This window comes from Phocoena sinus, chromosome 20 (genome assembly GCF_008692025.1).
Source record: "Phocoena sinus isolate mPhoSin1 chromosome 20, mPhoSin1.pri, whole genome shotgun sequence".
Taxonomy (NCBI): Eukaryota; Metazoa; Chordata; class Mammalia; order Artiodactyla; family Phocoenidae; genus Phocoena; species Phocoena sinus.
Genome location: NC_045782.1, coordinates 51260753 through 51395326, shown reverse-complemented (window position 1 = coordinate 51395326; position 134574 = coordinate 51260753). Strand labels below are relative to the sequence as shown.

At 52.0% G+C, this 134574-nt stretch overlaps 8 protein-coding genes and 1 non-coding gene across 30 annotated transcripts; 2 read left to right on the top strand and 7 right to left on the bottom strand.

The window, feature by feature from the left end:
- Positions 1–12322: 12322 nt before the first annotated feature.
- On the bottom strand, positions 12323–16808 carry TRIM47 (tripartite motif containing 47). Of its 2 annotated transcripts, XM_032617949.1 has the most exons (6): positions 16077–16808; positions 14955–15050; positions 14454–14684; positions 14080–14278; positions 13547–13621; positions 12323–13272 (listed from the first exon to the last, which is right to left on the bottom strand). In XM_032617949.1, the coding sequence occupies exons 1-6, from the start codon at positions 16743–16745 to the stop codon at positions 12632–12634; spliced, it is 1911 nt and encodes a 636-aa protein (XP_032473840.1). In that variant the 5' UTR covers positions 16746–16808; the 3' UTR covers positions 12323–12631. The 2 variants fall into 2 exon arrangements, with proteins under 2 accessions (XP_032473840.1, XP_032473841.1); XM_032617950.1 differs by lacking the exon at positions 14955–15050.
- Positions 16809–25269: 8461 nt separating this feature from the next.
- Positions 25270–31730, bottom strand: TRIM65 (tripartite motif containing 65). 3 transcript variants are annotated; one of them, XM_032616953.1, is made up of 7 exons: positions 29919–31730; positions 28596–28691; positions 28116–28349; positions 27856–28030; positions 27632–27718; positions 26936–27111; positions 25270–26699 (listed from the first exon to the last, which is right to left on the bottom strand). In XM_032616953.1, exons 1-7 carry the CDS (start codon positions 30510–30512, stop codon positions 26613–26615), a joined length of 1449 nt encoding a protein of 482 aa, XP_032472844.1. In that variant the 5' UTR covers positions 30513–31730; the 3' UTR covers positions 25270–26612. The 3 variants fall into 3 exon arrangements, with proteins under 3 accessions (XP_032472844.1, XP_032472842.1, XP_032472843.1); XM_032616951.1 differs by having other exon boundaries at positions 25270–27111; XM_032616952.1 differs by having other exon boundaries at positions 25270–27111; positions 27653–27718.
- Positions 31731–31854: 124 nt separating this feature from the next.
- MRPL38 (mitochondrial ribosomal protein L38) lies at positions 31855–36849 on the bottom strand. 2 transcript variants are annotated; one of them, XM_032616955.1, is made up of 9 exons: positions 36724–36849; positions 36429–36608; positions 34955–35089; positions 34667–34875; positions 34045–34117; positions 33828–33873; positions 32763–32921; positions 32434–32570; positions 31855–32214 (listed from the first exon to the last, which is right to left on the bottom strand). In XM_032616955.1, exons 1-9 carry the CDS (start codon positions 36788–36790, stop codon positions 32078–32080), a joined length of 1143 nt encoding a protein of 380 aa, XP_032472846.1. In that variant the 5' UTR covers positions 36791–36849; the 3' UTR covers positions 31855–32077. The 2 variants fall into 2 exon arrangements, with proteins under 2 accessions (XP_032472846.1, XP_032472845.1); XM_032616954.1 differs by having other exon boundaries at positions 36429–36793.
- A 4288-nt stretch (positions 36850–41137) lies between these two features.
- On the bottom strand, positions 41138–63591 carry FBF1 (Fas binding factor 1). 11 transcript variants are annotated; one of them, XM_032617085.1, is made up of 31 exons: positions 63461–63591; positions 62996–63061; positions 61704–61787; positions 60971–60998; positions 60134–60175; positions 58048–58141; positions 57358–57418; positions 56387–56437; positions 54391–54532; positions 53796–53873; positions 53137–53256; positions 52676–52814; positions 52419–52552; positions 51715–51814; positions 51009–51443; positions 49648–49746; positions 49220–49308; positions 48992–49050; positions 48019–48174; positions 47776–47876; positions 47442–47648; positions 46653–46760; positions 46432–46571; positions 46230–46348; positions 44772–44894; positions 44402–44587; positions 43780–43956; positions 43563–43700; positions 43342–43459; positions 42885–42994; positions 41138–42291 (listed from the first exon to the last, which is right to left on the bottom strand). In XM_032617085.1, the coding sequence occupies exons 3-31, from the start codon at positions 61704–61706 to the stop codon at positions 42208–42210; spliced, it is 3441 nt and encodes a 1146-aa protein (XP_032472976.1). In that variant the 5' UTR covers positions 61707–61787; positions 62996–63061; positions 63461–63591; the 3' UTR covers positions 41138–42207. The 11 variants fall into 11 exon arrangements, 9 of the variants coding, with proteins under 9 accessions (XP_032472976.1, XP_032472978.1, XP_032472973.1 ...); XM_032617087.1 differs by having other exon boundaries at positions 43342–43700; positions 58088–58141; positions 61684–61787; XM_032617082.1 differs by having other exon boundaries at positions 43342–43700.
- Positions 45799–45902, bottom strand: LOC116746549. The gene has a single exon (XR_004347801.1). It is a non-coding gene; the product is annotated as a U6 spliceosomal RNA (small nuclear RNA).
- A 657-nt stretch (positions 63592–64248) lies between the features above and the next one.
- Positions 64249–89583, bottom strand: ACOX1 (acyl-CoA oxidase 1). 7 transcript variants are annotated; one of them, XM_032615091.1, is made up of 15 exons: positions 88611–88731; positions 87228–87313; positions 83774–83934; positions 77755–77915; positions 75089–75196; positions 73787–73906; positions 73531–73646; positions 72948–73117; positions 71634–71796; positions 70839–71029; positions 70392–70571; positions 70149–70254; positions 69872–70015; positions 69508–69714; positions 68311–68502 (listed from the first exon to the last, which is right to left on the bottom strand). In XM_032615091.1, exons 3-15 carry the CDS (start codon positions 83836–83838, stop codon positions 68452–68454), a joined length of 1782 nt encoding a protein of 593 aa, XP_032470982.1. In that variant the 5' UTR covers positions 83839–83934; positions 87228–87313; positions 88611–88731; the 3' UTR covers positions 68311–68451. The 7 variants fall into 7 exon arrangements, with proteins under 7 accessions (XP_032470978.1, XP_032470979.1, XP_032470982.1 ...); XM_032615087.1 differs by lacking the exons at positions 83774–83934; positions 87228–87313 and adding an exon at positions 89048–89583 and having other exon boundaries at positions 64249–68502; positions 88611–88770; XM_032615088.1 differs by lacking the exons at positions 77755–77915; positions 87228–87313 and adding an exon at positions 89048–89500 and having other exon boundaries at positions 68310–68502; positions 88611–88770.
- Positions 89286–105737, top strand: TEN1 (TEN1 subunit of CST complex). 2 transcript variants are annotated; one of them, XM_032615096.1, is made up of 4 exons: positions 89286–89550; positions 95158–95254; positions 98936–99093; positions 105367–105737. In XM_032615096.1, the coding sequence occupies exons 2-4, from the start codon at positions 95163–95165 to the stop codon at positions 105486–105488; spliced, it is 372 nt and encodes a 123-aa protein (XP_032470987.1). In that variant the 5' UTR covers positions 89286–89550; positions 95158–95162; the 3' UTR covers positions 105489–105737. The 2 variants fall into 2 exon arrangements, with proteins under 2 accessions (XP_032470987.1, XP_032470988.1); XM_032615097.1 differs by having other exon boundaries at positions 89385–89522.
- A 667-nt stretch (positions 105738–106404) lies between these two features.
- CDK3 (cyclin dependent kinase 3) lies at positions 106405–109979 on the top strand. The gene is made up of 7 exons (XM_032615094.1): positions 106405–106631; positions 106976–107053; positions 107133–107253; positions 107346–107516; positions 107599–107700; positions 107969–108172; positions 109266–109979. Exons 1-7 carry the CDS (start codon positions 106465–106467, stop codon positions 109362–109364), a joined length of 942 nt encoding a protein of 313 aa, XP_032470985.1. The 5' UTR covers positions 106405–106464; the 3' UTR covers positions 109365–109979.
- Positions 109980–110300: 321 nt separating this feature from the next.
- Positions 110301–130174, bottom strand: EVPL (envoplakin). Its single transcript, XM_032616210.1, has 24 exons — positions 129902–130174; positions 127905–128246; positions 126830–127081; positions 124416–124515; positions 123921–124075; positions 123715–123841; positions 122836–122961; positions 122597–122635; positions 122315–122476; positions 122127–122234; positions 121835–121930; positions 120815–120937; positions 119987–120133; positions 119526–119680; positions 119266–119363; positions 118787–118959; positions 117278–117456; positions 117052–117190; positions 116727–116920; positions 116027–116177; positions 115192–115275; positions 114909–115019; positions 114711–114803; positions 110301–113992 (listed from the first exon to the last, which is right to left on the bottom strand). Exons 2-24 carry the CDS (start codon positions 128084–128086, stop codon positions 110552–110554), a joined length of 6435 nt encoding a protein of 2144 aa, XP_032472101.1. The 5' UTR covers positions 128087–128246; positions 129902–130174; the 3' UTR covers positions 110301–110551.
- Between the last annotated feature and the right edge of the window lie 4400 nt (positions 130175–134574).

Sequence of the window (134574 nt, the reverse complement as noted above, 5' to 3'; positions counted from 1 at the left end):
ACTTTGCTCCCCCGCCACACACTTGGGTAGTCACTGAGCTAGAGAGATGAATCCAAGAATCAGTCTCTGTTCTGGGAGAGAAGAGTCAAGAAAAACTGCCATCCCTCCCTTGAAATCAAACCCACACCCTCCGAGGTGGGCGGTGAGAATCTCCGTGCGGGGAGGAGAACCTTGGCCCACCGCCGGCACCTGACCGCCGCCTCCACCACAGCTGGCCTCACGGTGGCGCTGCTCGCTCTAGAACGCTCTGGCTCTGCAGTCCCGCCCTCCCAGCGTTTAACAGGCTGGAAGATTTAAACCGGACGTGGAGGAGCTGAATGGAACTGGGCACAATTGTGACACCCGGAGCTTGCAGAATGGGGATGACTCATTGAGACCCAGCACTTGGGCGGCCTCCACTCGGCCGCGGTAGTTTTGTAAACTCCCGCACCTCCGAGGTGGAGCTTTACCCGCAATTGTGGGGGTGCGGGGGACGGGTCTCACTCCCCACGGGGCGGCGCAGGTGCAACATTAATCTTCAGGGATCGGAGTTTGATTTTTAAGCAAACAGCTGATTTCCTGACACGTGGTGGCCAACTTTGGGATCCACCTGCTTGACTTGACTTTTGAGTGAGATTTCCTAGGTGAAGGATCAAAAACTAGAAAATATTATGAAACAGGTAACAGCCTTCTGTGAGGTCTTGCGCAAAACCACCTGGAAGTTGCAGGACAAGTGCAGTGAAGTAGTGCGTCATGGACGGGATGAAGTTGGCCCTAATGGGTTAGGGTAAATTCCACACATACAGTCTATGTAGTGGTTGAAAAGAATGGAGTCATATTCTCTGTGCTGATGTGGAAAGATTGCTAAGGTTTGTCTGTACAACTGGTGTATAAATATACTTCTCTTTGTATAAAAAATAGGATAGGATCTAGATCTAGATATTTTCTTGAATGATCCACCAGACACTGTTTTGGGCATTATCCCTTTGAAGCTCAGCTCTGGGAACTGGGGTTGGCAGGTGACTTACTGTGCATTGCATGCTCTTTTGTACTGTTTGTTTACTGTGTGCGTTTTAAATATTAATAATGCATTTCAAAAAGAAAGCCAAAACCCACCCAGTAATGGGTGTGCAAGAATGGCTGCTACAAGGACCCTAAGAGGGAAGGTGGGACAACAGCGCAGTCCTGCCCTGACCCCTTTGCGACCCCGGTTGGTGGCAGAGGCAGAGGCGGGTTTTGTGGGGCCTGAAGCCTCTCCAACGTTGGAGGCCCTGTTTTAGAACTAAGATACACGATTATGAACACAGTGCTGTGGCCACACTGAGGCCTCCTAGCAGGAGGGGAAACGTGATGAAGAGGAAGTCTGAGTGAAGCGAGATAGCAGGCTTAACCGATTCTGGCTTAAGTGTCCAAATTTTGCAAATTTTATAAAACCATGTGATCATGTGAATGCCTTGTGAGGACTGCTCCCAGGCGGTGGAGAGGTCAGGTGCTTTCTAGGACCCACACTGAGGGGCTCAAGGGCAGTTCATTGCTGAACCAAGTCGGTGGCAAAAGGCCCTGTTTGGGCCCAGGTCTCAGAACTCAGATCACTCCTGCCTTCTAGTGCACACAGGCTCTGGCTGTTTCCAGAAATGATCGCTTTTTGCTGAGCTGTAATTGCTCCTGTTCTGCAGACTGGAGCTCCTTGAGTGCTTTGGGCTTGCCTGGGATATTGTGCCCATCACCACAGAACAGCCAGGCAGGGTCCAGGGTGACTCTGTTCCAGTCACCTCTTAAGCTCCAAGAAGCTTCATTTATTTGCCCCAGTGAATTGGACAAGTATCATTTGTGCTAAACAAATAATCATTTTCTATGTGTGTCCTGATGTTGAAAAGACTAGGGAGCAGTTTATCAGATGGTGGCTTTCCTTTTTTTTTTTTAATGTTGACCCACAGTAAGAAGTACATTTTATATCAAGACCCAATAAGGGAATTCCCTGGCAGTCCAGTGGTCAGGACCCTGCGCTTTCACTGCCGAGGGCACGGGTTCAATCCCTGGTTGGGGAACTAAGATCCTGAAAGCCACACGGTGACTCAAAAAAAAAAAAAAAAAAAGACCCAATAAGCCCAGAAATAAACCCACACACCTACAGTCACTTAATCTTTGACAAAGAAGGCAAGAATATACAATGGAAAAAATACAGTCTCTTCAGCAAGTGGTGTTGGGAAAGCTGTACAGCCATATATGTAAATCAATGAAGTTAGAACACACCCTCACACCATATACAAAAATAACATGGCTTAAAGACTTAACTATAAGACATGACACCATAAAACTCCTAGTAGAGAACATATACAAAACGTTCTCTGACATAAATCGTACCAATATTTTCTTAGGTCAGTCTCCCAAGGCAATAGAAATAAAAGCAAAAATAAACAAATGGTGGGACCTAGTCAACTTACAAGCTTCTGTACAGCAAAGGAAACCATAAACAAAACGAAAAGACAACCTACAGACTCGGAGAAAATATTTGCAAATAATGTGGCTGACAAGGGCTTAATTTTGGAAATATACAAACAGCTCATACAACATCAAAAAATCAAACAACCCAATTGAAAAATGGGCAGAAGACCTAAATAGACATTTCTCCAAAGAAGACATACAGATGGCCAACAGGCACATGAAAAGATGCTCAACATCACTAATTATTAGAGAAATGCAAATCAAAACTACAATGAGGTAGCACCTCACACCAGTCAGAATGGCCATGATTAAAAGGCTACAAATGACAAATGCTGGAAAGGGTGTGCAGAATAGGGAACCCTCCTATACTGTTGGTGGGAATGTAAGTTGGTGCAGCCACTATTGAAATCAGTATGGAGGTTCCTCAAAAAAGTAAAAATAGAGTTACCGTCTGATCCAGCAATCCCACTCCTGGGCATATATCTGGAGAAATCTGTTAATTCAAAAGGATACATGCACCTATATGTTTATAGCAGCACTATTCACAATAGCCGAGACGTGGAAACAACCTAAATGTCCATCGACAGCTGAATGGATAAAGAAGATGTGGTGTATATATATACAATGGAGTACTACACAGCCATAAAGAAGAATGAAATAATGCCATTTGCAGCAACATGGATGGACCTAGAGATTGACATACCTAAGCGAAGTAAGTCAGAAAGACAAAGACAAATACCATATGATATCACTCATATGTGGAATCTAAAATACAACACAAATGAACTTACCTATAAAACAGAAACAGACTCACAGAGACACGGACAAAGCCTACAGCAGAGCCAGCAGGAAACCTGATTTCTCCCAGAGTCAGCAGCAGTCATAAGAGGGAACGACACCCCTCTCTCTCAGCAACTGCTGCTTTCCTACCAGTGATACCCCTAGACAAGCTTTGCAATTCGCAACTATTGGCGGGGGTGCCTCAATACTAAACCATTCACCTCGTGATGGCCCCCAGTCCCTAGTTAATCCCCAGTGCTTCTAATCCCCACTCAGAAACAGCACCCACTCCAGAACTGGTCCTTGCTTCCCATAGACTCTCCTCAGAATCTTTTAGAAGATAAACCTGAGCTTTGTCTTCTAAAGAGCTTCCCTCTTCCCGCTCATGGATGGCTGGGCATCTTGGGGCAACCCTGGAGGCTGTGCCCCCTGGTGGCTGGCTGCAGAGGCTTTACCGAGACAACTTTCCTGAAACGATATCTACCCTACTACATGTTGCTGAAGAACACTATTAGTTATGAGTTAGTTATGAGTGCATAGAAAAACTCTTATTGCAACATTGCACGCAAAGGAAAAGCTCCCTTGAGGGTCAATTCAGAGGTGCCCTCTTAGAAGGGACAATTTATAGGAGTATGGTCAGAGAGCCACTGCTTGGCCAGAGGTCACTGGGTTTCTGATTGAAGACAACCAGGTAGGTGGGAGAGGTAACTAAGTTCCCAGAGCAAATTCTTTTTTTTTTTTTTTTAATGATTTATTTATTATTTATTTATTTTATTTTTGGCTGCGTTGGGTCTTAGTTGTGGCATGTGGGATCTTCATTGTGGTGCACGGGCAGCTCTCTAGTTGTGGCATGCAGGCTCCAGGGCGCGTGGACTCTGTAGTTGTGGCGCGCGGGTTCCAGAGCACGTGGGCTCTGTAGTTTGCTGCATGTGGGCTCTAGTTGAGGCGCTCAAGCTCAGTAGTTGTGGCATGTGGGCTTAGTTGCCCCACGGCATGTGGGATCTTAGTTCCCTGACCAGAGATCGAGCCAGCGACCCCTGCATTGCAAGGTGGATTCTTTACCACTGGACCACCAGGGAAGTCCCCCAGAATAAATCTTAATGCCATTAAAATTTATCTAAAAATTGCTTAATGGCGGGGAGGGAGATAAATTAGGAGTTTGGGATTAACATATACTATATATACTACTATATATAAAATAGGTAGACAACAAGGACCTACTGTATAGCACAGGGAACTATACGCAATATTTTGTAATAACCTATAATGGAAAAGAATCTGAAAAAGAAAAAAAAATATATATATGTAGGTGTAACTGAATCACTTTGCTGTACACTTGAAACTAACACAACATTATAAATTAACTAGGGATTTCCCTGGTGGCACAGTGGTTAAGAATCGCCTGCCGGGCTTCCCTGGTGGCGCAGTGGTTGAGAGTCCGCCTGCCGACGCAGGGGACACGGGTTCGTGCCCCGGTCTGGGAAGATCCCACATGCTGCGGAGCTGCTGGGCCCGTGAGCCATGGCCGCTGAGTCTGCGCTCCGCAACGGGAGAGGCAAAAAAGAATTAACACAGGTATAAAGCTAGCCATGTGGCTTAGGTCGCTAGGTAACTGAAAAGGTGAAAAAAAATAATTCTAAGGTGCCGCAGAGGTGCCTGAACCTAGGACTGGGGCACCAAAAGGCAAAGTCGGAATAATTAAAACACAGACGCTTGAAGGGAAAGCCCCTGGGAACTAAAACCCAACTCTCCGAAGGGGGCACATTCTTGCTGGTGCTGGTGTCTCTGAAGGGGGCTCCAGGCAGCTGGTTCTGCAAGGGTCGGAAAAACTACAAAGTGCATTTAGTTGCCGCTAAGGAACTGCAGCTGCCCCAGTGAAGAAGCCTTCCAGTGATGATGGAACCGCCAGCAGCTGGGAAGCCGCCAGCCCCTTCTCGTTCAGCCCTGCAAGCCCTCTAGCGCCCCCTGATGGCAGAGCCCGGCAGGGAGAAGCAGGTAGTGGAGAAATGCAGAGTCCCAGCCCCTGTATCACGGAGCCCAGCTTAGAGGGTGGATATTATGGGTTGAATTTTGTCCCCCGTCTAAATTCGTGTGTCAAAATCCTAACCCCTAGTTCCTCAAATTGTGACCTTATTTGGAAGCAGGGCTGTGGCAGATATAATTAAAGATGAGGTCATTAGTGTGCGCCCTAATCCAATATGATTGGTGTCCTTTTAAAAAGGGGAAATTTGGATACAGATACACACACAGGGAGAACGCCACGTGAAGACAACAGCAGAGCGCTAGAAGGATTTTGCCAGATATTGTCAGCAAATCACCAGAAGCTAGGGGAGGGGCTTGGAACAGATCCTGCCTCGAAGTCGCAGAGGGACCAACCCTGCCAACGCCTTGATCTCTGACTCTGGCCTCCCTAGAGCTGGAAGACAATGCATTTTTGTTGTTTAGACCACCTAGTTTGTGATACTTTGTTAGGAGAGCCCTAGCAGACTAACACAAAGGGGCTGGAGCGGAAAGACAACAGCTGGTCACAATCTCTAAACCTTGCTTGGCTCAAGGGAGAGGAAGCTCACCATACAAGGACCACCTGGGCTCAGACACCGGGCAATCTCAGCAGCTGCCCCAGTGGACAGAAGACCCCAACCCCCCAAAACATGCCTGAGGTTGAATTCCTTTCCCTCTTGGCAAAGGACAGCTCATAATCAAATTTTATGATTTAGGAAAAATACCAAATTTGACGTTTTTTGTACCTGAGTGTGTGGACCCAGTTCATGCTTGATGCACCGTATTGTTTTTAATCACTCAGCCAGTCATCATCTTCCAATAAGCCAGCAAGAGAAAGAAAACCCTTGGTAACCCTCAACTTTGTGCCATTTGGTGTTGTTTGTTTGGGCTTCGAAGACAGAGTGGGAGATGCCACATGGGGCGCTGCGGATGGGAAAGTGAGCTATTTCAGGGCGTGTCGTTTTGGCCACGGGTATTTCGGTAACACAAGTTCCTTGCTCCTCCATCAGTAAGCCCAGCCAGGGCTTGTCTGGGGCTGTTTCTGGTTGCTATGGAGATGAGCCCCACCCAGTGGCTCCCAGTCCAGACCTCCCCGCTCTGTGGAGTTCAATATTCCCTGGCACGGCTGCAAGGCCTGTTCTGAGTGATTCCTGCCGTAGGAGTGTTTACACAACGCCCCTGCTGTCCATTTCCCCTCCGTGCCTCCAAAATCCCAGAAAGCCAGAAAGACACAGGCATCACCTTCGAAGCAGGGAGGAGCCACGCCTGGAGGGACCCTTCTGCAGGAGGGAGCTCAGGGAGGGGCTAGGAGGGGCTCTAGTGGGTCTGGGCCCTTCCCTGCTATTTCTGGGTCCTCCTTCCAACAGTCTGGGGTGGGGGGGGTGGGAGGGGAACATCTCCATCTCCCTGGAAACATGCAAGGTCTCTCTCATCCTCTTTTATCCCTCCTTAAACCCATTTCTCACTTAAATTACAGATTTTTTTTTTTTTTTTTTTTTTTTTCCACACTGTGTGTGGCATGCGGGATCTTAGTTCCCCAACCAAGGATCGAACCCTCGCCCCCTGCAGTGGACACGTGGAGCCCTAACCACTGGACCACCAGAGAAGTCCCTATAGAGTGATTTTAAACTTTCAAATCTGATTGTATTGTTTACCCATGCGAAACCCTGCCTTGGCTTCCCATTCCTCCTAAGTAAAGTCCAGAATCCTTACGAGGCTCTGCACTGCCACCTCATGTCACTTGCCTTCCTTAAAACACTTTGATCCCCTGGAGTGCTTGGCCCCTTCCGGAGCGCACACCCATCCTCTTTGTCTTGCTAACTCCTTGTCCTCCAGGCCTCAGCTGTCCCTTCAGGGAGGTCCTCCCTGGAAATGAGCCTCCCCCATGCCTAATAGGGCCCCTTCTCGTGACCACTGTCTTTTTCCTTCTTTCTTTTTTTTTTTTTTAAATTTCTGTCCCTGGGAAATTTGTGTTTTGTTTTGTTTTGTAATATAGCAGAGGCAAAACTTTTCCTCCCCTCAGTAGTCAAATACACTGGATACATCACATAAAATTTACCACTGTAAGTGTACAGTTCCGTGGCACTAGGTACAATCACATCGTGAGACCATTACCACGATCCACCTCTAGAACTTTTTCATCATCTCAAACTGAAATTCTGACCCCATTAAACACGAGCTCCTCAATCCCCCCTCCCCCAGCCGCTGGGAACCCCCCTCCTACTTTCTGTCTCTATGAATTTGTCTATTCTAGGTGCCTCATAGAAGTGGAAACATACACGATTTGTCCTTTTGCCTTTGGCTTATTTCACTTAGCATAATGTCTTCAAAGTTTATTCATGTGATAGCATGTGTCAGAATTTCATTCCTTTTTAAGGCCATTGTATATCCAGAGCACATTTTGTTTATCCGTCCGTCCACTGATGGACACTTGGGTTGCTTCCACCCTTTGGCTGTTGTGAATAGTTGCTGGGAACGTGGGTGTACAAGCATGTTTGAGTGCCTGCTTTCAGTTCTTTGGGGTGTATCCGCAGGGGTGGAGTTGCTGCCCTTTTCTTGTACGGTACTTACTTACAGCTGCAATTATCACACGGCCGGTTGTGTGGCACAGGCATCTCTGTTTGGGTCACACACCACTGTATCCGCAGCCCCGGAGAACAGTACACCACACTGAATAAACATTGTTGAATGAGCGAGTGAAAGTGTCCAGTCTTAGTGGGTGGGGCAAAATGTAAGTATCCTGACGAATTGAGGTCTGGGTTAATCTTAGCCCCCAAAGAACAAATCCATGGATCCCCCAAGGATTGACGAAACTTCCAAGAATATCAATTTTACTCATCGTTCAAGAGAACGAAGAAGAATACCAATAACACTTGTTGAAAGCTCACTCTGTGCCAGACTTGTGACAAGCACTTTGCCTAAATTACCTCATTTAATCCTCAAAATAACACAGACTTCCCTGGTGGCGCAATGGTTAAGAATCCGCCTGCCAATGCAGGGGCCACGGTTTCGAGCCCTGGTCCGGGAATATCCCACATGCTGCGGAGCAACTAAGCCCGTGCGCCACAACTACTGAGCCCGCAGGCCTAGAGCCTGTGCTCCGCAACAAGAGAAGCCACCGCAATGAGAAGCCCACGCACTGCAACGAAGAGTAGGCCCCGCTCGCCACAATGAGAGAAAGCCCACGTGCAGCAACAAAGACCCAACGCAGCCAAAAATAAATAAATAAAATAAAAAACCTATATTCCATAATTTTATTTCATTAAAAAAAAATAGGGCTTCCCTGGTGGCGCAGTGGTTGAGAGTCTGCCTGCCGATGCAGGGGACGCGGGTTCGTGTCCCGGTCTGGGAAGATCCCACATGCCGCAGAGCGGCTGGGCCCGTGAGCCACGGCCGCTGAGCCTGCACGTCCGGAGCCTGTGCTCCACAACGGGAGAGGCCACAACAGTGAGAGGCCCGCGTATCGCAAAAAATAAAAAATAAAAAAATAAAAAATAACGCTAGGCGGTTTACTCTGTATCTCCCTCACGCGTTTCTTGCCTCCCCCAACCCACTCCCCTCCGGCAGCCACCTGTTTGTTCTCTGTCTCTGTGTTTGCAGTTCTATTATTATTCCCATTTTACAAGTGAGGGAACCGAGGCATGGAGGGGGCTAAGCACCCTGCCCAAAGGCATGCAGCTGGGAAATGGCCAAAGTGGAACTTTTAGCCAAGACTTTCTGATTCCAGAACTCACACACAAAAACCATTCTCCACTGTTGAACAGAGAAGTGTTGCTCTTTACATTAAAGCAAAATCAGAGATATTACCGAGTAAAATTCAAAAACTGAATGTCATTTAAAGACAAAGTACACAAGGCATCAAAGAATGTGTCCTACCTGCCTCAGTGCTCGGGGTGTGAACTCCCTCCCTGGCCCCTTCTCTGAGGACGCTGGGAAGGAGGAGGTCGAGGCTTCTATCCAGGTGGAGACCCATGAGGACCACCCACGGCCTCCTGCAGTTCTCAGGCATCTTCTGGAGGATGTGATGGTGCAGAAAGGGAGTGACCTCATGTTCCACATTTTGAACGTTGGCATCAAATGGGAATGTGTGTGTCGGGTGTGGGGCTGACTGGGTCACAGACCCTGCAGCTAAATGCTATTTTCTTCCCAGGGGAGAAAACCCAGCACCAGTAGAGCCGTCTGCCAACCTCTGCCCCTCCCAGTTCAGCCCCATCTTCCTGGCCAGGCCCTCCTTTTTAGCCACAGTCTCAGTCCAGCCTCACCCTGTGCCTGGGAGGAGGGGAGGTGAAGAAAGGCACTTCTGTGAGTTCCCTGAGTGGGTCGGAGGAGGAGAGGAAAGGGAAAGGATGCGTCTGTCCCTTTCCTCCCGGAGTTAGGGGTTGGGGGGGGTGGGATGGTGGGAGGGGTGAGGGGTACGGGACCCAGCTGTCCTTAGTTGCCAAGAGGGGAGAGATGCTCAAGTCCGTTGGTCAGTCTGTCGTTTGGAATTCCGGAGCTCATTTTCCCACAGAAACAAAGCTCAAGTGGCGGTTGGCTCCCCGCCTGGCCCAAAGGAGCCAGACTCAGCTAATAGCAACACAGCCTCAGAAGACCCTTCACCTTCTTCACACACTGCCACTGTCTGTGACTGGCGGGGCTCACAGATCCTCAGGCAGCTCTGGAGGAAGGGCTCTGGTGGCCGTGGAAACTGGGCCGAGGGCAGCTCCTACCCAGGCTTAGCTTTGGAAAGCAGCGCGGGCGCATGTGTGCATGTGTGTTTGGACATTTTTAAGCACACGCCTCGATTTCTTCATCTGGAAACGGTAGTGGTAAAAGAAGATTTGGACTAGATCGATGGTTTTCTAAACTTTCGTCTTTTTAACAGCTTCTCCTTTCGCAAGTCATCTTGGGTAAAATCTGCTCTGATTAAAGTGTTGTTAGGGGCAGTGAGGGGCTCGACCCCTGGTTTCCCCTCCCACCCCTCCAGCCTCATTATACCTCTTCAGAACTCCAGGTGTCCTCAGAGCATGTTTGAAAAGTCACTGGGCTGGATCCACACACACAAATACACAGACATACACTCAGGCAGACATGAAGACCTATACACGAATGCACACACAACATACAAGCACAGACACACACAGAGGCAGAGACACATAACAGATACACACAGACACACAAACACACACATAGGCAAAGAGGTACACCCGAAAACACATAGACTCTCACATACACCCCATCTCTCCGGCTCTAGTATTTTCCTAGAGTCACAGAGGAAGTGCAGGGTTGCAGCTAACACTCCATTCTGGGGATAACACTGAAACCTGGGGGCGGGCTCAGCCAGCCCCTTGGAGCTGTGCAGCCCTGGGTGAGCCAGTCCCCTGCTCTGAGCTGTAAATCTGTTAACACTGGGAAGTGAGACTAGGATGCACAAGGTTCGGGACTTCCCTGGTGGCGCAGTGGTTAAGGATCTGCCCGCCAATGCAGGGGACACAGGTTCGAGCCCTGGTCCGGGAAGATCCCACGTGCCTCGGAGCAACTAAGCCCGTGTACCATTACTGAGCCTGAGTTCTAGAGCCTGTGAGCCACAACTACTGCAGCCCACGTGCCTAGAGCCCGTGCTCCGCAACAAGAGAAGCCACCACAATGAGAAGCCCGCACACTGCAAGGAAGAGTAGCCCCCGCTCGCCGCAACTAGAGAAAGCCCGTGTGAAGCAACGAAGGCCCAACGCAGCCAAAAAAAAAAAAAAAAAAAAAAAAAAAGATGCACAAGGTTCCATGAGTCTTTGGAAGCTGGCAGTCACTCTGCAAGTGGCAGGGCCTTTGTGGCTGCAGACTTGACTAGTCAGGCCCGAATTCCAACCAGGAAGCGCCAGTCCTGTGCAGGGGCCATGTCCATCTAACTCATGTTCCGTGACATGCCAGGACCCTGCAGGATCAGGGACCCGAGGGTTCTCTGTAAGGGGAGTGTGTGGGGTGGGGCGTGCCAAGGTGGGGGGTGGGGGTGGGGGTGGGAGGGGCTCTGGGAAAGGTGGGAGGCTCCCATTGGTCCGCGTTGTGACAGCGACAGGAGCAGCCTCCCCCATCCGCCCCAGGCCCGGGGAGTTGGGGCCCTTGGCTGTCAAGGAAACCGTGTTGAGAACACAGAGCCCCAGGAGCCAGCAGGCCCCGCCCGGAAAAACAACATCCTGGCTTCTGGGGCACCAGCAGGCTCTGTGGGAGGGGTTATTTTTAGCTGGTGAGGCAGCCAGGGCAGGACTTGTATGGCCTTGCCGTCTGGCTGCATAACTCACCCATAGTCCCACCCGACCTTGGGCTCTCTGCCTGCCTCTGCTCTCCAGGCATGGCCCTCCCTGGGGTGCACCTGAGTCACAGACAACCCCAGGAGGAGGGGGCTGGCCTGGGAACACACTCACCTCGTAGCCTCAGGGAGCAAGCCTTCACCTTGAAAGCAGAACGCGGGCATCCCAAGCTAGGATGGGGGTTCTAGAGCAGCAGGGGCACTGGGCCTTCTTGGGAGAGAGATGGAGGTTCTGGGGGGCCCAGGGCCCAGGGTCTCCCCCGCATGGAGGCAAAGCACCGTTCCAGCCGCACAGCTGGTGTGATGGGAGGCAGCTTCCAAAGGAGGACACAGGTCATTTTAGCGTAGACGTTCTCCGCTCCAGCCGCACCCGGGGGTCGGTTCAACCACATCTCTCATGGGCTGAGAAGGTATGTGTATGAAAGAAGCTCTAGGTCTCAAACTTTCTTGCCCATGCCCAGGAGTTATGCCCTGCTCTTGGGGGATGTGATGTCTGTATTTAAGCCTGGGCACAAACACCATTAGGCAGGTCCAGAACTAGGCTGTGGCATCAAGGATGAAAATAGTGGATGGGAGGGCAGCCAGAATGACTGTGCGGCTGGACCCCTCCGGGAGAAGCCACCTCCACCTCTCCCTGTCCAGAAGCAGGAAGCAGGTGTGCCCCAAAGGGTAGGCACCCCGTTTCAGCCTCCTCTTCCTGGGCCAGGGTTCTCCCTCCCAATAGGAATCTGGGACTAGGGGCTTGTTCCCTTGTCCTGCCTTTCAAGACCTGCTCTTGAAAGATGAGAAGTATTGGGAATCCTTGGTGGGTGGAGAGAAGGGTAGAAAAGGGAGTCATTCGTTCGACAAATGTTTATTGAGCACCTATACTATGTGCCAGGCACTGTCCCAAGAACCTGGGAGAGGAGGGGTCGGGGTAACCCTTCTCCCAGAAACAAGGCCTGCAGGGGGACAGGGTCTGGGGAGCCTCCTCCCTGAGAGGTGGAAGGCCTTGTATGTGGAAGGTGGAGGCCTCTAGAAATGAGAAGCCTGGGGAATGTTTGGGACTCCAAGGCTGGCGTCTTCCCTGGGGCAAAGCAGGGGTGCAGAGAAGCAAGCTTCCCAGGAGCTGGGACAGCAGCGGGAGGAGGCCCCGTGCCCCCTGCATCACCTCCTCTTCAGCACGGATATGCAGGACTTCTTGAGGGGCCCGATCTGCAGATGGGCATCCACGCTCTCCAGGAAGAAGGCGGGCTTGAGCCTGTGTGTGAAGAGCCCCGCAAAGTGGCTGTCCAGGCGGCTCTGGAAGGGGTCAACCGGGGAGGCTGGGGTGCCACTCCGGCGGGCCCGGGAGGTCTTCAGTCTCCGCAGAAGGCTCATCTTGCCATCCCGCACGGCATAGAAGGCCAGGGTTCGGTCAGCATATTCCAGGCAGATCCCGATGGTGGGCGAGAAGGGGTGGGGCAGGAGCAACTCCAGCCCGTGGAACCAGACGGAGAAGCTGCGTCCGTTCCACTGCAGGCAGCAGGAGTGAGCATTGCGTCCAAGCCGGCCCCGGTCGTAGGGCTCTTGCGGGGAGAAGTCTTCAGCCATGACTCCCACGCTGACCCAGCCCTCAATGATCTCCACCTCCCAGTAGTAGGTGCCCCGGTCCAGGGCGCCCTCGCCCAGCACCTGCTCGCAGTGGGTGAAACGGGTGGGCGACTCTGGGTAGTTGATGGGACACAGCACCCTCTTCACACCCTTGGTTCCAAACAGCTGCAGGAACTTGTCTGCCGTGTCGCTGTCCAGGTCCACGATGTACGCAACTGCTCCCACAGAACAGAGAGACATGCAGGGCTCAGGTCCAAGGTCAGGTGGCACAGTCCCTCCCCTAGGGGCCCACCTCCCCAAACACAGCCTCTCCCCTCCTCTGCAACTGGCCCTCTGCAAGCAGGCCACCCTGGGGAGCACCCCACGAGCTAACCTAGTTCACTGCATGAATGAGGGACAGGAATCGAAGACCTCATGCGCCAGGGCCCAGCCCAGAAGCCTTGGGAGGGCCCCTTATGAGCAGTGGGGCGAGCCCAGGTGTCGACTTACACTTGAGGAAGTAATCCCTGGGAGCCTCACTCTCCAGGCTGTTGGTGCTTTCGGGGTCTTGGGACTCAGCATCCGCTGCAGAAGAAGAGACAGTGCAGAGGGGGTCTCCCCAGCTGCCCGTGGCTGGGCCGCTGTGCAAGGTGACCGCCCCCCACCGAACCTATGACTGAACTTCTCCTCCTCCCCCTTCCTCCCAGCACCTCAGGCCACCTGGGGACAGGCACACCCCCAAATATGGTACACTGTGTTCACACACATGCCTGGTCCTCGGGCTCTGCCCCCGCTCCACTTCCTCCCTGGGCCTCAGCCCTTCTGAAGCTAGAGGGTGGTCTAGGAGAGGCCTGCTCTGCCCCCTGGGCTGTGGCCAAAGGGGCTGACTTGTGCTTACAGGGTGGTGGCTCCAGCCATTGGCAGGATTTTGGGTCCCACCCTGAGCCTGGCAGTTTCCATCCTCCACTCCTGAATGGGCACCAGGCCTGGGGGCCCATGCGGGGAGTCTGGGGAAGGATGAGTCACTTGCGGGGGGCACCCACCTTCCGTGCCTGGCTTCTGCAGCTCATCCTCGTCGCTGCCCAGCCCCTGCAGCTGCTCCCACTGGCTGGTGCAGGCTGAAGCCAGGCCATCTCGTACCACCTGCACGGCCTGGGATGACTTGGTGAAGCTGAGCTCCCTTGGGGGCCCGGGCCCAGGGCCGCACCCCTCCTCCAGGGCCAGCCTGAGCTCCAGGAGCTCCTGTACCAGACAAACGCCCATTAAGGCCCTGCTGGCCACAGCTCCTCCTGGCTGGGGTGACACGGCGCCGCCAGGGGGCTGGCACAGCCCTGAAGCCCAGGCACCCGCTGCCTTCTCCCTCCGCCTCCCACCTACCCCCTTCCATGTCCTCTCTGGCCTGCAGAGCTGCCCTCACCTGCAGGAAGCTGACCGAGTCGGCTTCAGGGACCTGACCGAGGTTGCGGCGGGCCCGGCTGAGCCGGCTGCGCTGTCCCTCCTGCCGCTGCAGGTCGCCCTGGGAGCGACCCAGCATTGTCGCCTCCCCCTCGTCGATGAAGGACAGCACCTCTGCCTGAAACCCCTGCAGGACGGCTGCAGCCTCGGCAAACAGCCGGCTCACCCTTTCCCGCTCTGCCACGGCTGCACTCTGCACAGGAGGACAGAGGTGGCGGTGATGAAGGCAAAGAACATCACTTCCCATACCCCACTTTCCCCCCTGTCCTCTTGCGGGGACAGAAGCACCAGCCCCAGCTGCCCTGGATCTATGTCAGGTCAGGGGAGACAATTGTGCTCACTGGAGCCGGGCAATGCCTTGAGCGTGGGCTTCTTTAGAGTGGACGGTACAATGCTGAAAGCTCACACTGCCAGGAGGATACAGCAGGAGTGAACGGGGGCGGGGGTTAGGATGGGATCGGACCTTGATGAGGGCCACCGTGCGCCGGGACTGTGCGATGCCCGCGCCCAGCTCATCCATGCGGTCCTCCACAGCGCTCAGGACTTTGGGCTGCTCGGCCTGTGAATGACACCCTTGAGTATGGGGTCTGGCAGAGGTCACAACCCTGCACTGGGGTCCCAGGTCTCACCAAGCGGGGAGGAGAGGGGTGACCTGGGAGGGAGTGGTATCTGGGTATAGGTGGGACTGGGAGTGGCCATGATATGCCAGAGGTGCCTCAAGCCCAGGCTGGTGCCATTCCCGAATGCCCAGGGGGAGGGCAGGCTGGCCAGCTGTGGGTTGTCTGCCTCCCCCCTTTGACTGGTGTGCAAGTAGAGGGCCATCTATGGTCCTCAGTGTTGCTCACATTCATTTGAGAACTTCCTTCAGTGGGGAAGAGGCAGAGAAAGAGAGTGAGGAGGGGGCCCTGCACAAGATGACATTCAGCTGTCCCGGGCATCATTGTACCCAAAGAGTCTGTGCCCCCAGCCCAGGCCTGAAAAATAGGGATTCCGGGCAAATCCCCTGGGTCTTATGAGTCACCACTCCAGACAGGAGAGACGGAAAATCCCAAAGCAGAGGCGCCAAGACCGGGCTGGGGGCCAAAGGAAACTGGGGGCGGAGGTAACCGGCCAGGCAGCGTGCACATGCTCCCGCCACGGCCCCCGGAACAGCTGGACAGAGCGGTCTGTGTGCTCGGACCACCCTCTTCAGCGCTCCTTTCGCCTGCCACACCCGTCCAAACCCTCAGCCCAGGCAAACGGGGATCTGCAGGAGCTCGGCCCGCGCAGCGGCTGCGCGGCGGAAATCAGCCGCCTGGGACCACGTGGGCCTAACCCGGCTCCCGGCTGTTTAAACCCCCAAGGGCCCCGCTCCAGCCTCAGGCCCCCAGCCCGCCCATCTTTTTCGAGTTCTCACTGGGTCCCTCCAACCCCCATTCTCGTCCCGAGCGCAATGTCCCAGAGCGAGAGGAGACCGTCAGGGCTGGAAGGGACCGCAAAAATCCTCAGGTTAGAGGAGGGAATTAAGGATGGGGGTGAGGGGTCCCCGGCCCTCGGCCGCCACGCGAGGCCCGTCGCCCGCCCGCCCTCCGCGCCCTCGCCCCACCTCCTGGAGCGCGCGCTCCTGCTCCAGCGACACGAGTTCGTGGCCCCGGTGCTCCTGGGCGGCACAGGCCTCACACAGGCACACTCGCTCCGCGCGGCAGTAGCGCTCGAGCGGCCGCAGGTGGCGCGGGCACAGGCTCTCCTCCAGCCGGCGCAGCGGCGGCACCAGGCGGTGTCCGCGCAGCGCGGGGCTGCGCTCGTGCGGGCCTAGGTGCGCGGGGCAGAAGGAGGCGAAGCAGGAGAGGCAGGAGAGCGCGGCGGGTAGGGCGGCGCCCTCGGGGCACGCGTCGCAGCGCACCGGCTCTTCGCCCGCCGGCCACGGCTCCGGCGCGCAGGGAGCCCACGGCTCCGGGGCGCTGGGCGGTGCACTGGGCGCCACCGGCTCGGGGTCCCGGGCCGGGCCGGGGCCGGGCCCCGGGCCGGAGCCCTGGCGGAGCTGCAGCAGCTCAGACAGCGTGTGGTTCTTGCGGAGCTGCAGGCCGTCGGGGAAGGGCTCCTGGCACAGCGGGCAGCGGGCCGTGCCTCCCGGCCCGCCGGCGCCACCCGCGCCGCGGTGCGGCCAAAGCGCGCCCAGGCAGGCGAGGCAGAAGTTGTGGCCGCAGGGCAGCGTCACTGGCTCCCGGAGCGACTCCAGGCAGATGGGGCAGCTGAAGGGGCCGCTGCCGTCCATGGTTCCTCGGTCGCGGGGCACCGCCTGCGCTGCTCCCGTCTGGGAGGGACCCGGACTGTTCGCGATGCGGCGCCGCCCCTGGGACCGAGGCCAAGGATCCGGCCCCCGCCCGCCGCCCGGCTCGGACCGCCCCCCAGCGCCACAGGCCCGCCCGCCGGCCCTGACACCCAGCCCCAGCCCGGACAGCGCGGAGTGGCCTCTGGGCCCCGTCTGACCCCTAGGGGCTCCTGGACGAAAGGGCTGTGAGAGAGAGAGGGCAGAGAGCTGGGAAGGCAATGCGGGGGACACGCTGAAAGCAGGGAAGGAGTTCACTCCTCCATGACCCCCCATAAACTCCCCCACCCCGTGGCCAGCCAGGGGCTCCGGAGGGGCTGGGTGACCCCACTGTGTTCCGCAGGCACCTTTGCACTCCAGACCCCTCCGCAGCACCTTTAAGCAAAGTTGCTGAGCTGCTGAAGGCGGGGGGTGGGGGTGGGGGGAAACTGCTGATATGCGCATGTTTTTGCCCCTATTTAACCCGGGTCGGAAACTTGGGCTTCTCTAAACTTGAAATGGGAAGTTGATATCCTCCAGGTCCATCGTCCTGGGAATTCAGTTACGGTCCACGGTCCACCGACACTCATGTGGTGTGCCTGGGGCTAGGGATGTGCGTTCCCCAAGTGGAGGCGTTTGCTGAGACTCCTTCAACTATGCACTCAAAATGGTGCATTTTATTATACGTAAACTATACCTCGACAATGTTAAATTTAAAAAATAGAATGGCAACAAAATAACAAAAGTAGCATTGGGTTGTAACCCAAAGTATAAACTAAACATCCATGAGTTCATGCTGGTGTAAATAAATGACTGGATAAATAAATAAATGAGGGAGAATAGACAAATTACCCATTCAGAGGAATTCCAAACAGTTTTGGTAAATACTCCAAGGTGGAGAATGGCTTCCCACTCCTTAAGTATAGACGGTGCATAGTGACTTTCTTCCAAAGGGAGCAGAAGAGTAACTTTACAATGGAGAAACCTGATGAAAACCACATCAGGGTCAACGTCAACAGTGATAAGTCATGTCGGCAGTAAGTACCCTTGATATGATGTAGTCTTCCTACCCAGAAGTCCATAATCCCACTCTAATTATGATTAAAACTTTAGACAAATCCCAATAAGACACAGACTACACAGCACCTGACCAGAACCCCTTGAAACTGTCAAGGTCATCAAACAAAAGCAGGGAAAGTCTGAAAAATTGTCACAGCCAAGAGAAGCCCAAGGAGACATGATAACTAAATGTAATGTGTATTCTGGACGTGTTCCGGAGAGAGAAAAAGGATGTTAGGGGGAAACTAAGGCAATTTGAATAAATTATGGAATATAGCTAATTGGGGCAATGCTTCCTACCCCCAGGCCTGCAGACTTCCTGCTGATGAGAGGCCAAAGTGGAAGGAATAAAGTGGTGGAGAGGATTGATCCACCTAGAGGTGGGGATTAGCCTTTCTTGCTCTGCCGGGGGGCCCTCTTGAAGCCTGGTGTAGTCTCAGAAGCCTTTCCAGAATAATGCTTTTAAATGCACAAAATAAAATGCAGCAGATTCCATGGCAACCAATTACATTGAAATACAGGTTCAAAATATAACGAAATAAATTTGTGATAAAGTAATATATGTGTTTCTTTAACACAAGAACAAATAACAAGATCTGATGGAGGCCTAAGAATTACTGTATTTTTGAAATAGTGATGAATGTAAACATATTTCAGGTTCTCTGTCACCTCTGTAATGTGCAATGAAAAATCTGTAACTTTTTTTTTTAATTTAATTTTATTTAGTTTTTATGCAGAAGGTTCTTAGTAGTTATCTAGTTTACACATATTAGTGTATACACGTCAATCCAATCTCCCAATTCATCCCCACCCCTGCCACTTCTCCCCTTGGTGTCCATACGTTTGTTCTCTACATCTGTGTCTCAATTTCCGCCCTGAAAACCGGTTCATCTGTACCATCTTCCTAGGTTCCATACATGTGGCGTTAATATACGATATTTTTCTCTTTCTGACTTACTTCACTCTGTATGACAGTCTCTAGATCCATCCACGTCTCAACAAATGACTTAATTTCGTTCCTTTTTATGGCTGAGTAATATTCCATTGTACATATGTACCACATCTTCTTTATCCATTCTTCTGTCGATGGGCATTTAGGTTGCTTCCATGACCTGGCTATTGTAAATAGTGCTGCAATGAACATTGGGATGCATGTGTCTTTTTGAATTATGGTTTTCTCTGGGTATATATGCCCAGTAGTGGGATTGCTGGATCATATGGTAATTCTATTTTTAGTTTTTTAAGGAACCTCCATAGTGGCTGTATCAATTTACATTCCCACCAACAGTGCAAGAGGGTTCCCTTTTCTCCACACCCTCTCCAGCATTTGTTGTTTGTAGATTTTCTGATGATGCCCATTCTAACTGGTGTGAGGTGATACCTCATTGTAGTTTTGATTTGCATTTCTCTAATAATTAGTGATGTTGAGCAGCTTTTCATGCGCTTCTTGGCCATCTGTATGTCTTCTTTGGAGAAATGTCTATTTAGGTCTTCTGCCCATTTTTGGATTGGGTTGTTTGTTTCTTTAATATTGAGCTGCATGAGCTGTTTATATATTTTGGAGATTAATCCTTTGTCTGTTGATTCATTTGCAAATATTTTCTCCCATTCTGAGGGTTGTCTTTTCGTCTTGTTTATGGCTTCCTTCGCTGTGCAAAAGCTTTGAAGTTTTCATTAGGTCCCATTTGTTTATTTTTGTTTTTATTTCCATTACTCTAGGAGGTGGATCAAAAAAGATCTTGCTGTGATTTGTCAAAAAATGTTCTTCCTACGTTTCCCTCTAAGAGTTTTATAGTGTCTGGTCTTACATTTAGGTCTCGAATCCATTTTGAGTTTATTTTTGTGTATGGTGTTAGGGAGTGTTCTAATTTCATTCTTTTACATGTAGCTGTCCAGTTTTCCCAGCACCATGTATTGAAGAGACTGTCTTTTCTCCATGGTAAATCCTTGCCTCCTTTGTCATAGATTAGTTGACCGTAGGTGTGTGGGTTTATCTCTGGGCTTTCTATCCTGTTCCATTGATCTATATTTCTTTTTTTGTGCCAGTACCATATTGTCTTGATTACTGTAGCTTTGTAGTATAGTCTGAAGTCAGGGAGTCTGATTCCTCCACCTCCGTTTTTTTCCCTCAAGACTGCTTTGGCTATTCGGGGTCTTTTGTGTCTCCATACAAATTCTAAGATTTTGTGTTCTAGTTCCATAAAAAATGCCATTTGTAATTTGATAAGGATTGCATTGAATCTGTAGATTGCTTTGGGTAGTATAGTCATTTTCACAATATTGGTTCTTCCAATCCAAGAGCATGGTATATCTCTCCATCTGTTGGTATCATCTTTAATTTCTTTCATCAGTGTCTTATAGTTTTCTGCATACAGGTCTTTTGTCTCCCTAGGTAGGTTTATTCCTAGGTATTTTATTCTTTTTGTTGCAGTGGTAAATGGGAGTGTTTCCTTAATTTCTCTTTCAGATTTTTCGTCATTAGTGTATAGGAATGCAAGAGATTTCTGTACATTAATTTTGTATACTGCCACTTTACCAAATTCATTGATTAGCTCTAGTAGTTTTCTGGTAGCATCTTTAGGATTCTCTATGTATAGTATGTCATCTGCAAACAGTGACTGTTTTACTTCTTTTCCAATTTGTATTCCTTTTATTTCTTTTTCTCCTCTGATTGCTGTGGCTAGGACTTCCAAAACTATATTGAATAATAGTGGTGAGAGTGGACATCCTTGTCTTGTTCCTGATCTGAGAGGAAATGCTTTCAGTTTTTCACCATTGAGAATGATGTTTGCTGTGGGTTTGTCGTATATGGCCTTTATTATGTTGAGGTAGTTTCCCTCTATGCCCACTTTCTGGAGAGTTTTTATCATAAATCAGTGTTGAATTTTGTCAAAAGCTTTTTCTGCATCTATTGAGATGATCATATAGTTTTTCTTCTTCAATTTGTTAATATGGTGTATCACATTGATTGATTTGCATATATTGAAGAATCTTTGCATCCCTGGGATAAATCCCACTTTATCATGGTGTATGATCCTTTTAATGTGTTGTTGGATTCCGTTTGCTAGTATTTTGTTGAGGATTTTTGCATCTATATTCATCAATGATATTGGTCTGTAATTTTCTTTTTTTTTTTTTTTTTTTGCGGTACGCAGGCCTCTCACTGTTGTGGCCTCTCCTGTTGCGGAGCACAGGCTCTGGACGCACAGGCTCAGCGGCCATGGCTCACGGACCTAGCCACTCCGCGGCATGTGGGATCTTCCCAGACCGGGGCACGAACCCATGTCCCCTGCATTGGCAGGCAGACTCTCAACCACTGCGCCACCAGGGAAGCCCATAATTTTCTTTTTTTGTAGTATCTTTGTCTGGTTTTGGTATCAGGGTGATGGTGGCCTCATAGAATGAGTTTGGGAGTGTTCCTTCCTCTGCAGTTTTTTGGAAGAGTTTGAGAAGGATAGCTGTTAACGCTTCTCTAAATGTTTGATAGAATTCACCTGTGAAGCCATCTGGTTCTGGACTTTTTGTTTGTTGGAAGATTTTTAATCACAGTTTCAATTTAATTACTTGTGATTGGTCTGTTCATATTTTCTATTTCTTCCTGTTCAGTCTTGGAAGGTTATACCTTTCTAAGAATTTGTCCATTTCTTCCAGGTTGTCCATTTTATTGGCATAGAGTTGCTTGTAGTAGTCTCTTATGATGCTTTGTATTTCTGCAGTGTCTGTTGTAACTTCTCCTTTTTCATTTCTAATTTTATTTATTTGAGTCCACTCCCTCTTTTTCTTGATGAGTCTGGCTAATGGTTTTTCAATTTTGTTTATCTTCTCAAAGAACGAGCTTTTAGGTTTATTGATCTCTGCTATTGTTTTCTTTGTTTCTATTTCATTTATTTCTGCTCTGATCTTTATGATTTCTTTCCTTCTGCTAATTTTGGGTTTTGTTTGTTCTTATTTCTCTAGTTCCTTTAGGTGTAAGTTTAGATTGTTTATTTGAGATTTTTCTTGTTACTTGAGGTAGGCTTGTATCGCTATAAAGTTCCCTCCTAGAACTGCTTTTGTTGCATCCCATAGGTTTTGGATCATCGTATTTTCATTGCAATTTGTCTCTAGGTATTTTTTTGAAAAAAATCTGTAATTTCTATTGGTGACAAGTCACAGCTGTTGCTAATATCACTGCAGTGTGTTTTCTCCATTTGTAATAGAAATGCTAAGTATCTGTTAGAGGACAGTGAAAATAAAGAGGATTTCCCCCCTAAGACCCCGGGTTAAAAATGTCTAATTCAGGGAGGATTCCCTGGCAGTCCAGTGGTCAGGACTTGGCAGTTTCATCGCCATGGCCTGGGTTCAATCCCTGGCTGGGGAGCTAAGATTCTGCAGCACAGACAAGAAAAAAAACAACAAAAAAGTCTAATTTAGAAAGATGCTATGCAGAGCCTCCTGGAAAGAGAGAAGAAAACTAAGATCTATTACGTATTAAGAGAGGTGGGATCCACTCCTGGGGGATTTGTGGGAAGTGGGGGGAGGGCAGGAAACCATGAAGGCCTGCATGGAGGAAGCAGCATTTGAGTTGGGCTTTCACAGACTGCTAGGGCTCAGACATGCAGAAACTAGGGTGGGAAAAGATCTTCTGGGCAGAGCAGCAGAGGGAACCAGGCTGGGTGTGCCTAGTTTGGCAGGAAGGCGGGTAATGAGTTCCGTAAGTTGGTTTCCACAAGGAGCACTTGATCTGGACGGTCCCTTGTTTGCCAAGACCCAGCAACGGTTCAGAGGCTCAGGCATCAGCGCCCCCCTGCTCGGCAGCTTGGCAGCGAGGATGCCTGGGCTTGCTGAGACCACAGACCCGCCTGGTTCTGGAGGGGAAAGAAGGGTGCCACTCAGGTCTGGGGGTGCTCAGGGATAAGCCCCAGCCAGCCCTCTGCTCCCCACCCCACAGCCTGTTCAGGAAGATGTGCTCCCTCAGGAAAGCTTGGAGATGTGATTTGCCAGGGTGGCTGCATTTTGACACTTCATTTCCATTACGGTAGCTTTAAGTTGCCCAATATATTCATTATTCTTGAAATGACTTGGCTCTTAAGGGGAAAGGGCAACTGACACTCTGCTCATGCCTGCTTCTCACTCTGCCCTTGCCAGGACTGTCACGAAGGAGGGGAAATAGAATTCCAATAGGTTACATATCTTGCCAGAGGTCACATAACTAGTCCTGCGGAGGAGGTGGAATTTAAACCCAGAAGGTGCAACCTGAAAGTAATCCTAAACCTCATATCATAAATGACCTTGTCTGGCTGCAGTACTGCTTACCAAAAAAAACCAACAAAAAAGTCAAACGGAAACAAAAACAAACAAGCAAAAGCAGTTGAGCAAATGATAGTACTTAGCAAGCCACGCCTAGCTTTGCTTGCATCTCTGAAAAAAAATGGAAATGCGATCCAAGCCATGTCCCACAGTAGCACTTCTTCTTTATGCTATTGACGTGCTTTGAAACACTTGTTTATTTCAAAGTACTATATTTAGGAGTATCTAAAAACTAAACAATTTAATGAGGTTTATAACAAAAACTGGCAGTCCCATGTCCTACCTCCGCCAGATTCTTGCTCCCGTGGACAACCAGGTTCAACTCTTAACTGTCTCTTCCAGCACTTACCTCCCCGTCTCTAAAGCACGTGCTTATAAGCCTTGAATATGTGAATGTCTGTGCTCGTATTTCTGGAAATTTTGATTCTTTACCGCTTCTCCTTTGTGTTGAGCTCCCCGTTGCTTGGATCCCAGGTCTCCCTTTCCCTTCGTTGATTTCTTTCATTTTTGAAAAGTGGGTGCTCTGGGGGCTTCCTGGGAACGGATGCGGAAGTGTCTGCAAATGTCTTGGTTCAGGCTTTGCCCATGATTGACAGTTTGGCTGGGTGTGGAATTCTACTATTTATTTATTTATTTATGGCTGCGTCGGGTCTTTCTTGTGGCATGCGGGATCTCTGGTTGTGGTGTGCGGGCTCCAGAGCATGTGGGCTCAGCAGTTGTGGTGCACGGGCTTAGTTGCCCCGTGGCATGTGGGATCTTAGTTCCCCGACGAGGGATTGAACCCGTGTCCCCTGCATTGGAAGGCAGATTCTCAACCACTGGACCACCAGGGAAGTCCCGTGTATGGAATTCTAAATGGAAATCTTTCCCCCTCAGAGTCTCAATGGCCTGGCTCCATTGTCTTCTAGCTTCCAGCCCCTTGTTACTTGAAGCCACATTTCCTACTGTCACCACGCTGCTCCCTTCCATCCCTTACTGCCTGGGCAACAGCAGCCTCTTATTCTCTTTACCACTCCCCTCTCTGGCCTCCAGTCCAACTCCCTCCAACTCCACTGGCCCAGAGGCCCCTGTCTTTTAAAATCTCTCCCGCCCTCCCCTGCTCTTTTTCTGTCCCTGTGCCCACCCTGCTGATTCTGCCTCACAGACACCCAGAAACCGTGAGGAGTGGGGCAGAGATGCTGGAAACACCCCTAGGCTCATCAAATGTGTCCTCTTTATAAAAGTCACACCCCAAAGCCCATGCTTCTTTCTCCCTCTACACCAAGGCATCTTTCCTGGAGAGGAGGCAGAGTCCTGTTAGAATCAGGAGGACCCAGCGAATTTAATCTGAAGTAGCTGTCCAGGAGATTTGTCAATGCTTGCCTCCAGACCTACTTGGGAAGCATTTCTCCATAGCACTCTATAAAAATAGGGACTTCCCTGATGGTCCAGTGCTTAGGACTCAGCGCTTGCACTGCGGGGGCCCAGGTTCGATCCCCAGTTGGGGAACTAAGATCCCACAAGCATCACAGCAAAAAAAAAAAAAAAAAAGAAAAAAGAAAAATGGCAGTAGTGTTATATGTAAACAAAGGTTAATGATCACAATATAGAACCTTCCCACAGGACAACATGGAAAGGACTAACAACCCAATAAAAAAGTAAATCCACAGAATAAATGACCCAAGGCACTTCCCACCATGGAAGCAGAAAGGGGGCTGTTCTTCCTTTCTCTGCCCCTTTCAGAACATGGGCTCGGCTGGCTGGACACTTGTGTCGGGTGCTGGGGCTCTGGGATCAAGAGGGACAGTTAGAATCTGTGCGCCGGCACAGCCAGTGATGATGGCTACCTGGCCAGCTCAGTCCTGCATCCTGCCCTGCCCGGCCTTACAGCTCCTGCTGTTAACCCAGCTGTCACACTGTTGGGCTGCCCGGTGTCACAACCTCCTTCCCGTGTTTGGGGACCTCCCCACCTTAGGAATCTTACTGGAAGCTCCTTGCCCAGGCTGCACCAATCAGAGGCCTGGCCCTGCCCCTGAACAAAGAGCCACACGGCGGAGGAGTGAGGCCACAAGATGGAGTCTGCGACCGTGGCAGCGGCCGAGGCCAGGTTACCATGTGGGGAGGGAGGTACACTTTATATAAAAATATTTTGTAACTTTTGGAGTATGTGTTGTCCTTTAATAAAACTTTTATTGTCAGATACTTACACGTGAGTATATAAAACGTGTGTGTGCAGTGGGAAAAGTTATAAAGCAAACACCCTTGGAACCACCACCCAGATCAAGAAGTGGAACATTTCAAGTACAAAACTACTGCTCCCCTATGGCCCAGCACCCTCACTTCCAGAAACACAAGCAAAAACATGTACAAGGATCTTCGCGGAAACATGTTCCGAAGAGCAAAAACCAAAATAAAAGGAGTTGGCAGTGTGCTGGCACCTACACGAATGACTGTGCTTAATCCCCACACCCCCGCTGGGGATAAGGTGGGGAAGATGGCAGCTGAGGTTCTGCCACAACAACTTGCCTGGTGGGGTGGAGGGGGCAGGGGCACTAGCTGGCCTGACTCAAGGTTTCTTTATTTTGGTCCTTTGTATAAAAATAAAAAATCTTCAAGTGTTCATTGTTTCTCTGTTGAGCAATCCTCTTTAGGAAATGTAGCCTACGTACGTAACAATAAATATGGCCAAAGTTTCCTGTTCAAAAACAGTCATCACGGCCATATTTTTAGAGCCCTCAAATAAAACGTTTTGAATGTCCCGTAACGGGTAAACAAATTCTGATTAGAATTTGTTTTTGTCATTAGAATGACTGTCTATACTGTAGTCATTCAGAGAAAAGTTTGTAACAATGTGAAAAATGCTTGTTAAGTAAAACACGCAGAAAACACAATTGTTTACAGAATACGATCACAAGGATGTACAAAGTGAAAGAAAAAAAGACCAAACTATACAAAATGTTAAGGAAAATAATGAAAAGAAAAGAGATAAAGATGAGGAGGGAAAACGTAAATATCAATTTCCCCAAGATTTCCTCTAGGAATTGTTTGTTCCTCTGGGGCTGTTGCATACATGATTTTGTCTGTCCCACCCTGTGGTGTGTCCCACACCACACTCGCTCTCCTGAAGGACCAGGAGCCCTGGGCACTGCACTAGCCTCTGAGGTCCAGGCAGTGCCTAGAACTGGGCTCCCATTTTACTTCCTTTAGCCCCTGTCCCCTTCAGAGAGGCTGGAAAAGTAAACTCCGGTTTGGAGGCTCCACCCACCTCTCTCTCCAAGTGGCCCAGCCTGGTCCTGACTTGGTCTTCTGGCCACCAACTGGTCCCGTTAGAGCTGTGGCCTCAGGCCCCTAGGCCAGGGGCTGGGGCAGTTCTTGGGCCCACAGGCCTGGTGGCACCTGGTCCTGACCCCGAGCTCCATCCCGTGCCTTCCTCAGCTGAGCCCTGAGGCCTCTTCCTGGAGCCCTGGAGGGAGCTTGGCCTCGGGCCGATGGCACAGGGTCAGGGTCCTACCCTCGAGGAGCCAGAAAACGGGGTAGAGGGGCCGGGAGAAAATGGCATGGAAGGTATACAAGTGTTGGGTCTCGGGCTCCAGGCTGTAGAAGGTGAGGCAGCCAGAGGTCAGGTCCAAATCCATGCCCAGGAGCCGCCCTGATACCCCCGGGAGGCGCTGGGCCTCCCCGTTGTGCCAGGCCTGGGTGCTGTCCTCCTGAATGCAGAGCCCCCAGGAGCTGGGCCCACGGCCGATGTTGTCCGTGTGGGGCCCCAGCTTGCGCCTCGTTAGTTCTGAGTAGGCAACGCCCAGTGTCACCGAGTGGTTGGACACACGTACCTCCCAGTAGTGCTGCCCGGCCTGGAAGCTCTGGGCACACTGCACTTGCCAGAGCTCGAAGCTGCCCGGCCCATCTGGGCCCCGGGGCTTGCGACAGTGCTTTACCCGCCGGTCCTGCTGAGACAGGTAGAAGTGACGGTTGGCGCTGATGGGGTCGAAGGTCAGGTTGCGATAATCTGTTGGGCAGAGATGGACGGAAGGTGAGTGGGCAAGGGTGCCTGTGCCTGGCCACCATTCTGTCCCCAGAGGGGAGAGACAGCAACTGAAGGTCCACGGGCGGATCGCCAGACATCTGCCGGGGCGACTGCAAGCTGAGCTAACGTGGACATCATCTCAGCATCCGACCCTCCATACAACCTGAGGTGGAACCTTCCATCAGCCTCGTTTCACAGATGAAAAAACGAAGGTTCAGAAAGGTCACGTAACTTCGTAGTAAGTTGAAGAACTGTGATCAATCCCAGATTTGTGTGCCCAGTATCTCCTTAAACACTACACTGGCTGCACGTGTAAGATGTGTGCATCCTGCAACAGGTGTGCAGAGGGGCGAGGCTAGCCCCAGAGAGGGGAGCGAAACAGACTTCCTGTACATAACAGTCACAGCACGTGCCCTGCACACACACGTGCACACAGTGCACACGCACAGACCCACGTGTACACACAACGCACTCACGCACACGCTCACACAGGTGCACATACACATTCGATGGGCCTTCTTACTCTGCCAGAGTTTCCTCCTCAGTGGACAAACGAGGCTCGCGACTGGTGCCAGGGGACCTGGGGCCTCTAGGGGGCAAAGCAATGTTTTAGGGGAGTGATCTGGAGGGGAGGTCATGGGGGGCTGGGCCCTGACTCCATTACCACCCCAGTGGGAAGAACAGCTGGGCCTAGAGGGGTGGAGAGAGATCTGGGGTCAGCCTTACCCATGGAGCCAAAGTCAGCAGCCTCGGCTGGTGCTCTGGGGTGGCCCCCCTCTTCCAGGAGGAGGGCACACAGCTGGCTCAGGGACTCCTTCAGGCCGCCCAGCTGCTGATCTTCGTCCCAGTGTGGGAGAGTCAGTGGCCCAAGAGGGCCTGGGGGCGCCAGGAGCTGTGATTCCTGAGCCCCGGGGACAGCTGCAGTAAGCCGGAGCACGAGGGGCAGGCACGCCGGTCCCCCACCCTGCCGCCCCAAGGCCTGGTACCTGGAGGAAGGTCCGGTCGTCCAATTGCTCCAGGAGGTTGCGAATCCTGTGGTCACAGCAAGACAAGGCCTCCAGGTGGCCCTGCAGTCGCTGTTTCTCGTCCCGGGCCTGTTCCAGCGCCTGTGTCTTGGCCACCTCGATGTCCCTCAGGGCCAAGTTCCGCTGCATCTCCAGGGCCTGCAGCAGGCGGTTGAACTTGCCAGAGATCACGGAGGTCAGGGTGCAGGCTGAGCTCTGGGTGGGCACAGGAGAAGTCGAGGGCAGCCAAGTCCCTGGGCTGCCCGCTGGCCTGAGGGGTGGGAATGTGGGGAGCCATGGTCCCTGGAATCTCTCCCCCTGTTCAGCCCTTCCTTTCCTGCTGCCAGGAGGCATTTTCAAGGCAGCTTACACCTACTGCCCGGTGTCCCAGGGACGGGCCAGTGGCTGCTCGAAGGACACGGCATGAGGACGTGGGGGGCGTGGAGCAGACAGGCCTCATACCTGGATCTGGCTGCTTCGCTGCTGCAGCTCCTGTAGCTGGCTCTCAGCCTGGGTGGCCTGCTGCTGGGTGACCTCCAGTGTGGCTCTCAGCTGGGCCTGTGGTGCCCACCGGGGGACAAGTGACAAGAGGGGGCCAGGATCGGCTGTGAAGTTCCCCCCTCAGCCAGTCAAAACACCTGCAGATGCTGGGCATCCCCTCCTCACGCCACCCCAGGTGAGGCCAGCACGCAGAGCATCAGCCTTGGTGTGAGCCCCAGGAGAATTGGGTCAGAGTCCCAGGGAGGCCTGGACAAGGCCCCTTCCCCACCGGGAGCAGGGTGGTGCAGAGGCCTTGGGCTGAAGATGAGCAACCTGGGGTGGAGCAGCCCCCCACTACCCCCAGTCAATAAATGGGAGCTTACGCGGCCTTGAGGGGAAGGGGTGACGACCCAAAGCACCAAAGTTCTTTGACAGGTGGGCAGTGCACCGCAGGTATAAGTTGGGTTCTTCCAAATACCTGGCCAGTCCTCAGGCCCAGTTTTGGACATGAGGGGGAAGGGGGCACCCTTATTTGGTTGTGACCTGTCTGGTCTCCTCGAGGATCAAAATGCTATATTCTCGTAGTTCAGGACTGCACATCTGCTAGGATTTGGTTCCCTGTACCAGGTCAAGAACCTGTCTTGATTCTTCTTGTCCCAGCAACACTTTGATGGAAGGACTGATATTATCCCCGATTCACAGGTCAGAGAAGTTGACAACTTGGCCAAAGTAATCAGGTCTTCCTAAGGGCAACACTTGTGCCTCTGTTCTGGCCTCACCGCCTCCGGCACGGTAAAACATACTGAACGTAGAGGGGGCAGGGCAGACTTTTCTGGTTCACCCTGACTCTCCCGCAAGGTCACACATCCAGCCCCTCACACCCCAGCGTCACTTCCCCTCTCCCGAGCCAAATTCTAGCTCCCGCAGTGCATCTGCCGCGGGCTGTACCACCTGTTCCTCCCTCTCTCCCTGTTGCCGCCCTCCACTGCAAACTTCGATGCTTAGTGCAAGGTCTTTGGCCCCACAAGCAGTAACACCCTGTCCTTACTCTGTGCCTTCAGCAGCCACAGGGATTATCCTCCACATTCTGGCTCTGGGCTCCTTGACCTCCTCATTCCATCTCAGCCACTCACCCCTGTAACTTCACCCTGGACCCGTCACCAGCTCTAACATCTCTATTCCAAGCATCTGTTTTCTGACCACCACCTCCTTTCAAACCGGAATAAAAACAGGGCCAAGCGAAGCTGCTGAAGCTGCCAGCCCCGCCCGGGCGCACAGAGCAGGGCGGGGTCTCCCGAGGCTCACCTCGCGCTCTCGGCGCTCGGCGTCCAGCAGCGTCCGCTCGTGGAGGCGACACTCGCGCACGGTGCACACGCTGCACACGCAGAGGCCCTCGGTGCGGCAGAAAAGCTCGAGCGGCCTCCCGTGCCGGGGGCAGCACGCGCCGAGGCCGGGGTCGGACGCCGGCCGGACGCGCAGCTCCTCCAGCACGCCGCTCAGAGCCACGTTGCGGCGCAGCTCGGCGCTGTCGGGGAAGGGCTCCCGGCACTCGGGGCACACCTTCTCGCTGCGGCCCAACCAGTCCTGGATACAGGCCCTGCAGAAGTTGTGGCCGCAGAACAGCGTCACCGGGTCCTGGTAGAGCCCCAGGCAGATGGCACAGGTCAGCCTGTCCTCCAGCCACTGCGCGGCCATGTTGGCGGCGAGCGGCTCCAGACGCGCGGGCGGAAGGCCGGGGCCTCTCAAAGGGACCGCCGGCACCCGGGTGTGGGTGCGGCGGGCGGAGCCAGGACCCGCCTGGGAAAACGAACTTGACAGCCCTTCTTCCTCCCCGACCAGCCGCCACTCCCAGTGCGCTCGCTCCACCCTGCGCCGACGGCTGCGGGGTTGGCTTCCCATTCCGGTGCTCGGCCCCTGTCAACTCCAAGCCACCCCTGCCTGCCTTTTACCACCCCAGACTGGGAGTTGGGGTCCAGCTCTCTCTGGGACCTCCATCTTGCTTCCCTAGATCCTCAGTCCAGCAGCTCCCGTGCAGGGAGTCTGGACACAAGAGGCTTGGGAAACCCGTCGGGCCTCCTGGCCTCCTCCTGGCTGAGGGCCACCACCAGAACCTCTTCTGAGCCCCTAATCTGAAATCTCATGCAAATACTACTAACAACAACAAGGGCTGTTGTTATCTACCTCCCAGGGGTTTTGGCGATTAAATGGAACAGGACCGCACATGGGAGTGCCTGGCAGTGAGCATGGGGCACACAGCAGTGCTCATTAAATGCTCTCTCCTGACCCGAGGGGCCCTGCTGCACTTTTTCCTTGAGCTGAATTTCAGGCACTTGCCGGATTAGGGTGTCTCCCTTCTCTAGGTTATGCCTAATTTCGGTTCTTTTAAAGCAAACAGTGAGGTGGAAATTTCTGGTTACCAAGAGACGGAGACCAAAAAACAGTGGTTCCTTCCTACCCCCTTTAATGGAAACTAAAGCAAGCTTAACCTGCACTTGGAATCCCCTCTTGGTGTCAGCCCTCTGCTGGGGAAGAGTTCCTTGTTTGCAGGTCCCAACTGTTCTGGAACCTCACTTTTTAGAGGGGTGGTTCCCCTGCAGCTGAGCACAGAAGGATCCTGACTGCTAACCCACCTGCCCTGGGGGCAGTGTGTGCTGGGCCAGCGTGAGTCGGAGGAGGGTTAACTCTTTCCAAAGGAGCTGGCCTAATTTTGAGGCGGGGCGGGGCGTCTTCTCCCTTTGATGCAGCAAGCGTATTGTCTTCTGGGTGACAGTATGTGAAGTTTCTCTTGCTGGAAAAGGTGCATTGATCTCTTAACTGGCTACTAGGCAGTCTCTGCCTTTAGAGAGGAGAAATACCCTAACCATCCAGCAAGCACTCGGGAGCTTTCTGGGTCCTGAGCAGGGGGCGTGCCCAGAGATCTCTGAGACCTGCCTTTGCCCCACCTGACAAGGCTTCTTATTCAAAGCATCTGGAAGCCAGGAGCCTGTGAAGAGCCGGCAAGAGGCCAATGCCCAGGGCTGGCAAATTTCTTTCAAGAGGCCTGTGGGAGCAGCCAGGGCCCACTGCCTGCTTTTCTTCTGCACCCGTCTTCCGCCAGTGGATCGCAGGGCCTCTGACACCCTCAGGAAGCAGAGGTGAGGAGTCACCTCCTGGAGTGGGAGGCAGCCTTCTTCCCACCCATAAAGCAAGAGTCCCACCAGGGGGCATTCTGGCTGCTCCCAGAACACAGACCCAGACCAGCTACAGCAAAAGTCAATATATTCATACCCCCAACTCCCCAGCCTTCTTCACTCCCAAGCCCTGGGCCTGCTGGGAGGGCAGTAGAGGGGCTGCCTCAGGCAGGCCGGAGAACCCCAATGCTTGCCCCCCTTGGCACTGTGTCTCTATTGCTCCTGCCTGCGGAGCCTGACAGGGTGGCCTGAGAGGCCCAGTCCACTCTCTGAGGGGGGTGGCACTCCAGCCACTCAGTAGATGCCATAGGTGGGTTCGTGACTGTCTCTGTACCGGTCCAGGTAGCGCAGGGGCTGCCGGTGGGGGAAGCGCTTCTGCTTAGGGTGATACGGGGGCGGCCGCATAAACTCAAACACAGGCTCTCGCATGTCTGCAAGAAGAGTGAAGGGGCGTGTGTGTGGACTGCTGCTGGCCTGAGCCCCTCTCGCGTCTAGGTGGGACTGCCCAGGCTGGCACCACCCAGCCAGCCCACCCCAGAAGTGGCACGCCTGCTGGTGGCCCTCTCCTGACAGGCGCTCCTCCTGGCAAGTCAGGAGACGTCTGTGAGCTCAGGCCAGCCGCCCCCTCCTCCAGCCCACTCTGCCCTTACCCAGGAGCTGGTGGAAGATGTGGGTGACCGAGTCATCCCAGCGGCACTGGAAGAAGGCCAGGCCAGCTGGAGTCATGGCATCTTGGTGTTTCTTGTAGAAATCAAAAGTGTGGAAGGTCCGCTGGGCAAGCTGGTAGCTGGAGGAAGAGCGGAGCATTAGAGAGTGGGGAAGGGGGCACCAGAGCCCCACAGGCAATGCTGAGAAGCCCCTTAGGGTCTGCCTAGCACAGCTCAAGTTACGAGAGAGGAGAACTGAGAAAGACTGACCACTGCTGGGAAGCTGGCCTGAGGCTGGGGGTAGCTGTGTGTGGGAGAGGGGCACAGATTACCAGGGTGAGGGCCGGGTGTCCCCAGAGAAGTCGATTGGCTTGTCCTGCTTGAAGAGCAGAAAGGCAAAGCGGTGGAAGCCGGAGCCTCGGGCAGGGAAGGGGGGCAGGTAGGGACACGTCTCCTGTCCTTCAGCGACCCTGTTGCCCGGGATGTTGGTTCTGGTGGGAGAAAAAGCATCTGTTACTTACCGCTCGTGGGAGGTGGCAGCGGGAACATCCCCACCCGCGTGCTCCCTAGAGACTGATATACTTCCCCAGGAAGAGAGACCCTAAAATGATCTCTATTGTACAATCAAGTAGGATGTAGGGCTCTGTAAACCCCCGGATGGACTGCAAACTTGTGGAGGGAACAGTAGGGGCTCAGAGGCCAACAAGGGCCCCAGGAACTGTCAAGATGAGAGCTAGGTCAAGCAGCCCATTTACTGGCCCTGGGGAGCTGTGGGGATGCCACAGCCGTGCACGCGGGAGAGCCATGCGACCTTGGGCTGTTTCTCTCCCCGTTTCCCAAAGCCTCTAGGTTTGTCAGGGAGTGTTTGCCCAGCCTGGCACTGGGATGGCCGCTGTACCTGCCCCAAGTACAACTCCCCAGAGGGTCCTGTTACACAGGCTGGTAACTGCAGTTGAATAAAAATGCCTGACCTCCTCCCCTTGGCCTGGTGCTCAGAACCAAAGGCCACTGAGAAAACAAGAGGCAGCCCACAGGTACCAGAGGCCTCTCATGGACTCCTTTCCCATTTGATTGTCACAGAGCTCCTCAGGGTGGCTACGGCATGTGTTAGCATCGTCCTAGTTTTACAGGTAAGGAAATGAGTTCAGGGAGACCAGAAGACCTGTGGGAGAGGCCAAGGCCCACTGCTGCCTGCTTTCCTTCTGCACCTGTCTTCAACTACTGGATCACAGGGCCCCTGACACCCTCAGGAAGCAGAGGTGACGAACCACCTCCAGGGATGGGAGATGGTGGTTAATCCATGGTGGAGCCACGACTGAAATTCAGGTGCAGCTCTTTCCAGGGTGCCAGGGCCTCCTGGAATGCTTCTGACCCATTCCCCTACCCCAGGTACTCACACCAGCCAGTGCAAATACTCGGCATCCGGTTCCAGCAGGTGTCCATCTGCACATAAACACACCCCACTGACTGTGGGAACTGCCGCCCCTTCCCAGCTCCTCCCTTGGAAGGAGCTGGGGGCTGGAGCTTTCCATCTGGCCCCTCCCCCAGCTCCCCAGGGCCCTGGCTCACAGGAGGTGAAGGAGGCAGGAGTCCCAGTGAGCCCCAGACACCTACCCAAGTTGGTGAGCAGCAGTGTCCACATGGAGCCCTCGTCTGCCTTATAGGTCACCTCCGGGGCCTGGGCAGCCTGGTGGGGAAAGAACGATGGAGCTGTCACCCCCATCAGGGATGGACAAGCTGTTCTAAACAGACCTTCGTTCTGGAGGTCAGGAGCCTGAGAAACCTTGGAGAAAGAAGAGTCCATTCTGAACCAAATGCCCACGACAGCCCCTTGAGAGGCAGGTGGGCAAACAGAGGCTTATAGACTTATAGAACTCTACAGAGTTGACTGTCCCGAGATCTGAACCACAAGAAGGCCAAGGACCAGGGGCCAGGAGGGCACTCTGAAGACAGAGGGTCCGTCACAGCACTACGCCAAGATGGAGCTTCTTTTCCTTTCGTTTTACATTCTCTTCTTTGTAATTACTGTATCATGGTGTTGTTTATCAGGAAATCAAAAAGCGGAGACAGAGAACAAGAAGACCTCAGATCAGCCTACACAGATGCCATGCTTGTGTCCTTAACCACCATAAAAACCGCCTCTATAAATGCTTTCAAAAAGGAGTTGTTGTCTGTGGCCCCATGGTGGGATATGTCTGTGTACACAGGGCGGGGAGGGGCACAGGCCAGCAGTTACCTCAGTTGGAGTGACCTCATTGCCGTAGTACACAGGCACCAAGTCGTCCTCGCCTACAGCGTAGGCCACATGCAGGGGGACTCGGGGCACGAAGGTGGCCCCGTGGAACAGGTCTCGATAGAGGCCGTAGTGTTCAGCCAGACGCTGCTTGTGGTAGGGGCCACAGGTCCTCTCCCACTCAGCCCTCACTGCCTCCAGTGGGATGCGTGCTGGGAAGGAATGATGCCAGCTGGGATGCAGGGTCAGGGCAGGGACACACCCAGGACCCTCTCCCCTGGGAAGGCTTACCTGTGCGGAGGCGAGCGGCCCGTTCCTCCTCCACATTGGCCCGCAGCGCCTGGAGGACCCGCTTCCGCTCCAACAGCTGTTGGGTCCGGCAGACCTTAGGTGCAGGCAACCCAATGTCAATCTTGTCTTTGGGATCTGGGGAGGGAAGGTGTGTTAGAGAAAGTGGGATCAGGTCTTGGTTAAGCTGCCTGTCCATACCTTTCCTTTCACTGGGCGAGCTCTGCTGCTAAAGCTTACCCTTTAATTCACGAAACTAAAATATACTGTGTAGTCAGCTTCACAGACATGAACAGGGTCCAGTTGCTAAGCAAATTGGATACAACTTGAGACTGGTCCCTAAACCAGGTTACATCACCTGGCTCAGTCATGGGAAATCGAGGCGGATGGCCATCCCAATTATAGTTGGCATCACCTTCAAGCCTGTTCACAGCTGGCCATGGACTCGCACCTGTGTACCTGGCAGAATTCAGAGCTGAAGCTAGAAGGAAAGAAGCACTTCTCACACTTAATGCATAAAACCACACAAGTCACCTGGGAAACTTGTTTAAATTCAGATTCTGAATCAGCAAGTTAGCGTGGGGCCTGAGACTCTGCATTCCTAACAAGCTCCTAGGTAATGCCCATGCTGCTGTCCCCAGAACACACTCTGAGGAGCAAGACCCTAGAAAACTTTCAATCCAACACCCTCTCCCATTTACGTTAGACTATGACCATAAGAAACAGACACTGAGCCCACATCAAGAGTGACATTAGTCTAAGAATTCCGATTAACTGTAACCTTTAATCCTCACAACGATCTTGTGACACAGACACAATGTTTTTATTTTATAGTTGAGGAAACTGAACCTCAGGGAAGTCACTCCCAAGAGATTGACTTGGGTTTAAGTAAGATTCCACATGTGAGCCCTTAACCATCATTAAAATGCCTTCATAAACGCTTTCCAAAGAACAAACTGCTTAAATGTAGTCAGTCTCTCAGGAGCAGGGTCCCTGAGTCACCTTGCCAGGGCTTTCAATTTAATTCAGCAAAGTATTGCACAGCTACGTGCCAAGCACTGTGCGGGTGCAAGGATCCAATGGAGGTCAAGACAGGCAAGATCCCCACCCTTAGGGAGCTCATAAACTGGGAGGGAGGCAGCGAAAAGAGTCAGGATACGGTGTGGCCAAGGCTACATGAACAGTATAGTAGGAGCAGAGAGGGGCGTTCTAACCCGGAACTGGGCCGTGGGGAGCTGGTCAGGAAAGGGCTTTAGGTGTAGAAATATCCAAGGTGGAACTCTAATAATGAGAGAAGGGAATGTTCCAAAGCAGGGGGACCGAAAGGTGTGAAAAATCCTGGTGGGACTAAATCGCCACCGGTGCGCACGGAAACGCTGGCAGGCCCCCTCCCCCAAGCTCGGGGAAGACGCCGGCGGGGGCCCCCCCCCGAGTCCCAAGGCAGCGGGGTCACCGCCCAGCTCCGGTCGCCCCGCACCTGACCCCTCTCCGAAATGCTCCCGGTAGGTCCGCCACCAGTGCGGGTCCCGCGCCTCCTGCTCCGCCCGGCGCCGGTAGCGGTCGAAGCTGCGGTACTTCTTCAGCCGCTCCAGGTTGCTCACGTCGATGACCTCGTTGGGCATCGGCCCCAGAGGAGCGGTCCGGCGGCTCAGGGCGGCTGCGGGCAGAGAGCGGGACATCAGGCCGGCCCCGGCCCGGCCCACGGAGGTCGGGGGCGGGAGCTGGCTAGACCTCCAGGTTTCGGCTATACGGAGACCTCCAAGAGCCCTCACCTGAGGTGCTGAAGCCCCGCCACCTCCGACTCCCATACAGCGCGACTCGCCACCAGGTCGCCGCCATCTTCCCCCAGGCCGCCGTCGCCGCCGCGGCTCCTAAGACCCGAAAGAGGCGGCCGCAGCAGCGCCTGAGCGCACGGCGGAAACCCCGCCCTCAGGCCCCGCCCCAGCATCATAGGAGCCACGCCCCCTCCTTGGCCCAGGAGTCTTACTTCCTGGGATCCCCGAGCTCCTCCCTCCGGGAGGTGGCTGAGGACCTCGGGCGCCCCGGCTCCGGAAGTGACCGGTGAACGGCGAGGCGGAGCTGCGAGCGGTCCGGACCCCTTCCCGCGTCCAGCCACCAGGGGGCAGCACAGACTGGGGACGGTCGGCCGGGCCCGCAGCCACCTCGGCTCAACGAGGTAGGCGCTTTGCGGGGCTCTGGGTGCTGCTCTCTCTCAAGGGTCACCCAGTCCCTGAAGGCGGCATGCTGAGCACCCCCGGCAGCACGGGCAGGGGAAGGGGTTGCGAGCAGGGATTCAGGAGTCCTCCTACTTGGGTTCAGATTCCATATTGTGACCTTACTGTCGCCCTTGCGGTTTCCTCATTTGGAAAAAAAAAAAACACGTAGTAATAGTGCTTACCTCATAGGATTGTTAGAAGGATTAAATGTGAATTAACATATATAAAGCGCTTAACTGTGGGATATGTGTTAGCTTTTGATCACCTCCAAGTGTTTGCCTTTGCCTAAACCTTTTCAGGGTTGTGTTGTTCTTGGGATTCAGTTCTAACAAGATGAAACTTGGTACCCCTGGTGATCTGGACCCGCTTCTGCTCTGGTCCCTCTGTCCTGGAATTCAAGCTTCCGTGACACCAACCTTTTGTAACCCAGCAAAGGGCTCTTGTGCCTGTGATGCAGAAAGCCAGACTCTTGACACTGGATCTGCAGAGTAGATTTATTGCAGGGCACCAAGCAAGGGAGTGGGAGACAAACCTCAGATCCACCCCAACTTGGTCTTTGAGTTTTGTTTTGTGGGGGTTTTTTCAGGGGAGGAAAAAGGAAGCTGGGGTTAATCATCATTTTTTGACATTTTTTTTTAATATGGACCACTTTTAAAGCCTTTATTGGAATTTGTTACAATATTGCTTCTGTTTTATGTTTTGGTTTTTGACTGCAAGGCATTTGGGATCTTAGCTCCCTGACCAGGGATGGAACCTGCATCTCCTGCATTGGAAGGCGAAGTCTTAACCACTGGACCACCAGGGAAGTCCATACATTTCTTAATCAAAGTTTTGGGAATCAGGATGTTTCTGGTTTACGACTCTCTGGCCAGGTAGTCCATGGCTTGGGGGTCTGTGAGCTCATCTTGCCCTGGAGAAACGGCCTGAGTTTGCACATGAATGGAGATATCTATAATAATAGCAATTTTAGTACATTAACGATGTTATCAACAGCAGCAGTTTTAGTCATCTGACTCTGGTTGATTACTGTTCAGTTAGCACAGGATTGAGATCAGAGGGGATAAGAAAGGGAATAAAGTTTTAGATAGAGAGATTAATCATAAACTCGGTAAGGGAACATGGTTTTACAGGGACTCGGTTTCACATTTTTCACTTACTTAGCACTTTTCTCCCCCTGGCACCGGACCTTTGCACATGCTGTTACTTCTGCCTTGCACTCCTTACCTTTCCCCCTGTTGCTTGGCTACCTCCTAGACCCCGTGAAGTGGTCCCTCCAGGAAGCCTTCCCTGATGTCTCAACCAGGGCTGCTGACCCATTCAGTTGCTCTGGTACTAGCAGAAGCTTGACCCTCACATTCACACTGAAATGGCATGAGTGGGGGGGGGGGCTCTCTTAATTCAGCAGGAAGTGGCCACACCTTGAATTTGGTTTTCATAAACAGCAGCCAAACAGCTAAACTCACTGTCACTGCCAATTCACCCATCAATGCACAGCTACTGTATGTTAAGGCCCGTAAGACCCAGTCATTGCTTATTTTTAATATTTTCATTTTTATTCAGATGTTACTTATTTTTTTGGCCGCGCCGCGTGGCATGTGGGATCTTAGTTCCCCAACCGACCGGGGATCTAACTCGTACCCCCTGCAGTGGAAGCGCGGAGTCTTAACCACTGGACCCCCAGGGAAGTTCCTGGAGGCACTGCTTATTAATTTGTGAAATTCTGCTGATGGAAGAACAGAGCTGAAGGTTGTGAGCAGACCAGGACTGTGCCTCAGGCCGGGAGGAGCACAGGGGTTCCTATATTCTTGATGTCCTGCGTGTGTTTGAATCTGGCCTCCTTTGCTATTTTATCTTCTCCTTTTGTTTCTGAATCCTCTTCTTCATGCCTCTAAACCCACCCCCACCCCAGCCTGCTCCTCTAGAGATGAAGACTCATGGGACCTCCGGGGCGGAGGCACAGGGCTTGCTAGTCAACCAGATGGCTGTTATTTGTCCATTATTCCTTACTTTTGAAAAACACTCCTGTTCTCTCTCTGTCCTAGAACCCTCTAAGAATGGGGCTTGCTGGGATTTTAACTGTTTGAAAGGCCTAGCAGGGATTCCCACTGGTATCAACTTGAGGCAAATAATAAACATGAATAACTCTTGAAACTGGAAGTATTAGCCCAGCCAGTGTCTTTGATCATCATTACTTTCCACCAATATTTCTCTTTCTACAGGGAACATCTGGGTTTATGCCCTCGAGGAGTTGTTGATAATTTTGAAGGGAAAAAGAAAGATCAGCAGATACGTTAACACTCACTCCTGTGTGCAGCCGTCTCCCACCTGTGGCGTGGGAGAACGTTAATGAAAAGGGGGTGTGTAAGCCACCTGCCACACCTCAACGCCAGTGACAGGGATCCAGAGCAGTTACAGGCACTGGGTAACGTGTCACTGTAACTAAGTGCCCGTGGAACGTGTCTACTTGGCTGTTCCATGGGCACCCAGTTGCCCAAGACAGCAACCTGGGGTCGTCCTCGACACATCTTCCTTCCTGACCCTGCCTGCATGTCAGGCACCAGGTCCCTCAGTGCCACGCCCGGTGCTGTGCTGTCCCGTCTCCCCTATACCACGGCAGACAGCCTTCTGCCCGCTTCCCTGCCCCCACTCTTGCCCCACTCCTGTTGGTCTGTTCTCCACCCAAAGCCACAGTACTTTTTCTAAAACACAAAGATGGTTCCACCCTGTTTAAAACCCTTCAATGGGGCTTTCCTGGTGGCGCAGTGGTTGGGAGTCCGCCTGCCGATGCAGGGGACGCGGGTTCGTGCCCCGGTCTGGGAAGATCCCACATGCTGTGGAGCGGCTGGGCCCGTGAGCCGTGGCCGCTGAGCCTGCGCGTCCGGAGCCTGTGCTCCGCAACGGGAGAGGCCACAACAGTGAGAGGCCCGCGTACTGCGAAAACAAACAAAAAAGACAACAAACCCTTCAATGAATACCCATTGCCCTGAAGATAAAAATTCAACCTTTAACAAGGTAAAGAGAGCCTCGTCGACCTGCCCCCTAACTCTAAACTCATTCCTGTTGGGTCTCCCTGCACCCTCCCCCAATACGTGCCTGTGATTGCCCACATATCTGTCAGGTGACTGCTTAAACGCCAGCTGCTCCCCGGCTGTGGCCAACCTTAGACCTACCTCTGGCCCTTCACACAGGTGGGACTTCGTTAAGTGTGTGTTGAGAGGATTGAATTCCAAGCTTCGACAAGGCTTCTAATGGGACACGAATGCTTCCCTCCTCTGTGTGGGCACCACCCCAAGCAGCGGCTTGGGGATCTTCTACTTCCCAGAAGCACCGTGTGCAGCGTGCCTTTCTAGAAGGAGCCGGCAGTGATGTGGCTGAGCGCCTGGGGCTTTGGAATCTGTCCAAGCAGAACTCAAATCCAGGTTCTGCTGTTTGCTGCGTCACCTTCGGCAGATTATTGAACCTCTGAGTCTCAGTCCCTTCATCTGCGAAGTAGGGGTGATAATCACACCCTTCTCCTGCTTGTGGTCCAGCCAGGGGAGTATGGGGCTGGAGAGTTATTACAGCAAATGACAGCCCTACAGAGCCAACATTTCCAAGAAATAGGTTCAAACTCTGATGAGCCATGGCAGATTCTAAGAATCCAATCATTAAGAATACTGCAATTTAGGGAATTCCCTGGCGGTCCAGTGGTTAGGACTCTGAGCTTTCACTGCTGAGGGCCCGGGTTCAATCCCTGGTTGGGGAACTAAGATCCCACAAGCCTCACGGCCAAAAAAAAAAAAAAAAGAAGAACATAGCAATTTAGTGGGTCCAAGAGGCTGTATATAAATGAGCTCCCTCTGCAAGCTGCTCTAAGAGAGCAGAGATGCACCTGTGCCCGCGCACACCCCACTCGGCACTACCCTCTCCTCCACCACCTTCCTGCTCCCCAGACGGTCCCCTCTGATGGGAGGTGAGAGAAGCCGCTCCAGAGGTTAATTGTGATTTTATTAGTTGAGTCCTTGGGTCTGCAGGAGACAACTACCAATCCTCCCACCCCTCTCCTGGCACCCCTCTGGCCAGCCTTGGCCCTCTGCCCACACGTGGAGAAGGGCGGAGCCCCCCACCCGGGACAGCAGCTGGGGTGCGGCCCCTCATGGTCCTCGGCGCTCTGTATCCTCCAAGGCAGGGGCTCTTGCTCTGTCATCTTTGTTCCCACTGGCCGGGGTTTTGTGGCAAGTGAACAGCATGGAGAAAAGCCTTCTGTCCCTCCCCACACCCCACGGTCACCCGCAGCCCCCTCTTTGCCTCTGCGGAGCGCATTAGAAGAAGCCGATGAGGCCAGCGTCTGTGCTGGTGAGTCTGCTGCCCCGGCAGCTGGGAACGAGGCGGGGGCTTTGTGCGCCAGCTTGGGAGCAGGAAGGGCTGGCTGAGTCCCAAGGGCAGGTCAGTCTGTGAGGTAAAAGCCGCTGGGCACAGCGCCCTTCCTGCCCCTGCAGCACCTCCCACCCCCTCGGCCAGGAGGCTAGAAGGCTCTTGAAAATTTGCGGCCTGACTCTACGTCCCCATCAGGGAGGAGACCCGGCGCTCCCTCTGCTGGCCTCTCAGGCAGGGAGGGCAGCAGACTCCTTGTGGCAAGGGAGTCGAGAAGACCCCCCACCTCAGAAGAGGCCCAGGCGAAAAGATCCCCAGACCATCGATGGGCTGAGGGGCCGAGGGGCCCACAGAGCCCAGTCAGACGCTGGGCCCTGAGCCGGACGTCTGCGGGGCTGGAGCACCGACGCCGTCGCTGACGGTGTTGTGGGGCTGAGATGTCCTCAGCCTCGCGTATCCCCAGAGGCTGCTGCCTCCTGGGGAGTCTGAGAGGCACGGGGGCGCCTGCCTGCCTCCGCACGGGCCGGAGTGTCGGAAAGAACGCACTGGCACCCTGTCCACAGGAAGAGCTGTAATAAGGCCCTGGGCGTTGCAGGGCTCTCCCTGGCCCCCCTGCTCGGCACTGGAGGCCAGTGGGCAGTGGGACGGTTCTAGAGTCAGGTCTCTGCTGAGGAGGCAGTGGGGCCTTCAGGCTGAATGCGACGTCATGTTGTAGGAGGCTTTCTTCAGGGTCTCCAGGAAGAACTGTTCGTTCTCCAGGAAGTCACGGTCCTGAAAGGCAGGGCTGAGTGAGCAGCCACCCTCTGGTTCCCTCCTGCCCTGTTTCTGTGCACAGGGACGCTGGGTTGCTGGACTGAGAGTGAGCTGGACCCTGGGTGCCAGCCGAGCAGCCCTCCCTCGGGGCCCCTCTCACTCGCATCCTAGCTCAGCCTGGCTCTGGGAGTCAGTGGGGGTGGGGCAGGGAACGAGCACATGCACTGGAGTGAGACACCAGCGCTCACGCCCAGTGGGGCCACGTGTTCGCACGTGACTTCATCCCTCTAAGCCTGTCTGTAAACTGGAGACAATAACATGACCTGCCTGGTAGGGCTGTGGGAGGGTACAAGCTTATCAAGCACGGCACAGAGCCTGGCATGTAGGAAATGCTCCATCAGTGACGCGGTGAGCATCTCTGAGATGTGTCCTCTAAGCAGTCCGCGCTGCTGCTCTCCTCCAGGGGGTGGGCTCAGCCCTCCCCGGGGCCAGGCTGTGCTCCCTCCTGCCTCTGCCTGAGCTGCTTGTCCCCAGCGTGAACACGAGGAGCCCTAAGTCCAGGGGGAGTGGGTGGGCCTGGGCCGGGGCGGCATCTGCTCTGGGAAGCTCACCTGCTGAGCTGTGTGTTTCAGCAGCACCAGCTTGGCGTAGAGGTGCGAGGGGCCCAGGCCGGCTGGCAGCTGGCTGCACTGAGGAGCCGGGGGGACAGGAGCCACGATGGCTGTAAAGGCCAAGGAGGACGGAGTCAGGGACTGCAGCGCTCTAGAGCCCCTGACCCACAACTACCGAAGCCCGCGTGCCTAGAGCCCGTGCTCCGCAACAAGAGAAGCCACCGCAATGAGAAGCCCGCGCACCGCGACGAAGAGTAGCCCCCGCTCGCCGCAACTAGAGAAAGCCCGAAGACCCAACGCAGCCAGAAATAAACAAACAAACAAAAAACCCAAGATGACTTTAAAACCCAGCTGCCCCCTAACCTGAGCACACAGGAGGCGGGGGCGGGGTGTTGCTGGCCCTGCCCTGCCCAGTGGGCTGGCCGAGCCAATGTCCCACCCTCCTGCAGCCACTTACCACTCAGGCCAGAGGCTGCCGAGCCCTGGGCCCTGGAGAGCAGCCCCACGGGCCCGGAGGGCAGGTCCTGTCCGATACGATCCAGCTGCAGCCGCTGCTGGGCCAGACTCAGATTCTCCTGTCCCCGTCCCCCCAGAGAGGACACAGCTGTGAGGGCAGAAGTCTGGGGGCAGGGGTGGGGGTAGGGATGCCCTGGGAGCGGGAGGCAGGAAGAGCCTTGCCTGGTGCACGTGCCGCTCCTGCTGCCGCAGCTGCTCCTGCTGCCGCTGCACCAGCTGCAGCCGGGCCTGCTGCTCCGCCTGCACCTGCCGGGCCTCGCGCAGGGCCCGCTCCCCCTCCTCGTACTTCTGCGAGGCCGCCTGTGGGGAGGCCGCCTGGGTCAGCTGGGCTGGCGGGGTGGGTGCACTGCCCACGCCCAGGGGCTGAGCCGCTGGGCACCTGGCTCATGCTCTCCACCTCCTCAGCGCGCAGCCTGATGCGCTGGGCGGCGGCGCCGACCCTCTCCTTCTCCAGCCGCAGCTCCCGGCGCTCCTGTTCCAGAGCCTCCCTCTCGGCCGCCAGCTGGTCCTCTTTGGCCCGGAGCTCACCTGCCCTGAGCTTCAGCTCTGCCTGTTCCTGGAGACAGCAAAGCCTCTCTGCAGCCTCCTCCCCGGAGCTGAACTGGGCTCTGCTCAGGGTTCCGAGGACCTGCTGGCCGCCCTGCCTCATGGCTGTGGCTCGGCTCCGCCCTGACTCTGGGAGGAGGTGGTGGGAGACCTGGGGCCAAGCCCCGCTGCAGCCCCTCGCCCCCGCGCTCAACTTCTCGGGAATCCGATTTCTAGAATATCTAAGTCACAGGAACGTGATGAGTTAATGAGCAAATGTGTAGAAAGTACCTGCGATGATACGATAAAAGGAAGTAGTTATTACGGTGACTGTTGTTTTAATTCCTATACTCCTGTTACCGCTGCGCTCTTTGCCAAGCTGACACGTCCTGACGGAGGGGCTGTGAGGCCCCGGGGTGGGGAGAGGGGCAGGGCTGCCTGGGCTTCCCGCTGTCTGGGGAGGCTCTGGGTCTTACCTTGGCCAGGCTGACGAGGGTGCCCTCCCGCTGGGTGTCCACCTGCAGCGCCCGCTCCACCGCACGCTCGGCCCGCTCCTTACTCAGCTTCTGCTGTGCACAGAACTCAGCCCACTCGGCCGCCAGGCGCCGCCGCTCCTCCCCACATTTGTGCATGACGGACTTCTGCTCCTCCAGCAGGGCACTCTGGGGCGAGGGCGTGAGGGCACAGGTGAGCGTCCCCGGGCGCAGGCACTCTGGGGCGAGGGCGTGAGGGCACAGGTGAGCGTCCCCGGGCGCAGGCACTCTGGGGCGAGGGCGTGAAGGCACAGGTGAGCATCCCTGGGTGCAGTGGCAGGGACGGAGCTGAACGTGCTATGGCCGGGCTCACCCTGGCCCTCTCCATCTCCTCCCGCTCCACGGCCATCTGCTGGGCCACCACCTTCCTCTGCTCCTCCAGAGCGCGCTGCGCGGACTCGGCCTTGGACTGCTCGGCGTTCACCCGCCAGCGTTCCTGCGGGGCGGGCAGGGTCAGGGCTGAGGGCTCGCGCCCCCCTGGATGCTCCGCCTGCCCCCATTCAGGCCAGAACGTGCCCTGGGGAGCCGTGCAAACCGCCCTCCTCTGGCTTCTCCCACAAACACATCCTTTCCTGAGAGGTGAAAATGGGAAGGAGCCTGAGGCCTGCCGGGGCCCAGCTGCTGGGATTAACTGTGCTGAGGCTGATGGCTCGGGAACCGCTGCTGAGAGAGGCACCTTGTGGCTCCAAAGGGCCAAAGAACAGCAACATCCCTGCTCCCTGAATCGCCAACTACAGCACTGCCCGCCTGTCTCTTGTTATCCAACAGGGAAAGAGCACCAGGGTGGGCATGACACCGTATGCCAGGGGACTCGGGGCACATACAAGCCTGGCCCGAGGCAGGCGCTGAATACAGCACCGAATGAAGGGCTGAATAAATGTGGTTCACGATGTAAAAACATCTGTGTCTACGTACTGATATGTCTACAGGATATATGTGATGTCGTCAATGGCTATCTCTGGCTAGTGGGTAATTTTTATTTTCTTTATTGTTGCCTGTTATTTTAATTTTTTCAATGAGATGTATCCCCTTATAACCTTGTACAGAAAAGGAAAAGGTATTATTATTATTTCTGAATTCATCAAATATTTATTGGATCAATTCCATCAGGGATTGCTTTTTTGTTTGGCATAAGGTAGGGGTCAATTTGAGTTTTTTCATAAGTACAGCCAATTGTTTTATTTTAATTTTTTTTTTTTGCTGTGCTGCCCAGCTTGTGGGATCTTAGTTTTCTGACCAGGGATTGAACCCGGGCCCCCTGCAGTGAAAGCATGGAGTCCTAACCCCTGGACCGCCAGGGAAGTCCCCATAAGTACAGCCAACTGTTTAAGCACGCTTATTAAAACATGGAACACCTCACGAATTTGCGTCATCCTTGCGCAGGGCCATGTTAATCTTCTCTGTGTTGTGCCAGTTTTAGTACATGTGCTGCTGAAGCGAGCACGAAAAGCCATGATTTTCTAAAGAACGAAGCTTGCTTTTATACCTGGAAGATACGTAGGGAGTTTAAATACGTTATCTGTTACAGCTCAGAAGGCAAGAGCACTTCTCCGAAAGTCCCAGGCATCCCTGATGAGCAGGTAGGAGCTGGATGGGGTAGGCCTGGGGCGCTTCTGGAGGTGGGGAGGTGGGAGCCCCTGCAGAGGCAGGAAAGGGCAGGAGAGACATTCCAGAGGAGAGTCCTGAGGCCCAGGAGGTGAGGTCAGAGTACAGCTGCCATCCCCTGGGTGCCCGGGGGAGACAGGCCCTGCGGCAGGAGGACACGCCCCACCTGCTCCAGCAGCCGGCTCTGCTCGCCCAGGCGTGCCTCCATCTTCCCGATGACCTCCTGCAGCCGGCTCCGCTCCTCCTCCATGTCCCGCTGCTGCCGGCTCAGCCTCTCCTGCAGCGCTGGGGGCGGCCACAGGGCACTCACTGCCCGCCCACCTTCCCACCACGGGGGACAGGAGAGAGGCACGTGTGGCCTGCGGTACCTCGGAGCTGCTCGTCTCGCTGCCGGATCCCCAGCTCCCGCTCCTGGGCAGTGCTGAGGTGCGAGGCCTCCACGCGGGAGGACAGCTCGTGCAGGCTGCTGGAGAACTTCTCCATCTGCTCGATGATGCCATTCAGGGACCTGCGGGGGGCTCAGGTCACGGCGGCCTGTGGAGCCCAGCAGGGCCGCGCCAGGCGGGCAGGGCCTGGATGGCGCGCCTACCGCGTATGGGAGGTGGCGCTGGTGACGGCATCGATCTCCCGGTCCTTCAGCAGCTTCAGCCGCTGCAGCTGCTCCTCGTGGTCCTTGCGCATCTCCAGGATGGAGGCCCTGGGGGACAGCGGGGAGGGCGGCTCTGCATGGGAGGGGCCTGCCTCCGGGTGCTCCATGCTCCGTGGGCCTCTCCTCCCCATCTCCGGGCACTGCCTCACTTTCCCCGGCTCCTCTGCCTTATCTGTCTTGCTGCCTCCGTGCCACGTCCACTCTCTGGGGGCAGATTCCTTGTTATGCAGCAAAGGACACTCGACAGGTGTGCCGACAACCCTTTCGTGTCTGGCCAGTCTGAGCCGTGTGAAAAGGCCGGCTCTGCCCCGGTCGGCCAACTCCCTCACATGCTTTTTCTTAGTTTTGCTCTCATCTAGAAAGGTAACCAGATCAACGCGCCAGGCACGACCTTTTCCAGGGCCAACTAGTTACTAGGTTCGAGAAGCGGGGCCGGTGAGTGGGTTCACCGGTGCTGAGTTAGCCCTTGGGCTGCTTGCTGCTGCCAGGCCCTGCCCAAACAGCTAGTGACCTTGGGCCCTGCCGGTATGCCCTCCCCGCTCTGTAGGAGTGATGGGTCCCCACTGGTGGGGTGATGCGGCAGTGAGCTCGGCTTAGGTCCTTTCCCAGAATGGAAGGGGTCGAGCCTCGGTCCAGAGGCCGCTGAGCCCATGGCTTGGGGTCTCACAGCAATTGGCTTCCCCTGGCCACCCTTGCAGGCAGCCCCCCGCCCCCGGGCCTCCCCCTCACCGCTGCAGTTCCCGGAGCCGCTCCATCTCCTGGTCCTTCTCCTGCACGGTGGCTGCCAAGCGCCGCTGGTGCTGGGCTGTGAGCTCGGCGCGGGCCTGCTCAGCCTCCTGGCAGCGCGACAGATACTGGGCACACAGCTCCTCGTTCTCTCTCCGCAGCCGCTCTTCCCGTTGCTGGTACGATGTTTCTAGAACCTTGACTCGGCTCCTGCCCACAGCACACCCAATCGCGGGGCTCAGGAGGTGCCGGCGGCCACCCGAAGGGCCTCTCAGAGCACGGGAGCTGGGGCCGGCCATGAGCCACTGGAAGTCCGGGCCGGAGGAGCGGGGGGTACCTGTGGGCGCTGTCGATGAGCTCCAGGTCTGCCTGGTGCCTCTGCTGCAAACTTTCCAGCAGCAGCAGGTGCTGCGTCCGCTCCAGCTCGAGCTTCCGCACCTGGGAGACGGCGGGAGGGACGGGGTGTGTGTGTTGTGGGGGGCAGGGTCCCTCAGACCGCCTAGGGAAGCCGTCCAGCCGTCACGTGGCCCGCTCCCACTTCAGCCCTGCCCCCGGAGCCGGCTGCCCCTCTGACCCGCACCTGGGCCTCGAGCTCCGCCAGCCGGGCCTGGCTCTGCAGGAGGTGGGCCTGGAGCTCGGCAGTGCCCCTCTGAAGCTGAGCCGGTGCCGCCAGGAGCTGCTGCTGGTACTCGGAGCCGGGCAGCAGGCTCCAGGCCAGGAACTCTGGGAGCAGGGACTGGAGGAGAAGGGGAGGGATGTTCCCTGTCAGGTAGGGGACAGGGACTCAGCTGAGCTCACCCACCTCTGGCCCTCACTCACTGGACCTCCCAGGCCCTGTGTCTGATCTGTGGCTGTAGACGGGGACAAGGTCATGACACCGAGAGGCCAAGGATGAGGCCCGGGAGAGTCAAGTGGTCACTGCCCCTCCCCTCGCAGGTCTCGTTGGGGAAGATGAGTCTCCCTTCCGCCCTCAGAACAGCATCCTCCCAGAAAGCATTCCAGATCCCTGGATAAACAGCTGAGTCCCAGCAGAGCCTTGGCTACAACAAAAGGTTATGACCCTGGCCCTTTCTGTCAGGCCTGAAGCCCCAACGCAGACAGCCGTTCTGGTTCCCGAAGGCTGCCCACCACCCACCATCTCAAAGGCACTTCCGGGTTACCCGGGAGGTGCCCCCGTGGGGCTAGGCCTCCTCAGGCCCGGGGGTCACCGGCGGCGCTGCACCTGGGAAACAGAGGCGGTGCAGAGGGAGGATGGCAAGGATGGAGGAGGCTTTCTAGACAGAGCATCAGGACACCTGCGGCTTTCTGATTAGAGCATTCCCAGCTGCCCCCACCTGGGTGCCACCTCACTTCCCTACTGATGCTGGCAAATCCGCACCCAAACCTGCCCGGGAGTGGCTCGGAAAGTGCTTGGCGGGGAGCGCCGGGGGAGCTAGCTGATAGCACGATGCATGCCTCCCAGCGGCTTGTCAGGTTTGGCAGGTGTTGCCTCTGAGCACGTGAGAATTGTTCCATGGGCCCGAAACCTACACCTGTTGGTTCACCCTCCCTACCTGGACAGGCACAGAGAGCCCTGGGGCTTCCTGGGAGCTTGGGAAACCAATTGCAGGCTCTGAAAAATCAACAGCAGAGAAATGAGCAGGGGGCGCAGGGAGGCCCCGCGGGCTGGGTGTGTGCTCGGGAGAGCCCAGCTTCATTCGTCTGCCACGGCCCCCGAAGGAAGCTCTCAGTGTCTCTCCTCTACCCAGAGTTACACCCCTCGAACAAAGCAGAACACAAACCAGTGCCGGAGCAATCTCCAGGGGCTGTTCCCCTATTTGGGTCACCCGCATGGAGGGCCAAGGCAGCGGGGTTCCAAGTCACGGGGGACCTGAGGACACAGGAATGGGGGTGGCAAGCTGAAGAGCCTTCTGCGTAGGACGCCGGGAGCAGGGGAGGGTTGGCCCAGCAGGAAAGGAAAATGTCAGGTTCAAGTCACTGACTGCAAAGGCCTGGAGGCTGGTAGTTTACTAAGAGTGAGGTCTCAGCTGGGAAAAGGGGACGGGGACCCAGCTTCCGGCCCCTTACTCCGTGGGCCTGCTACGTGGTCTGGGATACCACACGCCACGCTGACCACGTGGAGCCCAGCACAGCCATCTGCCGCTCTAGGGAAGGGGGCTCGGGCCACCCCACCGCACCTCCCCTACCCACAGCCCTGCCATGAATGTACCCTGAGGCGGCAGGCCGGGCAGGCGGCCTCTGTGCTGCCGTGCCTGGGGTCCCCCCGGCGGCTGCTGGCTCCAGCCCTTGGGTGCCGGCAGCAGGCTGGCTGAGGAAGTAAATGTTAAAGTGAAGGAGGCAGAAGGTCCGGGTTAGGCTGGACCAAGACGGGCTGGGACAAAGCCCACGAGTGAAGCTGTGTGGCCGCCCCTCTTCCCGCCTCCCCTCAGCCTTCCTCCTGTTCCTAACCATCCCATCTTGGTGATTCTCCTCCCAAGTCTGAGCGCCTGGCCTCGGTGCTCACTGGGACCACCTGATGGTGTCCCAGGAGCGACCACGGGCCTGTCACGGGCAGCCAGGCCGTGCGCCGGTCCGCGCGGCTCGCTCAGCTTCGGCGGAGGGCCTGCTCGCTCACCCTCCCGCCGGCTCCAGCACCCTTTGGGCTCCTCGCTTCTCCTGTCTGGTGCTCCCCCTTGCTTCTCGGCTCTCGGGGTCACCGCGGTTTCAGGTCCAGGTCCAAACCGCCCTCCTCATTCAGCCCAACCCCAGGGCTGGGTGACATCCCTGGCCTGTCGCGCGAGCGCCCCGCCTCGCCTCCCCTTCGCTCCAGCCGCAGAGCACCCTGCTGCTTCCTCTGGACAGTCCTGGCCTCGCCAGCCCCTCAGGGCCGTCCACATTCCACGGCCTCCCCTTCTCGAACACTCCCCAGGAGCGCGAGTGGGTCCAACCCGCGCACGCGTTGCCTGCCTTAGCTCGGTCAGCAGGGCAGTTGGACACCGGGTGTCCCGCCAGCCCGAGGGCGCTGTGGACAGAGCCCCTGCTCAGAGGCACCGGGATGGCTGTGTGTTTGCCATAAGGGCGCCCTCGGTCTCCTGCCCGATCAGGTCAGCACCTGTCCCCACAGCAGTCAGGGAGTGAGCGTCGGCAGCCCCTCAGCTCCCTTGTGCTTTCATCTGAGCAAAGGCAGGGAGCCAGACACTCTCCCCATCACCTAAAGAAGGGGAGAAGCACGGCCGAGAGGCGGTGCTCTGCTCTGAGGCACGCTACGGGCACTCCCGACTGAGGCACCGAGACAGCAGGGTCCTCCTTCCACTAGAGACAGCGGCCCTGGGACTTCGTCGGTGGCACAGTGGCTAAGACTCCGCGCTCCCAATGCAGCGGGGAGTGGGTTTGATTCCTGGTCAGAGAACTAGATCCGACTTGCCGCAACTAAGAGTCCGCGTGCTGCAACTAAAAAAGATCCCACACACCTCAACGAAGATTCCGAACGTGGCAACAAAGATCCCACGTGCTGCAGCTAATACCCAGCACAGCCAAATAAATAAATATTAAAAAAAAGAAAATTAAAGGGACAGCAGCCCAAGCCCCTACCTGTCGGAAGGCAGCGCCCCTACCGAGTGCTGGCCCTTACAGGCTGCGTCGTGCTCCTCTCCGGACAGACCTTGGGACTTCTTCCGAGACAGGGCATGGCTCAGCCAGTCCTCCTCCTTCTTCCCAGACGCTCCTGGCTGGGAAGGCTGGCTGCCTTTGGCAGGAGAACCGGTACCCTCGGTTGGTGGCTGTGCCCCCAAGGAGGGCGGCCCGGCCGGGGCAGAGTGGTGGCTGGGAGCAGAATGCTGGCTGGCAGGATGGGGGCCCCTCCGAGCCTCCCTGGTCGGGGAGGAAGGGAGCAGGTCCAGGCCTTCGTCCTTGAGGCCCAGCCAGTCAGCACCTCCCCTCCTGGGCTGGGTAGGGCTGGATGCTGCTGGGGTGCTCTGTCTGGAGCCTGGTTCTCCCTTGGGGTCTGTGCCGCCTTCAAAGAACCTACTTCAAGACAGAGAAGTGGGGGGGGTCTAAGGCAGGGCAAGCAGTCTGTCCCAAGAGCCCCCTGACGGGCCTTTCCCTCCACTGCTGGGGGTGACTATGGGGCCCATGCTAAGAAGTCGTGATGCCTGGGGCCCTGCACAGCCAGAGCCGAGGCAAGCTGAGTGATGTCCGTAGAACACCATGAACACCCACGAAAGACATCTTGGATTCCGCCCATTTTCCCAGCGGGCAACCTGCCTCCAAGGCCAAGCTCCTTGCAGGCCCCGCTTACCTGACGGACTGCCGGCGGGACTGCCGGCCCTCGGAGGAGCCCACGGTGGGCTGATAGGCCCCAAAGGTGAAGTCCTCGTCACCCCCGGGGTCTTCTTTGTCTGTGAACGAAGGAACCTGTGATCTAGAGCAGGGGGACTCAAACTCTTCTTCTGTAGCTGCAGAATTCTTTGTTTAAGAAAAGCTGAACTGGCAGCCTGATGGGTAAGACGAGTGATAGGGAAGCTGCTGTGGAGAAAGCAGGGTGAGGGGCTGGGCGTCTGTCAACACTCAGGCTCCAGCCTACAAAACATCACCCAGGAGCTGTTAAGAGTGTGCCAGCGGGCCCTGCCGCAGACCCCCTGCAGGTGAGGTGTGGTGAGCCGTGCGTGTCACGAGCGTGATTCTCGACAGATGGCCCGTGGGCCGATGCTCTGAATGGAGGAACACTGGTCCAGGGCAGTGTTTTTCAAACTGTGAGCTGCTGCCTATTAGCAGGTGGAAATACTAACTGAATGAGTCGCAACCAATGTATTTACTAGTCAAACAGCACATAAATAAGTATTGAATGTGGTGATTATTATTTCCAGACATTTTTTGTCTCAGTAATAAACGGGAATAATTAAATGTGTGTCATGATGTAAAGCTTATTTCTTATTATGGCTTGTGGTAAAATCCTGTTCGGGGGGTCCACTCCCCACCGCCCCTGCCCCACAAGCTCCTCACCCTGTGGCCGCTGATACTTCTTGTCCAGCTTGAATTCCCTGTGCTCCCTGGTGCCCGGACGGGCCAGGAGTTTGGCGGCAGTGCCCCGACCCAGCAGCTCATCCAGCTTGGAGCGGGCAGGGAGGGGCCCTTCCCTGCAGGATAGGACATAGGGCTGGTACATGAGAACACAAGGGGCTCCTGGGGGGCCCCCACTGTACCCTCCCTCTCGCTTTTCCCTGGCCAGGGAGGGACTCTCCGCTCACAGGGACACTTACTGGTCTCCCGTGTGCCTCCTCTCTGCTTTGGGGCTGTCTCCAAACCCCAGGGTGGCCATGATGTCGTCCCCATCGTCAAAGAGCAACTCTTCTTTCTTTCGGACTGGAGTGTTCCCAGGAGTTAGAGGGATAGAGGGCGCTAAGGGACAGAACACAGGGCACAATGCCCACAGCCTTCTGGACGCAACGTGGGGGGCGTTTCCCTGCAATCCTGGCCTTTGGGTGGAAGAGCAGCCATGGCAGTGTCTGGTCTGCCCACAGCACCCAGCTTCCCCAGCCCCACTCCCACAGCCCCACCCCCGGGCTCATGCATCCCCCCTCCCCGTTCCCAGAGACTGATAACCTCTTGGTCCAGGATCTGAGACCTGTGGTCCCTGCCTGGTGGGGTGTCTGGCTCTGCACCGGAAAGTTCAGTTAGCCAACTGCACCTGCCCCGGGAATGGGTAACACGCCTACCCCACCTTGATCTCTGGCCGGGGCTGGGCTCTTTACAGAAGCTGTTTTACTCTCCGTCCCCGGCAGCTTCTTGGCGATTCCTTCCTCATCATCAGAGAGAAGTCCTGCCAACGGGTCTTCCAAGTCTCACGGCCAGAAGGGGAAGCAAAGGGAAGACTGCACACTTCGTTCAGGAAAACAAGTGCTGTGCTGTGCTAGGGGAGTTATTGCTCTACTGGAGAATTCTAGCCGCTCTGATACCTATACAAGCCGCTCGGCATCTGGGGGCCTGGGTTAGCGGGGCTCGGACACAGACCAGGCTGGGCCAGGGGAGAGGAAGCAGGGAGAGTAGCCCGGGCTTCAGGGCCTGCACTGAGGCATGAGAAGAGAAGTAAAACTTCCACGCATTCATGAAGGAAAAGGAACTTTTCCCCACACTTTATAAAGTCTTCAGTTTGACACCTGGCTTCAAAGTCCTTGCAAATAAGTGCCCCAGACATGCCAGCCAGTAGAACATAATTAGTCCCTCCCTGAATTCATAAGGAACAAAACCAGCGGCACGAGCTCTCTGCTCCTCTTCTGACATACACAGTGGCCCGGCCTCGGGCAAGCCAGTAAGCATCGCCCAGCCTACTGCACTCTCAAAACTGAAGCACCCCAGGTGTGACTGCAGGGCCTGTGGTACCTTCGAAGGAGAACTTCTTGTACTGATGCCCAAGGCTGGTGGGAGAGGGAGATAGCTTCTTGGTGGGAATGGCATCTCCTGCAGGGAGCAAAGAGAAGGCAAGGTCACAGGCCTGGATCTCTCCTGGCCTACGTTCTGCCAGACCAAGACTGGGACCACTGGGCTGGCGCACACTTCTACCTGGAGGCTGAGGGCTTGTGGCCGTGGACACAGCCATGGGATGGGTCTACACCTCTCCGGTTCTCAAACAGGCTTCTGGCCGGGAAATGTGGTCTGGAAGCTACCTCTGGCCCCCTATTCACAAGTTGCTCCAACAGGGACATAGGGACATAGGGACATAAATTCTCCAATTTAACTCAAATGGCTTCTCCAGGAGCTGCCATGTTGGACTTAGAGGGACTGGAAGAGCCGTAGGAAGGAGGAAAGCTCAACTTGTCTCCCTCCCCCACTATAAATACTCTAACACACACGCACACAATGAGCTCCTGGCCTCTCCATCCCAGGCAGAGAAAACCCACAGGGCTGAGAGCTACCCTCTAAGCACCTCCCACATCCCCAAAATGTCCCTTGATTCGCGGACCTACGTCTCACTCACGTTTCTCACTGGCTGTTAACACACCAGCAGGTTTAAGAGGACTAGGCTGCTCTTCTTTCCCAGAACCCTTTGCAGACCTTTTGCTTGAGGCTAGATTAGACTTCTTCAGACCCAAGAGATCAGCATCCATTTCATCCAGATCCTGGAAAAGCAGGGAGGAGGGAGGAATCCCCACCGGTGCTCAGCCAGCAGGTGCTAAACACCCTCATGCTCTGAGCAGCCTGGTGAGGGTGTTGCCTCCAACTTCCATATGGAACAAATGAGGACTTGGGGTGGGGGACTGAACAAGGACAGAGGCAGGGCCAAAGCCCAAAGACTCAACATAGTCGATCTCAGATAAGCTGAAAGGTCTCAGGTTGGTACTCATATCAGCCCCACCGGCAGCTCCTGCCTTGATGCTAGAATGAGAGGGTGCCTAAAACCTGCTTTCGGCAGCTTCTCACAAAGGCTTAGCAAATGTCAAAGCTATTTGCAGTAGAAACGAAACAGCAGGATCCTGGGGTTTAAGGCTCCCCAAGGGACTACCACTGGGCAGTGACAAGGGACCTGAGGCAAGAAGATAACCCTCTGTCCAAAGTCAAGAAAAATTTGATCTCAGGAATTCCCTGGTGGTCCGGTGGTTAGGACTCCGCGCCTCCACTGCAGGGGGCCCGGGTTCAATCGCTCCCTGGTCAGAGAACCAAGATACCGCAAGCCGAGCAGCTCGGCCGGGAAAAAAAAAAAAAGAGGCATGAAGAAGCCTGCAAAATACAAAGCCTTTAAAAAAATGTCTTTTTGATCTGGATTCCTTAGGCTGCCTGGGTCAGGGGAAGCAAACTGACAACAGAGGCAGAGGTATGAGAAGGATGCTATTCTGGGTCAATGAATGGTCTACAGTAAGGGCATTAAAAACCACCATAAGCAAGCTGGGAGAGGAAGACGGTCGGGGACTCCCTGGTCGCCACAAGCCCTTGGTACAGACTGGGAGCATGACGATTTTGATAAGTGCGGTTGGCGCTCCAAGGGCGGTTGGCAGAAATGTGAGGAAATAAAAGAATGAGAAAACTATTCAGAAGAAAGGTGAGTTGGGAAAGATAACGGAACCAAAGGTAAGCAGAGTGGGTGGAGGGTTCAGCTCGTGGTTCCGGAATGAGAGACTCAGAGCCACCACTATCGACTAGTCAGAGGACTCGAGGGTCACGTCCAGGGGGCCCAGCTGCCTGGTCTTGGGGAGGAGCAACTTCAAACTGAGGTTAAAGAAGCTGATTCTGGAGCCAAGAAGGAAACAGACTCCAACCCTTCAGGGCCCCACAGGGCTGAAAGCAAGCGCTCAGCCCTGGCCTGTGGCAGCATGGGTTAACCAGAAGGGACATGAAGCGGAGGTCAGGCGGGAGGATGCTGCTGGACAGAAGGGGAGGGAGAAAACAGGACCACTCAACGTTTTAGACCCCAGCCAGGCCACCCGAGCCCCATGAGATGGTGCTTATGAATTTATGTCTTAAAATTCCATTGCAAAGATCAGCTTGGGGCTTGATCTGACAAGAGGACAGCTGTACTAAAGGGGATTTGGCAGGGGATGTGAGGAGAAATCTGGAGAAAGATTAAGAACAAGATTTAGGAGGGAATTCCCTGGTGGCCCAGTGGTTAAGATTCTGGGCTTTCACTGCCATGGCCCGAGTTCAATCCCTGGTGAGGGCAGTGTGGCCAAAAAAAAAAAAGAACAAGATTTAGGGGAAACGGTCTCCCCCTTTCCTCACGGGGGGAGGCAGCCCCATTTCCCCAGAGGCCTGTGACGTGACTGTGTCTCTGGGTGGGTGAATTTCCATAAACCAGGAAAACTGATTTATACCCAGAGGGGCAGGGAGGGCAAGAGCTCATGAATGCCATTCTTGCATGAGGTGGGGCTCAGAAATACAAATTGTAAAAGAAGAAATGAGAGGGAGAATGAAGGCTTGGCACAAAATAGTATCCCACCCCGTGTCCCTGGCTCCCCGAATTGTGCAAGATGGTTCCTTACCTTCATGGCCTGGAGCAGAGCCTGCGGGTCTGCATCAGAGATGTCTGAAACCTACAAGATGGGAGGTAACGAGGCGTGTTAGTCAAGGCCCAACAAAGCTCAGGGCCCTTGTTGCCTTGCTTCTGTTAGGGCAGGAGCAGAGCTGGGTCAGGGGGCATAAACTGGAGGGTCCTGCCCTCACTTGGGGCTCAGGTATTGTAGGAAGTCAAGCCTGCCCAGTTGTGGACACCCAGAAAGCACTGCCACTTTCCGGTCCTCCCAGCAGTAAGTGCACAGCCATCATAGGACTCAAATTAGGCTACTTTCTATCCACGTGATTGGACAGCGTGGAGTTTATTATGGGAAGCACAGTTAGAAGTGGCAACATCGAGCCTAAAGCAGTTGCTCGGAGCTCTACTTTCTAGCTCATCTCACTGGTAGGAAGGAAAAGGATGCTGCCTTGGGTCCACTCAGCAGCCATTCATTCATTCATTCATTCACTCATTTATTTATGGCTGTGTTGGGTCTTCGTTGCTGTGCACAGGCTTTCTCTAGTTGCAGCGAGCGGGGGCTACTCTTCGTTGCAGTACGCAGTCTTCTCGTTGTGGTGGCTTCTCTTGCTGCAGAGCACGGGCTCTAGGCACGCGGGCTTCAGTAGTCGTGGCCCATGGGCTCAGTAGTTGTGGCACGAGGGCTCAGTAGTTGTGGCTCGCAGGCTCTAGGGCACAGGCTCAGTAGCTGTGGCTCGCGGGCTGAGTTGCTCCGCGGCATGTGGGATCTTCCCGGACCAGGGCCCGAACCCGTGTCCCCTGCATTGGCGGGCGGATTCTTAACCACTGCGCCACCAGGGAAGCCCCAGCAGCCCTTTGAAGAACAAACTGGCTTCGCAGGGACTTCTAAACCTCCGTGGGCAGCCCCTTGGCACAACACTCATCTCACCGTCTCTGGGGATAAGTAGGGTCAGTGAGGAGCAGGGAAGGCGCCAGGCTCACCTCAGCATCAGCTCCTGCCAGGCCTGCCCTGCTGCTGAAGGCATCATCTTCCACGAGGGACCTGCAAAGAGGCAGAGTCAGCACCCACCCACGAATGGTCCCTAGGGCACTAGATGATTCTAAGGAAGGAGAAGTGGCTTAAAGAGTCCAAGTGAACCTGAATAGACTCTTCTCTGGAAGAACAGAGTTGCTGAAAGGAATTTCACAGGTCACCTGATGCAGTCATTTTTAAACTTTTTTAAAGCAGTAGAGCCCTTTAAAAACAACAGGTAAGAGAGAAAAACAGAACTGCTTGGGCTAAAATGAAGGTGGAGGGCAGAGAGCTCACAAAGTGTCTCCCTATCTCGCAACTGTCAGGAGGACAGACACAATCTGGGAGGCACCTATCTAGGCCTATCCTCTTATTCTGATGGTAAGAAAATTGAGGCTCAGAGAGGTTCAGGAATTGCACAAGTTGACACAGTAAATAACCGATGTAGGACTAGAAGCCAGAACCTCCGACCCCCAGTTCAGTTCTCTTCGCACTCCTCCAGGCTCCTTCACCGCCCAGGAGCTGACGGGAGGACCGGGAGGTGGTGACACTACAAGCGGGGCCCACAGTGAGTGGAAAGTGGTGGGTGGGTGGGGGAGGGGGAGGAGCATTGGGCCTGAAACGGGGCTTGGATGCCCAGGCCAGCCCCGTGTGCTCACTTTGCTCTAGCCCTTGAGGCAGGGAGCGCCTGAGCTGCACCTGTGGCGTCTCTGGCACGTGAAGCTAGTTTAACAGGCTTCTCAGGCGGTGTCGCTGGAAAAAAAGAAAACAAAAGATGTGATTCGGTCACAGAGAACTGGAGTCAAGGGGAAAAGGATTGCAAGTTCCCCACCAAGCTGTCTCCCACACCTTCCTACTGAAAGAGGGGCCTTTTTGGAGGAAGGAAACTGGCCCTGTAGGCAGGTCCCTTAAAAACCAGAACGGGGGAGGGAGCGGTATGTTTCCAAGCAGGAAGTCAACCCAACTGGTGCCAAATGAAGAGGCTACTCCCATGCCACCGCAGCCCCATGGAAATGCAGGAACAAGGCACTGCCATCGTCCATGGCCTTGTGCTTTGTGGGTTCTTATGGGCCAGGTGCGGGGAACCTCGGCCTTGTTGTCCCTGGTGAGCTGTGCATGACCCCGAAGCCCTGCTTCTCCATGCAGCAGACATGGACACAGGGTAAGGGACTAAAGTCCAGAATATAGAAGGAACTCGTACAACTCAACAATAAAAAGATAAATAACCCAATTTAAAAACTGGGCAGGGCTTCCCTGGTGGCGCGGTGGTTAAGAATCCGTCTGCCAATGCAGGGGACGCGGGTTCGAGCCCTGGTCCGGGAAGATCCCACATGCTGTGGAGCAACTAAGCCCGTGTGCCGCAACTACTGAAGCCCCTGCGCCTAGAGCCCGTGCTCCACAACAAAGAGAAGCCACCGCAATGGGAAGCCCGCGCACCGCAATGAAGCGTAGCCCCCGCTCACTGCAATCAGAGAAAAGCCTGCGCCCAGCAACGAGGACCCAACGCAGCCAAAAATAAATAAAATAAATTTATAAAAATTAAAAAAGAAGAAAACTGGGCAAAGATCTGAATAGACCTTTCTCCAAAGATATAAATGGCCAGGAAACACATGAAAACATGTTCAGCAACATTAGTCATTAGGGAAATGCCCATGGAAATCACGAGATGCAACTTTTCACCCACTAAGATGGCTATAATCAAAATGAAAATAACAAGTATTGGCAAGGATGTGGAGAAACTGGAAACCTCTTACACTGCTGGTGGGAATGTAAAATGATACAGGCGCTGTGGAAAATAATTTGGCGGGTCCTCAAAAAGTTAAACATAGCGTTACCATGTACCCCAGTAATTCAACTCCTGAATTCACACCCAAAAGAACTGAACACATACGCCCACACAAAAACTTGTACCTGGAGGTTCATAACAGCATTATTCATAATAGCCTAGCCAAAATGTGGAAGCCACCCAAATGTCTATCAACTGACAAATGACCAAACAGAACGAGGAGATATATCATACAATGGAATAGTACCGTCCCGCCGTGGAAAGGAATGAAGAGGGGAATGCTACAATGTGGACAGACCTCGAAAACATGGAAAGCGAAAGAAGCCAAATGCAAAAGCCTCACACTGTATGATTCCATTTCATGTAAAATGTCCAGACTAGGCAAATCCATAGAGAAAGGAAGTTCAATAAGTGGTTGCCTAGGGGTGGGGGAGGGGAGAATGAGGAGTGGCACTAATGGGGTGGAGTTTCTTCATGGGGTGATGAAAAAGTTCTGGAATTCGACTGTGGTGATGGTTGCACAACTCTGAGAATATACTAAATGTCACTGAATTGTACGCTTTAAAAGAGTGAACTTTGGGCTTCCCTGGTGGCGCGGTGGTTAAGAATCCGTCTGCCAATGCAGGGGACTAGGGTTCGAGCCCTGCTCCGGGAAGACCCCACATGCCACGGAGCAACAAAGCCTGTGCGCTACAACTACTGAGCCTGTGCTCTAGAGCCTGCGAGCCACAACTACTGAGCCCATGTGCCACAACGACTGAAGCCCGCACACCTAGAGCCCGTGCTCTGTTAGCGAAGACAAGCCACGGCAATGAGAAGCACGTGCGCTGCAACGAAGACCAAACGCAGCCAAAAACAAATTAATTTAAAAAAAAAGTGAACTTTATGTGGATTTTATCTCAATTCAAAAAAAAAAAGGGCAAGCCTAAATCAGGGGATTCCAGCAAAGGCGCACTTACTCTCATCTCCCAGGAGGTCACCAAGGACATCATCGATGGAACCTGGAACAGAAAAGGGGCCACTGTGACTTCAGGAGGAAAGAATGGTCCTTAGGGCCTCATGTCTTGAGACCTCATCCGGGACCTCAGAGCCCTCAGAGGTTGGGACTTAGGCTTGGCTCTCTCTTCACTGGCCATGAGATGTTTTCTAACTCCTGGCAACAAGTCACAATGCTTTGTTGAAAGACCCCAGGGTGGAATTTGAAAATAACTTTCTCAAAGGATGATGGTGAAGATTTTTCAGTAGAACCTACATGCTACGTGACACACTGGCCAACAAGCCAGTCTTCCAGACTCTGAACAAAGCCCAGATGCTTCTTTGGGAAAAGTGTTCAGGATTTCTAGGCACATATACAAGCTTCTTTCATACCAACAGTCTCCTTGTCCCCTTCCAGCTGAGCGCCCGCCCCTGCCAAGCTGGTTTGAAGACACACCACCTTGGCCACTTTCCGATGCAGCATATAGGGGAAACCCAGGTGTGAATACCGAATTAGTTCTCAGCTCAAGCTTAAGTGCCTTTACCACCCTTAACCCCAACGGTATACTTCTAGATACAAATACTTCAACAAGAAGGATTTTTTTCCCCCAACTTCCATCTGTTGTTTATTTCTGAATTACTCCAAGGGCCAATGAGGCAGCATAAGGAATTCCCTAGGAAAACCAAAGCTGCCTATGGGATTATGGGGAAATCAGCAAGACTCACACTGAGAACATTCAGACAGACACGTCTAAGTTATGTGTGGACCCAAAGTGGGGGAATTATTTTTGGCGTAAGGGTGGTGTTCCAGCTCCACTCACCTTTCAATCCCTTCTTGGTTTTTGGTGCCTAAAATGGGAAAAACAAATCACATTAACAAGATGAGACAGTGAACGTGTACTGAAACCAACAATGCAGAATGAACTGTTTTGCCTTTCGCCAAGTCACCAGAGGAAAAGGTGCACCAATGGCATTTATAGACAGAGGCCCTTTATGGTTTTCTGAGTTTTGAGAATAGACTCATTCAGAGCATGAAAAGGGCCCCCACTAACCAGCAGTGGACACCACTGTGGGTGCCATCCGGTGGGCAGAAGTCTCTCCTTTTCCCTCAGATTTCCAGACGCCACACGCAAACCCTCCCAGCCAGCCAGGATGTAAAGTTTTCCTCTATTCCACGTCCCTGACTCTTCAGGATCAGTGACAGACATGTAAGGATGCTTTCAGATGAACATTCAGAGGCTCAAAAAAGATGCTCGCTTACTGTTTAATAAGAAGTTGTTTTTTTTTTTTTCCGGCCGTGTCACATGACACGTAGGATCTTAGTTCCCTGGACCAGGGATCAAACCCACGCCCCCTGCATTGGAAGCGTGGAGTCTTAACCACCGGACCGCCAGGGAAGTCCCATTAATAAGTTTGATATCAGTGCTCCTAACCATCACTCTTCTTTGGGGCCACCCAGCCCCCAAAGTACTTCATGCAGTTAAGATCTTAGAGGTGGGAGTAGGGGTGAGGGCAGGCTCCCATTTCCACACACCTACTCTGCATTCTGCCTACCATCTCAAGGCTCTGGGGGCTGCCTGCAGCTCCTTCACAGCGCTGTCCAGCTCATTTGAACTCTGCCCATCAGGCTCATCCTCCCTAATGAAGAAAATTAAAGTGGCTGCTTAAAAATTATTTGGATTTAACAGTGGTTGAGTCCAAGGTTGATCAAGCCTTCTCTCACTTTACCCATTCAAGAGATCAAAACATTTCCATCAATGAAAAATGCCTTGTAGGGCTTCCCTGGTGGCGCAGTGGTTAAGAATCCACCTGCCAATGCAGGGGACACGGGTTCGAGCCCTGGTCCGGGAAAAATCCCACATGCCGTGGGGCAACTAAGCCTGTGAGCCACAACTACTGAGCCTGCGCTCTGGAACCTCCGAGCCACAACTACTGAGCCCGCGTGCCACAACTACTGAAGCCCATGCACCTAGAGCCCGTGCTCCACAAGAAAAGCCACCGCAATGAGAAGCCCGCGCACCGCAACGAAGAGTAGCCCCCGCTCGCCGCAACTAGAGAAAGCCCGCATGCAGCAACGAAGACCCAAGGCAGCCAAAAATAAATTTAAAAATTCCTTGTAGGGTGAGCAATTCAGATGAGAAGCGAAGTGTTCTGGGTAACTCTTCTCTTTTCTTCTCTTCAATATTTATTTATTTATCTGGCTGCACCGGGTCTTAGTTGCAGCATGTGGGAACTCTTAGTTGCGGTATGTGGGATCTAGTTCCCTGACCAGGGATCGAACCCAGGCCCCCTGCATCGGAAGCGCAGAGCCTTAGCCTCTGGACCACCAGGGAAGTCCCCCTGGTAACTTTTCGAGGCCTGGAGATTATTCGAAAAAAGTGCAGTGGTCCTCATCCCTTACTCTGAAAGAGAATGCGGAAAATGGCAGGTACCCATCTCAGAAAGGAGGTGGGTGCCTAGCACTAAGGCCAATACACCTTCCTAGGCAACACCCTGACTACTTTCCTGGCAGCGTTCAGAGCAAAGAGCGGCTGCAAATGCTGGTTACTCTTTGATAGCATTTTCACTGTCGGTGGAAAAATTTCCCTTCACACTAACTGTAAATCCGACTCACTCCATTAATAGAGAACTGTTTTCCCCAGAATTATCATTCTCTCCCACCTCCTCCTCAACGTTGCCGAAACTGACCTTTGGCACAGCTTGGAAGAAAGGAGTGGGAAGAATTTTTCGGTGGAAACATTTCCCTTCACACTAACTGTAAATCCGATTCACTCCATTAATAGAGAACTGTTTTCCCCAGAATTATCATTCTCTCCCACCTCCTCCTCAACGTTGCCGAAACTGACCTTTGGCACAGCTTGGAAGAAAGGAGTGGGAGGTGGGCCTCTCTAGTTCTCTGGTGTCGGCCTGTCCTGTTATTAGAATGCAAAGTTTATGAGAGGTTACTGTATAGGGGCCACTCTGAATGGTTGTGTTTCTCTTTCTCTGTAATGCAATGTTCACGGCCTACAAGTCTCAACACGTTTTGTCTCTTATCACATCCAGGGGCGTCTGCCATCTCCTAGCGATCCTCTCCCAGCCTCCCAGACCGTGGGAATTTCTAAGGGAGCATTGCAAAGGCCTCGGGGCCACAAAGACCATCGCGTCATTGCATCTGCTCAGCCATCTTCGTGCCAGGCGTTTTAAGATCCCGAGGCCGCCCCTTAGTTAGCGCCCTCCCGGAATCACCCCCTCGGTCTCGAGACTCCCCGCCCCTCCATGAGCCACCCCCTCCGCGCGCCCAGCCCGTCTCGATCCCGAGCGCAACCTACGATCCTTCCAGCCCCTGAAATCCCCCCCGTTACGCGCCATTCCCCTTGGAGGCGCAGCCGCTTGGACGTGTCCCAGACATATCCGCTGCTCCAGGCTCCACTCGAGCCCAGCTCAATCAGGCCTCCCGCTTCGGAGCCTCTAGATCGCCAATCTCTCAGTCGCCCGGCCTCCGGAAGCAAGGCGAGGCGCGAAGCACTCTGGGGGTTGTAGTCCTAGGCCCGCTCACCTGCCGGAGCCAAGGGAACCTGGGGCGCCGAGATGAACTACATTTCCCAGGGTGGCTCACCGCGGCAGTTAGTTGGCGCCCGGCCTCTTGTTTGCGGCTTGACGCGTTGCTAGGAGCTGCCTGAAGGCTCCTTTGCGAAGCGGTCGCTACCGGGATCCAAGGCCGGTGAGCTTCTTCCTCCCGGTTTCCCTGGGGAACTGCCGGGGGCCTGGGCTCCACGACCGAACATTTCCAGGGACTTCCCTGGGGGTCCAGTGGTTAGGACTCTGCGCTTCCACTGCAGGGCGCATGGGTTCGATCCCTGGTCGGGGAACTAGCATCCCCCTTGCGCACGGAAATCAATTTTTTCCAGCTCTCTTCTGAGCGCTGACTTGCGGAGAGGTGGAGGGCGTGAGAAATGTGTCAAGAGTGGAAGACGGACGTGGTGAAACTATAAATATGCATTTATTCCACACCCCAAAGCTTAGGAAAGTAGCTGTGACCTTCCTGTTCAATTATGAAAATCAAAGCTGGGAAGCCAGAATGAAACCCAACACCATCACCTAATAAAGACACTTTTTGTGTTGATTACAGATTTTATTAAGGGTTTTTCAGTTTTACAAAAGAAGGAGAGGTTAGTGGTTTGGCTTATTCGCAGGCCCAGCAAAGCTGGTGGGTCACTGCTGTCCAACCATGATTCTCACGCTTTGGACCCCCCGCGCCTCCTTGGTACCCCCACCCTCACTGACACGTCCTGCCAGGGATGGGTAACAATACATGCTAAATGCATCTCGTCAGCTAGGAACCAAACTCAAACCACAACAGTTAAAGGGGAAAAAGGTAGCAAAGTAATTACACATTCCAAAAGATACAAGTCATTTCCTCGAATCCAAAGCAATTGGAAATAAAATGGTGTTTACAAAGTAGCAATCATCAGTTGGAATATTATGCGTAAGATCACATATTTGTTACCTAATCTGTGAAACAGTTGACAGTAATGTGGCAAAACTATTTATTTTGGTTCAGAATTCTTTTTATAAATTAAAAAATTTATTATTATTTTTCAGTTATTTTTGGCTGTATTGGGTCTTTGTTGCTGTGTGCCGTCGTTCTCTAGTTGCGGCAAGCAGGGGCTACTCTTCGTTGCGGTGCGTGGGCTTCTCATTGTGGTGGCTTCTGTTGTTGCGGAGCATGGGCTCTAGGTGTGCGGGCTCTAGAGCGCAGGCTCAGTAGTGGTGGTGCACGGGCTTAGTTGCTCCGCGGCAACTGTGCCACCAGGGAAGTCCCTGGTTTGGAATTCTTAAAATCCCTCCCAATTTTCCGTGATCTTCCAGAGATAATCAGTGGCTCACTTAAATTTAAGGCAAAATCAAAATCAAACAAAAATCCCTTCAAATCTAGGAATTTGCAGGTCTGCAACAGCTAACATCCAGTAACTCTAAAATTTCCTTATGTTTCTAAGCTTACTATCATGGACCACAAAAATAGGTACTGAAAGTTTTAGTTTGGACAACTATAAGCAAAACTCCACCAATATTTTAAAATGAAAATACATTTTCGTCATTTACAATGACTTGGTCTAATCCTCCAGGAATGGATCAGTAAATATTCAATTAGCTGAGATGATCTCTTTGTTATTCCATGAAAATGATCAAAACCTTTATCTGAGGAGACTCAAAAAAACTCTTCTCTCAAGCAGAATCATCATTCTCCTGGCACTGGTCCTTTCTCCAGCTGCAGCAGAGCTACTGCTTGAAGAAAAGCTATAATTCCTTCCACATGTACAAAAAGATTAGTGGGTGTTACAGGCCATCTGCATCTAATCCTCTCCCTTTCTACTAGGATGGATGGAAAAAACTCAGAAAGGGGTAGGAGGAACTTTGACCAACAGTCAATCGTCTACGGAAGTTTTGTTCCCCAGAGGACTCGAGGATGGTGAATCTGCATATATTTCCCCGACCATGCCCTGCACTGACGAGAATCCAAGAATTAAGATCTAACATTGGTAACTTTAGGAACTGTTAAACACCCCTAGGTATATGGCATCTGAAATTACAAGCAGTGAGTTCTCAGAAAGTACCTGAATGTGGTTAATGTTGCAATTAAGTGAATGTTCTGAAGATAAGCTGCTACTTAGCAGTACTATGTTCTGAAGACAGGAACGTGAAGGCCCCCAGAGGCTTTGGGGCCAACTGTGCTTTGAGGTCACTAATATCCAAACACTTAAGTACACCTCGGTATCTACTGAGTAGAGCATGAAGTAGAACTCCAAATACGTGAGGAAGTATCAACCTTCATCCATTACAAATAGCAAAAACCTCTATGAAACTTCAAAGGCTTATATAAGTATCGTCTAACAGAAAAGTCTCATTAATTCTACTGAGATTTATCATCATTTTGGAGATTAGGTTGAAATTTATCTGTACTCTTTGTGAAAACGGCTCATAAAAGAACCCAACAGAACCAAACTTATCTGTGGCAAAGTCTGGCTTCTAAGGGACAGCAGGCTGGGTCTGCTGCTTCCTTACGAGCAGCCAAGAAACCTGTATTCCTGCATGGACAGAGCACTCAGATACTCTGCAATGACAGCATCACGGCCCATTCAGCCTTATCTGCTTAGGCAGTTCTCACTCCTTCCTTTTTTTGTCTAGTGTTACCTACACCTGCATCTTAAAATTCTTCGTAATTTAAACTTATGTTTAGTTATGTGGCACGTTCTTTCCATCTTGATAGTAACAAATTAGTGAGGTTTTACGATATCTTTGTTCTTTAATTACAGAGGACAAAGTTCAAGACAAAACATTCCAATGTTAATAAAAATAGTGTCAATCTCAGATTGTTTTTAAATGAAACTCAAGGTGCTGGACTGAAAAGGTGGCTCTGCAGAGTCCACCACCTGTTCCAACCTGCTTAGATCCCAGATCTATGCAGCTGGATTGGGTGGGTGTCATTTCAAACACCCTTAGATCCTGACTATGGATATCCCTCTGTGAATAAGATTTTTAACCCCTATTTGGAAACTATTCTACATTTAACAGGTCAATATTAAGGAATTTGAATTTACTCTCTGTTATTTCCCAGAATCTGATCTAGTCAAAGATCCACCCAAGTGAGATTGACACAATGCTCTTTCACTTCAGTCTTAACACAATGACCAATCAGTGCTCCTGGTGGAAAGATTACGGCTTGTGTCAACTGACAGTATTTCTTCTGCTGGACCTTATCTCCTATTACCCGTTCCATTGGGATAGATTTTATGGCAGGTCCCAAGATAGGAACTACATTTCCACTGAATTACATACTACATTCTCAAGACTGATGTTAGAACAACTGGTTTCATGAGGCAGATGTCACAAAGAGTTTAACAAAAACAAAAAATTAAGTGACTTGTTTTACACTGATTTTAAGAAAAAATTCATTAAGAGATACATGTTTAGCCTTTAAATATAGAATGATTGTATAAATTAGATTTCAGCTGAAAGGACAATTTAGCAAGTCAGAAAAAGCTCCCAGAAACATACTGAAAATAATGCCAGATATACAATAAGAAACGGATTTTCTACGGAACTTCCATTTATCCTTTAGCCACAGTTTCAATGATTATATTTTCTGATCCAAAAATCAGAACACGTGGTTTGTCAAAGGATCTTTCTGTGCGACTCCTGGGTGTAAGAGGCGGCGAGTGGTGCTTTTATTTTTGTGAGGCCAGACACTGTAACCACCGAGCATTTTAACAGCTTGCACCAAAGTGACAGAATAGAGGGAATCTGGATTGTTCCAGAAAAGTTAGTTAATATGGTCACCAAAGTTACAGTAACCATAACTGATAGCTCTTCCTGCCCTTATTCTACTAAGAAGGAAATGTGACTCTCTTTTTCTCCTTCTTTTTGCATCTCTCTCAGGAGAGGGAGAGAGAGGGAGAGAGAGAGAGGGAGATTTGGAGGTCCCATCAGTTGCCAAAAGTTATATGTAGAGATAACTTTGCTGTCTACCCCTTCCCAAGAAGTCGGGGCGAAGGGAGTTGTACTGCTACAAGAGCAACAGTTTAGGGAAACCCTCCAATGGAAGATCAGTTCCTAATCACATGGGGCAGTGACCCTGCAGTAGCCTGTGCTGAAGAAATCCTTGTGTTAGAAAAATGCTACTGTGAACAGGTAGACAGGAACTATACACCAGCAAAGGAGGGCAGGCAGGAAATATGTCAATGTATCAAGCACGCGCGCGCGCACACACACACACACACACACACACACACACACACCAAGTTTCCTGATTAGATTCTTTCCCCAATCCCTCTTCTTCAGTCCTGCTTTCTAGCCAGCGCCCACAGCAGGAGTGGTAGGACAATTAGCAGGAAAGCTTGGAAGGGTTCTACCCCCACTTAAAAAACACCTTTGCTTAAAAACACTTGCATATCCAGTGATTAGCAATTAAGATGTGAAAATAATTAACTACTTAGTAGTTAAATTCTACGAATTATCAAAAGTCCTGGCCTCCTGGGATCAGCAGCATTACAGATGGAAGTCACATGGCATTTCTTAAAGCTTTTTCTGAATGCTTAACAGGTCTCTTTCAGCGTTAATTGCACTTGTAAAACACATCTGTTTTTTTCCTTTAATCCCAAATCTGTTCTTTTTTTTTTCCATTTATAAAAAGAGAAAAGGGTCAATTTATCATTTGCTCTAGCTTTTCTAAATTTGATACAGATTCCACACGAATTTGTGTGACAGTAAGGGGAGTAGAGTACAGTTACTTTCGGGAGATTGAACTTGTCCTCAAGACACTTCAGAGCTTGGACTGCAGTGACTTTAGGTGCTTGTAGTAAGATTCATGGACCTGCAGGGAAGGGAGAGAAAAAATTACTGATACGGAGTTTGCAATTTAAAATAGCATACCTGGACTTCCCTGGTGGCGCACTGGCTAAGAATCCGCCTGCCAATGCAGGGGACACGGGTTCAAGCCCTGGTCTGGGAAGATGCCACATGCCGCAGAGCAACCAAGCCCATGCACCACAACTACTGAGCCTGCGCTCTAGATCCCGCGAGCCACAACTACTGAAGCCCGTGTGCCTAGAGCCCATGCTCCGCAAAAAGAGAAGCCACCGCAGCGAGAAGCCCACGTACTGCAACGAAGAGGAGACCCTGCTCGCCGCAACTAGAGAAAGCCTGCGCGCAGCAGCAAAGACCCAACACAGCCAAAAATAAATAAATATATTAGTAAAATAAAATAAAATAGCATACTTTTAATCAAGAAATTATCTGAACCTTATTTGGATCCTGATTCAAAAAATCTGAAGTGGGGAGAAAAGAAGAATTGAGCTAACTGGGGAAATCTGGACACTGACTGGGTAGTAGTTCATGATATTAAAGAATTACTGTTAATTTGTTTAGGTGTGAGAATGGCATTGTGTTTATGTTTTTTAAGAAGAGTCCTTATCTTTTAGAGATATATACTGAAATATCTATGAATAAAATTATCTGATATCTCGGGTTTGCTTCAAAATAATTCTTAGCTGGGAGGTTCAGATGAAATGCAACTGGCCATGAGCAGACAGTTGCTGAAACATGACAAAGGGTACAGGGGAGATGCACTGGAGTATGCTATTTGTGTATACATTTGAAATTTTTCAATTGTTGCTAAATAGTTGGGGAAAACTAAAAACCTGCACACTGCAGGAAGACCTTGTTCCCTTCAGAACCTGCTGCTCAAATAAAGAAACTGTCCGAAGTGGCCATGAGAGCTTTCAAAGCTTTCACAGATGATCACTCAGAGGCCTTTCCTGCCTTAATATTTAAATGAACAATTTCAAAAGGTGAAAAGACACTTTTTTTTTTTTTTTACCTCTGTGTTGTTCAGTGGGGATTTCTTGGCCCATTCAAACAAGTTTTCGTACACATTCCCATCATAGCGGCCAAGCACAGAGCCCAGTGTCACATCCTGAAAATCAAATGCATCAACCAGAGCAACAGCGTCAGGGCGAATCACAGTCAGTAACTCCTTTACGCGCTCGTTCACTTGGGTGATTTGAGACTCTGTCATGATGCTCCCCTAAAAGAAACAAGCAAGCAAACAGAGATATTACATAGGTACGTATAAATATATTCATATGTGTATTATACACATACAACCACGAAGTAAACCACAATTATGTCTCTATAAAAAATTAAGAAATACATTAATAAAAGGACTTAAACTTAGAAAATACCTGAAGAAAATCCCCTGCGTTCCGACTGATTCCATACAGACAATACAAGAGACACAAATTCCTTAAGACGGCTTGGATGGATTTCTCTTGAATTTGGAGGAGTTTTTCTGAAAAGAGCTTAACTGCCACATAGTGGCAATGTGCCTAGAAAAAAAGAAAACACCAGAGTGCAAGAACCTTTGAAAAAGACTCAACAGTGATACAGTTTCTGCACTAAGAAAATAAGGCAGGTGGTGAAGGACGGAGAAGGGGAGGGGGAGAGAGGACCATCGCTGACCTCACTTGCTTGAACGAGGTCAACGGAAGTTAGGTTCCATGCTACCTCCTTGCTTTTTCTGTGAATCACTTCAGTTTGAAGGTTTTTCGCAGCAATTTCTACTAATCTGTTAAAAAAAGAAAAGAACTAGAAAACTGGAGCTCAAGGAAGTGATCGCTAGGACTTGTGCCTCCCACCTCTCCCATCAAGCCCCTGGCCACAGAGGCCCCGTGGCCCTGTCCCAGCTCTTGAGGGTGTACTCACCTGGCCGCACGAAGCTTGTACGCTTCTGTCAGGCTGTCAGGGCTGTTGATATCCACCACGGTTGGCCAGACGGCCACCTGCTGTGGCTGGATGTGCTGGCTGGGCAGGTCATTCAAGTAGGACACCATGCCACACACCAACTTGCCTGAGTGCACCTGGTCATAACTTTTCATCAGGAACCTGAAAGTCACCAGGACACATGCTTTCAGCAACTATGCTTCTCGTGAAACAGAAATAAAACGAACTCCTGAAATGACTTTAAGCTGTGGGACAACTGTTTCATACTAGCCTGACCCCAAGAAAAAACCATGGGTCAGGATGGAAGGCAAAAATGACATCTTTCTGGAACAAATATAATGAGAAGAGAAAACACGGGAATAAGAACCAACGGAAAGGACTCGAACATTCTTGAGAACACATATGAGAAATCATGAATTAGATTCTCACCGGGCCGTCTGTAGCATCATGACAGTGTTTTCTCCCTCGAAGGTGCAGGTTGGGGTAAAATTGACATAAATATTTGGAAGTCCACTGCAGTGAGAATAGCCATGCCCGCCACAAGCCATCCGACATGCTTCAATACCAGTGTTAGTCGTCCAGGACGTGAAAGCCTTCAGCCCGGCAGTGAGGGCGTGAAGCTGAAGGGGGAAGCACAGGCCATCAGAACATCTGTGGTGCTGACAGCCCGCATTCCAATGAGACACACTTAGCCTCACTTAACAGCACTTGTCACTTTCAAAATCACTTGGCAGGGACGTCCCTGGCGGTCCAGTGGTTAGGACTCCACGCTTTCACTGCCAGGGACCTGGGTTCCTGGTCAGGGAACTAAGATCCCACAAGCCACGTGGCGTAGCCAAAAAAAAAAACAAAAACAAAACAACCAAAGAAAAACAAAACAAAATCACTTGCTATGCCATGTAAACTGAAAAGCATGCTCATCTGATTGGCCTGAACCAGTAACATTCCCACATTCCCTTCTGAACTGTTTTACTTGGCAAAAATGGCACCACTTAAGTTCCTCTGATTAATAAATGACCAACATGGTACAGTAATTCTGAAACTTAAAAACAAACCCATGCATCTTCACCTTTGATCCACTCTCAATTAGAAAATTTTCTCTGTATTTTGAGAACATATGGATTCTTTTCAAGATATCCCAATGTTTAATTTTCTCTGGACATGATCCAATAGGCAAATATGAACCAGAAGGGTGCCCACAAGGGAACAAGACATGACGCAGACCTCAGGCAGCTCACTCAGGTCCCCTTGGCTGATGTCTTCATTAATCCGATGATAGGTCTCTTTCATGTATGCGCCTACAAACTGGAAGGCATAGGCAGTGGCCAGGAGGGGAAAGAGTTTATACTGCTGGGTTTGATAATCCAAAATCTGTGGTTCTGGTTCACTAAAGCATATAAAAAAAGGGGAGAAAAAATTAAAGGCCTACACAGAGCTTACTATGTGCCAGGTTCTGGTCTAAGCACTTTGAAAGACTAATTTATCGAATCCTTACAAAGATCCTGTGAGGTTAACTTTTATTACCCCCATTTTACAGATGGAGAAAATGAGAGGTTAAGAACCTACCCAGGGTAGAGAGCTAATAAGTGGCAGATCCTTGATTTAAATCTAGGGTATCTGGCTACAGAAGACCACGTGCTTAACCACCTTGATGAGCTGCCTTAGTTGGACAGGATTTTCTAGCTGACTTTCATATTTTTCTTAGTCTTTCCATTCTAAGAAAATTGTATCTTATGGCAACTTCCGGAACCAAAGTTCACTAACTTCACAGGAGGAAGACAACGTTAAAGGGGTCTAGATGGCTGAATAAACTATATTCTGACCACAATTTGAGGAGACCCAATGCACTGAGTTAAATATTTGAAGTCTAAGCAGGTCTGCTCTTATCAATTTCTTTATTCCTTCTTTAAGAGTAAAAAGTTTATCAAAGAGTCATGCCCAAGTAATAGGCAGTTGTAAGAATAAACCATGTCCACGAACACAACAGAGAATCAAGTTTAATGTCACTTTCACTATACTCGATTTGTAACTGTTAGTAGCAACTAGAATCTTCACACCACCTTCAGTGTTTTCAACATTTCATTTATAAAGCTCAAAAATATTACTGTGGGCTTCCCTGGTGGCGCAGTGGTTGAGAGTCTGCCTGCCGATGCAGGGGACGCGGGTTTGTGTCCCGGTCTGGGAAGATCCCACATGCCGCAGAGCGGCTGGGCCCGTGAGCCATGGCCGCTGAGCCTGCACGTCCGGAGCCTGTGCTCCACAACGGGAGAGGCCACAACAGTGAGAGGCCCGCGTATCGAAAAAAAAAAAAAAAAAAAAAAAATTACTGTTTTTCTTAGAAGGTTAAAAGTAATAATTAGGTGGTTATTCTCAACTTTCCACTTAAGGGAAGTCTAGGTTCTCAGACTCAGTACACTGCCATCCTAGCTAATTTTAGAGCAAATGCACTTTCTCCACAACACATTTGGGAATTTTGATATTTGGATGGGGTCCAAGCCAGGTCTTCAGTACCAAGCTCATCTCAGACTCCACCCTTACCCTGGCTTGATTTCAGACTGATGCCTCACGGCACTGTAGCGGATGGCAATGGTGCATGCCTTAGACAGACACCGAGCGGATTCTCCCACAAGGAAGGACCTGATAAACACCATGGTCCCGTAGGTCAGCTTGTTACTCAGGGGTTTCACGTATGTGCCATCAGGCTTCACCTGGAAAAAGAACATGAGATGGATGCTTCCCTCTATTAAAACCAAGTGGCAGTTTAGGCAAGTCGTTCTCAAAGTGTGGTCCCCAGAAAGGCAGCATCAGCATCACCTGATGCTCAGTCCCCACCCTGACCTCCTAAATCAGAAACTCTGGGGGCCAAGCACTCTAGGTTTTAGCCAGCCCTCCAGGTGATTCTAATGCATGCTAAAGTTTGAGCCCCACTGGTTTTGCAAAACAAAACATGCTCTTCATACCTGCCAACTGCTTTTGATTTCATGGTCATAATAAAAGCAGCTTCAGAAGTAAAAATCTGTTAGTACCTTCTAAAAGAACAGATCCTTCTAACCCCGTGATTATCAACAGCCACTGAAATCCCCGTTTGATACCTCTCCTCCTATTTCCTGTCTAAATATACCTGAGCGTGCTTCATCAGCATGTTTTCCCTGGGAATGCGATAATTGTCCATCTTCAGGTAGCCGTTATCCATCTCATCATAGCCAAATTTGGGGCCAATGTCTCCAACAGTAATACCTACCGCAGATGAAAGTCACAAGGTGTTTATGCTCTGGGATTCCTGGCTGCCCTCCTCTTCTTCAGTTATGTATTATACTTTTTGCAGAAGAAAGTGATTGGTTTAATTTTCACCTCAACATCAGGTAAACAGTTCTAACCTGGTAAAGGCTTATGCGTCCCAAGTTCACGAATAGGTACAATGAAGGCATGTAATCCATAGCATTTCCCCTGAGTGATGAGTTGGGCGAGTACTATCGCATGATTTGAAGTCTTTCCAACTGCAACATCAAAGAGAACAAGAGAGGGAAGTGAGCAAACATTTTTACATTTTCATAGAAACAAAAGAGGGGGAAAAAAAGCATATGTTAAATATAACACTAGATTCCATCAATAAAGTGTGCCCAGAGAGCTTTTCTTATGCCAGTGTCATGCCTAGTTTTCAGAAGGAAATCCACTTAAGCTGAGTTATTAAAATTCACTGAATTTTGGCAAAGCAATCCTTCATTTTTTAAACATATATAAACACATTTTTGAGATACAATTGACATATAACATCTAAGTTTAAAGTGTACAGCATGTTAATTTGATAGCATTTTTAAAAAGTAGGCTTTTCTACTTATTTTTCATTCATTTACATAAATAAATTTTTTGGATAATTCTAGAACATTACTTTAAATTACATCCTTTTTCTCCCTTAAGGCAGGGCTTTCCAAAACAGTAGCCACTAGCCACACGTGGCTGTTTATATTTAAATTAATTATAATTAAATAAAATAAAAGATTCAGTCCCTCTGGTCAGCTAGCTACATTTCAGGTGCTCAAAAGCTGAAAGTGGCTAGTAGCTACCATACTGAACAGCAAAGACAGAGAATATTCCATCATTGCAGAAAGTACTATGGGATACAGCTGCTTTAAGAGATTTTTGGTTAGCGCATCCAGAAATATTTCTTTCTTTGCATGCCAGTTTTTTCCTATCAAAACGTAACATTCCATATTAAAATATACAACGTGAATAACAAAATCCTTCAACCACTAATCTCATCTGAAATATATATCCTAAAACAATAACTCAGAATGGAAGACAATATTAAATAAATTTCATGTCAAAGCTATTTATAATAAAAATTTGAAAACAACTCAAATGCTTTCCAGTATGGAAATGACTAACCAAACAGGGAAAACTAAATTACTTTAAATGACTATGGAAACTATGCTAACACACGAGAATATTTAAATGAAAAACCATGAAAAGCAGAGTAAGATGGCTGCCCTTTCTGCGCTTTGTAAAACATATAAATATCTGTAACATGCAACACAAGAGAATGTGAAATATCTTAGAATAGTTTAAGCTCTAAGAAGCTTTTTCTATATTTCAAAATTATATTCTCATATAAGCTCTACATTCTAAACACGTTATAATAAATCTTAAAACATCCAATAACCGTTAAAAAATTCACTTACGCCCACCAGGCCACCACTTGATGGAGGTCACAGTAGGACTGTTAAGAATGAACTCCTGGGTTTCAGGGTCATAAGTGGCTGTGGTTTCCAAGCCTCGAAGATGAGTTCCTAAGAAAATGAATTACACCTACTTCAGATAGAATACAGGAAAAAATAGGTACAGGGTAAAATCTCCCGCCCAGTCCTTTAAAGCTCTAGCATCTCAGAGAGTAACAAAATCTAACAACAATAAAACATCTGTAGATGAACTACAAATGGTTAATAACCAAGATACTTAATTTCCTAAGCTTAATTAATTAATATGTAGTTTCCTGATTTGTTCCTATTAAGCTGAAAATATAAATGTCAAGCATATTCCATTTCTGTACTTGATTTAGTGCACTTCTGTGGCAGTGGATATGGAACATTTATTTAGAGCAACCAAAAGAAAATGTAAAATAAAGGCAGATTAGAATCATAGCTTCGTAAGGTCACAGGATACGAATTTAACAGGGAAGTTAACTGACCTTTTAAAGGCATATCTAAGTTGTTAGTGTGCCAATTTCAATTCATTTGTATTGTGTCTACCACACCAATGCAATGTTCTGGAATTCTGCATTATAACAAAGAATGAGAACACGTGACAGGAAGAGATTCGGCTAAAGTTCTTGTAAACTGAGAATTTATTTCAGAATGAATGCTAGAAAGGAAAACAAGAACTTAAAAAGTTATAACCAGGACTTCCCTGGCGGTCCAGTGGTTAAGACTCCGCGCTTCCAATGCAGGGGGCGCGGGTTCGATCCCTGGTTGGGGAACTGAGATCCCACATGCCTTGCAGTGCGGCAAAAAAAAAAAAAAAAAAGTTATAATCATTATGCGGAAAAGACTTGGAACAGTCACTTTTTTTAATTTCTAAAAGTCCAATAATAAGGTCCAAGTTCACCCTGCAGACTCAACACTAAGCCTTAACTTATTCCTGGCTGGTTCACTAGTGTGACTAGGAAGAGTTTCCATTTTATGTATAATGGAGACAGACAGGGATTCGTGTTTTAAATCCTAATACAAACGTGCCAAAATTATTTGAAAAAAGTTACAGAAAAATGTTCTAAGTGACACCCTCCCTAGTAATACTATCCTGTAGCCAATGCTGAGAACCTTTTACCGAACTGCTTTGATAATGCCAGATCTCATTAAACACTTAAACTGTGAAACACTTAGAAACTCCCGAGTTAAATAACGGAAATGGACAGTTTATGTGTGATCCACAACGTTTCCCTGTGTGGGAATCAAGGAATCAGACACTAAGACTCCTTTCACCAAAGAAGAAACTTTTATAGAAAACGAGGTAGCATATTAAACAGAACAGGTAATGACAAAACGTTTTCAAATGCACAACTGAATCAAACAGTATTCCACTTCGAGTTTTAGGAAAATCCTCTAAAATACTATTTACCACGGAAGCTGAAAGCCAAATTAGCAATCAAATGAAGATGAAGTTGTACAGGAATAAGGAGCAAGTGGAAAATATACACTAGACCAGCTGTTCTGAAATGTCTGAGTAGGAAAAGAGAAGCCAGAAGTAAACAAATGGTAAACACAGATACCAATGTGGAACGGATGCTACCAGGCACAGCCACCACCTCCAGCCCCATCCAGTTCACAGGAAAAGACAGGTGAGGGATGGAAAGAAAAAAAAAAGGTGGTACAGGGACTTCCCTGGTGGTGCACTGGTTAAGAATCCGCCTGCCAATGCAGGGGACACAGATTCCATCCCTGGTCCGGGAAGATCTCACATGCCATGGAGCAACTAAGTCCGTGCACCACAACTACTGAGCCTGCGCTCTAGAGCCTGCGAGCCACAACTACTGAGCCCACGTGCTACAACTATTGAAGCCCGCACACCTAGAGCCCATGCTCCACAATAAGAGAAGCCACGCAATGAGAAGCCCACGCACCACAATGAAGGGTAGCCCAACTTTCCACAGCTAGAGAAAGCCCACGCACAGCAACGAAGACCCAACGCAGCCAAAAATAAATAAATAAATAAATAAATATTTTAAAAAGCAGAAAGGCAGTACATACAGAGTGTGAAATCAACTGCCCGGAAGTACAACTTATCTTATTTTTTCTAAACTGTGGCCAAAGCCACTTTCAGAACTTTACTGAATCAAGGCACAAATAATGTCAAGGTACAAAATGCTGCATGTTTTGGTTATATAAGCCACTCATTTCCCTTCAGCAAGTCAAAGAGCACACATTCTATTAATCTGTATTTCTTCTGCAATCTGTGCAAGTTCATTAAGGTATCAGTAGCAAAGATAACCAGATAGTAATGAAGAAAAAGAGATGGGTTCAGGCTCTATATACACACAAATTCCATACAACTTCAGTAAACTTGAAAAATCAATTAAGTAAGGCCTGACTTGTAATTCTTGACCTTCTGAAGAGGAACCATGAATAATCAATCAGCATGTCTGTGATAATATAAGCTTTTATTTCCACCGACCAAAGCACTGTCTATGCCAAGACTTATATGTGTGAAAACCCTGGCCGCTGCAGAAAGACTGCATTTAAACAGATCTTACACAGCACGTGGATATGCCACTGCTGACACGTGGTGGACACTCCATGCATGCTAAGCTCGAAGAGCCCCGCCCAACCCAGAAGGTAGACTGAATGCACCGTACCATGACCCATCTCTGTCTGGGCATAAGTGCCAATGATCTCCAAGTTCCAGGTGGGCACGAAGAAGCGTTCCTGCTGTTCCTCGGTTGCCTGGTGAAGCAAGGTGGGCAGGAACATGCCCAAGTGAAGATCCAGAGGCCCAGACTGCCCTCGGTGCACAAGGCTTCAAAGAAATACCAAGGATGGGCATTTGAGAGAAGAGTCATCAGGTGTGAGAGAATCAGCAATTTGAACAAACAGAGCAAGGGAAGGAGAAAAAAACCCTTCTGTTAAGTATGAATTAATGGGTGGACTTTATCATGGATGGGAGCACTGCCCTGTCTGTATTACTTTATAACTCTTAGCAATTTCCATTTTTCTTATGTTGGCAAGAAGTATTTTCTAAGGCTACTCATCTCTAAAATTAATTAATCTTGGAAGGGATTGGCTACCGATGCCAAAGCCTGTGCAGCACAAGACCATGTGCGCAAGGCAGAGGATTCGAGCCTTGCAATTAAAGTAAATAAAAAACCTGAAAAGGCTGGATGGAATGGAGAATTTAAGTTGTACAGTGACTTATTTATTCTAATGAAAAGTTGAGACAGGAGAACATACTGGTTCTCTTGGACAAAAGTTTCTCCAGGATCTAATTCCAATAATGCTTCTAGGCTAGAATCTTTTCTGTTTGTCCATAAAGCATCCAGCATTAATCCACATTCCTCACATAATTCTGGTCATTTCATTTGGATCCATCACAAATATCCAGCCACATGCTACTGAAACAATGTAATACAAAAACTGACAGTGCTCTTCATCCCAATAATTAATTTCAGAAATAAAGACATGTGATCTTTAGTGAAGACCGTAACATTGACAAATAACAGATTCATGCATAATAAGCTCTCCATTACAGTTATACGGGAATTATCAAAAATGATAATAAACATGTTAGTTGTCATTTTAAATCCACTTTCTAAAGTCATTCTTTTCCATTTAAAATTTGCAGGTGCCTTAGACTTTTATGTGAGTTTATTTCTAATAGGAAATAGTTCTATATGGCTTGGTATTGTTGCATGCTACTGGCATTTTATTTAACTTCCAACTCAAAATTAATCAATTCTATGTTACTCTTACTGTGCTCATTATCTTAGAAATGAGCCTAAACATTTCAGTTTCAAAATTTCTCCAACTGTTCCACTTGAGGAGGAGAATAATCAGGACAGGGTGCTCTAGGCAGGGGCTGACATGTGATGTCTTCCAAAGAGGGCGGGGGGTGGGCTGAGCTTTCAGCTAAGCAATTCCATAAAGATTGAAGAATGCATGAATAACTTCCTCATTTTACAGAGAAATTAAAGCTGAGGTGAATTATGTGTCTTCAGGTCAAAAAGATAATGGCAAAACAAGGACAAGAATCTCATCTCCTAATCACGTCTTCTAGTGCAACCTGGGCTGAGGACAACAGTGGGGACACTAGAAAGACTTGCCAAAATCAGAGCTAGACTCGGAAGCATCAAAGTGGAAATCCTGTAAGATGTCACCACTGGTGCAAACTGGGTGAAAGGTTCACGAGACGTCTACGTGCTATTTTTGCAACTTCCTATGAATCTGTAATCATTTCAAAATAAAAAGTTAAAAAAAAGAAAAAAAGTGGAAATCCCTGGAAAAACACATTCCAGGGATGAGAGAGTACCTTTCATGCACAGACAGGAATGTTAACTGTGCTGTTTTTAAAAGAATGATGTGTAGGAAGAAAAATTAATGTGCGCCTAGGAGCTAAAAGAAGAATTAATGTGTGCCTAGGAGCTAAAAGAAGAAAACTCTGAAGTAGGACTAAAAGCTGTGGCCTGGGGCCAGCCACTCACGGTGCTGAGAGGCTGCTTTCCATGACTAGAAACCAGAGCGATTCCTGGTGAAGGAGAGGCCATTCAGAGGCGCCCATCAGACTTGTCATTGGTGGGCGTGTATTCGGGAATAATGAGGGGCACCAAGGGTTACCACAGAGTACACTCAGGAGGGCAGGGGTAAAACTACTTATAATCAGAAACTGTCTTGAAGCAAAAAAAATGTTTTCAGGAGAAAAATGTCTCTTGTGACTAGGATAAGGATTATTCAGAAGTGGATGAAATGCAGAAATGTTACAAGGAGAAAGTGACCTGGATAGTTTTTGATTTAAATCAAGTATTTGCTATACCCTTTATGCATGATAAAGATCATATATTATTTTTAATTAATTTATTTCAAAATTGCAAAGCACCAACATTTTGCTTGGTAAAGAGCTGGAGTCAATTCTTTCAAAACTGGAACACCAGAAGGCCTTCCCAGGCTCTCCTACATGATACAGGGCTGGGAAGGCTAGCAGTCAATACTGAGGACAAAATGATTAGATTAATAATATATGAGAAAGGAAGAAATCAAAATAGCATCTCCACGGACAGTATGATTATAATCCTAGGAAATCAACAAAAACAAAAGACCATCAATAATAAATGAATTTAGAAAAACCAGGATTAAAAAAAAAAAAATCACTCATTCTTATCCATTAGAACCATTCAAATAGAAAACCCTGGTAAAGAGAAAGGTGATTTATAACAGCAACAAAATATTTTAAAAATCTGTTAAGTAATTTAGCTCAGAATATTACAGATTTAATTAAGAGAAAATATAAATACCTAATAGGACGAATAAAAGATATGAAAATGGACAATAGGAAAGAAATTGCTAATTCTTGGCTGAGAGGACTAAATAAAATGAATACTTCCCAAGAAAATACAGGGATTTAAGGTAATGGGTTTTAAATTCCTACAGGATATGTTTTCGAACTTGGCAAACTGAGATCAGAATTCATCTAGGAGAATAAGTATGCAAGGACACCAAATACACATAAATTGAAATACAGCAATAGTAGGCTTATTCTATCAGATTTTTAAATATCTGGAAAAGCAACAATGAGCCAAAGCTTATGATGCTAGGAGAAAAATAAAGAAAAAAATTAATGTAATATATTTAAGGTTCCATAAATAAACTGAAACTATTACAAAACTCTAAGATGAACCAGAAAGAACATAACAAGGGGAAAGAGCTACTCGTTAATAAACATAAAAATAGTATGGGGTTCACTCATCTCTGTATCATACACAAGTCAAAGCATTAAACACAAATCAAACAAACAAAAAAGGGAATCAAATAGAAGATAATTATCCAAGATACGGGAAAAAGAAAACTTATACCTACTCAGAGAAGGATGCACTGAATACATAAGGCCAAAATGTTTAATCAAACAGAGGCAACAGAAAGAAATATTGGAAGGATACAATAAAATCTTGTAAGATCAATATGCAGATCCTATGTATTCAATACTCAAAGGAGAAAAACCCAGTTTACAGTAAGCTAAACATGTAACATCCAGGCTCACTAGCACTGGAAGAATTAAAACGTTAACTCTTAGATATACATAAAAGTAGCAAAAAAACAAAGTAATCATGTTGATAGGACTATGGACACACAAGCACACTAAGTACATCAAAACTTGTTCCACGTCTTGAGCAACAGAAGCTATAAAGTGTTCATTCCCTTCAGATGTAGTAATTCATTTCTGAGAAAGATATTCCAAAGGCATAACCCAAAGAACACAGTTTCTGTAAAGAGACTGATATTGTTATTACTGACAATGGGGAAATTAGAATACCCAAGGAGCAAGTCTCATGGGAAGTCCAAAAGGTAAGAGAATCCCTCCTGGAAAAAGAAAACAGGAGACTCTCGGAGAGACAGAGCAGTGAGATACAGGGAGAGAAAGATTAGTGACTTACAAAATTGAGTTTACTATTTATTTTTCAAGTTTCAAAGGAAGAGTATTTTCACATTTGAGTATTAGTGATGGGAATTTGCAAAGAATCTGCACCACCATCTTCAAGGATGGTGAGTATGTACTACATAAGCTCTATTTTCCTTAATAATTAAAATAACAACAACAATAATAGAAAAGGCAAGAAGAATTCCTATTAAGTGGCCAGAACGTGAAATGATCAAATACCTGTGAAGACCAAACACACTACTTGCTTTGTGACCTGGAGAAACGTACAGTCAGGATAATACCCCTGGACCACGTCCCAGACTGTCCCTTTAACACCAGAATCCCAGGAAGAGGGTGCCCTCCTTGGCCCAGGCCTCTGCCTTTGATTAAGGCTCGAGCACTCACAGACCAAATGTGTGTTGGGGCTTGTGTGCCTATACAGACAGGTGTGTATTTAGAGGAGGGAAGACACAATTCTCGAGGGAAGAGAGAAAACTGGTGACATAGACTTTCTGCAAGTGGTTGAATTTTAAGATTCTTGAGGATTCTGGAATAAGCCTGAGAAATTTTGAGTCTCTCACTTCTCAGCGGCTACCTAGAGGTGAAAGAATCCCAAACTCGAAGTTATAGCCAATTCTGTGAGAACACTTAGATAATCACTGTTGACCAATGTTCCAAAGTCTCAGAATTTAAATGGTCAAATCTTCATCCTGTACAAGTTGCTCTATTTCCAATCCCGTTGATGTTGAAGTACTTTTTATATATTCTACATAAGACTGTACTGTCACAGGATGCAAATTAGCAAACAAACTGACTGGCTTCTCTGGAAAAGAACAGCAGTCAGTGAAGCACAACTAATACGAACTGACAAAGTTCCAGCAAGAAACAAGACCTAATCTTAAAACTCTGTTCTCTAAATAAACCATAGAGATTGAGACAGAGTTGGTTCGAATACAAAAAAGCATTCGAAAACTAGAAGGAATAAGGGAAAGAAAACTCTAACAAATACAAACTCGCCCAGAGCAAAAAAGGACCTCAGTCCAACATTCCGGGCTCCTCAAACCAGTGAAGTTCAAGTCTTCATTTCCTCCTCTCTTCCTTCAATATACATTTGAAATGTACCTTATAAATAGAGGCAGAAGGATTAGACCAACAAGAGATACACAGATCAGACTCACTTAGCCTCACAATAGTTTACATCTTATGCCCCCTATTTCAAAGCTATCTCAAGATAACAAAACACGAGTGCACACTCCAAGAGAGGAACATTGTAGGAATGTGATATTCCTTCCATTAGGACACCTTCCTTCAGGTCTGTCATCTCAGTGTTGACCATCCTGAAGATGGCCATGGGTGTTTGGCAGGGTGTTCATAAAACTGTACCATGACCAGAATCTGCAGTTCCCACAGGCATTATGGGAAAGAACATTTCCTTAAACCAATTTGCAAACCAAAATGCACCAAATCAAACACAAAAATGAAGTCTTCCTGATATCTGCATCCTTTTCTCATTCTTTTTCTTTACTTTCCTTTATTTACATAAGGGAAGGATTATGAACCGGGCAGCTCAAATTCCAAGACACTCAAACCTGTCAGTGGCTTCATCTATGAAAACAAACCTGTTTCACAAGACTAAACACAAAACTTTTTGAAAGTAGCCAGGTTTTTAGGAACAATTTAACCAAGAATTACTGGTAATATAAAGTCCATGGACATGAATAGAAAAATGAATAAAAAGAAATGAAGAGCATCGTGGACTTTTTCCCAAACCATCTCACAACCTTCACCACTCTAAACCTCTGCCCCTTTAAAATCCGCATCTTTAACTTCATTAAAGCAGAGCATCTTCCAGATGTTGCTGAGGCATGAACCCTCTTAAGAATTTGCAACTAAGTCTTTAATCAGACACCAATACAATGGGGCGCTTTGCCGTATTTTCAACCCCATCTTTCCAAACTGCTCAACACCCATTTTAACGGATGTATGCAGCAATGGTAACGAGCCTTAAAAAATAACAATGACAGATGCTTCAGGCCAGAGTCTTGGACCAGTTTAAGGGGAAAGAAACTATCAGAAAATAAGAGGCTGAATTTTATTTAAGATTTAACAATTTAAAAATAAAATCCCAAATGTGTACCAGCAGAAAAAAGTCAAATGCCAGGAGTCACTTTTGTTTGTTTGTTTTGCCAGGAGTCATTTGTTAACTGAAGTCCTGAGGTGGGTTACCCGCTGAGCCTCAAACGTGGACTAACCGTGGCCCATTTCCGTCTGGGCGTAGGTGCCAATTATCTCGAGTCCTTTGGATGAAAGCAGCCATTTCTCTTGCTGAGCAGTGGTGCCCTGATTCAGCAAGGTAGGAATAAACATGGAGTAATTGAGGCCCACAGGTTCCACAAAATTGACCAAATGTAGTCTACGGGAGAGAAAAGAAAAGGATCTCAGCCTTACTCTGGAAACTGCATTCTACTACCAATCCTGCCAGATGGCTGTAGCCCTGAGGATGAAGGTTAGAAAAATTTAAACCTCTTTCTTAGGAAATTAAGACTAATATTTATCATTTACTACCTAAAAAGCCAACAGCAGAATCTAGTGGAATCTCTTCTCCCCTTAGTCATTTCAGGGCCAGAATTCTGAATTTCATACTTAATCCAGGAAGCAAATTCTACCATGTTTTAGCCTCAACCCCCTTTTGTTTATTATACTGTTGGTGTTATTTGTTGGTTTGATATTTTGGAGGGTCTGCCTATTTGTTTTTGGATTATTTTCAGGTTTTACTTGTTTTGAAAATCAAAAGACACTCCACAGAACACTTATTTGTTGACCTGTTAACAAAATGTCCCAAAGAAGAATAATTTATACTATCTTTCCCTAGTAACTGAAGCAAATGTCCAGGATAGTACATATACATTCTGGGGCCAAAGCACACATCTCTAAAGGTCTTCAGAGCTTAGAAACGGCTAAGTAGGTAATGTGAGTGTTAAAAATTTATCACAAACGGTCTTTGAAAATTATTCCAGATTAAGGGAACTCTAATCATAATGAAATTCAGTCTTCAACGATTTTCTCACAAAAGAGAATCCGTGAGATGGTCAAAATACGAGTTACGTACACTAGTCAGCCTCGGCTACGTTGTGCTGTAGATTTTTTAGGGGTCTATTCTGTCAGATCTATCTATATAGAGAGCTTCAGGGGCTTCCCGGGTGGCGCAGTGGTTAAGAATCTGCCTGCCAATGCAGGGGACATGGGTTCAAGCCCTGGTCCGGGAAGATCCCACATGCAGCAGAGCCACTAAGCCCGTGCGCCGCAACTACTGAGCCTGCACTCTAGAGCCCGTGAGCCACAACTACTGAGCCCACGTGCCACAACTACTGAAGCCCACGCGCCTAGAGCCCGTGCTCCGAAACAAGAGGAGCCACCGCAGTGAGAAGCCCGCGCACCGCAAGGAAGAGTAGCCCCCGCTCGCCGCAACAGAAAGCCCGCACGCAGCAACAAAGACCCAACACGGCCAAAAATAAAAATAAATAAACTAAATAAATTTATTTAAAAAAAGAAAAAAAAAGAGCTTAGGGTACAAAGTAAGTACCACCTAACTGACCCGTATGACTTTTCAAGGGATGGATTGGAAGCAGTGTCACCACCAGCCTATCCTGGCTTGTACAACAAGCAGAGCATGAATTAAGGGAAAGTGGGGGGTAGGCTGCCAATTCACTTCTGGGGAGGCCCTGAAACCATCCCACCACCTTTCAGGGGTGCTGGGGACAGATTCAAACATCCAAGGAATGCCTGGACTAGTCAACATCAGAAATGCTTTTTAACCCTAAGGTTCTATGAGTTTCACACAAATATCAAATATTAATTTAAACTGAGGGTTTCCCTGGTGGCACAGTAGTTAAGAATACACCTCCCAATGCAGGGGACATGGGTTTGAGCCCTGATTCGGGAAGATCCCACGTGCCGTGGAGCATCTAAGCCTGTGCGCCACAACTACTGAGCCTGTGCTCTAGAGCCCGTGAGCCACAACTACTGAGCCCACGTGCCACAACTACTGAAGCCTGCACGCCCTAGAGCCCGTGCTCTGCAACAAGAGACGCTACCGCAATGAGAAGCCCGTGCCCCGCAACAAAGAGTAGCCCCCCGCTCGCCGCAACTAGAGAAATCCTACGCACAGCAGCAAAGACCCAACGCAGCCAAAAATAAATAAATTAAATAAATTAAAAAAAAAAAAAAAACCTTAAAAAAAAAAAACAACCTGAAACTGAAAGGAGAGAAAGAGGGGAAAGGAGGTATAGGAATATCAACCAGCAGCAACTCCCTGCTGCTGTACTACAAAGAGAAGTAAGGCTCTTTGCAAAACATATTCATCACTAAAGTGGAGACAAGTAACGAGGAGATAAATGTAGAAACTGGCCTCTCAACGGCAAGGGCACCACAGCACTCCCTCACAACCATGCTTTACTAAAGGAGGAAATGAACCTGCGAGCATTTCTGAGAAATAAAACCAGTAATTTAGGTGCTAAAAATGGTGGCAATATAAGACACTCCCAATCCCTTGATGGAATTGAGGAGGCTCTGGGTTGGTAAAATGATGACACTGACACGAAATAATTAACTCTAGGAAACTGAGAGGGAAAAATATATGACACAAAATAAAGATTGTCAAATACTTATGTTTTCATAAACATACTGAGATTTTTTTTTTTTGAGGCCACTTGAAAGTTAACTCGGGCTTCCCTGGTGGCACAGTGGTTGGGAGTCCGCCTGCCGATGCAGGGGACACGGGTCCAGGGGACACTTGGTCCGGGAAGATCCCACATGCTGTGGAGTGGCTGGGCCCCGTGAGCCATGGCTGCTGAGCCTGCGCGTCGGGAGCCTGTGCTCCGCAGCGAGAGAGGCCACAACAGTGAGAGGCCCGCGTACCGCAAAAAAAAAAAAAAAAAAAAAAAAGTTAACTCAAGAACAAAATCTGAGTGCTTGTTTTTAAGTTATGTTTAATCCCTCCTGAAGATGCTTTTCAAGCAACTAGCTTTAAAAACCTAATAAGGATAACAGAAACCATGAATGATTCTCATCAGAATTTTAAAGTACTTTTAAGAATATTTTACAGTTTTTGCATAGCAAACAGTATAGTTAAAAGACAAAATTACAGGAAAGGGCATTAGGAAAGTAACTCTTATTCCCCAAACAGCAAAGTCTTATTTTCTCAAGGAATGGAGAGATGAATTCTTTCACTGCTCAAGTTGAGAAATCTCAAAGTACTTTACTAATACTTTAGTCAATTTCAACATACTCTCATGAGTTTTATTTTGTGATAGAGAAACTGGATGTAAAAGAGACCAGTAAATGCCCCAAATCCCCAGAGAAATATTACTATATTTGATTAATTATAGCATCCTTCTCCTCACAGCCAATTTTAGCATTTAAGAAATCTGATGCATCTCACAATTAATGGTACATCATAGTTAACTTTGTTAGTGATACATAAGACATGGGTGTGAGTGACAATCGATGGCGTTCAGTAATTGCCAAGACTAATTTTCAGTCCCCTTCTCTAACATACATGGATCTCCCTGTCACATCCCAGAAATACCGGAAAGATGTCAAAGTGTATGCCAAAGTTTGTACTTTGTATTTCGCAAATAGTGAGGTCTGTGTCATAAAAAATGATACGCAAAACAGTTGGCTGGTGTCCACTGATCTTTAACTCACATAAAGGACTTTATTTCATTGTGACTTCACCGGAGTCTGGTTACACGTTGTGCACCACCACAGATCATGAAATCTTCTAACCAACTCTGAAACACATGGCATCAGCCATTTTAAAGTAAAACAAAACAAACCTCCCCTTTTGTGTTGTTTTAAGGAAGAATAAAATCTTACTAATTTTTTAAAGTTCACAGACCGAACTCAGGAAAATTAGAAACATAATCTTCTAGGAGTTACTCCACCTCAATAACCTCACAGCCATGAGTTACAAACTTTAAAAATAAAAAAACAGCATTTGGAAGTTAGTAAGTACTCTGACTGGACTACCAAATTAACTGCATTTTTGTAACTAAAATGGAAAGGAGTTCTGAGTGTGGTCCTAAGGGCTGGAGTAAATCATTTCCTCTTGACAATAATAACCAGGTCAAATAGAAAATAATTATATACCATATGTATTTGCAGCAGTAGTATAGGGAGGAATGCCTATTGCTACATAAAGGCAGAACTTGTAACATATTTCATTTTTCTTGGCTCTTAAATATGTACCATTCACACCATTTATTTTTATTGATGAAAATATTGGAGTTCTTCTAAAATGTAGAGGCCTAAAACAGGAAATGCCCAGGAATAAGCGAGAAGTGTAAGAGATGCTGAAAGTCAAAGAAATCTTGTAAGATCTTGTAAGAAATCTTGTAAGATCATATAATTATAGTGTTTATTTACATAAAGGTAAAAAAAAATGTGTTTTATTTCTAAAAACACAACAAAAAGCAGATGGTCTGAAAAAAGGATATACTCTTTCAGCAGTAGGACCAAGGCATGTTTTTATGAGGTCTTGTATGACAGGGGAGCCATTTAAATATCATCATCAGATTCAACAATGCTGGGTTCTTAGAATACTTTATACTCATTCTAAGGTATGACTAACGTTCTTCTTCATCCACCCATATCTTCCATTATTTTAAACTCAAGATCTACACACATATGAAAATACGACCTGTTACTGCTCTAAAATATTTAATGTTTGGTCCTTGCAACTGAAAACATCCTTCCAAACGCAGCTTCTAAATTTAGCAGGCCTCCTTCTTACAAAAAGCAAAGTCATTCTGCATTTAAATCACTCAAAATTGAGACATCTGGACCGAATTTGTATGATTCTTGAGATAGAAAATGATAGCATTTCCATGATCAACTTTTTACAAATGCCATCCCTTTAAAAGGCTTAAATACAAAAGTAAACATTATTTTCGACACAAATAACTTTAAAATGGCGTGAAAATATGCCAATTCGAGTCTTCAAACGTCAAGCACGATGAAAAAGGACACCGCAGATTGCGGATCTGAAGTTTTGGCTTAGACACTTGATCTAAGCTAAGGCATACCTACTTTTTAAACCACATGATTTCAGCAGGGTCTGCGATGTTAAACTTCCTCATCTTCTCCACCATGGTAGCACTCTTCCTAACAGCCACCTCGTAACGCTGGCTACGACTGAGGAAATTCAAGTCCTCATGCTGGAAGTCTGGGTCTTTCAGAATCAGGTTCTCTGGTAGGGAGTTAAAGGATATCAAGAGGAAGACAGAAATTCAGGGCTCTGTTAAAGCTCCCTGGGTCACAGCAGGGTTCAGACTCACGGGCACAGGTCCCCTCTCGTTATAGGCGATTCCCCCCGCCAGAGCCGCCCCAGGAAATGGGGCGGTCCAGGCTCCCCTAAAGCTGGGCCAGAGGCTGCGGCCTACGCCCTACAGCGTCCCCCGATTCCTCCCGGAGGGAGTCTCAAGCTTTGCTCGGGGAAGGAAGGAGGCCTGGCCCGCCGCCCTCACCGATCTCTCGACGGCGCCGGGTGTTCTCGGGGCTGCCGTCCAGGACATGCGTGAGCAGCTCCGGGTTGAAGCTGGCGGCGGCCCGCTCCTTCTGCAGGTCCTGGTTCATGGTGACGGCCAGCAGAGGCAGCTGAGGCCGAGGCGGCGGCAGCAGCGACAGCGAGTCTCCGCACCTCCAGAGCGGGCCCAGCCCTAAGAGCCTCCCCAGGACACCGCGAGTCCCCGCCCCGTTCGCCTCGGCCCGCCCCGGCCCTCCCTTTCTCCTTCACCGCGGCCCCTCCGCGCGTGACAGACCGCGGCCGAGGCGGAGGCGGCGCCGGGGCGGGCGGGTCCCCTGTTTTCGGCCAGGGGAGCCTTTGAGCGGCGCCCAGCTAGGAGACCCTGGAAGAAGATCAAGAAATTGCCCCGGGGGGAAAGCGAAGCGTTCTCCGCAACCCCCCCTCCGTCGTCACGTGGTCACGCTGGGCGGAAAGAGGTACCCCGAGGCCAGGAGGCCCAGAAAGGTTCGCGGAGTGGTTGGGAAGGGGCGGGACTACGAGGCTGAGGAGGACTGCGCCTGAGCCTCGGGACACGGCCGCCCCGCCGCTTCCGGGTCCGCGCGCCAAGGCATCCCCGGGAATGAGATGGGGGAGGAGACTCAAGGCTTGGGGCGGCGAACAGTAGTGCTTTTCGGAGTTATCGGGGAGGTCGTAGCGTTTCCCAAAACCTTACAAGATTGGAGAAAAAATGGACGGGAACAAGGGTCGCACCGGGGAGAGGCTCCAACTATCGTTTGTTAAGATAACGGCATCTTTGCTGCCAGAGGCGTGGGCCGCGGGGAGCTGAGTGTGGAATTAGGGGCGCTCTCCCCTGGTTATGGGGTGAGTTTGGACTTAAGAGTGGCAGTGTGCTTAGAGGTCTTTGAAAGGAGACTTTTTTGTTTTCACAATTATCGTCATCAAAGTAGTAAAAGCACACGTTGAAAAAAGCTAGTATAAGAGGATTTGTAATGAAAAGCAGAAATTCCCCATCCTCAGAGGCAGCCACTTTAACCATAATAAATTGTTTCTAGTTTTGTTTCCTAAAGAACATCGAAGTAAAATTCTTCCAAGCTATTTCCTCATTTTTGTTTCCTTTTGACCTCATGCCATGGTAACGAAGGTGTGGCACGCTGCCCATCTCCTTTATCTCTCATTTACCTTTGTAACTTTAAACAACATACTAATCCCGTTTTTTAAAACTATACACTTTTAATAGTGTTAATAGTTAAAAAAAAACTTGTTTGTAAAACTGACGCATCAATTTTTTTTTTTTGCGTGGCCCTCTCCCTGTTGTGGCCTCTCCCGTTGCGGAGCACAGGCTCCGGACGCGCAGGCTCAGCGGCCATGGCTCACAGGCCCAGCCGCTCCGCGGCATGTGGGATCTTCCCGGACCGGGGCACGAACCCGCGTCTCCCGCATCGGCAGGCGGACTCTCAACCACTGCGCCACCAGGGAAGCCCCCCACCCCTTCCCTTTTTGAATCCCAGGAACCTTCCTGCGCATGTGCAGACAGGGAAGTTTTCCTTGACCTCAGGAGTGGTCATCTTATTTCTTTACTTAAGCAGAGCTCAGCTTCTGCCACTAGCTTTGTTCTTGGAGTGTCTGGGTGAGAACAAAGATTCAGTTTTACCACTTGACAAACCCCAGCTGTCCGGCGCAGGGGCCCATCTATCTCCTACCTCTACAGATCAATCAGTATTCAGATTTCTCTGATGGCTTTGTAAAAAATTGTCTGCAGTTGGTTCGTTCAAATCAGGGTCCAAACAAGGTCTACACATTGCAGTTGGTTGATAAGAATCTTAAGCTTCTTTTAATGTATAGGTTTCCACTAGACATTGATTTTTTTCTCCGATTTATTTATTGAAAAAACTAGGTTGTTTTTCGTGTGACTTGCCCACAATTTCCCTCTCTGTGATATCTTTAACACGTTCCTCTATTTCTATATTTTCTATAGGCTGTTGCTTAGATCTAGAGGCTTTATAAGATTCAGGCTTGAGGCTTTAGCAAAAAATACTCCTGTGGCATGTTTTCTATTTTAAAATATCACTCTGGGGACTTCCCTGGTGGCACAGTGGTTAAGAATCCACCTGCCAATGCAGGGGACACAGGTTTGATCCCTGGTCCAGGAAGATCCCACATGCTTCGGAGCAACAAAGCCCATGCACCACAACTACTGAGTCTGTGAGCCACAACTACTGAGCCCAAGCGCCTAGAGCCCGTGCTCCACACAAGAGAAGCCATTGTAATGAGAAGCCCACACACCGCAACAAAGAGTAGCCCCTGCTTGCCACAACTAGAGACAGCCTGTGTGCAGCAACAAAGACCCAACGCAGCCAAAACTAAATAAATAAAAAATAAATTTATTTAAAAAATACAATAAAATATCACCCTGGTTGTTATGAAGAGAATGGACTGTAGAAGGAAAAGAGTGGAAACAGACCAGTTATAAAGGTGGTGAAGGCCTGGATGGAGTTGGTGACCATGGAGATGGAGGAAAGTGGATAGATTCAATATGTATTTTGAGGTAGAACGGACAGAAATTTGTGATGGATTGGATGCAACCATGAGAGAAAGGGACACATCAAGAATGACTCCTGGAAAAAAAAAACAAAGAATGACTCCTGGGCTTGAGCAGATCAGGGATGGAGAAGGGTGGCTTGGAGGTGGTATTAAAGCCATGGGACTGGGTTCTGGTTAAAACATCGTCTTCCTGTGCCTATTTCCTCTCCCTCCCAAGGGCCCACCTAAATGGACAAAGAGAACAGCAGTTATCAAATTAGGGAAACTTAACGTTGATACAATACTATTACCTAATCTACAGACCTTTCTGTGGATTTACAGTTGTCCAATAAAGTCCTTTATCACAATTTTTTCTCCCAGCCAAGGTCCAATCCAGGATCATGAATTATATTTAGTTGTATTAGTTTGCTGGAACTACTTTAACAAAGTACCATAGACCAGGTGGCTTAAACAACAGAAATTTGTTGTCTCACAGTTCTGGAGGCCAGAAGTCCACAGTCAAGGCATCGGCAGAGTTGCTTCCTTTTGAGGCTGTGAGTGAGATGTGCTCTGTGCCTCTCTCTTAGCTTCTGATAGTTTGCTGGCAATCTTTGGCTTTCGTTGGCTTGTATACATAGCACCCCAATCTCTGCCTTCACCTTCACCTGGCCTCCTCCCTTTGTGCATGTCTGTCTCTGTCCAAACTCTCCCCTTTTTATAAGGGCACTAGTTATATTGGATTAGGCCCTCTGTAGTGACGTTATTTTAACTTGGTTACCTCTGTAAGACCCTCTTTCTAAATAAGGTCACATTCTGAGGTCCTTGGGGGTTAGGACTTTAACATCTCTTTTTGTGGGGACACATTTCCACCCATAACAGTTGTCCTATCACTTTAGCCTCCTTTAACTGGAGCAATTTATCTTCTGTGATTTTGACACGTTTAGAGCATATAAACCAGTTGCTGTGTAGAATGTCTCTCAATTCAGATTTGTGTGATATTTCTTGGTGACTAGATTTAGATTATACTTTTTTTTTTTATAGGAATATCACAGAAACAATGTGTCCTTCTTAGTGCATCACATACAGAAGGCACATGAAGGCTGTATTTGCTAATTTTCTTCACTGTGAAGTGGACCATTTTTTCCTTTGTAATTAATAAGTAATCTGTGGGGGAGATACTGTTGAGACCATGTAAATATGCCGGTTCTTCATCAAACTTTTACCCAGTACTTTTTGCATCCAGTGGTGATTCTTCCCTGAATTCATTTTTACTCTGGTGATTGCAAAACTTTTAAAGGCATAGTAAAATAATCATTTTATTTGGTTACTGTAAAATTCATTTAGTTGAGATTACACTTAAAATTGGAAATAATCCCCAGGTGATAGAATCTTTTGAGGCCATAGGTCAAATCATGTGGCCTAACTCGAGTTTTAATGTTGGAGATTCATTGTATAATATAGACTTAACAAAGACTTGTAACTTTAAACACATTGATGAATGGCTTCTGGGTTGGTGAACACAGGGAGGGGCTGGGAAAGTGGCAAAGCTCAGAGAGGGCATGGAAGCTCCACACCCCTCCCCACCTACCGTGTTCTATGCACCTCTTCTCTCTGGCTGTTCCTGAATTATATCCTTTTATGATAAACCAGTAACCTATTCTAATTCTGGAGTGGTAAACATATGCCATCAAGTTTCTTGTCCCCAAGAAACAAACCCAAAGCCGATAAAAGCTATGATGAACTTAGTTATAAGTGTTACTTCTCTGACCTTCAATCCCACTACAGCAATCTTGACAGTTGCTTCAGAAAAGATGAAAGCAGCAGTCAGACTGGTTCACCATCCTTCCTGTACAGTATTTTCAAACTTCCCAGTTGTTAAAAAGAAGCCTATTTCTCATCTTCACACCATGGATTTTTTTTCTCCTGGAAGTGGATACTTTGACTTGGGGAGTGAAAAGGGCAAGGCTTGAAGTACAGGTTGTACCATTACTCAGACTTCTAGAGAGAGTATTTGAAATCCAGTTGACCCACAAGAGAAGCCTGTCCTGATATGTCTTCTCAGAAACTTTCTTGAATGTGTGATAATGTATGGATAATGATTTATGGAGCCAGCTGTGCTTATTTAACAGAAGTGTCTTAACAAACACATAGCAGCTTTTGTTTGAAGAAGAAATTGAAGTTAAAATTTACAAAAGAGTATCTCCCCCAACCCTAACGCCACAAAGAGTCAAATGCTACTCCATGGTAATTTTTAAAAAATCAATTTAATGATATAGTTACTTATAGTTTAGCTTATACGGGGTGAGAGTAGAAAAATTACTTTAAAAGCGATTCTAGGACTTCCCTGCTGGCGCAGTGGTTAAGAATCTGCCTGCCAATGCAGGGGACATAGGTTCGAGCCCTGGTCCAGGAAGATCCCACATGCCGCGGAGCAACTAAGCCCGTGGGCCACAACAACTAAGCCTGTGCTTTAAGAGCCCGAGAGCCACAACTACTGAGCCTGCGTGCTGCAAATACTGAAGCCTGTGCGCCTAGAGCCCGTGCTCTGTAACAAGAGAAGCCACTGCAATGAGAAGCCCGCGCACCGCAACCAAGAGTAGCCCCCCGCTCGCCGCAACTAGAGAAAGCCTGCGCGCGGCAACGAAGACCCAACGCAGCCAAAAATAAGATAAACAAATAAAATTTATTTAAAAAAAAAGAAAATGTAATGTGGGATTCTGGAAGGGACTCTGGAACAGGAAAGGGACATTAGGGAAAAACCAGTGAAATCCAAATAAAGTATGGAGTTGAGTTAATAGTACCATATTGATACGGGCTGATTATGACAAATGTGTCATACTAATGTAAGATGTTAATTATAGGGAAAACTGGGTGTGATGTTTATAGGAATTCTCTGTACCATCTTTACAGGTTTTTTAAAAAAAATAAATGAAAACCATTCTAAAATAAAAAGTTTATTTAAAAAATGTGAAGACTCCCTTTATATACAACTATGAAAGTGTCAAAATATATTAAGTGAAAGAAAATCAAGAACAGTATGTATACTATAGTACAGAAGGGAAATAAATATATATGCATGTTTGTCCTTATTTGCATAATGAAAAGCTAAATACAAATTGATGGAAATGGTCCCCTCAGGGCAGGGCTTGGCAAACAGCAGCAAAGGCCAAGACAACTCACGACATGTTTTTGTCAATAAAGTTTGAAGGAAATAAGGTACACGCATTCGTTATTTATCGTCTTTGCGAGTTTTCATACTGTAATGGCAGAGTTTGGTAGTTGTGACAGAGGCCATATGTCACTGTCTGCCTTTTTACCGATCCCAGGTTTAGGGGCTTGGGGAGGGAACGGGCTGCATGGGAGTTAGAGTGGGAATCATACACTTTCCACAGAGATCTTTTGTATATTGGTTTTTTTTTTTTAAATATGTGAATGCATAAACCTATCAAAAAATCTTTTTAAATTTTAAAACACCATCCCCTGGAGCTACCTTTTCAGTTGTTGCTGGTCTCGTGTCTGTTAATCTCCATCTTGTGGTTGGCTTGGTTTGTCAGGAATCTTCAAAAATCCATCTCAACTATTTGGTTACAGGAGCAATGATGCTGCCCAAACCTGGGATCTATTACTTCCCCTGGGAGGTCAGTGCCGGCCAAGTTTCTGATGGGGACACACTGAGAACGTTTGGCAGGTGAGAATGTTTTTTTCACATGGTGGGGGGGATGTTTAAAAAAATTAAAAGTCTTTTTTTAAAATTATAATATTTTAAAAATTATTTTTAAAGTATATATATATTTTTTATAAATTTATTTTATCTATTTATTTTTGGCTGCGTTGGGTCCTTGCCGCTGCACGCGGGCTCCCCCCAGCCGCGTCGAGCCAGGGCCACTCCTTGCTGCGGTGTGCTGGCCCCTCACTGCGGTGGCCTCTCTCGTTCGGAGCACGGGCTCCAGGCACACGGGCCCCAGCAGTTGTGGCGCGCAGGCTCAGCAGCTGTGGCCTGCGGGTGCCCAGGATCAGCCACCGTGGTGCACGGGCCCAGCCACTCTGCAGCATGTGGGATCCTCCCGGACCAGGGTTGGAACCCGTGTCCCCTGCACCGGCAGGCGGACTCCCAACCACTGCACCACCAGGGAAGTCCCCTAAAGTACGTATTTTTAATTACTAAAAAAATCACTTATTTTTACATTTTAAATTATTTATTATTATATATTTTCAAAATTATTTTAAAAATTAAAAGTCATAATTTTATCTAATTATTTTTGTTTTTTTAAATAAATTTATTTATTTTTATTTATTGCATCTTCGTTACTGCGTGCGGGCTTACTCTAGTTGCGGCGAGCCGGGGCTACTCTTCGTTGCAGTGTGCGGGCTACTCATTGCGGTGGCTTCTCTTGTTGTGGAGCACAGGCTCTAGGCGCGCGGGCTTCAGTAGTTGTGGCTCGCGGGCTCTAGAACGCAGGCTCAGTAGTTGTGGCGCACGGGCTTAGCTGCTCCGTGGGATGTGAGATCTTCCGGGACTGGGGATCGAACCCATGTCCCTTGCATTGGCATGCGGATTCTTAACCATTGCGCCACCAGGGAAGTCCCTAATAATTTTTAAATGCTAAAAAATTAATACATATTCATTGTAAAAAATGTAGACAATCCGTAAGGGTGTAAAGAAAGCAAGTAAAGGGATTCCCTGGTGGCGCAGTGGTTGAGAGTCCGCCTGCCGATGCAAGGGACACGGGTTCGTGCCCCGGTCTGGGAAGATCCCACATGCCGCGGAGCGGCTGGGCCTGTGAGCCATGGCCGCCAAGCCTGCGCATCTGGAGCCTGTGCTCCGCAACAGGAGAGGCCACAGCAGTGAGAGGCCCGTGTACAGCAAAAAAAAAAAAAAAAAAAACAAGTAAAAATCACCTGTAATTCCACTGTGTGGACAACCACCCACCGCTAACCTTTTGGTGATTACATGCTTTTTCATGTGTGTTTGTGTGTACATGTGGGTGGGTGTGTATATACACAATATGTGTATATACATATATACTGTGTTAGTCACATATTGCTGTGTAACAAATCACCCCAAAATTAAGTGGCTTAAAATAACAATAAATGCTTATTTTTTCATACTTACTGAGTGTCAGGAATGTGGGAGTGGCTTAGCTGGGTGGTTCTGTCTCAGATTGACTTTGAAGATTGCAGTCGAGATGTTAGCCAGGGCTGCCAGCATCTGAAGGCTGGCGTGGACCTGGAGGGTCTGATTCTATGATGACTCATTCACATGTTTGGCAATTTTGTGCTGCTTGTTGTCAAGAAGGCTCACTTCCTCAATACGGATTTTTCTATACGGCTGCTTGAGAGTCTTGATAACATGGCAGCTGGCTTTCCCCAGAAGGAGTGACTCAACAGAGAGGGCAAAGAGAAAGCTACAATGTCAATGACCTAACCTCAGAAGTCACTCTAGGTCATCTCTGCAATGTTTTATTGGTTACAGAGGTCAGCGCTAGTCAGGGTGGTAGGGACTACACAGGGATGCGGATGCCAGGAGATAAGAATCATTGGGGACCATCTTGGAGACATATATATATATACATGTATAAATATTTTAAATATTATTTAAATATTTAAATATTATAAATATTTTAAGCTAGATGAGATCCTATTATCTTACTATATTGTACCATACTTAACTGTGTATGGTAGACCTAGTTCCATGCCAAATATGTAAATCTATATCATCACTTTAAATAGATCCATTTTATTTCATTGCATAGACATACCATAATTTATTTAACCACATCTATTTATTTAACCAAAAGCAACTGATTTTCAACAAAGACATCAATTTAATTGAGTGGGGAAAGTATAGTCATTTCAACAAATGGTGCTGGAACTACTGGATATTTTTATGGGGGTAAAAAAACACCTTGATCCCTACCCCACAGCATACCAAAAAAAAAAAAAAAAATCATTCTGACTGGATCATAAATGAACAAGCTAAAACTATAAAATCTTTAGAAGAAAACAGGAGAAAACCTTCACATACACCTTGAGATAGGCAAAGATTTCTTAGACTCAGAAAACAAAAAACCATAGGGACTTCCCTGGTGGTTCAGTGGGTAAGACTCAGAGCTCCCAATGCAGGGGGCCCAGGTCCGACCCCTGGTCAGGGAACTAGATCCTGCAGGCCGCAACTAAGACCTGGTGCAGCCAAATAAATAAATAAATATTCAAAACAAACCAAAACAAAAATCATAAAAGAAAAATAATGAATAAATTGGACTTCAACAAAATTAAAAGCTTCTCATCAAAAGCTACCATTAAGAAGATTAAAAGGTAAGCCACGAACTGGTAAAAAATAAGCGAACATGTGTGTGTATATTATCTATATTCAACAAATGATTTGTACCTAGAATAAACAAAGAACCCATATAACCCAATAAGAAGACAAAGAACTTAATTTTTAAATGGGTAAAAGATTTAAACAAGACACTGCCAAGGAAGATATACAGAGGGCAGATAAACACGTGAAAATGTGTTCAACATCATGGGTCATTAGGGAAGCGCAAGTTAAAACCACAATGGTGCGGTATTTCATGCCCACTAGAGTGGCTAAAATTAAAAAGACTGACCGTATCCTGTGCTGACAAGGATGTGGAATGACTAGAACCCTCATATGTTGCTGGGGGGAAAGTAAAGTGGCACAACCATTTTGAAAAACAATCTGCCAGTTTCCTTTAAACAGACAGATCGCCCACATGACCCAGAAATCCCACTTGGGTATTTCCCCACGAGAAATGAAAACGTATGTCAGCACAAGTCCGTAAGCAAACCAGATCAGCTGGTGAGGATCATAATAATTTATTGATTCATTCAACTGAGTGCTACGAAGCAATAAAAAGGAACAAACTGCTGATTTACCCAACAGCATAAATGGGTCTCCAGACCATCATGCTCAGTGAAAGGGGCTAGACACAGAAGAACTCATGCTGTCAGGACTCCATTTACATGAGGCGCTTGAGGAGGAAAACTCACCTGTGCAGACCAAGAGCAGATCAGTGGTTGCCTGGGGTGGAAGGTGGGGAGACTGAGTTCAGAGGGGCACAAGGGGACTTTTGGGGGTGATGGAAATGTACCAAAGCTTGATGGGGGTGCTGGTTACACAGCGTATACTTCTGTCAACAGTCAATGAACAGGTCCCTTTTAATGCATGTAATTTATACCTCAGTTATGTAGACCTAATTAACCTTTTCTGTTGCTGCCACTTTAATTTCTCTGATCCGAGTCAGGCTGAACATTTTCCCATGGATGTATTGGCCTCCCAGAACCTTTAGAACTTTGGGTTGGTTCTGTCTATGGATGGAAATGATCACACTTACCTGACCTCCAGGTTGTACAGCTACGACATGACAAAGTCCCGAGTGACCCTGATGGCTCAGCACAGATCTGACCAGCACCCGATCCTCGTCTGTACCAAGTTGGTGGAACCGTTCCAAGCCCAGGTGGGCTCCCTCTACATGGTCCTTGGGGAGCTGGAGCACCAGAAGGGTAAGCCTTGGCTTCACACACCCTTTTTCACTCTGGGTCCTGAGTGGGGCAGTCTTTTGGGTGCCTGGGCTTGGCTTCTGACCCAGCAGGGGTCCCTCACTGGGGTTAACATTCCTTCCAAATCAGCCCACGAGTTATAGGGACTCATAGGAAAGAGACGTGGTTGGGCTTGAGGTGGACCTGCCGTAGGGAAGCGAGAAAGCGGGGAGAGAAATCATTAATTTCTGCAGGCCTACAACATGCCAGGCCTGGTACTGGGAGGTTTGCTTAAATCTTTTTGAATCTGCTCACCAGCCCTTAATGAGTCATCTTATGGCTATCTCATAGATGAGAAAACTAAGGCTCAGAGAGGATGGGGCTGGAGTAACAGGCCAGGAAGTCAGGGTAAGAGAAATAAAACGCAAGGGAAGGAGCAGAAGCAACCTGGGAGAATCTCTATGGCATCAAGGGTTGAAGCTTGCCCTTTAAAACCTAGGTACTTGTATTCTTTGCCTCCCTCTCTGGCTGTCCCTGTGCCATTTTCCTTCACATGCTTTATGTAACTATAACATGTTGTATCTCGTTATTTTAATTTAACATTATATCATAAGCATTCCCCCATGTCTTGAAAATTTTTTCTAGATATAGTATTTAATGGCTATATAATATTTTACAGAGTAGATGTGTGCACTAATTCACACAAGCATTAGACATTTGTATTGTTTCCATTTTTTGCTCTTATAAGTACACTGTACATTAGTTGGTTAAAGAAACTATGAGATATTCAGCCAGGAGAATATTATACAGCCATCAAAAATGGTGTTGTAAATTTATATCAGTTGATATGAAAAGATGTTCATAGTATTTTACTGAGAAAAAGCAGTTTACAAAACAGTATGTGTCATATGATCTCATTTTTGTTAAACAGACATTTTTTTTTTTGCGGTACGCGGGCCTCTCACTGTTGTGGCCTCTCCCGTTGCGGAGCACAGGCTCCGGACGCGCAGGCTCAGCGGCCATGGCTCACGGGCCCAGCCGCTCCGCAGCATGTGGGATCTTCCCGGACCGGGGCACGAACCCGTGTCCCCTGCATCGGCAGGCAGACTCTCAACCACTGTGCCACCAGGGAAGCCCTAGACATTTTTTATACACATAAAAGTTTGAAATATTATTTACCAAAACGTTAATAGTAATTATTTCTGGGTGGTGGGGCTGTGGGATTCCTTATACTTTTATTATTTGACAATGAAAATGTATTGCTTTATAGCCAGAGGGAAAAAACAGTTTAAACAATCTATCTAGATATATATTTAAAATGCCGTAGTTAATGGCCTTTAACTATTACCAAACTTTGTCCACTTTCTGATTATTTCTTTAGGGTAGTTTCCTGAAAGTGGAATTGCTACATTAAAGGATATGAACATTTATGTTTCTTGATTTACACTCCCAACTTACTTTCTAAAAGTTGCAGTGGTTTTTAACTCTGGATGAAATGCACTAGAAAAAAAGTAAACGGGGCTTACTTTAATTACGTTTGATTTAATAGAAGTTAATCTTTATTCAGGCTTAAGCCTTTGAGCTCAGAGTCCCTGCCTTCATCATTGATTTGAGAGAAGTATCAGGAGGAGGGGTGGAAATGGGTACAAAGGGCCTTGAATAAATCATTTCCACTTTGACTGCAGCCCACTTCACCTGAGACTCCCTCCTGCACTCCTGGCCCCTACAGGGAGTCCTGGGAGCTCTCAGGAGCCAACTGCCCAGTATCTGTAACTCAAAGGTCTGATTGCAGATACAGAGAGGGGTTGATACTAAGGTGGGACATCAGGCCAGGACCAGGGTGGGACCTGGAGAAGACATTTAGAATTATTTGTGGGAAGAAAAATGGAAAAAACTTTACAAATTCAACCCATATCACTTTTTCAATTTAATGGTTTCAAATCAAACAAGCACAAAAGTAGAATGAGACTCCATGTACCCGTCACCCAAATTCAGCAGTGATCCACATTCCACTGTTGTGTCATCATCGCCCGCATTTACTTACTTATTTTGCTGGTGTATTTTAGAGCAAATCTGACATCATTTCATTTACCCATAAATACCTCAATGTCTATCTCTAACATCACAATCACGCCCAACAAAATGAATAGCTGTTCCTTAATATGCTCTAGTACATACCTTGTCTGTGTTCATTCCCCTCCTCGGCCCCAAAATGGCTTTTTACAAAAAGTTAGTTTAAAAGCAGGAGGCAGGGCTTCCCTGGTGGCGCAGTGGTTGAGAGTCCGCCTGCCGATGCAGGGGACACGGGTTCGTGCCCCGGTCTGGGAGGATCCCACATGCCGCGGAGCGGCTGGGCCCGTGAGCCGTGGCCGCTGAGCCTGCGCGTCCGGAGCCTGTCCTCCGCAACGGGAGAGGCCACAACAGTGAGAGGCCCGCGTAACGCATAAAAAAAAAAAAAAGCAGGAGGCAAAGTCCGTGCATTGCCTTTGGGTTACATATCCCAAGTCTCTATAATGGTTCTGTCTTCCTTTTTTCCTTTTTGTAATGCCATTTATTGGAGAACTTGGGTCTGGAATTAGCTAATTGCTTCCTCCTGGTTGCATTAAACCTGCTCTTCCTTCCCTTGAGTTGATCCTACCTTTTTCTGAACGGACTGTATTTCAGGGAAACCAAATGGTTGGAGGAGGGAACGTTCTTTAGAGAAGAATCACAGTGAATAAACGCATGAGAAACAACTAAATTCTAAAGTCACCATGTTAAAAGCCCCGAGGAAATAATAAATCCAGGCAACGTTACCACTGGCTGCTCAAATCATTAGGTGGAAGCTTGCCGGGAACACTGTAGCTCAGGTGATCAAACATTACAAAAATCGGACCGATCGGTCGTGTACCTCTGGTGTGATGCACCAGGAGAGCACAGACAGTACTGCTCTGATGTGTTCTTGCCAAAAAGCAAAAAACATGGAACCTCAGTAGTCAAGCCTCAGATCCAGCAGGATTCTTCCTAGGCTCTGGCAAGTTTACCACTCACCATTATTTTCATCACAATGTGTAGGGGTTTTTTTTCCTTAAAAAAAATGTTTCCCCTCAGTTTCTAATTTCTGAGACGACATGCTCGTCATTCGAGACTGACACAAGGAAAGAAAGACGACGGTGAGGAGGGAGGGCAGAGTGTGGGCTGAGCTTGGCAGCAGTCGCCGACCTCCAACCTGCAGTGGCCTGTCTGGCCCCCGGCCAGGTCTGAAGTCCTGTGGGGACACAAAGGTCAACCACACACGGATCCTGCCCCGTGGCAAGGTTGGCAGTTCTGAGGATGGACTAGAGGCCCCCTCAAGGCACCTTTCTGAAATGTTTGCACACGAAAGAGAAGAAATGCCAGCCATGTGCCAACACCAGCTGGCCAGGACACCCCGCAGGGCCGAGGGCTTCCAGTCCAGGGATTAAGATGTGAGGACACAGCCTCGGCCCCGCTCTGCTCCAGGGGCCCGCGTGGAATACCAGGCTGAAGGTTACTTGCCTACAGCAAGAAACTGCCCCAGAGCTCTCACCATAAATCCCACCTGTTCTGGTTTCCGTTCACCTGACTGCTTCCTGCCCTCACAGGCCTTCCTTGTGTCCTCTCGAACCTTCAAGCCCCCTTCTCTGGGACTTGCCTGAAACCTGGCTTTCCCCCCCAGGCACCAGTTCCCCTCCTGCCCTCCCACGTGGAGCCTCCCAGGCCCCATTACAGAACCCAGAGGTGGGGCGGAAATCCTGCCAGCTCCTCCTGCAGCACCAGTTCTGCCACCTCCGCCCCACTGCTGCCTGAAACTAGGTTCCACCCTCAGTATCTTTCTTCCTCGTCACCCATCGGGACCACCTTCTCTCCTCTCCAGCTTGACCTCACTATCATTTCAACCACTTTCCTGGCAGAAGTTCCAACCCCTCGTCTTCCATCATTCCTCCCTGATTAAACCCCAATCCCCACCCTCTCAGGTCCCACCCAACTGTTGATGGAGAAAGTTCACAAAGCTCCAGGGATTCCTAGCACAACGGTTTCAAGGTCTCTTATCTCTTCCGGGCCCTTCACGCTGCCTAGAATTCCTTCCACATGTCCTGGCTGGTCCCCCCTCCCCCTGACCCGCAACAGCTATTTCAGGCATTCATGCAGGACCCCCTTCGTCATCACCTCCCCGTCCCTTCCAGCAAATTACCTCACCTCCTACATCCCAGGTAAAATTGAGGCCACAGCTGCAGCCTCTCCTAAAATTATATGCATCCACACCCATCAGTAGCCCCTTTCCTCCAGTCTGTCTGGGAGAGAGGAGGGTCCCTCCTGCCTGCGGTGCAGCCCCTGTGCTGTGATGCATGCCTGCCTTCCTGCAGGGGCTTTGCTTTCTCAGCTGAATCCTTAACCTGTTACCACTGGTTCTTCCCTCCCAGCATATAAAGCGCTCAAGCCTCTTCTGTATTAAAATGATAGCAACAATAATGTCAAGTTCAGCTCTATCCCTACCTAGCTGTGACCCTCCTCCCTCCACAGTCAAACTTCCTAAAAGAAGATCTGTTCTCCACATCACCCCTCCTTATCTCAGACTCACACCTCAACCCACTGCATTCTGGATTGAACCCACACCCTCGGCAGTGAAAGCGCAGAGTCCTAACCACTGGACCACCAGGGAATTCCCTCAGCCCTTCTCCTTTGCCGCAGGTTCTTTTTCTTTGCAAGAAGAGATTCCCCTAAATGACTATTTCTCTGGCTTCATAAACTCCTTTCTCCTCCCCTGCAGCACTCTTCAAATGCCGTTCTTTTATTCCATTTACACAGACGTTTTGCAGATGGACTAAGAGAGTTGCCAGATTTGTCCCTGTGATAACCATACTTCTGAAGTTCACTTCCATTTTTAATAACTTTTCTTCATTCACGGGAAGAAACATGTTCCACTATCTGTATCTCGAAGAGAACGTTTCCCCAGGCTGAGGGGAGGAAAGAGCTGACAGGCATTATTATTGTAAGGAAAGTTCTGTGAAATTAAGTCCAATACTAAGAAAATCTTCATACAGGAAGTTTGGAAACATTTGACCTATGCTTCTATTTTGAGATTTTTAACTGCGAATTAGAGCACTCTGATTTTGTCCTTGCTTTCCCTGTGTCATCCTGAACACATGCAGCTGCTCTGTGAAAACTATTTAGGGCCACGTGTGTCACAAGAAAAGGTCTAGGCCTTTCAGTGCCAAATGAAGTTCAGGCAAATATCCTGTTTGACTGATTAGTATAGATGAGCCAGTTATTCCTGAAGAGGCCTGAGTGATGAGAATCAACAGTCTACATCCATCCACAGATCCACATACTGTCCCATGCCCTCCCCCCCACCCCACTCTAGGCCATGCAGCCCCTGCCGTCCAGCGCTGGGGCCGACAGAAGCTGACGACACACAGGCAACCTCATGTTTCAAATGAGTTCATCTCTCTGTGTTGAAGCCTGGAATCTACACAGTCCAGCTCTCTGAATTCTGCCCCCGGGCTCTGTTAAATCAGTAAAGTGGCCTAGACTAGAGGAAAAGTTAGGCATAGACTTTAACCAGAGAGAGCCTCTATCTCAAAACGGCATCAAAAGAGGACGGCATAATGTTCTAGAACACTGAATGTATTCATTGACGTGCCCAGAGAGCAGAGAGAACATAGTGCAAAAAAAAAAAAAAAAAAAACCAACCACCTATAAGGGCAAACCCCAGATGTCCTTCCTATTTGGTGTCACCTGAACATCGACAAACCTTTCCATCAGCTCACCACAGCATCTGCTAGAAGCGCCCCCAGCCCCTTGTCCAGGGTGGGATGACTTGCCCCTGTAAGGCCAGACTCTCCCCTTGGATTGATTAAATATGGGGTTCTCTTTGCTCCAATTTCCAATGCCAGTGAGCCCTACGAAGCCAAGGGGCCCTTCCCCTGGTACAAATGGAGAACTAGGGTGGTGACTGAGACTGCTCCTCAACTCTGGGCACTTGGGAGCTACAGAGAAGCTGGTAGGAGTTAAGATGACAAAAGAGGGAAGTAGAGGCTACATCTCTCTGGGCCGGAGTGGAATTTTCAGGCTACCCCCTGAGTTTCAGCCATGTGCCTGTAGTGCATGGTGGGCCCGCAGTTCTGAGGCCCAAGTAGACAAATGGTCATCATCCTGTAAACCATCCTTCTCACCTGTGCCCTGTCAGACTCTTCTGTCAAAACCGAGGCCCGAGAACAAGTCGAGGGGAAACGGCCGGAATGCATCTGCAGGGTGTGTTGCTGACACTGCCTGTGCCTTGGTGTCTGTGTCTTTCAGATGGAGACTGCGTGGTGAAGGCCCGGGTGCTGACTTGTGTGGAAGGAATGAATCTCCCCTTGTTAGAACAAGCCATCCGGGAGCAGAGGTTGTACCAACGAGAGAGGGACAGCAGCCAGTAGAGAGCGAAGCAGCAGCTCCTGGCAAACCGCCCCACCCCCTCCCCGCCGCCGCCCCCGCTCTGGAGCTGCCGCCGAGAAGATGCAGGAGCTTCCTGGAGAGAAGAGGGGAGGGGTAGTTCACTGGGATTGGCCCAGAAATGGAAGCCTAGAGATCAGAGGCCGGGCTCTGGGGCCCTGGCGGCTGGGCCCCGTGTGGGTCCTGGAGGGTTGCAGAAGGTCCTCGTGAATAAAGCCATGTGGTGTGACGTAGCAGTGCGTGCACGTGGTGCAGCGCCGGCAGGGGCCAGCAGGGGGAGCCTCGGAGCAGGCAGCCGGCCCGGCAGTGAGGCTGCGGGAGCGCAGGGTTTCTGGTGAATTCTGGGCTGGGGGCCTGAGGGGAGGGCGCTGGGGACGCTCAGGACCTGGTTGGGGGCCCGGGACACAGTGGGTGCTGCTCCTGCCAAGGGTCTGCCCTCACAGGAGGCCAAGCGTCCCCAAACAGGCCAGGCCCAGCACCTCGCCCTGGCCATGCAGCCTAGGGCAGGACTGTGGCTTCAGAAGCCCTTCCTGACCCCTGACTTCTGTCCTGAGTTGACCCCGGCCCCCCCCTGGGCGGCCCCTCCGGGCAGCCTTCTGCCCCCGGGGTCCAGGCCTGGCTGGGCAGGGGCGGGGGCTGGGGCAGAAGAATTTTGGGCCCTCCTGTTCTCCGTAGCCCGGCTCAGGGCAGCTGCTTCCTGGGGCCTGGGGCTTTCTGCCTGGCCTGGGCTGGGCGAGGGGCATCCCTGCGCCACACCAGGTTCTCGGGCATGGGCTGGGGCTGGGGCTTTGGTGGGTGGTGGGAGCTGGGCCTGGGCCTGGGCGGCCTGGCAGGCAGAGCAGGGTGAGCCCTGGGGGCCCCAGGCCTCAGGAGCCGGGGCGGGGGGCGGGGCTGGGGGCCCTGGGCAGGGGCCGGGCAGGCTGTGCCGTGGAGGTTGGAGGGGCAGCGGGGGTGCTGGGCATGGGGGCGAACGCCCCAGGCGCCTTCTGTTTCCAGGGCGGCTCTGCGGGCATGGATGTGTTCCAGAAGGTTGAGAAGATTGGAGAGGGCACCTATGGGGTGGTGTACAAGGCCAAGAACAAGGAGACTGGGCAGTTCGTGGCCCTCAAGAAGATCAGGCTGGATTTGTGAGTCCTGGGACGGCCTCTGAGACCCCCTGGTCCAGGGGTGACCCACAGCCCACCCATCCGTCCCTCATCACAGGGTTTTGTGTTCCACTCCTTTTCCGAGTGCTCCCCAGTTACACGGGGGCCACAGAGGTGCAGCCCTCATGCGTCCTCACCCCGACCAGGCTTTGCCCCCGGCCGGTGGGGGTGACGGGTGTGTGCCGAGGAGCCCAGAGCCCCATCGCTGGGGAGGGGGGTGGGCATCCTTACGGAATAAGGAACACAGGTGACACCCCCCGCCCGCCCCCCCAGCAGAAGGGCCTGCTCAGCTGCTGCCTCCACTGCTGTACCACTCTCTTCTCCAGGGAGACCGAGGGGGTCCCAAGCACTGCCATCAGGGAGATCTCCCTGCTCAAAGAGCTTAAGCATCCCAACATCGTCAGGTGAGGCCGGAAGGAGCGGGGAAGTGGGCCTCTCCCAGCCCGGCCGGGAGCTGCATGCTGACTGTTGTCGCCCGGCCAGGCTGCTGGATGTGGTGCACAGCGAGAAGAAGCTTTACCTGGTGTTTGAGTTCCTCAGCCAGGACCTGAAGAAGTACATGGACTCCACCCCAGCCTCCAAGCTCCCCCTGCATGTAGTCAAGGTACCGGGGGCGGGACGGGGGCAACCCGCGAACGCCTGCTCAGCCGGCCCTGCCTCCGCTTAGCCAGCTCCTTGTCATGCTCGCTGTTCCAGAGCTACCTCTTCCAGATGCTGCAGGGGGTGAACTTCTGCCACTCGCATCGGGTCATCCACCGAGACCTGAAGCCCCAGAATCTGCTCATCAATGAGTTGGGAGCCATCAAGCTGGCTGACTTTGGACTGGCTCGGGCCTTCGGGGTGCCCCTGCGCTCCTACACCCATGAGGTACCGCAGGACAGAGGGGAGAGAAGGGATGTCACCCGTGCACCCAGCTACCCTGAATGATGCTGTTTTCTTGTCCCCACAGGTGGTGACACTCTGGTATCGTGCCCCCGAGATCCTCTTGGGAAGCAGGTTCTACTCGACAGCTGTGGATGTCTGGAGCATTGGTTGCATCTTTGCAGAGATGGTAGAGAGAGGGCCAAACATGGCCACAGGGAGGCCACAGGCAGGGTCCTCTGGGGTGGGGGGTAGAAGGGGCTCTGATTCTCCTATTAGAAGTGGATTAAGGGGTGTTTGGGACTGGCTAAGGTCTTTTTCCAGAAAAGGCCAGGATTTTTAGCACAGCCTTGGGAAAGATATCTTGGAGGTGCCTCCCTGGTCTGGCCTCTTTTCTGGTATTGGATTCTGCATGACAAGGGAGTAGAACCCACACCTTCTCCCCGTCCCCGTTCCAGGTGACCCGCAAAGCCCTGTTTCCTGGAGACTCTGAGATTGACCAACTCTTTCGTATCTTTCGGACCCTGGGGACACCCAATGAAGCCATGTGGCCAGGAGTCACCCAGCTGCCTGACTATAAGGGCAGTTTCCCCAAGTGGACCAGGAAGGGGCTGGAGGAGATCGTGCCCCACCTGGAGCCAGAGGGCAAGGACCTGCTCATGGTAGGTACAGGTGGGCGGCAGGGAGGCTGAGAAAGACCTCCTCATGCCAGCTGCTGCTCTTGCTAGAAGTGTCCCCTTTGTCATCCAGCCTCTTATGCAGCCCTGGTTCCTTCTGAGTCCCAGCTCGTCTCTTTGCTGACCCCTATACAGAGTTCGCTTGTCCCCATGTGTATTCATTGCTCCACCTGGAAGCCTCTCCCATGATAGGTCCAATGTACATCATCCCTTTTAAAACTTCTCTCCTCTAGTTAGCTTTGTTTTTATGCTGTGCTGTGTGCCCTTTTTCTTAGTTGCCTTGTGTTTTGGTAATTTTTTTTCGTGGACATTATTACCCCATCTAAGCTGTAAGCTTTCCCAGAAGGGATCACACCGCCCACTGCCTCGGTGCTCCCGCAGTGCGTTCCACAGCGGTTACTCTTCACACGAGGCTGTTCAAAGCAGGCTGCTCGCCGCTGCCGCGGCCCCTGCCCCAGTCCTCATTCACCCCTCTGCTTGTACCCTCTTGACCCCTTGGGCTGGCCCAGGCCAGGCTGCCCAGAGGGCCTCAGGCAGAGCTATCCATTCTTGCCCACAAAGACTCAGAGCACGTTTCTCTCTTTCATCTGGCGTTGGGTCAGAGGAAGGCAGGGCAGGAAGTTCATCTTCAGGCTCTGTGTCCAGCTTTCCAGAGGTCTGTGTGCGTCTCCCAACCCAGTGCCAGGAGGGTGGAGTGGACTTCCCATGGAGCCTCCTAGCCGTCCATCCTGGCTACTCTAAGGCAGGGGGTCCTTCCGCAGCCTGGCCAGGTTTAGGGAATTTTGTGTTTCTGCCCCACCCTCAACATGCTCCCTGGACAGGTTTGGTTCCCTCATCCTGATACCTAGAGAAAAGTCTGTCTCAACTAGAACTACTCGGCCTCAGTAACGTGAAGGAGACAGGGGGTGACTTAGGGCTGGACTAGAATGAAGTCTTTGTCCCCAGATTCCGGGAGCGTCCAGAATTGGTTCTCAAGCTGGGAGGTACTGGCCTTGTGCCGTCTGGGTGTGGCGGCAGCTCTGCTTTGGGGCTTGGGGCCCTGGCCACCCCCGGGCCCAGTCTCTCTCTTCCTCCACAGCAACTCCTGCAGTATGACCCCAGCCGGCGCATCTCAGCCAAGGCCGCCCTTGTGCATCCGTACTTCTCGTCCACCGAGGCCTCCCTGGCCCCGCGCTAGTGTGTGCTGGAGGGTTTCTGTCGCTGAGAAGGTGTGAGGCCTCAAAGCCTCTCTCCAGCTGCTGCCCCCCTGCCACCCTACTCACTTCCCAAGAAAGAGGACACATCTGGGGAGAGAGCAATTTGGCGTCAGCCGTCAGAGGGCTGAGTTTGGGTTTGTCCTGCCAGCAGGTTAGCGAGTTCGTGGGTTGTTTGTTGGGTTTGCCGGTGCCGTTTCAAGATGGGGGCACAGAAGCGCCATGCCCGAGGGGGTCCGTCAGAGGCTGGGTCCCCTGGCACCAGAATGGCAGGTGCTAAGGAGAGTAGGAAACCTGCCCGGGCCTCCAGCAAGCCCTCCTAAGTGCCCTTCCGCTGCTCGGCCCTCAGTTGCAGAGCCAGACCCCGGGGGAAAGAGTTTCTCCCGGCTGGTCTTCTGGATTTAAAATGTTTTGGGGAAGAGTTGAGTTCCAGTTAAGGGTCCCAAGTTAAACAGAAAGCGGGGTGAGGGAGAGAGGACATTTTCCTGATCCTGGGGCAGGCTGGGTGTTCTAAGTAGTTGTCTCGTCACCTGGGATGTGCTTAACGTTTGTTTGCTTCTGGCTTTAAGAAGAGAAAATAAAACTGATGCATTCCTGAGTTTTCCGGTGTTTCTCTGCTCAGGGGGGGACACCAGGGACTTGCTGACGAGGGGGAGGTTGACAGCGGGCTGAAGACAGTTCCTGGCCTGAACTGAGAGGCCCTGAGCCGGTGGGGAGTGGGGGGGTTGGGGGAGGGGGGCAGGGCATCATCCTCCGTGGCCTGCCCCCGTCGGGTCCTTCCTAGAGTCAGAGGAGCCACAGGCCTCCGAAAGCACCCCGTCCCCGGCAGGGCCAGCTGGGCGTGTCCACTCCCCAGGACCCAAGCAGTGCTGTCCCTCGTGCTCATGCCCCAGACGAATCGACTCTTACGTTCCCAGATGTGAACAAGACGCCGGGAGAATTCGTTTATTGGAAGCAGTGGGTTGAGGGAGGAGGGAGGAAAACAGAACTGCTGATCTCCATCCAGGTCAGGGGATGGACTGGGCACCAAAGTCAGGGGAGGGAGCCCGACACCGAGAGTCGGTCAGACAGAGGGAAGACCCAGCCCCTCGGATCGGGCTGCTCTGGGGCAGGGGTGCATGCGTCCTGCCCTCCCCCCTCACACACGCTCCCGTGACTGCTTTGGCCCCCGTCAGCGCAGGGAGCGCAGGCCGGTGCGGGAGGCCGAGCGGTAGCAGTGGTACCCCTCCAGCGTGGCTGGGAGGAGCAGCAGGCCACTCAGGGGGTCCTTCCGGCAGCGCCCCATGGCCTCCTTGTAGCTCAGCCGTTCCTTGGAGATGGGGTCTGTCAAATCCTTCTCGTAGCTGGCCTCGTCCTGCAGGAGCTGGGCCAGCTCTTCACTGATCATGCCGGAGAGCATGGCCTGCGCGATGGGGATGCGGCCCGTCCTCTTGGGGTCGATGAGCCCTCCGGTCAGGTGCTGCACCCGCAGGTGCGGGAGCATGCTCTCCCGGGGCATCCAGCCCTTCTGAATGGCCTCGCTCACCGACAGCCTCTTCTTGGTGACGGGGTCCTCGATGCCGGTGAAGCCCTTCTGGGCACTGAGCAGCCTCTGCAAGGAGCTGTTCTCGACCAGCCCCCTCTCCACAGCCTTGTGCACGGAGTAGCGCTCCCGGCTGAGGAGGTCCACGATGCCCCCCGTGGCTGCCTGCGCCTCCAGCAGCTTCTGCCCGGTAATGGGGTCCAGCATGTTCTTGGCCACGGCTGTCTTGATGGTGACCTTGTTGTCCGTGGTTGTGTCGTAGACGCCGGCGATGGGGAAGGTGTCCTCGCTGAGCCCGAGAGAGAAGCCGGGAGAGAAGAATCTGGTGCTCTGGGGGGCCAGGGAGGCCAGTGGGGACTTGGAGATGATGGTGCCGATGGAGAGCGGGGAGCAGGGCTTGGTCTCCCCGGCCACGAGCAGGGCGAACTCGCTGACGGGCAGGTGGCCGTCCGTGTAGAGACGGTACTCCTCCTTGGAGATGCGCCGGGAGCGCAGGGCGGCCTCGATGGAGTACTGCTTCCCGCTCTTGCGGTCCAGGAGCACAGACTCCTCCCCACGGGGACCCAAGGTGGTGACCTCCTCCCAGTCACACTCGAGCTCCTGCAGCTGGAGGTACTGGCCTCGGTCGATGATGCCCCTCTTGTAGGCCTCGTACGGGGACATGTCCTTCCCCGTCTCGGGCTCCAAGATGGAGATCTTGGTGGCGAGGTTGGTCTCTCGCGTCTGGGTCTCCTGGCTGAGCTCCTCCCGGCTCACCTTGGTGTGGAGGTCCCGGAGGGTCCTCTCCTTCTCGTAGATCTGGTCCTTCTCGCGGAGGATGGCCGTCTCGAGCCGCGAGAGCTCGCGGCCCTGCTGGGCTGCCCTCTGCCGCTCGCTCTCTGCCTTCCGGCCGAACAGCGTCGACTCCTCCTGCAGGCTCAGCACCTGCTGCTGCTTCTGCGTCTCCAGCTCCCGCAGCTTCTCCTGCAGCTGCCTGCACTCCTGGCTCTTCCGGTCCCGGGCCTCCTGGAGCTCGGCTTCCTCCTGCGACCAGGTCCTCCTCAGCGCCTCCGCCCGCTCTATCTGCTCCCGCAGGCGCCTCGCCGCCTCCTCCCGGCTCTGCCGGGTTGCGCGCTCCCTGTTGAGCATCTCCCACACCCAGGAACGCTCTCCCTCCAGGACCGGGTCCTTCTCCACTCTGATCGCTTCCTTGTAGATGGTCTTCTCCTGCGCTTTGGTTTTCTGGAGCACGTCGATCTGCACCTGCAGCTTCTCGCACTCCCGACGCAACTCGGTCACCTGGGTCTTCTCCTGGTCCAGGTCCCGCCGCTGGCCTTCCACAGACTTCTCCAGGTCCGGGTCCTTCTCCAGCTGGACCACCTCCTCCATGATGACCTTCTCCTGCACCGCGGGAGGCCGCTTCTGCAGCTCCTGGACCCTCAGGGTCAGCTGCCGCAGCTCCGTCTCCACGGCCAGCTTCTTGCCGCCGTCCTCCCGGGAGCTGAGCAGGCCCTCGTCCTCCTGCACGGCGGCCCGCAGCTGCTGCACCTCCCGCTCCAGCTGCCGCCGCCGGCCCACCTCCTCATCGAGGCTCCGGCTCAGCCGGCTGTGCTCCTCGCGGCGCTTCGGGTCCCTCCGGGTGACCACCACCTCCTGCACCACCACCTTCTCCTCGGGCCGCCTCCGCTCCAGCAGCAGGTACTTGTTCTGCAGCTCGGAGACCGTGTCCTCGGCTGTCCGTCGCTTCTGGGCCGCTTCCCGCAGCTCCTGGCGCAGCCGCTGGGCCTCCTGCTCCAGGACCGGGTCCTTCTCATGGCGCACCACCTCCTTGTTCACCGTCTTGGTCTCCACCTTGGAGCGCTCCCGTCTCCACTCGTCGCGCTCCCCCTGCAGCCGGATGAGCTGCTCCTGGGCCCGCCCGCTGCCGTTGACCAGCTCGTTGAGCTGGGCCTTCAGGTGGTCCATCTCCCGCAGCACCTCCGGACTCCTCTCGTGCCTCACCACCTCCTGCGTCACCTGCTTGTACTCCACCACGGGCTTCTGCGCCCGCAGGACCGCCAGCTCGGGCAGCAGCCGCCCCGCCGCCTCCTCCACGCTGCCCCTCCTGCGGGCAGTCTCCTGCAGCTGGGCCCTGAGCCGCGCCATCTCCCGCTCCGTCTCCGGATCCACCTGGAAGATCTCGTGGACACGTTCCTGCAGATCCACCCTGGGCTTCTGCTTCTCCTCCGCGCTGTGCTTGCCGCGCAGCTCCTGCAGCTCCCTGGCCAGCGCCTCGTTCTCCCGCCTCTCCGCCTCCAGGCAGCTCCTCAGCCTGGACGCCTCTTGGAGGCGGCCTGGGTCCTGCTCCACCCTCTTCACCTCCTTCACGATCACCTTCGGCTGCACGGCGCGGATCGCCTGCTCCAGCTCCGCGATGCGAGCCTGCAGCCCGGCCACGGCTGCCTCCGCCCCCTTCCTCTGCACCGCGTCCTCCTGCACCTGCAGCCTCAGGGCCTGGGCTGCCTTGACCATTTCCGGGTCCTTCTCCACCTTGACCACTTCCTTCAGCACGACCTTCTCCTTCACGCTCACCTCCTTCTGCTCAAGGGCCAGCAGCTCCGTCTTCAGTGCCTCCAGTTGGGCCAAGACGGCGGAGTTCTCCCCCCGCAGGAGCTGGATCTCGCTGCTGAGCTGGGCCGCCTGGCTGTCCAGGCCAGGGTCCCTCTCGATCTGGGTGACCTCCTTGGTCAGCAGGTGAGGCTGCGTGGCCTTCCTCTGGTTCTCTAGCTGCACGACCTTCTGGGCCGCCGCCTCCAGATCTGCCTGCAGGCCAGCCCGCTTCTTGCCCTCGTCCTCCACCTGGGACTTCACCCTGGACAGGTTGCTCTCCAGCTGGGGGTCCCGGAAGAACTCCACCACTTCCTTCTCCTCCAGTTTCTCCAAGGGCCGCTGGGTCTTCAGTTGCAGCAGCTGGTTCCTCTGCTCCTCTAGCTCGCGCTGCACCTGGGCCACCCGCTTCCTCTCCTCCTCCAGCTGGGACTTCAGGGCCTCTGACTCCCTCCGGGTTCGGGCTGGGCTCTCGGACCCCTGTCGTGCATCACGGGTCACCTGGATGTCTTCACTGAGCTCCTTCTGCAGGGTGAGAGGAAGAGGGGGGCGTCCTGGGGTGAGGGGAGGAAAGGGATAAGCCCACCACACCCTCCTGAGATCAGGACCCTCCCCTGCTTCCTGAGACTTCCTAGTAGGTCCTGGGAGGTGGAACTGAAGACCTGGGATGCTTGGAGGCAGGATTTTGAGAGGCTCCATCAATGCCCAGGATGCCCAGCGTTCAGGCCGCGTTTGCACTAGAACGTGCAAATAGGAAGGTCCTCCCTTCCTCAACTTTCCCCCTTCCACTTCCACCCAGGCTCCCAGAAATGGGCCTGCACTCCTCTGGGGGACCCTGGAGTACACCTCTGGGTGGGAAGAAGCTGGCCAGTCCTTTGGCCAGTCACCAAGAGTCATGGAGAGCACCTGGCTCCTGGTCTCTCAGGGATGGAGACCTAGGTGGCCTCTCGCCCACTGGGGCTGGATCCTAGGCTGAAGACTTCGTGGGGATTCTCTCCCGTCCCCACCGGAGCACTGCCCAGTGGCGAAGCTGCGACCGCACTGAATGGCATCTCCTGGTACTAACTCTGACATGGTCACCAGCCTGTAAGAGCTGCTGGGGGAGGAAGGAAGCAGCACCTCCCTCAGGCTGCTGAGCTGTCCCGGGGCTGCAGGCTGCAGTGGGGGGAGGAAGGGGCGTCTGCCAGGTCAGCCACCGGGCCAGGCTGCCTAGTGCGGGAGCGGATGGGCCTCACCCCCATACCTTCTCCAGAATCTTTCCGGCAAACTTCAGCTGGTGCAGTTGCTGCTGGCACACGGCTGCAACCTCAGCGTAGGCCTTCATCAGATTCTTCTCCTGGAGAGGCCACAGGGAGGTGGGGGAGGGCGGTGTCAGCTCCCGCCTGAGAGGCCTCGGAGCCCGGCCGTGTTGAGGAATGAGGGATACAGAGCCCGGGCTCACCTGGGCCTGGATGCTCTCCTGCAGGGGAGCCACTCGGGGTCTCTTGGGGGCCGACCCCGCCTGGGTAGGCTCCAGGGAGCAGCGGTAGGTGTCTGCCTGCAGCTCATAGTCCTGAGCAGGGGGGAAAGGACAACAGGCTGGCCGTCAGTGGGGGAGGGGGGGGGAGGGGGAGGAGGGGACTGTCGGAGGGAGGGAGGGAGGGAGGGAGGCAGGGAGGCAGGGAGGGAGGCAGGGAGGGTGGGTGGGTGGGAGATAAAATGGACAAGCTGAAGTAACTGCTTACCTGGAGGGCCGCCTGCAGTTGCTGGGAGAGGCGGGATGCCATGGCCCTGTCCTGCTCTCGGCTCTGGATCTCCTGCAGCAGCCTCTGCCGAGGCAGAAGGGAAATTCAGGAAACACCACTCACCTGGACTTTCCTCCAGCCGGGAGCCTCCAGGGCCTCAGGCAGCCAGCACCGCCCAGAGGCGGGAAGGGCTCTGCGGGAAACCGCCTTTTCCCGGTGTGCTCCACCGTGGCCTCTGCTCAGGACATTTCACCCCTCCACACACACACCTGGCCATGCTATTTATTCCTCAGGCCTCAGCCTGGGTGTCAGTTCCTTCCAGACTGCTTGCCCCGACCCCCATGCATGTCCCGCAATGGGCTCCCACAGCGCTCTGGCTTCTCCACCAAAGCACTTAGCAGTGGGCCTGGATGCACCGGCCTGGGATGCACCGGCCTGGGATGCACCGGCCTCCGCCTCAGACTGTGGGCTGCCCGAGGGCCGGGCTGTGCCCCCGCCCCTGGTTCATTACCAGCATGTAATAGGGGCTTGGCAAGTATGAGGAAGAGGATGCAGTAGGAGTTGGAACCCTCAGGAGCATAAGGCCCGCTGTCCACCTTGGACCAGACAGAGAAGGGCTGGCTGTTTCTGTGGGCAAATTGGAGCATTTGGGGTGGGGGTGTGACACAAGGCCTCTGAGGTCTGAGCTTTGAGGTCATTAAAACACTGGCCACTAGAGGGCCACATGCACACAGGCAGCTCTCCCTGCTGGGGAGGTGGCCCGGGAAAGGGATGTGGCTTGAGGGCCCAGCTCTGGGTACCGGCCGCCAGCTCGCCTGCAGCCCCAGATCCTCACCTTCTGCACTTGCAGCTTGTAGGCAATCTGGCTGGGCCCGTCTCTGGACCGCATCTCGTTGCGGGGCAGGTGCTCCAGCCAGGAGTTCAGGTTGTCCCTGCAGTTCTTGAACCGCTGGTAGGTGAGGCCAGCGTCCTGCACCATCTTCTCCCTGCAGGAGGACGAGGCCCAGAGCAGAGGTGAGAGCTGCCCTCAGGGGACAGGTGAGGGGTGCACAGAGGAGGCTGGTGGGTGCCTCCCTCCCTGGGACAGGTCAGGAAGGCTGAGTGACCCACCATGCCGATCCCCTCACTCTGGCCCTGTGCTGGAGCTGGACATTCAGAGATGGACCGGACACTCTCTGCCAGGTACCACCTGGGAGGTTGGTGCCATTATTATCCCTTTTTTCTTCCTTTTTTAATTTATATGGATGCGCCGGGTCTTAGTTGTGGCACATGGGATCTTTGTTGCTGTATGCGGGATCTTTAGTTTCGGCATGTGGGATCTAGTTCCCCGACCAGGGATCAAACCCAGGCCCCCTGCATCGGGAGCGCGGAGTTTTAACCACTGGACTGCCAGGGAAGTCCTCCATCCCATTTTAGAGGTCAGGAAACTGAACCTCAGAGAGGTGAAGTCACCAGTCCAAGGTCACACAGCTCACCAGCCGTGGCCACCGTGCACCGTGGGGCTGTGCCGTGAGCTGCGATGGCCCAGCACTCACCGCAGGTCGAGCTGGTCACCCACGGAGTGGTAGCGGTCCGTGAGGGCCCGCACCTGGCGCTGCTGGCGCGGCAGGTCTTGGCAGAACTCATGGAAATTACTGTGCAGCGTGCCGCACGTGCGCTCGGCGGCCTTCAGCTGGCGGTGCAGCCCCAGCACGCAGGCCTGCTGCTCCAGCAGCTCCCTCCGCCGGCGCTGGGGCATGAGGGGACACAGCGCGATGCACCCTTATGGTTCGGTCGTATGCCACGTCCACCCTCCACCTACCCTCAAATGCTTGGTCAGGCTGTGGCCCCCTTCTGCCAGGGGGCCACCCAGCCCCTCACCTGCAGCTCGCTGACCCTCTCCTGCAGCGCGCCTGGGCCTGCAGGGATGGGGGCCTCCTGCACCAGGGTGGACTCGAAGCCTCGGATGACCCTGTCCGCATCCCGGATCTGCCGCTCCAGACCCAGGGCAGCCTTGGCTCTGCCACAGAGGAGGCCAAGGGTCAGACACCCCCTTGGCCACACCCACATGGCCTCGCCCAGCGGCCCCCATCCCCAGAGCACTCACTTCTCCCTGTAGAGTGTGCAGAGAACCTGCACGTCACTGTACTTGTTCTTGACGTTGCTGAGGACCACGGGTAGGTGCAGGGCGGCGGGGCCCGCAGGCTGCCCTGACAGAAACGCCTCACACTCCTGCTGGGCTGCCGCCTTCTCTGCTCCCAGGCTCTGCAGCCGCTGGGCCATGCCCTGGGATGGGGCGTGGCTCAGGATCTCTGCTCTGGGCAGGTGGCTTCCACCCAGCCCTCCTGCCATGTCAACCTAACTCTGCCCACGAGGCCCGAGAGTGTGGTACGGACGTGCTCAGGCTCAGTTCCCAGGTAGATGACCGTGGGCGGTTAACCTCTCTGACCCTCAGTCTCCTCATCTACAGAATGCTCGATGGGAGGTTGAGACGAGACCCTGTGAGTCAGGGGCTCTTGCCCACCTTGGTCTTCATGTCACTGTCCTGTTCGCAAAACCTTCAGCTCCCTGCCCCCTCGCCCCGGGTCAGGCAGCAAAGCCCTAGCTCCATCCACTTGGGGTTATTGCGTTGATTCTGTTACCAGTTATTCACTCATCTAGCCCATAAGCCACTGGTGCCGACTCCATGCCGTGCACTGCCTCCTTTCCAGGTAAACTGGACCCCCGACACCCCTGACGCTGTGACTTCAAAACCTAAGGACCTATTTGGAGACTGCCAGGTCCCAGCGCAGTGGTAACCAGGGCCTGGCGTGGGCAGAGGCACCGTTGAGGCCGTGTTACCACACAGTGCCTCCTTCTGCCACTCCTGCTTCCTCCCCCTGCCGCCCCAGGACCCCATCTGCAGCACCTTTCCCACCTCTGGAGCCCTCCCGCCCCCAGCCAGCGCTCTGAACCAGCTGAAATGCTACGGAGCACTGCAGAGTGAAAATAACAAGTTACACAATAACGTGAACGTGCTTCAACTTTTTAAAAACTTATATCCAAACGATATATTTGAGTAGAAACCGGTTTGGAAGGATACAATCCAAACTGCTGCCCCCCAGGTGGGGGGGAGGGGCAGCTTTCACTGTTAGCACTTCTGAGTCCTTTTGTGATCACGTTTATACTCCTGCAACCTCTCCAGGGAGGCTCCCTGCCAGCCACCGGGGAGAAACCACCCCTAAGATGCTCCAGGCTTCCTGCTGCTCTCAGGACTCTCGCCAGAACACCCCTCCAGCGTGGGGTACAGGGCCTTTACTCTGAGCCCTGCCCCTCTAGAACCTTCCTGGGCCTTGCTATCCTTCATCCTCAGGACACCCAGACGAGCTGGGTATTATTGTGCCTTTTTTCAGGGATGAGGAAGCCAAGGCCCAGCGAGGCTGAGTGAATTGCCCAAAGTCACAGAGCCAGTCAGTGGAGGAGCCAGGATGGGAACCAGCTTGCGTGAGTTATGGACTGTCCACTCCCTTCTTCCACCTCGGGGCCCCATGGCTGCTCCCACACTTGCCTCGTCTTTACTTTGTGCACCCCCCCAGGGCCGGACCACTTCTTATCTCAGCTGCCCTGGTTCACCCACCTTGTGGCTTTGGATGCGGCCCTCCAGGTCCTCCAGTGGTGTGGTGTGGCTCAACGGGGCCCGGATCCAGGTCAGCACCTGCTTCTCTATCTGCCCCAGGTCCTCCTCCAGCCGGATCATCTGTGTCAGGAGCTTCTGGGCCTGTGGGTCAGCTGGGGCTGAGCTGGTTGGAGCTGGGGGAAGAGAGTGCCTGTGAGGGTCCAGGGCCTACCTCACGTCTGCCTGTCTGCTTGGTGGGCCCCTCCCTGAGTGCCTGCAGAGGGTCCTGTGTGGGGTAGGGCAGGAGGGCCATGGGCAGGGCCTAACTGAGGGAGGGACATCCCCAGGGGCTTGCCAACCCAGGAGATGGAATCCCCAGAGCAGAAATCCTTAATTCAGGGTCACCCCCTGCCCATGGCAGCCCTCACAGTGACCAGAGTCGAGTCTACTCCCTCTGTCCCAATAGTGCCTCCCCCTGTTCCCTGGCCAGCCCTCGGTACCCTTCTGGCTAGGCTGTAAGGGCTCCGCAGCACTGGCCTTCAGGCGGCTCTGGACTGTGGTCAGTTTCTGCTTCAGGGCCTGCAGCTCCGAGGCCAGCCTGGAACAAGGAGGAGATCAGAGAAGGACGTCCCTCCACTCTCTCCCCTTGGCGCCAGCAGTCACTGGTCCAGGCGAAGGCCGGGCAATGGCCTCAAACCACAGGGCCCGTTCTGGGCCCACAGCCTGCCTCCTGCCCCTGTGGATCCCCAGGCAGACTCACCTGGAGGCCCTGGCCACGGCTTCAGGGTCCGGAGCTGGGATGCAGAAGCAGGCGGCTGGGGCACGTTTGATCTCGCCTGCCGGGCCCTGGACCAGCCAGGTGTACGGATCAGTGTTGTCCATCAGCGTATACCGTTCGCCCTGCAGCAGCTGCACCTAGGGGGCAGGTGGGGAGGGGCTTATGCAGGCTCAGGGGCCAGGATGGAGAAGGGATCAAGGCCAAGGTGGGTAGAGGCTGGGGATGGGGACAGGTAGAGGAACAGAAGCTGGGGCAGGGGTGCTGGGGTAGGGACAGGGACAAGCTAGAGGCAGGACAGGGCTTGGAGAGGGGTAGTGCTCGGGCAGGGGTGGGGCGGGGGGCGGGGGCAGTGGCAGGAGTGGGTAGGATGGGGAGGGGAGGGACTGGAGGAGGCAGGGGTGGGGTGGGCGGGGCCGGAGGAGCTGGGCAGGCAGAGACTGTACTTCTCCCGTGTCCCAGTCACAGATGCTGTCCACGTGCAGGGACTGCTGGGGTGGTTTCCTGCGCTGCGACAGAGGGGCCACCTCCCGGCTCCGCAGCTGCAGGTCCCCAACAGTCTTTTCGGCCACAGCCAGCTGCTTCTCCTCTGCCTGCAGGGACCCAGACAATGGGGGCTCAGGCCAGCCCCATACGTGCCCCCCAGGAGGGCCGGGGAGGGGTCTGGCCCTCATGAAGACAGGGTCTCTTTTTTTTTTTTTAATTTATTACTATTATTTTTTGCGGTATGCGTGCCTCTCACTGTTGTGGCCTCTCCCGTTGCGGAGCACAGGCTCCGGACGCGCAGGCTCAGCGGCCGTGGCTCACGGGCCCAGCCGCTCCGCGGCATGTGGGATCTTCCCGGACCGGGGCACGAACCCGCGTCCCCTGCATTGGCAGGCGGACTCTCAACCACAGCGCCACCAGGGAAGCCCAAGACAGGGTCTCTTAGTCAGCAAAGTAAAAGAAGCCCCTCCCAGGGCACCCAGGATCCTAGGGCCTGCTGGTTGGGGTGGGGTGGGGTAGGGGGCTGCCTAGCATCACCCAGGCCTGCAGAGTGGGAGCTGGAGGGGCCTCAGAGCTCTTCTGGGCAGCCCCTGTCACATTACCGATGAGGAAACTGAGGTCCAGAAGTGGTAACAGACCAGGCCCCTCCTGCTGCAGCAGACCTCCTTCTCCTGCTCCCAAGGCTGGGGCTCCGGGCAGGACTACATACCCGGGAGGCCTGAGGCCCAGACACACAGGCAGGCCCCGTTCCCAGGAGTGGGTGCAGGGGCTGGGTGGGGCCATCTCACCTCCAGCTGCAGCAGCTCTGTTGGGGCGCCAGGTGGGCCCCCCGGGGCAGGGCTGTACTGGGTGTCCAGGCTGGAGTTGAGCTTTGCCAGGGTCTGGCTGACAGAGTCGGCCTCTTCCTGAAACTGAGGTCAGTGGGTGGTCAGGGGCAGAGCTGGGGCACCCGCTGCCCTAGGGCACCCCGCAAAGCAGCTAAATGCAAACCGCTTAAACCCAAACTGCCACTTGCTGTCGGTCTTTCTACCCAGGCAGTACAGTCTTTTTAACTAAAGTGCTCTGCAAATCAGGCATTTTGAGGTCACTGAACTTAATGTCTTTTAGTGTCGTAAAACACTTTGGTTTTCGTCCTTCCTGCACAGATGAAGGGCAGTGCCCCTCCCGCCTCACTCTAGCACCTGGAGTCCTGGCTGGGACGCCGGCTGCCCAGGGTGCCTCAGAGTAGAAGCTGGGAGTGTGCTTTAAAGAAACATCCTACAGTTGGGTGATATTACGGAATTCTCATCAGTGGGTGTGATAATGGTATTGTGGATATATAGAAAAATGCCTTTTAAAAAAAAGAAAAGGGAAGAAAAAAACCCTTGGCTTTTGTCTTTCTCAAAGTATAATAAACCATTTTAGCTGGAAATTATTAAAAAAGAAGTCCCTGTTGTATATATACATTTTTAATTTTTTTCTTTTTCTATCTGTAAGTCTATTATATCAATGTTTGTCAACCCTTGTTTCATTATTGTCCCTTCCAAGGAGTTTTTTAGACATTTTTTTCCTTACTTTCCCCATTGTCGCCATGAAATTTTAGTATTATAGATATGTTGTATATCCTTTACGTATGTATATCTGTGATTTATGCATAAAAAAAGGTTTTTTTTTTTTTCACCCACGAGAACCAACTTTCATCCCCCAGGAGTGATATCACCCTGTTAAGAATGTATGTGTGACATTATTTTCCCCCTGGGAACTAGTCACAACAACACAGCTCTGTCTTTTTTATTCGTCCCCCTGCCCGGCCCTGTCCGCAGGCTCACCCGGCAGTAATCCTCCACGTGCTGCAGTTGGCTCTCCTGGCAGATGCACAGGTTCAGGAAGTTCTGCCACTCCAACTTCAGGGCCTCCTGGTGGGCCTGGGGGCAGCAGCACGGAGTCCTCGGACCGTGCCCCAGCCTGGTCCATCCACCCGCCCACCCACTCTGCTGGCCCTGCCCACTGTCCCCGACCCGGCCGGTGTCTCCCTCTCCGTCTTCCCAGCCTCCCTGGGAAGCTCCCCGAGTGAGGGAGTTAGGGTCCCCGAGGCAGCAGGGAGTGTGTGGGCCTTCGCACCCGGATGGGCCCCACGGCCGGGTGCCCGAGCTCCACCAGGCGCTCCCCGTCTCGCTCCAGCTGGTTCACGCACTGCTCCTGGCTCAGCAGCTCGTGCTGCCTGAAGTTCTGGGAGAGAGTCGGGGAGCGGGCGGTGAGGACGAGGATGTCCTCGTCCCCCCACCTCGCCCCCACTCGCGCACACTGACCTCGTACTCCCTCCGCACGCCCACGGGGTCTGCCATGAGGTCGCTCCAGTCCTGCCGCAGGATGCGCTGCTGCTGCTGGGCCAGGGCGCTCAGCTGGCGCGCGCAGCCCTGCAGGTGCGTGTACAGGCTGCCTAGGCTCTGCCCTCGCCACGAGGCTGCCTTCTGTGCTCGGGCGAGAGGCAGGGAGAGAGAAGGGGTAGCAAGAGGCACCGTCACGCTGTGCCCCACTCCCAGCCTGCCCAGCCCGCCCAGCCAGCCAGCCCGCCCCTCCCCCCTGCTCACCAGGAGACCCTGGTATTGCCTCTGGATGCTGGCCGCGTCCTGCCTCGACCAAGGGAGAGAGAACGCAAGCGCAGTGAGAGATGGGGTGCAGGGGAGAATGTCCCCACGTCCTGGGCCTCCCGTGCCCCCTCCTCCATCCCTGGCCCTAGAGGGCCAGCCAGGCCTCACTCAGGATCGGATGGGAGAAAGGGAACTGGGGCTGGGGCCAAGCAGGGATGTGCGTCCGACAGCTCACCCACCGGTCCCGTGGGGCTCCGCAGCTGCTGCCCATAGGCCTCGATCTCCTTCTGCAGGATGTTGTGCTCGGCGACCTGCTGCTCCAGCTCCGCCATGCCCGGCCCGTACAGGCCCTCACAGACCTGCTTCTGCAGAAGGGCTGGCCGCTCAGCTCTGCTGCAGGGCCTGGGGCGGGAGCCCTCCTGCACCTACCCTCCCCCTGGCCCCTGGCATCCCCATCGGCAGAGGTGGAGCTGGTCACTGGGGCAGAGGGTGGACAGGTGGGCGCCTGGGTGAATGGCTGCAGCTCACCCTGGGGCACATGCTATTCTCCAGTGGCCCTGGCCGAGGCCTCAGCATCGCATGACTGAGGACCCTGAATCTCACTGGTCCCCAGGACTCAGGGCTCAGCTTCTGAAAAGTCTCCACGCTCTGCCCTGCCTCCTGCCGGGACACCTCCAGCCTGGCTCCAGGAGCCTGTGCACACCCTGCCCTGTCCATGCTCTCCCCTGTCCCCTCGTTATCACAGCACCCCTTCTGTCGTGACATCAAAGCACAGTTCCTCACGTGATGCTCAGGGTGCCCGTGACCTGGTTCTGCCTACCTGCCCAGAAAACCCCATTTCCCATCGCACCCCAGGCTTCCTCCAGGTCTCTTCCTTTTCTCTGGAATGTCCTCTCCTCACCACCTCACCCCAACCCAATCAAGCCCTTCCACCTGCAGGAAGCCTTCCCTGACTGCACCGTCGCCTCTGCCCACTCCCTTCCCAGATGGCTAGCTGCCTCCAGGTCCAAGCACACATCAGCCCCTGACGAAAGGCGGCTCTGGGTTGCCCTGTGATTGCTGCTGGGTGTGACTTCCAGCTCCTTGAGGCGTCTCCGACTTTGGGGATGGCTCCTGACCTGCTTCTGCTCCAGCACCCGTGCCCAATCGACCCCGGGCCCCACGTCAGGCGGCAGCACCATCCTCTCATACAGGGCGCGGTACTCGGAACACTCCTGGGCCACCCGCTCATGCAGCTGCTTGATGCTGCCAAGGAAGTGGCCAACGGTCGGAGCTGGGCCCGGGGCTCCCCCCGGACCCCCGGCGCCGCCCCCACCCCACTCACTCCTTCTCGATCTCCTCGGCCTGCAGGTGCTTGAGCCGCCGGGCCTTGTCCACGTCCAGGAAGAGGCTCTTCAGCAGCTCCTCGGCCTCCTTCAGGCTACAGCCCACCTCCCCCTGGTGCTGCAGGGCCTGGCCCTGCTCGCTGTGCTGCCGGTCCTGCGGCAGCAGATGGCATCCTCACTGCCCGCCGCTGCTGCCTGAGCCCCGCCCTGAGGGACTCTGGCCACACTGGCAGAGGGCAGGGCATGGGCACCTGCGGGGCGGACTCAGGACACAGGGGAGGCCTGGGCCCCTCAAGCCCCTTTGGCCCCCCAGGTTAGGAGCCCGACAGAGAAGGAGGGATAAGCCCTCTCTCCCACTGTGTTTGGAGAGTGGCCAGGGAAGGGCTGGACTGTCTGTCCACCTTCACCACGACAAGTGGGCACAGGAGGGACCGCCAGGCATGGCAATGGGCCTCCCACGTGCCCACGCCCTGTCACCTGCCCCCAGGCCTCACCTGCTGCAGCTTCTTCTGGGTCTCCAGGATGTCCCTCTCCACCTGGTCAGCTTTGGCCTGTATGCGAGAGATGAGCAGGGCCAGCTCCTTGGTGGCAGCTCTGATGGGTGGTGGGGACAGAGGGCAGCATGGTTGGAAAAGGTCCCTCTGTTTCCCTTGGGCAGAGGTCTGCCCACCTGGGTGGTGTCCCTTCCTCCACCTGCCCCGTCCTGCCCTATAGCCGGGCTCACTGCCCTGGAGGGAGGAGTCCAAGACCTGGGGAGCTCTGGCCTCTCTGTAGGAAGCTCTGTGACATACCCAGTTCTGGGCGGGGAAGCGCTGCCTCCACAGGAGGGCTCAGAAAACGGGGGTCCCAGGTGTGCGCGGCACCGCGGAGCCAGCCGACCTCCCTGTCCTGGAAGTGTGTCCCCAACCCCGCCTAGCTCCCTGCGGCTCCTTCTGGATGGAGGGCAGGCAGCCCTCAGGGGAGTGAGTGAATCACTGGCTCAGCCCCTAATACCTGAGATGGAATGGCTGGATCTTGGGGAGGGGCAGTTGGGCTGGCTGGGGACAGGGGAGCAGCAGCGTGTCTCCCAGCCCAACTTCCATTCACGCCAACCCTGTCTCCCCACCGCTGCCCTGGGCTCTTCCTGTACCCAGGCTAACAAGCTTCCAGAGGAGACACACAGCATCGGGGCAGGGGGAAGCCACGAGATTGCCAGGGCACCCCAACCCTTTCCAGATTTAGGGGTTCAGAGCCCAAACTGGGACCTGACTTGCCCCAGGCCACACAGCCAGGAGCAGAGTATGAGCCTGAACCGGGTTGCCAGGGTCCTTTCCCAGCCTCTGTAGGGTGCCTGCTGTGGAACTGAGCTCACTCTGGAGCCCAGAGGCTCGAGCAGACCTAATAAAAGGCAGAGTGGTCTAAGCCTCAGGAGCACAGCACCCTGTGAGGTCACAGTCCTGGGGAAGGTAAACCTTCACGAGCTGGGCCTTAAACCAGGGGGCACAGGATAAGCCTCCTCCAGGCGGAGGGGCGGTGACGCAGACACAGTCTGAAAGAACTCTGACAGACAGCTTGGTTTTTATCCTTCTCCACTACAGCTGTGTGGTCTTGGGCAAGTTACTTAATCTCTCTGTGCCTGAGGTTCCTCACCTGTAGAGTAAGGCTCTAGTAATATCTACCTCACCGTGTCATTGTGTTAAGAGAACTGATTCATCTGAAGTGCCCTGTGCAGAGTCAGCACCCAGTAAGTGTTCATTTTTATTCCTCTAGAATGTAGGCGCTTTGAAGGCAGGGAGCGACCTGTCGGTTCTGTTTACGATGGCATCCCCAGGGCCTACAACAGTCTTGGCACACAGTAGGTGCTCAATAAATATGTGTTGAACAAGCAGATTGCACAAGGGGAATGATGAGCCCTCTTGGGGCGGCTGCAGCCAGAGGACAGGGCCCTAGGGACCGAGCTGCCTGGGAGCCTCCCTGGGGACGGGAGCTCTGGGTCCTGAGCCCTGGGAGGAGCACACTCCACCCTGGGCAGGGTCCAGGAGCCCCAGGGAGGACAGCTCACTCCAGTGAGTCTTAACTGCCGTCTTTCCCGTCTGCTGAGAAGCCCAGCCTCGGAGTCGTCACCCTGATCCCTACTGGGGTGATGGGCCTTTCATCTCCGCTCCCGCCTCCACACCCAGGACCCCGCGAGCCGCCACCTCCACCCTGCAGAGGGGACTGATGGCCAGTGAGTGGGAGAAGGCCGGCCAAGTCTGCAGACTGTGCGGCTCTGGAGAGCTGGGCTGGACCCTTCCGGGAGCTGGGGGAACTGAGAGAGGCTCTGAGGATGTCCGGGGCCCATGGGCCCCTCCACCTTCCCTCCGGCACCCCCTCCACACACCCACAGGGTGAAGGAATCATCTCAACTCTAATAAAACTCTCAAGGCCCGAGGCGTGAGCCGGGTGGGGAGAGCTGCAGCCTGGAGGTGGGGGCAGCACAGCCCTGCCTCCGGGCACCCCACCTGCCACCTCTCGGCTTCTCCGGCCTCAGTCCTTCTGCCCACCCTGTGCTGTGCCCAGGTCCCAAGGGTCATCACAATCCAATCGGAGCCTTGAGGGCAGAGCCACGGACAGGGAGACAGTCCCCCAGCTTCCCAGCAGAGGAAGGCAGCTGCTCAGGTCCCCATCCAGCACGTCTGCAGAGCAGCCTTAACCCGTGGCCCTCAGGCACCCTGGAGAATGTGGGGAGCCCCAGGCCATCTCTGGTCTCCTGCCGGGGCTGGAGCTTGGCCTGGGCCGGTGAGAGAGAGTCCAGCCCCAGGCTCTCGGCCTCAGGACACCTAATGCCAGCACTGGGCTGGCCCCAGCTCTGGCCTGCTTCCCCCAGGTGGCTGGAGCACCTGGGTCTGGCACCACCCGGGCCCCTGCCCCCTCCCCCGGCCCCACTCACCGGTTGTGCTTGTTGGGGGACCCCTTGGGGGAGCCTTTGGCCAGGGAGGCCTTGGGGGATCCCTTCTCCTGGGAGCCTTTGCTCAGCCCCTTGAACATGGTCGTGAAGGAAGGTGCGGGTTCGGGCTGGGCTTGGCCGGTGATGGCAGGCGGGTGGCAGGCAGCAGGTGTGAGTCCTCGCTGGCTGCTCAGCTGGGCTCTGGCGAGGTGGGGCGGCCGGGCACTGGGCAGGCGGTTTTTGTGCGGCCTCTCCCTGCAGGTGAGGCAGGCCAGTGGCCGGGGCTGTGCGCATGCACCCACGCTTGCCCACACCCCGCTCACGCCTGCTCCTGTACAACCAGTTTGGGAGGAAAGGGCACAGCCCAGAGGGTGGGGCGCCTGAGCCTCCCCGACTCTCAGAGGAGGTTTGGACTTGTTACACTCACAGGCCCAGGGCCAGAGGGAGTCGGCAGAGATCACACCCAGATGCGGAAATCGCGGGGCCCAGGAGGGACAGGGCTCCAGACAGACGTGTGCGCATATACACGAGCAGGCTCAGGGACCCGGGCGACCTCAGAGCTTGGGCTCCAGGTGAATGAACACCTCCAGCCAACACAGTGCTGTCAGGCACGCCCCTGCCCACGGCTCGCAGCCTGCCGGGGTTCGGGGGGGCTGCTCCCTGCCAGCTCAGGGTGGGTGGAGGCCCCGGGCTCTGCGCACCACCAGGGCGTCCAGGTCTCTGTTCCACGTCCTCCACCGACATGATGGGGCAGCTAGGGGGCATTCACCCCTGGCAACTGGCACGAAGTACATTTTCAAAGTGGACACCATCCAGCTGGCTCCCCAGAGCACCAGCCCACAGTCCTGCAGCCCGCTTTTCCTGGCGGGCTGGTTATCCCATCTGCCCATGGCTCCGGGTCCAGATACAGTCAGATGCGCATTGCTGGGATCCTCGGAAGTTTCAGAACAGCGCCAGAGGGGCTGGGACTCCTCCTGGGCCCCTCCCCGCAAGGGCCCCCAGCACTAGCCTTCAGGTGCTGCTGAGCCCAGGGTCTGGAGGAGCCTCCTGGGAACCCACTGTTACTTGGGTTTCCTACCTGCCTCTCCTCTCTCCCGAGAAGTGGCCCCTGGTGGCTTTTCTGGAGTCAGATGGAGTGTCTAACAGCAGTGCCAGTTTACTGGTCTTTTCCTCACATTGAGGGCCAGGGAGGTCATCTTGGTAGCTGCCTTCTCCTGTGGTGGCCCCCAGGATCTTCAAGACAGGTGTGGGTTCCTCCATTTCCAGGCACTCACTGCCCCAGCTCAAGTCCCTTCTATAGATCTAGAGTCATTCCCTGGAACCATTACAGTTTCGGTGGAAGGAGGGTTTGAGGGGGAACAATGGGGGAGGGATGCAGACAGGCTGAGTTTGGAGCACTGGGACATCCTGGCAGGCCCAGCTGAGGACAGAAAACAACCGGAGAAGAGGTAAGGGTCCCAGCCCACTAGGGAGATCAGGGACAGAGGTCTGAGACTGGCCACATGCCCCCTAGGGCAGAAAAGGCCCGAGTCCCTTTTGGCTGCATCTCATGAACAACCCATTGAATTTGGCCCTGGAGAAGGGACACGGGAGTCACCATCTATCCTGGAGGGGGTGGGGCTAACAGTGGGAGTGGCGGTGGGGAGGGCGGCAGGAGGCCTTGACGCAACAAGTAGCAACAGGGAAGTAGTGGTTTCCAGCTGTTCTTCTCCCAGGTGAGTGTGATAGTGAGATGGAGCCAGATAAGGAAGCCTGGCCCAGAGGCCACTCACCCTCTGCCCCAGCCCCTCTCTCCCTGTTACTCCTGGGTGACAATTTTCTTCTAACCACTAGCTGCATACCTGCCATTTACTGTTCTCAGAAAGGGGCCCGTTTGTTGAAATGACTACCGGATTCAGCCACCAGCCCTAACGGCTGGCCTCTCATATCAAACCCAAGAGTCAGCTCATGTTCTTATCTTTGAGATTGGGCAAGTGATAGCAATATCCCAGGAGAGCCAAGACAGGAGACAGCAGCCCTCAGTCCACTGTCCTGTCTCCCCGAGAACTCCAGGCCTTTCTTGGGAGGGGGTGGTCATTGGAGGCGGGGGTCCCAGGGGGGAAAATGTCCAGACTCCAGCCCCAGGAATGGGAGCAGCCAGGGGAGGCCCCACTGGGCTGTGGCCCCCAGGTGGAGGGCAGACAGTGAGACTGAGATCTGGGACGTTTGAGCTTTGCCTTCTGTCTGCAGAAGCCCCCCTGGAAATAAGTGAGTACCATAGGGAGCCTTCACCCGCCCCAGAGACGAACTGATTCACTGCAAGAAAAACAAGGGCTGAATTCCTGCCCTGTCTAAAGCCAAATTGAATCAGACCCCAGCTCCCAGACAGGGCTGACGTGCCATAGGCATGAACACCCAGGTCTCTGAGCTGGCTGTCATTGCAGGATGCTCCTATTCAGATAGCAGTAACCCCGGCCCCCCAAGACAAAAGCACAGGAGAAAGGATAGGGACAAAGAAAGATGCAGAGTTTTAAATATCTGAGGAAAGGGGCTTCCCTGGTGGTGCAGTGGTTGAGGGTCCGCCTGCTGATGCAGGGGACACGGGTTCGTGCCCCCGTCTGGGAGGATCCCACATGCCGCGGAGCGGCTGGGCCCGTGAGCCATGGCCGCTGAGCCTGCGCGTCCGGAGCCTGTGCTCCGCAACGGTAGAGGCCACGACAGCGCGAGGCCCGCGTACCGCAAAAAAAAAAAAAAAAAAAAAAAACTGAGGAAAAAAAAGTCGTTCATTTAGAAGGCCGGGATGGAATCACCAGCCTCTGTGGCCACCCGTGCTGTCCCAGCCCCCTGTCACTCTTGAGCACTTGAAACGTGGCTGGTTTGAATTGAGATGTGCTCTAAGTATAAAATTCACACCGGACTTCAAAGACTTAGCATGGAAAAAGGATGTAAAATACCTCAAGAATGTTTTATACTGACTACACGTCAAAATGATCTTTTGCGATATATTGTGTTAAATGAAATATATTTTAGAAAACTAATTCCACCTGCTGCTTTCTAAGTTTTTTTGGCTTCAAAACAGCAGAAGTTATTGCTTACAGTCCTGAAGGCGGGAAGTCCGAGGTCTGAGCGCCAGCATGGTTGGGCGAGGGCCCTCTTCAGGGTCATGGATTCTCACGCTTTCCTCACGTGGTGGAACGGGTGTTGCTATTTTTATTTAACGTGGCTACTAGAAAATTTTAAATTACAGATAAGGCTTGCATTTTGGGCTCACAGTGTAATTCTATCAGACAGCTCTGACCCAGAAGCCAGACTGGGTGACCCGTTTCAGCCTTCCCAGGCCTTCTCCTTTTGAACCAGAAAGGAGTCCCAGGACCTGGCTTCTTGTCCTGTCCGTGAGGCCTTGCCCTCGCCTGGACTTGCTACCCGCCCTGTGGATTGCGAGGTTTGAGATCCATGGATCCCCAACCTCCTTCCAGCACTGTGGCAGCTCATTCACATGCCCCAGCCTGGCGCTTCCAGGCACGTGATGTGGGCCACTCACAACTCATGGGGACTGAGCCCGGAGCAGAAGGGCTGATCAGAGCTGAAAGCAGTGTAGCTCCCGGCTCTGAGGCTGCCATGCACGCATGCAGCTAGGCAACAGGGTGGCAGCTTGGATAGTGTGCCGGGGCTTAAGTTACCCACTCTCTCCTCCAGCTCATGGGGTCCTGCAGGGAGGGGCATTCTCCTCCCCGCTGAAGCAGACGACGGCAACTGCCTAGTTTGCCCTGGGAACTGTAACCTGTCAGGCTTCCATATGCCCCCTGATCAGGACAAGCTTTGCCATCTCAGGGAACTGCCCTCTGTCTGTACAAAAGCTCTGCTACCAGGCCCTTGGAGCCGAGCCAGCTGGTAACCTCTCTTGCCTTACACTTCCCTGGCCGGCTGAGGAGCCAGGTGCCTTCACCGGCTGGGTGGAGTGGACAAGGGCTGGTGGAGTGGGGACTTCGGGGATGGGCCTCCTTCTGTCCACAGGTGCTGGGGGAGGAAGGGGCTGTGGCCACAGGAATCCACTGGGCAGTTTGGAGGAGGCTCTCTTGGCTGCCAAGTCTGCCCAGCAAGCCGGATAAAAAGAAATACTGAAGGTTGGCCTGGAGACCGTGGCTTGCCCATCTAAGAACAGAGCGGGCAGAAAATGGGGGTGGCTATTCCTTCCGGGCCTTTTATAGAGAGAGTCTAAAGGAGCAGCTCAAGCAAACCAACCACCCAGTCCTGCCCATATTGTGAGAATAGGGTTCCCCATACTAGGTGGCAAGAGAGAGAACACAGAGGGGACCTCAGGAGAGCCCAGGTCCCGAGTTGGCTGGGAGGGCAAGGCCAAGGATGTCTTGGCTATCTGTCCCTCCCTAGGAGTGGTTCTCTTTCCCTACCCTTGGGCAACAGTGGTTGGCCCCAGTTCACCTGTGGGACCAGTGCTGGTACAGCCCACACCTCTGGGCCATAGCAGCAGCCTGCTGGCACAAGCCATGCCTGCATTCCAGAAGCCTGCAGCCCGCCCACTCTCACTCAGGCACTGTGGAGCCTCCAGGTCTCCCCAAGTTGCCCAATGGCTCTGGGCCTGTCACCTTGAAGACAACGGCTAGCCTTTAATAGCCAGGTCTGGGGACCTGCAGGCCTATTGTGGAGAAGTTCAGGTTTAATGGAGGTGGCTTAGCCATGTCCCTCACAAGGTCAACAGCCCAGCACAGCAGCTGGGAGAGAGTTACATTGTCTGTACTGAAGCAGCAGGGGCTCAGCTGCACCAAACCCCGTTCAATGGTCTGTGGAAGAAAGATTGATAAAACAAACAAAAAAATGAAAGAACGAGTAAGTCTTTATAGCTGAGGGGTAGGCCTTCCTAATCAGTCTTTGTTGCCAGGAAATTGGAAAGCACACAAGAGCAGTTCATTACACTCAGCCTGTTGTCCTAATGACATTGCTTAGACCTAGCAGGACTCAGCTCTGGGGAGGGAAGAGGAAAAAGACAGTGGGGCCTGCCAGGAGCAGGGAGGAGGCCGGCTATAAGCGGAAGGCTCTCCTCACCTCTCAGCTGCGCTGGCCCCACCAGCTTGGCACAGCAGCCTGGACCCTGGGCTCAGGCTGCGTGGCTACAGCTAGGAGAAGGGACTGTTCTACGAGTTCAGTCCTACCTAGGCAGGGGCTCCCTCTGCAAGGCGCCAGGACAGGGCTCAGGTGTGAAGGTAGCCTGTAGGCAGCAGTGGAGGGAGAAGCATGGTGTTCTAATGCCAGCTCCATCTGTGGGGGAGCAAAGGGAAGGAAATTCATTTGTCAAGGGCCTATTGGTACTAAGCAAGACCTCTGCATGGCAGAGAACCAGATGACCCCATCTTCCAGGGGGTGACCCCTACCTTCCTTCCACTCCAAGATGAGCGAGAGCTCACGAATGTCACCAGCTTTCAGGGACCAGTTACCTGCCCGTTGTAACTGCACTGCCTCCTGCCGGAAGGTCCCTGGGAAAAGTTCAGCCGAACAGAAAGAACGTGGTTCTTTTCCAAGGGGTCATTCAACCGCACACTGAGCGTGAGGGCACATAGTTGCAGCTAACGGAGGTGAACAAAACCATCTGCTGAAAAGAGGGACCAGAGAGTAGCAAGGCTCCCCTTTCCAACACAATTAAAATCACCACAGTGGGTGCGGCCGAGGGAGGAAAGCAGTGCCCCCTGCCTCAGAGGTCTGCAGGTCTCGGCCCCAGCGTGACACAGACTCTGATAGAGCCACCAGGATCCTGCCCCCAAAACAAAAGCAACAAAACCAAACCTGAGCAGCTCAGAAAGGTTGATTAAAAGGTTCCCACAAGTGTTCCATCAGTGTTCACGAGCTGAAGTTATATTTTAACTTGTACCAGCTAACAATACAGCGCACGAACACTTGGTGCCCACACGGACGGCAGACCCCGGGCAGCGAGGGGCCGTGTTGGTCATTCGTGCCCTCCCGCCTGTGCAGTGTCTCCAGCATCTCACAGAACCACAGGCCACTCTTCCAGTTGGCGTTGTCAGGATGCAGGCAGTTTCCAATTTATCTCTTTGCTTGGAACATCAATAAACTTTACAGCTAAATCTGGTTTCCATCTCCTCTGTAGCAACAAGTGTCTTCCAAAACAAAAAAAATTAGAACCAACACATATTTTTGCTATCTTTGGACATTTTCCTAGACCTCTGAAGGTTCCAAGCTTCTCAAAGCTGTAGATGGCAACACGTTTAGAGATCCGCGGTCGATTAGCTTTTGCGTACACTGATGCCGAGCGTGTGAAGGATCAGCATTGCCACGGCGATGACAGTGAACAGGCAGAGCGAGGGAGGTGCCCACCTCGGAGCTCCTGAAGTCGCGTGTCCTCTCCTGGCTGGGGGAAGGGGGAGGCCATCACCTCAGCTGTGGGAGGAAAGACTGGCGAAGGGCCAGGGCCACTGTGGGTGGACAGGTGCACTGCCACCACAGGCTGTCACCTCCTGGCCACGGTGAAAGGCTCAGGTTGCCACCAGAGGAAAGGGATGGAACGAAGTCTGGCACTGTTTCATTTCAAACAGGGAATCCAAAAATTCTCATCTAGTCAAAGGGAAAACTGGGGACTTCCCTGGCGGTCCAGTGGTTAAGACTTTGCTTTCCAATGCAGGGGGTGTGGGTTCGATCCCTGGTCCAGGAGCTAAGATCCCACATGCCTCAGGGCCACAAAACCAAAACATAAAACAGAAGCAATATTGTAACAAATTCAATAAAGACTTTAAAAAAAAAGGAAAACCGGAGAGTACAGCGAAACAATGCATATGGAAAGGAAAAAACCATATGCATATCCATGAGCAGTGGAGAGCCTGTCCAGCTCCAACTGCCTTACGTTGCTTTTTCCGACAGAACCAGCAGAGTTAAGGATAACGAACTTGGCCAAATCATGTCTTTCCCATCCAAGGCTCAGCATTCATTCTCTAAGTCTGTACCTCGTGGAGCTTTGAACTCTAACGTTTCTGCAGATCAAGACCATCACCACGCAACAGGTAAGAAGATAAAAACCATTAACACAGCAGCCCTCATGCATGTTCTAAAAAACAGACTCAACTGAGCTTGCCCTCCTCCTCTCTGGATCTGGGGAGACAGAAGACTCTTCCAGGGTCAAATCCTGCTGACCACGCCACATCCCATCCTGTGGGAGGGACGAGAGCCAAAACAGCAGGACCCACCCAAAGCAAAGCGACTGACTTTTCACAACCCCTCCTCACGCCGGCAGACCTCCCCGCCCTCCGCTCCCCAGGAAGGAAGCGCCGGGCGGCCTCTGCGAACCCATCCAGCGAAAAGTGCTGCTCACTGGGCCTGACTCTGAACCCGTTCCCATGAGCTGCAATAGCCGCTTCCCAGGCCTGAGGACAGGATGGGGTCCTGCTTCCGGCGTCCTGTCCCCCACAACACAGCCTGTTCAACGACTGGGGATTCCAGGTGAAGAGATGTGCGAGCTAAGTGAGACCTTGGCCCTGCCAGGTCTTTCTTCTTAGGTAAATATGCGTTTTGATACTAATCACGTCTTGTCACGGCCTCACTGGCTGACGACAGTCACTGCTACTCAGAGCAGCCAGCAGGGACACCAGGTGGAGGGGAACTTCTGGTGTGTTTCTTTTTCATGAGAAAGAGAAAGCTTAGAAAATCTTCAGTCAAAATGATCGACTCGGAATTCTGGCTCCCCCCGACCCCGTATGCCGGCACTCTAAAGAGAGTAGGAAGGGCTGGAAGGACTTACTGTGAGCAAG

What these genes read in the sequence shown, in the direction of transcription:
- TRIM47 (XM_032617949.1), bottom strand. Translation starts at nt 16,745, where the DNA reads ATGGACGGCAGCGGCCCCTTCAGCTGCCCCATCTGCCTGGAGTCGCTC. An exon ending in AGGAGCGCGCGCTCCAGGAG is followed by an intron (nt 15,051 to 16,076) that starts GTGGGGCGAGGG and finishes TGTCATTCACAG; the next exon opens with GCCGAGCAGCCCAAAGTCCT. An exon ending in CAGGGATTACTTCCTCAAGT is followed by an intron (nt 13,273 to 13,546) that starts GTAAGTCGACAC and finishes CTGTGGGAGCAG; the next exon opens with TTGCGTACATCGTGGACCTG.
- TRIM65 (XM_032616951.1), bottom strand. Translation starts at nt 30,512, where the DNA reads ATGGGAAGCCAACCCCGCAGCCGTCGGCGCAGGGTGGAGCGAGCGCAC. An exon ending in CCGAGCGCCGAGAGCGCGAG is followed by an intron (nt 28,692 to 29,918) that starts GTGAGCCTCGGG and finishes TGGGCACCACAG; the next exon opens with GCCCAGCTGAGAGCCACACT. An exon ending in AGCGAAGCAGCCAGATCCAG is followed by an intron (nt 28,350 to 28,595) that starts GTATGAGGCCTG and finishes GTGCCCACCCAG; the next exon opens with AGCTCAGCCTGCACCCTGAC.
- MRPL38 (XM_032616954.1), bottom strand. Translation starts at nt 36,759, where the DNA reads ATGGGAGTCGGAGGTGGCGGGGCTTCAGCACCTCAGGTGAGGGCTCTT. An exon ending in GGCCGCTCGCCTCCGCACAG is followed by an intron (nt 34,876 to 34,954) that starts GTAAGCCTTCCC and finishes ATTCCTTCCCAG; the next exon opens with CACGCATCCCACTGGAGGCA. An exon ending in CATCTTCCACCAGCTCCTGG is followed by an intron (nt 32,215 to 32,433) that starts GTAAGGGCAGAG and finishes CTCTTCTTGCAG; the next exon opens with ACATGCGAGAGCCTGTGTTT.
- FBF1 (XM_032617082.1), bottom strand. An exon ending in AGCCCCGGCCAGAGATCAAG is followed by an intron (nt 52,815 to 53,136) that starts GTGGGGTAGGCG and finishes TCTGTCCCTTAG; the next exon opens with CGCCCTCTATCCCTCTAACT. An exon ending in GCGAGACGAGCAGCTCCGAG is followed by an intron (nt 46,349 to 46,431) that starts GTACCGCAGGCC and finishes GGCCGCCCCCAG; the next exon opens with CGCTGCAGGAGAGGCTGAGC.
- ACOX1 (XM_032615087.1), bottom strand. Translation starts at nt 89,156, where the DNA reads ATGAACCAGGACCTGCAGAAGGAGCGGGCCGCCGCCAGCTTCAACCCG. An exon ending in CCGGCGCCGTCGAGAGATCG is followed by an intron (nt 88,771 to 89,047) that starts GTGAGGGCGGCG and finishes ACTCCCTACCAG; the next exon opens with AGAACCTGATTCTGAAAGAC. An exon ending in ACCTCGTTCAAGCAAGTGAG is followed by an intron (nt 70,016 to 70,148) that starts GTCAGCGATGGT and finishes CTTTTTTTCTAG; the next exon opens with GCACATTGCCACTATGTGGC.
- TEN1 (XM_032615096.1), top strand. Translation starts at nt 95,163, where the DNA reads ATGATGCTGCCCAAACCTGGGATCTATTACTTCCCCTGGGAGGTCAGT. An exon ending in ACACTGAGAACGTTTGGCAG is followed by an intron (nt 95,255 to 98,935) that starts GTGAGAATGTTT and finishes CCTGACCTCCAG; the next exon opens with GTTGTACAGCTACGACATGA. An exon ending in GGAGCTGGAGCACCAGAAGG is followed by an intron (nt 99,094 to 105,366) that starts GTAAGCCTTGGC and finishes TGTGTCTTTCAG; the next exon opens with ATGGAGACTGCGTGGTGAAG.
- CDK3 (XM_032615094.1), top strand. Translation starts at nt 106,465, where the DNA reads ATGGGGGCGAACGCCCCAGGCGCCTTCTGTTTCCAGGGCGGCTCTGCG. An exon ending in AAGAAGATCAGGCTGGATTT is followed by an intron (nt 106,632 to 106,975) that starts GTGAGTCCTGGG and finishes TCTCTTCTCCAG; the next exon opens with GGAGACCGAGGGGGTCCCAA. An exon ending in AAGCATCCCAACATCGTCAG is followed by an intron (nt 107,054 to 107,132) that starts GTGAGGCCGGAA and finishes TCGCCCGGCCAG; the next exon opens with GCTGCTGGATGTGGTGCACA.
- EVPL (XM_032616210.1), bottom strand. Translation starts at nt 128,086, where the DNA reads ATGGAGGAACCCACACCTGTCTTGAAGATCCTGGGGGCCACCACAGGA. An exon ending in TCCCCCAACAAGCACAACCG is followed by an intron (nt 124,516 to 126,829) that starts GTGAGTGGGGCC and finishes ACCACCCATCAG; the next exon opens with AGCTGCCACCAAGGAGCTGG. An exon ending in ACGTGGAGGATTACTGCCGG is followed by an intron (nt 120,938 to 121,834) that starts GTGAGCCTGCGG and finishes CACTGACCTCAG; the next exon opens with TTTCAGGAAGAGGCCGACTC.